The 144,179-nt window shown below is 42.5% G+C and overlaps 2 protein-coding genes across 12 annotated transcripts; one reads left to right on the top strand and one right to left on the bottom strand.

Moving 5' to 3' along the window:
- Positions 1-31,791: 31,791 nt before the first annotated feature.
- Positions 31,792-91,513, bottom strand: PCGF3 (polycomb group ring finger 3). 10 transcript variants are annotated; one of them, XM_082782551.1, is made up of 11 exons: positions 91,183-91,513; positions 66,292-66,334; positions 58,796-58,913; positions 55,707-55,803; positions 47,031-47,086; positions 45,922-46,032; positions 45,379-45,467; positions 43,983-44,120; positions 40,645-40,725; positions 38,833-38,876; positions 31,792-34,702 (listed from the first exon to the last, which is right to left on the bottom strand). In XM_082782551.1, exons 3-11 carry the CDS (start codon positions 58,902-58,904, stop codon positions 34,678-34,680), a joined length of 750 nt encoding a protein of 249 aa, XP_082638677.1. In that variant the 5' UTR covers positions 58,905-58,913; positions 66,292-66,334; positions 91,183-91,513; the 3' UTR covers positions 31,792-34,677. The 10 variants fall into 10 exon arrangements, 8 of the variants coding, with proteins under 8 accessions (XP_082638677.1, XP_082638679.1, XP_082638680.1 ...); XR_014319278.1 differs by lacking the exon at positions 31,792-34,702 and adding an exon at positions 41,180-42,690 and having other exon boundaries at positions 38,851-38,876; XR_014319279.1 differs by lacking the exon at positions 31,792-34,702 and adding an exon at positions 41,180-41,317 and having other exon boundaries at positions 38,851-38,876.
- Positions 91,514-126,200: 34,687 nt separating this feature from the next.
- SLC49A3 (solute carrier family 49 member 3) lies at positions 126,201-142,719 on the top strand. Of its 2 annotated transcripts, XM_082782631.1 has the most exons (11): positions 126,316-126,413; positions 126,727-126,852; positions 130,634-130,792; positions 131,632-131,851; positions 135,644-135,720; positions 135,838-135,975; positions 136,543-136,659; positions 137,547-137,699; positions 138,820-138,977; positions 139,100-139,212; positions 140,694-142,719. In XM_082782631.1, exons 3-11 carry the CDS (start codon positions 130,697-130,699, stop codon positions 140,843-140,845), a joined length of 1,224 nt encoding a protein of 407 aa, XP_082638757.1. In that variant the 5' UTR covers positions 126,316-126,413; positions 126,727-126,852; positions 130,634-130,696; the 3' UTR covers positions 140,846-142,719. The 2 variants fall into 2 exon arrangements, with proteins under 2 accessions (XP_082638756.1, XP_082638757.1); XM_082782630.1 differs by lacking the exon at positions 126,727-126,852 and having other exon boundaries at positions 126,201-126,413.
- Positions 142,720-144,179: the final 1,460 nt, after the last annotated feature.

The following is a 144,179-nucleotide window of genomic DNA, read 5'->3' as shown; positions in this document are numbered from 1 at the left end:
CTGTACCCATGGCAAGAAGCAAAATTCTGCCATTACCAGAGGTTGGCAGTTCACCTGAGGATAACAGATGCCATAGCTTGGCAACTGGCTTTTCCTTGTGAGCCTTTCTCCAGGATCACTGCTATGAAAACAGCCCAGACTGCCAGAAGGCTTCTGAAGACAAAGCTTGTTGCTAGAAACGGTTCTGTATTGATGCAGAGCCAGATTTTCTCTGCTTCTTTTCATCTTAATTCATAATTTCATTAAACAGATTTACAAAAAAAAACCTAAATACGTGCACTTAGAATTCTAATTTCAAAATGCACTGAGAAATAGGAAGGGGACAAGCCCACAATTATCTCAGTCTTTAATGCAGTTGCATAAAACCCATAGCAATTAAGTTGCAAAGTACCGTAATTTAGATAAACAAACAAAAAACAAGGGTGGGTGTAGAAATGTTTGCTTCAGAGACAAAATAGATGTCACAAACTGCTTCAAAACAAGACTGTAAAACAAGCTACAGCACACATAACACTTCTTGGTGATTCTGGCTGCTGCCTGTACATGGTTACCTTCCTCATAAAGAGGGTAGCATTTGGAAAAGAGGCTGGAAGGGAATGGATAGTTTCGATCAGAGGTGCCCACACCAGGTACCACAGATAAATTATGCCAAGAGCTACGAAGAATTGTCTCTTCCACATCAGTGGCCACAAAAAAGAGCACCAAAGAATGCAAAATGGGAATATCACTCTTGTATTTTAAACGACAGCCTATGGCTACACCCCTGAAACTTCAGCGGGAATGTTAGAAATCTCAAAGCCAGCCCTTCCCACCACCCCCACAGTAAGGGTTGTCTGGGCCCCATAAGAAGAAGGCAGCATAAATCACTGTCTGCAGATCTCTTTGAGAAATAACAGGCTTTAGCTTCACTGGCAAAAGCTACTGTGCCTCTTCATCCAATATTCCATCAGTTGCATGGTTGGTGTTGTAAGTGTTCAAGAAAATGACCACTTCATCCCAAAAAGTCCACGACATCCCTGAAAGTCCACGACAGGATGCTGAAGACTAAGAAATGCAGCTTAAAAGTATTTTCACAGACTGCAAGAGAAATGTATAATTTCCCTGTGAATAAGAGGTGTTTTGTTTTGTTTTGTTTTGTTTTTTTTAAATATCACAATATCCCCACAGGACAGAAATCCCAGTTTTAACTAGCTTGGTTCTGAAATTTGTCAGCATTCTGGCGCTTTAACTGCCACTCCAGAAAAATCAGGCACAGCTTATCTTTCCCATTTGTACATGCAAGCCTGAACAGCGAAGGTGGGAGAGGGAATTTAATAAGCGATTCCATCTCATATTTCTTCAGCTTCCTCTCATTAAATCTTTAGCAGACCACAAAGAGAATACAATATCATCAACCATAAAGAAGGCTTTTACTGTCAAAAAATGTAAATTATTGGCATTTAAAAATAGTAAATGGTCTTTAGAAAAATGAAATTCCCAAACAATTCCACAACCTGAAAACTGAAACAAATTTAGTTCTGGCTAAAATTCTGTAAATGTTACATCAGCAGTTTCAAAACATTTTCCATCTCTTTTCCTCATAGAACTGTGAATAGCTTACATTTTAAAGTAATACTACACAGGCAATGTCCTGAAACACTTGCAGCTTCCATGCCTCTCCAGAAGGGTCAAAATTTTCCAGGGGAAAATTTTAATGTTTAACTACTTCTCAGTCCTGTCTAAACTCTCAACAGTTTTCAAAAATACATATTTTGAATGGGGAATGACACAAGACATGCCTGACCAGCTTCCTGACTGTTGTCACTGCACGTTTCACACCAGAATCCTCTACACCACTGCAAAACAGCTCTTCTGAGCAAAGGACAAAACATAGTAGTACCAAGGAGCACTGTCGCTTTTCATCTCCAGAAAGAAGTCCTGCTTCTTCAGTCCAGGACAGAAAATCTAAATTGTCTCTAATTTAAATGAGTCTTTCAGGTAACATCAAGGAAACACCAAGCTATTTGGCCAAGATGTTTTCTCAATGCTAAACTCCTCTGCTCCACACTTCAGAGAGATTGGATGGGTGCATGCAGTGAGCCTGGTATTTCAGCTTGCATCCACAGCCAGAAATACCTATGAATCATTCATGCTAATACCCACCTCCTGTGATCATGAAATTCCACCAAAAACTTTTTTGTTGGGGAAAAGGTTCCTTACTAGCTTTCAATGACGCAAAGAAATGCAGGTGCCTTGTTCAGCCTTCCTAGGCTTGTAAGAGAGAACGGAAGACCTTCTCCGTGCCTTCATGGGTTGACTCCAAGACTTTAGGCCTCCCATAACTGCTGGACTTGTCTTACAGGGAGAGTCTGTCCAGCACTGAACACTGGGCCTACTGCATGTGTGGAGGTGACTGGACCATAGCAAATTCTTGTTGCAGCGTGGCTAAAGGTCCCTGACTGCACACATACATACTCATTCAGCCTCTCAGGAAGGAATGGTAGCAGTCACATCTGTGTGTCGCTTGCAGCTTCTGGAGGAAACCGTGACCTGCTTTTCTGAGCATGTATCTGTCAGGTCATTTGAACACTGCTGTATCTGTGTGGCAGGCACATCTGCTTATAGCACATTGCTCTAAATCGTAAAAGTCAGCAGCAGCCAAGCTCCTCCATCCCCGTCTTGCTGGTGTAGTTGCTAATCCACTCTGGACCGGGACAAACCTGCCTTTACACAGCCACCACTTCATCCTCACCCAAGCCAAAGACAAACATCCCTTGTCCCCACCTCAGACAACAGCTGGATGCTCTGTTCTGCTCCCATTACATTCCCGAGAACTGGCTAAGGAAACCCCAGCCAGGGAATCTCCACATGGTGGCTGTCAAGAAAAGACAGTGTGGGTGTTGTCTGTGTGACCTGAGTTGCCAGGCCAAGGGCACAGAGCGGTGCATGACCTCCTCCACCATATCCATCTGCCGCTGCCGTGGCTGCCTGTCTCCCACAGCACCCATCCCACCCATTCCCCAGGATGTGTCCACAACAACGTGCTCATAGACCACTCATCCTGAGTCCAAGGACCACAAACACCATGGGCTGAGCTGCCAGATCCTGGTGGGAGCAGCCAGGAGCAGGTCCCAAAGGAGAGCTTGGCTGGTATCTCACTTCTCAGGAAGGCTGCTGGCACTTGGAAAGTTGTAAACTATTTGGGATCTGGCCGCAGGTGGCTCCCGCACAGCTCTTCACACATCAACACCTGCCTAAATCCTCACGGAGAGGCACTGTTCCCTGACTGTTTCTGAGCTGACATTATCAGGCACAGATTCCCATCCTGTTCCTGGCTGTGCCACCTGCTGAGGAGACCTTGCCAGCACACACCGACCCACACCACCCTCTGCCAAAACCAGGGCGCCAGCACGGATCCTGTAAATCCTCTGAATTGTTTTCTTCTCTCCCCCCTGAGCACTGGATGGAAGTTATAGTAAAAAATTAATGCTCTGAAGTGCTGGGAAAGGTCAAAATCATTTAAAAGTAAATAACAGAGTCAGAACAGAGTACAAAGCCCGTCTGCTCTCAGCTGACATGTCTGGCAGGCAGCACCAACATGAAGCTCAGAATTTTACAGGCCGTGGTAGCAAGTGAAGACTAGAACAAATATTTAGGGCTTTCATCTTTTAGCACTTCACAAGCATTAAAAGCAGTCAGAAAAGCAAATCTCTTGCGCAGGTCTGTACCTCCTCGCTGCATAGTCAGTGCAAGGCCAGAGGCGAAAGAATTAGCCTCCTCCATATCAGCAGTTCTGCTGTGCATGGGAGGGAGGATTCCTGCCAGCTTCAGCAGTGGATGGACAGTCGTGTAGGATCTGCTGTGTCCCTGACATCAATCAAGCTAGTCGTCATGCTTACTGTGATGTTTAAACCATTCTGCTGAGGCAGTTGTGTTTGAGCCTGTGCCTCCCTGATGGAAGATATCGCCCATTTGGTGGACGTGGTTGCTCCAAAGGTGCTCCACACCACCACATTTGTACACAAATCAGAGGTATGATCAGCAGTAAGCATTCATACCTATGGACCTGCCTTCCTCACTGTGGAGCAGAAATTTTTCACTTTGCTTTCCTAGAATTGAGAAGATTCATAGCCCTCACATGCCTGGGTATCTACAACTTGAAATCTTACCTCCTTGACACTACACTACTTGCAGGCATTTGCCTACTTGCTAGCAAATTCCTATTTATGGAAACTTCTCTTGGACACAAATCATATAAAAGACTACTTAGCCTTTGATAATCTTTAAATGTCAGGTTACAGGTGAAGGTGAGAGTTCATACAGTTTCTCTCTCCTGTTCTACTAGTTAATTTGAGTAATTTGGCAATTTTCCTTTGCATTTAACTGAAAGACTTGGGATTGTGCAATGCTGTACTTCAAGCCATAGTACCACATGTCGGTTTGTTTGTTTGTTTGTTTTTGAACTTCTTAGATTTATCTATTTCATTTGGGGCTGAAATGTTCTTTGACTCATTCCCAAGGCAGATTAGGAAAAGGAATCCGACTGGGACGGTCTCCGTATTCTGCTTGTGTGGAAGATCACAGAATCACAGAATCACAGAATTTCTAGGTTGGAAGAGACCTCAAGATCATCGAGTCCAACCTCTGACCTAACACTAACAGTCCCCACTAAACCATATCGCTAAGCTCTACATCTAAACGTCTTTTGAAGACTTCCAGGGATGGTGACTCCACCACTTCCCTGGGCAGCCTGTTCCAATGCCTCACAACCCTTTCAGTGAAGAAGTTCTTCCTAACATCTAACCTAAAACTCCCCTGGCACAACTTAAGCCCATTCCCCCTCATCCTGTCACCAGGCACGTGGGAGAACAGACCAACCCCCACCTCGCTACAGCCTCCTTTAAGGTACCCATAGAGAGCGATAAGGTTGCCCCTGAGCCTCCTCTTCTCCAGGCTGAACAAGCCCAGCTCCCTCAGCCGCTCCTCGTAGGACTTGTTCTCCAGGCCCCTCACCAGCTTCAATGCCCTTCTCTGCACCCGCTCAAGCACCTCCATGTCCTTCTTGTAGCGAGGGGCCCAAAACTGAACACAGTACTCGAGGTGCGGCCTCACCAGAGCTGAGTACAGGGGGACGATCACCTCCCTAGCCCTGCTGGTCACACTGTTCCTGATACAAGCCAGGATGCCGTTGGCCTTCTTGGCCACCTGAGCACACTGCTGGCTCATATTCAGCTGACTATCCACCATCACTCCCAAAGATGTATCATTTCCTCACAGGTTTCAACTTCAAACTGGTAACCCAATAGCTGAAACATTAATTACTATTTACTTTTTGGCTCTCCTGTATGCAGTGGACCAAGCTAAGATCAGTGAACTAAAAGCTGAGGCTATATTAAGGGAATACACATAATAACCATGCTTTGCACTACTGGCAATTGATTGAACAGAAAATTCACTGAACTGCCCTGATGTCACCTGTCTGTGAACCGTCTGGCTCTAATAATGACATCTCCACATGAAAACATTTCGGCCTGTTTAACCTCCATCTCTCTCCAGCTCTGACTGAAGGCTGACTGATTCTGTCTTAGGATATGCTGGAAGGTCCATAATAGTTCGTGTGGGAATAGCTGAGGAGTTAGGGCTCCATGGGTTTGAGAGACCTTAGTTAAAAACACTTCAGCTTCATCACCTGAGGGAGGAGAGGCTTTACAGGCTTCTATTTCTATTCCTTTTCCATCCAAAGCTCTTCACTGAACTACTTCGTTAAATCCAAGGTTAAAAATCAGGAAATGCATCAGTAGATGAGAAAGAGTTGGATTAAATCCACACATCCACAGCTTGCTTTATTCACAGCCTCAGAATTTGACAAAAAGACTCCAGAAAAGAGAAGGTTTCACAGTCCTGAGGCTGCTGGGTTAAACAAAAATTCTCCTCTAATGTCTCTGAAACAGAAACTGTGCCTTCACGCATAATAAAAGAGCAATGAAGAACAAAGTCGCAAGCCAAAGCTTCTCTTTTCCACTCCAGTGTACTTTTGGATAAAAGGAAATCAATAGTAGCTGTGAGATTCACATCAGATAGATCAGCTCATGAGCACAGCTCCCTGATGCCCTGAGGATGTCTGTGCTGTCCCTGCGAGCAGGTCAGCCTAGCCCGAGGGCACGAAAAGCCCACTGCAGAGTGCACAGCACTGAGAGGAGTCTTTGATCTCTGATAAATTGAAGACTTGGTGGGAGCAGGGGAAAGGGATGCAGATAGTTTTGTTATTCGCTATAATTGAGGGAAGTATTTTTAAATTCCTTTCTCTGCAGCAAAACTCAGAGAAGATTTCCTTTCTTCCAGTTCTCTTTGTTCTGCAAAATTCATTTTTCGGCTTGAGAGGCTTTTCCTCCTCACAACAGAGAAGGGAGGTCTTTCTGAGGACCGACATTACAGTGTATTTGTCCTGCCGGATGGCACATATTTGGATTTCTGTCTCTCACAAAAGTCCCAAGGCAGAGGTCAAACTTTTGCAGCAAGCACTGGCAGTTTTGCCATCATTCTGCAAGGTGCCAGCTCTCAGGGGGATCTCACTGCTGACCTGCTACCACAGACAGGCCCACAAAGAAACTCACCAGCAGGCTGAGCCTGGGAACTAGGAGAGGACGTGAGCTTCCACAGGCTTTGAGAAGGTGCCCCTTCCTTCACAAGATCACACTAAACTGCAGAGGTAGGGAGCTGGAACATGCCCTTGCTCAGTGGTGTGTAAAAGTTCAGTGTACCAGTGAACGCAAGCTCTTGCGGAGCTGCATGGCAGGCTCTAAAATGCTGCTGGAGTCTGAACCCTCCGCACATGGGAAGGTATCTGTGAGGGAGTCAGGCTCTGGAAATCACACATTCACCTCCATTCCTTTGTCCTGTACAAGTGAGGCTGCAGCTGCAGCTTCTTCTGTGACCAGGCTGTTCACAGTCCCAGTAGAAGAGAGGCTGGAACTGTGGTCTGCTGTAGTGTAGGCACCCCCAAAAGCATCCTCTCCTTGGTGATCATGACACTCAGCTTACCCACCTATAAGCACTGAGCACCAGGCAAGAAACTATCAGCTTTCAGGTTCGTAGGAAAACACCTGTGGTCGATGCCATGAGGTACTCACATGAGAACTGCCTGGTTCACCCTCTGCTCCGGCTAAAACTACACACACAAACACCGCTCACATAGTGCAGACCTTCCTTAGCATAGCACCGTCCTTTTCTCAAAGATTTGGCTGCTTGGGAGAACATTTTCCATTACAAATCCAGACTCTTATCCTCACTCAATTTACTGCTGCAAGCATTGACAATTGCCAACAGCTCTTCCTCGACAAATTTTTGATTTGGAAAAAATGTCAACTCATTTCAATGCTCTATTTTCAGATCCAAACTTATTATGAATCCACCTCAACTCCATCTCTGATCCGCAGATACCAAATGCTGTCTCATCTACTTGGCACTCGATACTGGGAGACTGAGCTAGAGGAAGATCTTCCCATCTTCCAGATTGCCTGCATTTTCTTTCAGCAAAGGAAATAGTTCATTTTTTACAATGGAATCATTCATGAAAATGGCATTGAAACAAGCACCTGGGCAGGGCTTTGAAGAGAGTACGTGGAGCCATTAATAACTACTAGTTATTTCTCCCTTCGGTTTCCAGAGCTCTCTCCTTGGTGATGCACTAATGGTGCACATCCTGGAGATGCCTTCTTTGTGACCAGTTTAGATTCGACGACAGTGTTGATTCTGACATGCTTTGTTATGTTTTATTTGGAAATTTATAGGCTGAATCTCACAGACTGTAAAGTTATGAATGCAAGTGCTGACAAATTTTACTACAATATAAAACAGATTTTGCAAGAAGTGAAAGGAAGCTTAAATATCAGATAGCATGGAGAGACTCACATCAGCATTAAAGCACACTAGCTGCATTGGTAAACACTGTAATAAGCAATAGACAATAAAATTATGTTTACTAAGTCAGCCTAAATTGCTGAAATCTTCCCTGGCTGTCCATAAAATGATGCAGACTTTACTTTAGGTTATAGCAAATCTCATCTAGAAGGAGCCAGCTGAGAAAATGCAGTTTCAGAGACCACCTGTGGCAAAAGAAGCAAAACACTGTTCTTCCACTCCCTTATTTCTAGGAATCTATTTGGGGAAGTACAATGGTGGTTTTTGTTTTTGTTTTGTTTTTGTTTTTATTTGTTTGTTTGTTTTGTGGGTTTTGTTTGTTTTTATGTTTTGTTTTGTTTTGGTTTTGTTTTTGTTTTTTCAAATATTCTTTTACACAGAAATTGCAAGACAAAAGAAGCTCCCCTTACCAAGCAGATAACTGCGGATTGACAAAATCACATGGCATTTGCTCTGTTTCTGTATAAAATTGGACCTTCTGTGGTTCTGGAAAGGTCCTCAGACATGAGCATATGTCTGCATCTATTCCCTGCCAAATACCAAATTCCAGAACTTGAGATGAATGGGAATGGGACAACGCCACACATGCTCTAACCTCCATCTTGAGCCCTTAATATTCTGTAGGTTTTAAGGAAAACATTAGCAGAATAATATATAAATTCCCTATAGGAATCTCTGCACCATCCCTTACTGGCCTTCTACATCTTCTTTGTACGCAGTACATGATGAAAGACAGAACAGATGTTGTTCACAGGTGCTTCCTTCTCTCAACATACATGCAACATGCAAAACAAAATATGTTAAAAAAAGAAGGTGAGACAAGATTGTATAATTAGGGACTAGGAAAAAAGAAAAAAAAAATGCTAAAAGAGATTGTTGTCCTTTGTTAAATTGCAAGGGAGTTAAACCAGGAGGGACGCCACCTAGCTGGTAAAAGCAGGAATTGCTGCTTCACCAGTATAAACTGACTCAAAAATCTAGATGTAGAAACAAGAACTGCATAACTTCCCTAGGAATGCCAGTGGCAGATTAATGGACATTTGCATCATCCTTTGCCAGCTAAAGAGCTAGTCCCACGGCACCAGGACCCAAATAAAAGGGCTGGAATGAACAATGGACTCCCGAGCAATATAAAATACAGCAGGAAAAAAATTATCAGCCTGTAGGAAAAGCTTAATTTCTGCCCATGTTCCCCATAATGACATTTAAAAATAAAATAAAATAAAATAAATTGTAATCTTCTTTGTTTTATAAAGTGTGTAACTTCATTTTGGTACCAAGGTCACTTCTCTGTTTGAAATGTGTGTGTGCAGAAAGTGAGGGCTTCTTTTTTTCTTTTCTCTCATTTTTTTTTTTCCCTATTTTCAGTCCATAGTTTATTTTTAGACTTAACCTTTCATTCTGAGCTAGAAAGGGAAAAAAATAAAGCAGTGAGAATTCCCACAAGACAAGAGGAAAAAAAAAAAAAAGAAAAAAAAAAAAAAAAAGGTGTTGCAGAGCACTGCTTCTTGAGGAAGACCCGGAGCGACCTCAGCCCACCCCCAGGTCTGCAGGAGATGAACCCCTGTAACTTTGCCTGTGGCCACACTTTAACCCCCTCTCCCTCCCAACAGACCTCCGCAGCCCTGCCCATCAGAAGCCTTTCTGTGATCTCATCACACATTATTTCTGCCTGATTCCCAAGTCCACTGGAGGTTACTGAAATGTGTAAAAGCCCCGTGGTAGGCAGGCTAGCTCTCTGCACATCTGAAATCACCGTCACTGTATGGGCCAGTAGAGACTGGCACAGCACGTTCGGAAATTTGTTTAGAAAACAGTGTAATCTGGAAACACCTCTCAGTGGCAAACAGAAAGGGGAGAATATTGCACAGAAAGAACATCAAATGAAGAAATTTGCGCTACTCAAAGCCCACTCGAGCACTTCTGCATACAACTGATGTCACTGCTGACTTGTTAAGCTGTTTATGTTACAATGGGAAAAAAAGGGAGCATTTTTTCATCTCACAGCTCTAGTTCAGCTTGATTCCAGGGTAATGTAATGGATGTAAGAAATTTCTCATTTTTTATTCCTTAGCCTCTCGTTCAAAACAAAACAAAACAAAAATCAAAAAATCACAGGCTGAGAGGGATCACCCTCCTTAAGTGCACCTATACACAAAAATTCCACAGGACAACAGACACGGCCATTAGAAATCTATCAAACATTTTGATGTGCACAACTACTCTAAATGACAGCTTGCTCTTGCAGCCCAGGCTGTATTCAAACCCAGAAGCTGCATCGAGAGCCTCTGACTGGCACATGGCAAAATAACTCAGCTGGATGGGGAGTGCTTACCCAGCACGGTGTGAAGGGACAGGAGTGGCTGGGCATGGACAAAAGCACAGGGACAGTGATTACCCCAGTCCTCTCACCTGGCACAGCAGTGACTTTCACACTTTCAGCTCTTCCACAAAGGCACTGCCCAGATGATAAGGTCAGTCTACTCATTAGCTGCTCACACATTTTGCACAGGCTGAATTAAGGGTTTTTTCAACGCCGTGGTTTGGTCATGCAGCAAATGCCAGTCACTGTGCAGTAGGTGTTTCCTCTCACCCACTAACTGAGAGGCAGCGGCACTATCAGAGCAACCAGATCTCCAAAGGATCCCAAACTGTCCCCACAGGCAACCAGCATGGGAAGCCACTCTCAAAGGCAGCTCCCAGAGAACAGAGTATTGAAGGTAGTAATGCAATCCCAAAAGAGAAAAAGCCTGAAGAGAAGCAGCATCCATTTTTCTTGATAGATGTGGTTTCACACTGGTAGCTCCAACACAACACTCTCTCTCCCAGTTGCTGTAGCACAGCAGTATTTCCCCCCCTTCCTTAAATCTGCTCCCCAGAGGCCCACCCAGCGTCGCTCCCTGGCTCAGCTCTGGCCAGCAGCAGGTCCCTTTGGAGCCGTCTGGAGCTGGCTCTGCTCTGACATGGGGCAGCTGCTGGGCTCTGCTCACAGAGGCCACTCCTGCAGATCCCCTGCTACCAAACCCTTGCTGTGTAAACCCAGCACAACAGCAAGCACCCCAAGACGCCAACTTCCACTGCAATGCTAAAAGAAGAGACAACCTATCAACTAAGTCATCATCTAACTGATGAAAATCTTGCCAGTTTAGGCAGACTGCAGAAAAGCATTTGCAAACACTTTTTTTTTTTTTTTTCCTAGCAGTGGGACATCCAGCCCTATTTCCAACCACTTTCAGTGGCTTTTTGAGCTGAAAAAGTCCCATTGGGTACCCAGAAAAGTCTCTCTCTTTACCCCAGTCCTCTCGGAGATGTCCAGTCTCTCCACCAGATGCACACTGAAACTCCTGGCACTGGCAAATCAAGCCCTTACTGCTTATCTGCTGGCAGAGCACTGTTTCAAAGCAATAGCAACTTTGCTGAATTTCACAAATAATACTTTTTTTTCACATAATCAAGCAAGCTGATAATATGGACAAGACACTTTGACAGTATTGTGGTCAGGGCCAGAAGAGAGCATTTGTTTCTGTTCTGGGCAAAGCTTTGTCAACAGAGAGCCAGGAGATCTTGATACTAGAAAGCACTGTGCCCACGGGTTGCTTCTCCCATGGCACAGGCTCACAGTTCCTGGTTCACAGTTTTCGTACACATTAAGAGAGACTGCAGCTCCCGGCATCTAGATGTGATGAAGCTTCTGAAGGATTTCACAATGCTTTTCTGAAACTGGTTGCATATCAGCCATCAGTATGTGTGTTTTCGTCTATGACAGAACTAGGTTCAAAAACACATCTACTAGTTTTTTAAGACAGTTTATATGAATTTCAGAAAGCTTTGGGAAATATGTATGTTTTCCCCACTGATACATATAAGGATATATTTTTTTTTAATCTTGTTTATTTGTTTTTCGAAGAACTCTCCATCTGTTTTTTGTCCAAGTAAACTAAGATGTGGGGTGGCCCAAAGTAGCAGAAGACTTTCCCAGTGGTGATCTCTTGTTCTGTACCTAGTTCTGGAGCCCCCTTGAGTAGGCACAGGTTTCACACCTTTAAGTGTTGGTATTCCTCCTAAGGATGCAAAGGTTCCCAACTTCTCTTTGATTAAAGCACAGAAGATGCCTTAAACATTTTTTTCCCTGAGTATTACAAGATAGAATCATAGAATTATAGGATCACAGAAAGAAATGATGCACCTTTGAAAGAAATTTGAAGGACTTCATCGTCTCCTTCTCACCACTTACAGACTCCACCTGCTGATACATGTGCTGTGGCAATTTTTCTTTATAGTCTTTCACTTCTGCAGCGCCTGCCCTTTTCCCTGTGCCACAGCCAGGCGCGGTGGTTACTTGGTACTGCTCATGTGAGTGCTGCAGGAAGAGGAGCAGTAAGTCCATTCTGAGCAGCGTGCCTGTTAATTGAAACCAACTGGAGCACAGCACAATGCAGCTCTTAAAAACAAAGGAGATAAAGATGCGTGCCAAATCAAGTGCATTTCTACATCTGTTTCCAAGGTATCGTAGAACCTCATCAAGGGTGGTAATGGAAACTGTCGCCGTAGAGCTGCCTATAGAGAACCATGGCTCAGATTATTATTTTTTTTATTTATTTTTTTTTTCTCAAAGGCCTGGGAATTGCAAAAGAGCAGACGCTGTCACAAAATGGGCTGCGACTGTGAATTCATCATAGCTGCACCACTACACATCCAACATCTTTTCCCACTCTACTGGGAAAGAGCAATCTGGCGCTTATAAATTCATATGCTGAGCCCTGAGGATGGCTTCTGGGGAGGGGGGGAAATATGTCAGTACAGGTACACTGGTCATTTAATGAATATACAGAAGGGAGATTTGTGATGCTGTTAAAGCTCTTTTTCAGTCACCTAAAGGAAAATGCCTTTGTTACTATGAGACCAACACTGCTGAAAACTGAACAGAAAATTATGGAATCTGTGATAACAGCTTTGGAGAGGGGGGAATTCCAAACATTATATTTTAGAACTTAGGAAGCCTTTATGATCTGGAGACAAGGATAACATTTCTGTATAATATCAACAAAGAAAGGATCACAAGGTGTCGAACACTAAATGCATCTCTGGGCTGTAATCTTTTCAAGGTAACAATCATTTCTTTTTCCTGTCTGTAAAGCCACTAGTATAATGAAGCCTTCAGTCTATTAGTCACACCTAAAATGATAACTTTCTGCTATTACTACTGATGATTGCACTGGGCTTTTGGCTAAGGCTGAGTACTGTACTGAGAAACATTTAATGCCATATTCTCCGGGCACAGGGAAGATTTTGCACATGAAGTACTGTTTCCCAAACAGCAGCCCCTGGAAGCAGCTCAGGAGGGCAAGAGAAACTGAGGCAGTCTTACGGCAGGTGGGATAAGCAGTCATGATGGGCAAAGGTGAAAGCAAAAGCTGTTCTTGATGCAGCTCTGCAATTAACAGCCAGGACACATCTCTGAAGCACACATTTGCTCACGCAGAGCAAGAAGAATACACAAACACAACCTTCACTGCTGCGGATCATTTTTTGTTTCTGCTAGAGCAGTTCTGCACCTATCAAATGCCACCACAACTGGGGGAAAATATTCTTACTAGTATAAATCTATCATCAATTCGCCTCTGTCAAAGCAACTAACTTTGATTTGAGACTTAAATAATATAACCTGACTGCCTGCTTTGATGCTGCTGCTTCTCTTGTTTATAAGTCACACACACACACGCACACACACACAGAGAGAGAGAGAGAGAGGAAAATGTCTTAATTTCTCTGCTTTCTGTATTAATTTAGCCAAATGTTTGACTGTGGGCACCTAAGTCCTCTTCCCAAAGACAAGTATTCTGTTGCTAGTTCTCCCATTATCCCAAACATCTTTTGGTTCCTTACTGAAGCTGTTTCATGTAACCTTTGTCTTCTCTCTTCTGCCACCCAGTGCAGCCAGCAATGCTGAAAGGTCCTCTACTCCTTTTTGCCCAAAGCTCTAGAGGACAAAAGACATGGGAGGAGCCTATGTGGCTGCTTCTCCCTCCTTGCCCAGTTTCTTTCCTTGCAGCACATTCCCAGATAAATTTGTGCTGTTCACACAGACCCAGTTAGCGTTCCCAGACTCTGCTACTGACCAGGAACTACAGTAGGGACCACCAGGGACTGCAGCCATGAGATCTGGGGAGCCACAGACCTGCAACATGCTGTCTGCACCAGCACGTTAGCAGAAAGTCTTTGAGTGGACAGAGCTGGCAGGCACTTGAATAAATCAGACATAACAAGGAGGGGTCATGTTGGCATGTGTGAAGGAAAGCGCTGCCTCACAAACCTATTAGTGTTCATGGGACGACTAAGACGACGTGCCAGCTTGAAACAGTTCTGATGGACTTTATCACAGTCTTCAGGAGACATGGATCTCCCGTGGGATAACAGGTTAAAGTCCTCAGGCATGATTAAATGAATGGTTAAAAGAGAAGAGATAAAGAGTGGGAGGAAACAGGATTTTTTTCCAACAGAGAAAGATCTCCAGAGAGATGTGCATTAGTGACCTTTGCTGTTCAACACAGCCTCAAATAAGCTGTAAAAGGTCAGGAGAGAATAGGAAGGGCAGAGGCTTCACTAGTAACACGAACCTAATCAGAGCCATTCAGACAAGAGCCAGCTTTGCATATGTACCTGCTAATACCCAGTGACTAGGTAATAAAACAGCAGATGAAATTTCCTGTAGATAAGAACAAAGCAATGCACATTGGTGGAAAAAAAGGGAAAAAAGAAAAAAAAAAAAGAGACAAAAAAAAAAAAGACAAAAAAAAAAAAGCCATCAATATCACGTATAAAATGATGGTCTCCAAACTAATCATAACCACAGAGGGAATAAGTTCCTGGCTGGTGATACAGTAAAAACACCTTGCTCTGTACTAGACAAAGATGTCACACAGCCAGAATTACTACAAATGGGATAGAAGGCACCAGAGACAACATCACATTTACTTTCCTGTACAAGTGAATAAACCTCGGATGCTCTGTGCAATTTTTTTTTTCTCTCAAGAAAATATAATGGATTTACAAAACATGACAAGAAGGTAAGAGGGGTGGTCAGATATCTGATACAGCTTCTGCCCAGTGAACACCCCAAAAAATGCCTGGATCAGAGGGAGAGGATTATGATGTTTGATACATATTGTTATGATACAGTGTGTGGGGGGAGCGGTATCACATGAAATGACAAAAAGCTCAGAGAGGGTGACCAGGAAATAATTGTTCAGCTGACTCCTCCAGTAAAAAGGTGGGGACATCTAATCTATCAGACTGTCAGAAATTCAAAACAAATGAAAGGAGGTGACTTTTGAAACAATACGTAATTCATCTGCTTACTTCTCTACTACAGCATGTGAGAGGTTTACACAAGTCCAGAAAGGAACATGGAGAAATTCACAGGAAAAAGCCAGCTGGGGCAGTTAACTTAGATCTGCCACCTGCAAGATGTCCAAGAGAGTGCTGGTATGGAACCACAATGCGCCCGACCCATTGAGCACAACTCTTGGCACCAGCTGCTGACCAAGACACCGGGACAGGGCCTTTGGTCTAATTTAGGCCAGCTGAACTCACCTTTTAGGCCTGGACACAGACAAAACTGTCAAACTTCCATGAGGAGCAAACCTCTAACATCCTGAGCAACAAGAGGAGCATTTGGGGCCTGCTTGAGCCTGACAGCAAGTTCCAAGCAGTTCTCCCTGTTCGTATCTCCCATCTGAGGATGAAGTTGAACTTTTTTTAGCTGGTTAATGAGCTGATTAATGGTGCTGATGATAACTCCCAGTAACTACAGACCTGTAGTTAGGTAAGTATATAAATACACAATTATTGCCCAACTATAGACCATAACTTGGTTCCCTGAAGTAGGATGTCAGGAAGTAGGGGTTAGCTGGAGGAAGAAGTTTATGGGGTTAAACAACATCAGTAACACTGATGTCATTCTTTGCAGCATGTTTTCGAGGCCGTGTGCAAACTTATCTAATTATAGATTATAATTATAAAGACTAGCATGCTGGAATACTAGCACCTGCCAAAATCAATAATGTCAAAAGGTGGACATAATTAAAAACAATATCATTGTAATTCTGCCAAGAATCAGTTCTGGCACACTGTACTACTGAACTCAGACCAGAGCTGTTCCAGTGGGTTCATCAACAACCTAACTAAGCCACAGCCATTTTCTAAGGTTTGTAATTACTGCAATCAAGTAATGCTATTTGCCTCTTATTTTCTCTTTGCTCTAAAGAAAAAAAAAAAAAAAAAAAAAAAAAAAGTGTTCAATTCCATTTAACCTCAAAGTGCACAGGCTACAGTCTTATGGGTAACTTCTGTCTACACTATAGCCACAAATCAGAATGTCTTCCCCTTGCTCTACACCCCATTTCCACTACACGTTTCAAAATCCTCCACTTGGGTTGTTTCAGCTTGGGATTTTATTAAGGATATAACCTTAATGCAGAAGTGGATACTGAGAGCAGCTGAGGTCTTTTGTGGTCTTTCCATCTTTGTGTATTTACATTTTCAGGTGCACCTTATGCTGCCATATGTTGGTAGTGATGGACCAATCATAGCCATATCAGAGGAGGGAGGCTGAAATCTTTGCTTCCTCTATCTGATCTGGGAAACTGATCTTCTGTTGTTCCCTCTCTGAGCCTGACAGTGTTGGGAGGAAAATGCATTCAAGCAGAACTCATCAGGGTGGTGACAAATTAAATTCACCTACCAGAGATAAAAATCACAAGCCAGCACAAATCAAATGATGAGACATCTTCTCATGTAGGGCATCCTCTGAAGCCCTCCTGAAGTCATCAGTGACAGGTGTCATTATTTTCCACCACTGATAATGCTGCCCTACACATGCACATTTTGCACTGAAGCTGAGGGATTAGGCTGCTGCACAAGGTTTTGTATCAGGTCCTTGTCAGTGAGGGGAAAATGCTTGGTTTTGCCTATTAAAGGGAGGTTCTTTCCTGTGGATATGGCTGTTGTGATTTTCGAGCAGCCTTCTGTCCATCCCCATGGCCTGTTTCCAGCAGACCCACCCCAAGTTGCCTTCTCCAACTTCTTGGCCGTGGGAGCCTCACACGTGTAGAACAGAGTTGCTGGTGAAGGACTTCACTCTGTACCAGCCCAAAGGGACACACTTTGCTGACTGCATGGGGTAAAGCTTCTCTGTTTGCAGAGCAAAGAAACAAGTCATGCTTTAGCCACCAACCTTTATAGTGGATATTAATCAATTCAGCAGCCCTTATTGCCTCCAGCAGAGCTGGTTCTGAGGGATGATCTACAGCAGCTCTCCCCACATCTTTTTAGTCCCCACTGGGGTTGATTTTGCCAGCCAGAGGTTGTGACAGGATAATGTAATGTACCAATGTCTTGGACAATGCAAGGACAGCCCTGCAGTCTCTGTGGAGGTGGAAAATGGGTGCTGGCATGTCCCCCTGCAGCATGCCGTAAGTTTGGCCACGCCACACAGCCAAGGCTGGCATCACCGAAGTGCTCGCTTAGCCAAAAGCCATGCCAGGATTTCAGATGCTCCAAGCCAAGAGTCCACTTAGGAAAAGCCAAAGAGATGTGAAATGTAGCATTTCCCTGAGAGTCACCTTGAACAACTAGACCAATCTGTAAAATTCATGCTCTGTTCTTGAAAGAACATGAGCATGAAACTTGCATGTAGATACACAACAGAGATATCCCCAAAACTTTCAAATGCCATCTCTCATAATAAGACTCCATCTGCATGCTCCTCCTTTTTTTCCTTGGCAGAAAGCAGTCAACATCTCAATCACTAATCCTCAGTGGTACCACCCTTCCTTTAATCATTCCTTTGGTGAGGAAACAGGACTCTGAACAAAAGCACTCAAAGCTCTTCACCAGTACTTACTGAGTTTGGAAACTTAGTAAATAATGGTTATTTCAGCCCAGCTCTGACGGCCAAAGGCAGAAAAGTTGTGTCCTTCCCATCTCTGAGCTTCATTCCTCGTTTCTAACTTCACAAGGCTGAGGTGCAGATGCACTCCATAGAAAACGTAATGATACCGTTCACTTTTCTGCGAATTGTACAAAAGGAAATGGAACAGATGTTAAACACTGTTGCTAGCCAGAGAAAATTAATTTTAATTTTAAGATTATGAACCGTATGTTTCAGTTCAAAGTCCAGTGTAGCTTTTACAAAAAAAAGAATAAAAAAAAAAAAAAATAAATACCACAGGTATGTCCATTCATTTTCTAGAGCTTGGCAGTATGTTAAAAATTATGTCTGATACTCAATTTTTCCAAGGCATATAACAGTAATAAATAACAGAGAAGTAAGAAAAAAAGTAATTGTGAAATATGTAGTGGTACTTTTCCCAGTACAAAATCATCTACCTGACTTCCTTAGTCTCCATAGACTAAAAAGTTTAATTAAAAAAGAACATGGTTATCAGTCCACTTGCAGAAAACTCATTTTAGCATGAATTTCAAGGTAGAAGCTGGCTCTCCTGGGGCAACTGTGATTCACTGTTTTTGACCTGACTTCTGGAGGCAGACTAAGCTAAGCAGAAGGATAGAGGAATTATGCTAAAGAAGATAGCTGGGGTACGTGCAGTGACATTCTCTGCATGAATAAAGCAACAAGACAAAAAGGTGAATACTCAGCAACTTTGCAGGAAAATAAATTCAAACTCGATTCATACATTTTACTCTGCCGTGAATTAACAGATATTTTAGTGCATTCAGCTGCATTACACAGAATAAACATTTTCTGAATGTTTACAAGGTTTTTTTATTACCCACCCAAATCACATTACTGCAGTTTGACTTTAAGGCTGTGGTCTGCAGAATAAAGAAATTGAATTTAAGCGGGGAATAAAATCGTTGATCGATGCTGAACTAGTTTCGCTAATGTATTTTGGGTAATTTTTGCCAGCTGGAGGACCGGCCCTCAACATAAATCAAAGGGAACCGAGCACGGCTTAGTGCTCCGTCCCAGGAAAAAAAAAAAAAAAAAAAAAAAAAAAAAAAGGAAAAAATAAGAGGGTGAGGGGGGGAGTCATGCAAAAAGAGTCCTCGAAAAGCATCACGACGGAGTCTCGGCTGAAGAAGTCTGGCAGCCGGGGGCGGCGGGGTGGCCTTGCGGGGGTCGGGAGCGGCGACAGGCAGCGCGGCAGCGACACCGGGCGGCGACAGGGGCGGCCTCGGGGGAACATCGGGGACTGCTGAATTCCCCCGGCATCGCATAAGGTGACCCCCGTCTGATAGGACTGGCAGGATTTAAACACCCTCGATGCTGAAAATGCATCGTCCGAAAGCAGGTTGTGCCGGGAGTGACGTCTGAGCGTGAATCACTGCCCTGCCGTGCTGTACCTGTGCTTAATTAATTAACGACGCTGCTCTCCCGGGAGGAGGCACGGGAAGTCTCACGAGAACTGTAAGGGCTGGATATGTTGCCAAAATGATAGATTTTAGCATAACTAAAAGCCAGGCTTGTAAGTAAATGCCAAAAGATTAGCCTTCTCTTTTGGCTCACCCTTTTTGCTAAAAAAAAAAAAAAAAAAAAAAAAAAAGTGTTGCTTTTAACAAAAAGGTGATACAGAAGAGAAAGTTCCTCTGGTGAAGATGCAAGATATTACTCAGAAAGGCTAATTTCCGTGGTTTGGGCTTAATTAAAATCAAGGACAAAAACAGCCACAGGCTGCCAAAAGAAATACATGTTTACAACTTCGGCTAAGCCAGAAAATCTCAGTAGCAGTTAACACTGGCAGGTCAGGGAATGCAGAAGAAATAGTAAGGTGGATGCTGCCTGGGTGGTAGCTTCCCAGCAGTGAACGTGGGTTACTCCAAAAGAGCAAGTGGCCTCAGCGCCAACAAGAGGCACGGCAGCTGGTGCTCTCCACAAAGGTGGGAGATGTGCGGTGAGCATGCCCTGGGGCTGAAGCATCTCTTCTCTCCCTGAGGGGGAATCTAAGCCCGTTTCTGATGTTTGCAGATTTTGCAGTGCTGTGTTATGATTCGCATACAGTAGTACTGGGCAGTACCACCAGATCATCATGCAAAACGTGAGGCATCTTTAATTTTGCAGGTGTCAGTCCTTCACTAGCATGCCTCACAGCACTGATTTTTTTTTTTTCAAAGATGAAAAGACTTTCAAGAAGATCTGAGGCCTCAGGAAAAAAAAATGTGGACTGTTCCTATGTACATGTATGCCCTCTCTGCATTCTAAATTTTGGAACAGAAAAAGCCTCTCAAGGGCACTGCAGGAAGGAAACTTCTGAATTATCTATGCCCTGGGAGCACTGGGCACAGTGGAAGAAAACAGTGATTCCTCATTCCTGCCATGACACACCTTTCTCTAGAGCCTGAACAGAAATGACACCCTTAGAGCATCCAGTTCAGAGTTCATCTGGTGAGATACACAGGTACTTGGCAGCCTAGGCAATTCGGAGATGTGCTCCATCCCACTGTCCCACCAGACCGTCCATCTGTCTGTGAGCTTGCCTTTGCAGAGGCTGCACACCAGCCTTAAATAGTTGCTTTCAAACAGTGCCACTTCCTGGTTTCACCGAACCACTGCATGTTTGTGGCTGATTCATAAGAAAAGCAGAGCTGTGGACTGGACACGTTGCCCAAGGCAGCAGTCAGAGCAGGAGCCCAGCCTGCACTCCTCACAGGGATAAAGTCGCAGGGCTGAGGGAGAAAATCTGATATTCTCCTTGAACCAGGAGAAAATCTGATATTCTCCTTCCAGAGATTATTCATGTCCTGAGGAAAGTTTTATTACCTGTTTGGAGAGCACCACAGCCAGTTCCAGATCCCCCATTTACTCTTCCTGCCTAAATCTACTTAACAGCCTCCAAACTACAGCATGCTTCAAGCGTCTCCAACTAGCTCCCTGGTACAGACTGCACTCATTACCAAGCTAATGTATTGCTGGATAAGCCTCCATTATTTTACACCCTTCTGCTAGCTTCTCATCACTTTCAGCATTCCTCCCAGAGAGTTAAATAAAATTCAGAACCATGAAATAAACAGGAATCGCTGCTGCCTTCCCACAGCTGAGTACATTGCAGACATCTAAATTTAACTTCTCCTACGGCCAGCAGTTAATTTACTCCAGTTATTAGCAGTAAAATATCTCACACAATCTTGCAGCCCTCCAGCTTCTCTCTAAGGCAGGCAGTGGTCAGCTGCAGGCTTAAAAAAAAAAAAAAATAAAATAAAATAAAGAAATATTTGACCATGAAGGGATACTGTGATTGTTCAATCACTTGTGTGCATTGCTTCCTATGGTAAAACAAATATTTGGGGAACGTCATCTCTCTCTTTCTCTAACTGTAGGATAGATGTCGGTAATGAAGCTGCAGTGGGAGGGTATTACCAACACCTCCCTGCAGGGATTTTTGGAAGAGGTTTATGTGCCTTTCGCATGGTTTCCACCAGCATTGTTTATAACCAGCCCGACCATCTGACGTGCCCTTGAAATATTTCACTATGTTATCATGCAGCATTCTGCGTGCACTGCTGGTTCCCTTAGGCACAAAGCACTTAAAGGAAGTGCTCCTATAAGAGCGCATGATTTTCAGCTCTAGGTTGTGTTCCAGAAAGCCCACAAAGGCCTGGGAAGGGCTCCAAAGCCATCCAGAGCTCCAAGACCAACTTGACTGAGACCTATGGTCAGTTTTGTACAGAGGAGCTGGAAAAGCCCAGATTCACTTAACTACCCCCAATTTATTGCCATGAACTAGATCATGCGGGCTCTGCTGGCTCTGCCCTCTCAGCCCCTTTTGTTCTGTCCCACATGGAGCCCACTGGGGTACCTTCATGCCCACATCTGGATGAGGGAAGTTTTTCAAAATGCTGGGGATAGTGCAAGGGCTGAAGGGAAGACATCAGACGTCACGTCCAGCCAAACTCGGATTCCTCTGCCCTCTCTGAATCCGCAATTAGCTCAACGAAACTGGCTTTTGAGAATATCAACGCGGACAGCCCTTGAATGCAAACCCACGGGAGGTGCAGCATGAAAACAACCATTAGTTGCTTTTAGAGTGCTCTGTGGATGACAGCCTCCCCTCCTGCCACACAGCACAAACAGCCCACCCCTGGCTGCGATCCGGCTCCCGAGCTGCCTGCAGAGCCTGCCACTGGTCGCTGCCATCGCTGCTGCTGCATTCAGCACCCGCAGGCAGCACAGCACGCACTGGCTTTGCCAGCTGTACTCCATTATGCTTGCCCTAGAGAAGTCGCTTCCACTCCCGGCAAAGGCGAACACATGAGGAGAGGAATCTATGCAGAGCGTTTAAGAAACCTCACCCTCATCTGCAGAGGCTTTCCAGAAATTATTGCTCTTCCTGCAGGGGTGAGCACTGCCACCACGTTACAGAGAAAGAGCCCAGCGTGGTGTGTGATGCTGGTGCACCTGTATCACCTAATTCACAGCATATCGTCTTGGCAAGAGACATGTCACAGCCTCAGGAGCATTAATTTTTTTCTTTTTTTTCCCCTCCTCCAAATAAAGCACAATACTTTGCTTCTATTTTCAGGAACAATTCTCCTGCCAGAGGCCTGCAAGGTACAGAGCTGTGGAGAATCCCTGACCTTCCATGCTTAAAGGCATGGTGAAGGTCACAGAAAAGAAGACTCAGACAGCATCTTTGGGGTTCGGTGCTATCAGCAGATTTCCGAAGTGATTTGATAGAGAAGCCACATGGCACAGGCATGGAGTAAAGGCCAGTCAGCACACTCAAAATCTTGGTGCTGCCTGTCAGCACAGATTGTGCCAGTCACAGTACTGCTGTTGTGATTTGGGATCTCTCCACTGCAGTATATGGCTCAGTAGCCATGGGGAAGGCACCTCTGGGAAGCCAACAAGCTTCAGTCCATCTTGAATGACATGCGACTTTGATTTTTAGAATCTCAGAAATCTGTACATTTAATTTATTTCCATCTGTGTCAGATTCAGACTAGTCAGCGTTAAACACTCTTTGTCCTAACAACTGTTTGTTCTAGTTAAAAGTTTTCAAAATACTGCATAATGAGACAAACAATGTTAATTTGACAAATATATTGAAAAGCTATTTTATTTTATTTTATTTTATTTTATTTTATTTTATTTTATTTTATTTTATTTTATTTTATTTTATTTTATTTTATTTTATTTTATTTTATTTTATTTTATTTTATTTTATTTTATTTTAATAATTTATTTATTTTCCTGGAAGAAGAATTGTGTAATGAATCAGAAGAGTCTTTTAATGCATCTCCATTGATGTTTCCCTTGGTCACACTTACGGGACATCCTGTTGGAGCTGAGCTCAGCTAGGAAAATGAGCACATGCAGGAAACATCACTTTCACTGCCAGCACTGTGAACTCCTCCATCTGCATCCCTACAGGATCTTCGGGGATCAATCTCTACACGTGCAAAGATGAAATGCTGAAGGCCAGAGCTAAAATAATGTAGCTGACATTTTATTGGTGTGGGATGGGGCAGGGGACAGTGTTGGTAGTGAATATAAGGTGTTTTTTCATCTAAATGAAAATGCTATAAAATGCTCTTTCAGTCACCCTGGATGTCTGAGAAAGGTTTTGTGTTAATCATTATGATGATACCTCTTTAGCAGAGGAATAAGTGTACAGACAGCCAAGAGGAAAAATGTGCATGCTTTTATTCACGAGGGTTTAACACAGCTCCAGTGAATTGCGACAGAGTATAGCAGAACCAACACCGAAGCGTGTACAAAGCAGCACAAAGTCCACATATTTGTAATTCTAGATTAAATATTCTGCTAAAATACAGCTGGATCCAACAACCTAGAGCAAACCACTGCTGCCTTTTAACACAGTGCACCACAGTAGAAGGCTATTTTCTTCATTTCTCTCTGCTGAGGTGTCTTTCCTCTGTTAACATAATAGCATGTTGGAAATAGTTCAATAAAGTATTGCTCTGGAGAGAACTATGAACTCGACATCCAAGAATCGTAGTGTTAACCACCTGTATTCCCCTGCTCTCCTAGCACTGTTGTTCTGAGTCCTTTAAATCCTACTTCAGTAGCATTTAAAGCACCAGGTAGAGATTTCTTCACTGCAAGATCAAAAAAAAATTAAAGCAATAGCATTAAAAAATAAAAATAAAAATAAAAATAAAAATAAAAATAAAAATAAAAATAAAAATAAAAATAAAAATCTCCTGTGTTTTTTAACCTATAATTATGGAAAGACAAATGAAACACAAAGGAACCCCAAAAGCTGGAAAAGGCAAAGAATCTGAAATAGAGATTTAGAATACGAAGTCCAGAGCCATTTGGCCCTCAGACTTGAGCAGTGAACAGTGGTGATGCCCACTACCTGACAGGCAAGCTAAGCTCCTGTGTGACACCAATGCCTATGCTTGAAGGCACTGCCTGGGAGTCCTTCAGACAGAAACAAGACAGGCAGCACTTGGCACGTGTTCTAGAGGAACAGATCTGGTAGCCCTTACAAGACAATGTCTCACTCAGAAATAGAGCCCCTGTCCCCCTTACCCACCTGTACGTGTTCTGAGCTCTGCCCAAGTGGGCTACATCCACGTGTAAGAGCACAATGTGGCCTGTGTTCATGCCTCCAGTGTGTGCTTGGAAAAGGGAAAATGCCACTCCAAGTGGCAAGACAGTTTCTTTGCACCATGAAGTTAGACGTACGCTGAAAACTGCCCCAGCTGAGCAAAGGAAGAGTCAGAACTTGGCAGGGGGCAACTCACTCTGTGGCATACATTGCAGCGCTTTTAAACAATTTTTGAGAGGCTTTCATAGTCTGGTATATACAATGTCTGGTATTGTCTAAAAAAGTGAAGTGAAATGGAGCTCTGTAGTCTACCAGAACAGCCCTTTCCACATCAGCATTGCAGCACAGAGAGGTGGCCAAACACGGGAGAAAAGGCCCCAGGTAAGGGTGAGAACAGGAGAACCGTGACGTGAGCAGCTCCTGCAGAGGGTTATGGCCTCCAGGACTGTGCATACGGAGCCAGTAGCCCTTTAGCTCACAAATGGTTTGACTTTAGTTTATACAGGAACCAGAAAAGTTATTAAAACCCCAAACTTGAATACTAGAGAAGTACAGCACGGGGGGAAGTGCCAGGTAAACTGAGAAACAGCGGCCCCTCATCCCCAAAACAGACGGATTAAATCAGCGCTGAGTGGTTGCGTTCCAGCTCCCAAAGTCTCCTACACAGCCCTGTGATTATCAGGCATTACTCACAGCTTTCTCTCCAAGGCTCTTCTTGCACAAAGGATTGCATTTAGGTGACAGCACGTAGATTTCTGTAAAGTGCTTCAGGTCCTCAAAAGCAGGCGGGTGCACTGTGAAGGTATTTCAAACACAGGCATGCTCGGGAGAGTTTTAAAAGCAATTCACTTTTGCTGTGGTTTAACACAATGTAAATGGGGGATTTAAATAGTTTATTCTAAATACTCTGTTGACTACATTGTCTAGTTTAAAAAAATAAAAATAAAAATCTTTCTGAAGAAATATTATTGAGAAAAACAATACTAAACCTGAAGGAAGTTGGGAGCACTTGAGCCATGACACAAAACTCATCCTCATAACACTCATCCCACTCATCCACCAACAGCACGTTTCTGATACCTTACCTGTCTGTTCAGCCCTCACTTCCTTCCCTACTTTTGAGCTTTAGGGTCACAGGTTAAATAAAAAAACAAACAACAAAAACACACCTTATTCAAAATGGCATCAGTCAGCAAGAAGAACAGGTGGTGCTGTGATCCCAGAACCAGGAAGAATGGCCACAGTAGTGCAGTTGGGACAACTGATGGAGGAGATGGCCTCTGTCCCTGGGTCTGGCATTTCCTCTCCGTGGGCATCCAGCTGCTTCTTGCTGAGTACAAGCTGGGTGATGCTTTGCTCAGAAACAAAAGCTGTGTGACAGACTGTTTATCCCATATTGGCAGCTACCACCTGCAAAACAACCACAAAGACCAACAGCCACACATCCAGCTGAGCTGAGAAGCTGCTCCATTGTCACCCATGCACGGATGACTTGCAGCAGTCAGCATCTGACCAGCCTTCCCAACAAGAGAAGTGGGCAAGGCCTTCAGCCAGCTCTCCTCTGCCACCTCTCCTGCAATCCTGCACGTCTGCAGCTGCAATACCAAATTATTTCTGCTCCATGAAGAACATTTCTCCACCTCTATTTAATTCTGAAATTTTGGAATTTTGAATTTTGGAATTTTTGAAGTACTTTTGGAAGTACCTTTGGAAGATACTTATTTGCTCACCACTACCAGTCCTAGGGATGCTTGAATGTGGAGGAACTCAGCTAGCAACAAAATACATTGCATTACCGATCCTTAAAAACATATAGGCTGGAGGATGGCAGCAGGGGCTAAGCAGTAAGAATGACTAGTTTGTTTAGTGCTGTAATTAAATATTTTCCCTTGGCATTTGAAATCATCACTTGAGCATCTTGGATATATTACACCTATCCAAGGAAGCCCTGAACATGCAGGTAGGGTGCCATTCTCTGAGTTAGATTCAGCAGGACAAGCCACAGTCTGTGGTGCCAGGAGATTACAGGCAACTTTGCCATGATGGCACACCACCTCTCATTATTTCCTATCTCATTACACCACCAGCATCCTCCCTGTGAAAGACGCTTCTCATGCCAGATGCACATACCCCTTGATGGGCATGGCCACGACACTGCCACATAGGTTGGACCTCATGCCTCAGCAGGTGCCACATCACTTAATCTAGCACACAGTTGTCAGTTTATGATAAATCATCTGCACACCCACAAGGAGCACCATGGCAGGTCAGTGTTACCAAAATGCATCCCCAATGTGAGTATTGCCAGTGTTGAAACTTCTTTGCAAGAAAATTCTTCCTATAGATGACTGCATACATAGCTTAGAGGCTACAGCATACGTGCATACACGAGAAAGAGCATGTTTTGTTTCTGGTGACATTTAATGAGCTTGGGCTTCTAGATAGAAGACCAGTACCATCAACCTGTTCTTTGATTAAGAAAATAAATGAAAATCCGTGATTTCATCCGCTTTGTGCTTTGTCAAGCATGTACAACTCTCTTGGTAATTTCAGAGCACAACCTCTTTCACTCAGAAACCAGTTCTGGGAAATAAGCATAGCTCTGTGTGCTGGGCTGCACTAATCAGTTCTAGAAGCAGATTAGGAGGGATGAGGACAAACAGCGACTGACCCCCAAAGCAGGACTGCAGAGAGAATTTAAGCAGCACCCCAAGAAAGGCTTTGCTCTAGTATTGGCAGAGGGAGCTGATAGTATTCAACAGGCTTCATTCACTGAGCCCCAAATCTGGCTCTGCTACCTTGAAGCAACACTGAAAACAAGCACTTTTGTAAGTAGAGTGCTGCTCAGCATTTTATTTTATATTTTATTTTATTGCTACTTTGAATGGGTATCTCCCACCATTCTAAAACAAGCTGAAAGTGGATCACCAGCTGGCAAGGAACAGTTTTGGAATAGAAACCCTTTGCACAGCAAGACAAAAAATCAGAAGAAGGAGCTTCAAGAAAAGCCGAAAGCTCTTCTAGCTCAATAAGACAGAGGCTTATTTTCATGCCCACTAAGCAAGAGGATGGGCATCAGCATCACGGAGGACAAAAGCATTTGAATTACAATTTTTATGATGAAAAAGGATTATTAGCATCCAACCCAGCCCTGTTGTAGCACATTTCTTTTAGCCAGTCCAGGGATAGCACCCCAAATTCAGTGTTTGCTCACATGCTGTAGCTCTGGCATTTCCAGGGCTATTGCTGCCCACAATGAAGGAGGCTCTGCACTTGCAGATCAGTTTCCTCCACAGCTTGGAGTCCACCAGACAAGTCTGCAGCAGCTGAAGGCAGGCAGAGGGCTGTCCTCCAACACAAAGACCATCTCAGGCTGCTGCTTCTGTCTCAATGCTCCATGGCCTCAATGGGACCTGAGGAAACCCTGAGCAGCACACGAATAGCAGCATCCCTCCTTGGTTTTGGCTACAGGATTGTGTGCAAGGAGATGGAAGATGCCTATTGTAACACCTGTCTGGGCAAAAGCCACACACATCCTGAGAGAAGACCACGGGAGGGGAGCTACTCCAAGACACGCTGCTGACACACAGGCTCCACTCTTCTGATAACAGCTGGCAGAAGCAGCCCAAAGGCACCAGCAGGGCTGCCTCATCCTCTGCCTTCCTGGGAGGAAGGAGAACGTGGCAGCATGTTTCACTCTTTACTGTTACAGCCAGGGGAGATGGAAATCAGAAGAAGGGCCATTGTTGTAAGCAAAATTCTCCCCCAGCCGATGCCTTGCTGAAGTGGATTGATAATAATCTTACTTACAGAAAATAAACAAACAAAATCAAATCCGAAGACCAAACAGTACACAAATGTGTCACAACAAGAACTGTCATCAGAAAATCTGTAGCCAGTTTACCGTGTCTGCTGCTCTGCAGATGGCAGATAGCAGCTCGCTATCTCAATAGCATCTCGGCAGGTAGCAACTGTTTGTTTCCAGGGTTTTTTGTCTTTTTGGTTGGCTGAACAGTCCAACATTGCCTTGTTAGCACAAATAACCCCTACATGAGCCAGATAAAGGAAAACAAATCAAAACAAAAACAAACAAACAAGGAAAAAACAAGGAGTCACAATTTGCAGTCACATGTGCTAAGAACACAGCAACGTGCAAAGGAAACTGAAGAGGCGTTCAGCACAAAATCCAAAGCACTCAGCAAGCTCCTCATGTACTGCAGCATGTATTTCCCTGTTGATTTACTTTTTTTTTTTAATTTTTATTTTTCCCAACCATGCCATTTTCTATCCATTTAGCTGTTTAATTTACGCCCATACGATGCATAGACTTATCAGTCATCCCAAGCGCCCTCTGTGCTTTTGATGTTGCCCAGGCACAGCCTTTAATGTTTCCCAGACAATTCACCCCACCTGATGGCCTCCAGGATCTCCTGGAGACTTCTGATTTTTCTTTGGCAGGCAACAAACATCCTTCACATCAAGTCTATTACTTAGCCTTGGAACATTGTCAGTCCTTTCAGATCCAAAGCCACAGTAATTACGTTTTACATTTTCCAGGCACTTAGTGCATTAGTCCACATACCCTTCCTAATTCTCTCTGTGAATTGGGGATAATAATTGGCTGGCAATAAGAGCAGCCTCTGCTCCCAGTTTCAGTCACGAATGCAGGAACCTACAGGTCTTGCTCTTGCACAAGGATGGAGCTCTGCCTGATCTAGCCCTGCTCTGCTCCCACTTAATGCTCTAGTATGTGCTGAAGTTCAATGGGTGCATTCAACACTCAACCCAGGGACACACCGCAGTTTTGCTAGACAGTTACCACATCTTTTTCTGAATGCAGAGAGCCTCTGTAGGTGTTAACAGTTACGCCTGCCTCAGACCATGCCATCTCCAGGGCAAAGCACGGCTCTTCCTGCTCCAGAGATAGGACAGTCTCTGCAGAAATCACCAGCCAGAGATTTCTGGATTAAAAAGCCACCATCCAGAAAAACGTCAAGCACACGTGCAAATCATACTGCACGACCAATGTATCCCCAGCCTGTTGGCCTCATTAGTGATGCCAGTTTCGTTCATGCAGCCAGATTATTAGCCCCTCTTCCTCCTATCCTGCCTCCTCCCTTCACTCCTGTTTTTACTTCATGGCCATATCACCACGACAGGTTTCCAGCCAAGCCTACCCCGCAGGCACCTCTCACAGCATGCAGCCTGCTCTCTCCCAGCACCGTCCTGTGAATCATAACCACCGAGGGGATGAACCAGATCTATAAAATTATGCCACTATGTGACTTGTACAGGACCAGGAACTGGGGAGGCATCTGACCAGGGTCTACTGCCTTCCTGGCAGCAGCTTGGGTCTTGGGTTGCCTGTTCAGTATCAAATCATTCAGATGAAAACGAGCAAAGTTTCTGTAAGGTTTTGTGAACCACAGTAAAACCATGTAAACTTTGTCTGAGCATGAGGATACATGGAACCTGGAAGCTCTTGAAGAGACAAGTGGTGAAGAAGCCACTGTCCTATCAAAAGTTACGCAGAGCTGGGGCTGCTTGTTTTGTATGGAAAAGAAAAAAGATGCTGTTTCTCTAGAATGAGAAGCCAGTTATGCCTCTGGAGCCAGGATACACCAAATCAGCTGAGGTGCCAATGGTAAAGGGCCCAGAACCAACTTCTCAGTATTCTCACTTCAAACCAACATTATTGTCACCATTCAAACCAACGATTGCCATTTTCAAGCAATGCCACGCGAGATCCAGTGAGAGTCTGAAAGCTGAAGAAAGGGCTTAAGCACCAGACACTGCAGCTGTAAGGCTGAAACGAAGCAGAAGAATGCATCTTTCTCAGGTGATGTGAAAGCAGGATCAGCAGATACATTCTGCTTGCCACCCAGGTTCACCACGATACCATCAGTCTCTTTCCAGGCATTCTCAGAAACAACCAAACACATTTAAAACAAACCCAAGTAACGCTGTCACGATCCATTTCAGCTGCATACAAAGAAATTGCTCACGTGGGAAAACAAAAGCATCTGGAGAATACGCTGTATTATAAAACACATACTAAAGCAGAAGCTTTGTTCTGCAGCCTGCTGAGAACCAGCAGACCTACCCAGAAGCTGCGACGCTATTGCTGCACCAGCAGCCAGAATCTTTCATTACAGCAACTGAGGCCTTGGGCTTGTGCTCTCGTGAATGAAGCAGACCGAACTAAGGCAAGCAATGGTGGGTTTTGCATCAAAGGGGAAATTAAATAAATAAAAAACCTCAAAGACTTCCACAAAAATGAAACTTCCCTCAGGTGTGGGAAGGAAGAATTGTGTGTAATTGACAGAGGCAGAGAACAAGAGGCGAGGCTGTAAGGGCAGTATCACTTCGTGGAGATGACCCAGTCAACCTTCCCACCGAAGCCAGCTGCTCAGATTTCTGTTTTGTTCTCATTTGCACAGTTAGGTCATGCATTTAAATACATTAGCATGCAACCATCATACGCAGTGTATCAGGTACAGATCTGTCTAATCCAAACCCATCAATACAACATCTCTACACAATGACAGTGCAAGTCCAAGAATATTTTCAAGTGAAAGACTAGAGGTGTTTAAACAGATGTGGCCCACATTTTACCCTTGCTAGGAGACTCTTCTTGTAAACTTTTTTCTCTACCAGCTCCAGGCCACTGTTTGAATTCCTAATGGAAAAGCTAATCAAGATGAAGTTTGAAAAAATAAAATAAAATAGAGGAAAACAAAACAAAACAAAACGCAGAGAGATTCAAGTTAAAGATGTACAGGGACTTGCCACATAAAGGTGCAGAGCATTGCATTATACCCCTGTCCAGACACTTACATATTCAATTAATACATTTTTTTTTTTCCTGACTGCCCTAATCTCCAGAAAACTCAGATAAAGTCATTGCACAAAAGTAGATATTCCACTTGTAAATACTGACTTTTATAGCAGAGAATTCAGTCAGAGGAATAAAAAAGCACCAGTTAGAAATTCCTTGTGCTGGATTACCTTTGGGGAAAAATGTAGTTTGCTGCTTATTAGCTGCAGGGCAGGTTTCTGCTTTCAGGGTTAGCTACACAACTATTAGCACAGTTTCTTATTTTGAAGCTTGGGAATTTCACAGTCAGACAAGAATTGCTTCTGCTCTTGTTTAGTAGATCAGCACCATGGCCAGGTAACAACAAGGGTTTAGTCTTGCCCCATGATGTATTTCTGTTTTCCAAAATGTACAATGAATTATTTTTTTATTTTTTTTTGACACCTCATTTCAAACTAACATAAAGTAGTGGTAAGAGAGATAGAAAGTCAAATAATTTATTTTTTTTCTGTCCAAATCAAAGGCAGAGAACATTCTGAATTACTACAAGTATATTTTACATGGTACAATACGAAACATCGACTTCCAAAACAATTTTTGCAACAAGTATTTCAAAAGTCACATTCACAACAGATGCTGACAGCAGTGCTTTAACCATTCCTTAAGTGAGGTATACATATTAAATCAATCCCCCTGCATACCTGAGTAATTTCTCCATGACATATATGCCAATTAAAGACAGCACAACTTGCATGGTGTTATGTCACTATGAACTTCTGCTTGTGTAAGAGATGGCAGAGGTTTTCTTCTCCTAACTACTATAGCGTTTACACAAGTCAACAAATCTGCAATCACACTGGCATGAAGTAGAAGCCCTCTGTTCTAGCACATCAGCTCTGCACTCCTGGATTTTTTTGCTGAAAATACAAGAAGGGAAGAAGCAGTCTGAACCAGGACCATCATGGTTCAGTGGCAGATGAGAGCAACCGACAGTACAAAGTACAGGGAACTGTTAAAACTACCAATGATGAGAGCACAGATTTAAAAGAAATAGTGCTTGCTCAGGAAGAATTAGTGCTAGTATTTATTACTTTAATGTGACTACATATAGGCAAAGGGACCCTTCTACGGTAAGTGTCTCATGCTGATATTTAAATTAAGCTAATCAGTGGCAAATGCCTGATTTCCGCAGGACAATTATATATTGGTACTGTCAGTTCAAGTAAGAGCTGTGTGTAAGACCCTCTAACTTCAAACCAGCCCACAGCTGTTGGCAATTTGGCAATTCCTAAGAAGCCAGTAGCAGAAAAAGGAGGAGAAAAAAAAAAAAAAAAGAAAAAAAAAGTCCTTCCAGTTCTCTGAGTATGTAGAGAACACAAGCTATATACAAGCTATAAATTTATATTACTGCATATAAATAATGCAAGGAAATCAATTACTGTAGCATGTGTTTTTGAGTTTACTGTAGTATCTGTACTAGGTATTTCAATTAATTTCAGCTAAAAATCCCCTTACACCTCTGGTGTTCGGGATTTAAAACCGTTCTCAAGGATCTTGAAGAAAAAGACAAGTTCTCAATTTTAACAAGTGAGCAAGCACTAATGCTAGCCAAATACCAGAAGACACTAATTTTTGAAAGGCAAAACAAATTCATTAAATGTTCCAATAAGCAAGAGCCCTTTTTTCTTAGCAGTTCAGATAAAAATAAAATAAACAAAGGGGGGAAAAAAAGGTGTCTCAGTCCCCCAAATAAAATCAGAATATGCATGGTTATGCTCTGCAATTTGACGTGTTAAAGCACACATTTGTGGTCCAGAGTGGTGCAATCTACCCCTGTGCATCAGCATGACCAGGTAAAAGTGGGACTGAAAGCAACACATAGTTCCAGCAAGTACAATTCTACCCACAGACAAATTAATATAAAAGGGCAACTATGTTTTAATTCCATGCAGCTGAAGCCATTCCATTTCCTAGCCAGCAACTGCACGCCATTCACTTGTCACATGCATATCTCCACCTGGGCAGTGGGGCAATGCTTCAGGCATTGCTAGTGTTTTATTTGAGGAAGATGGGTTATAGACATATTGATGACAACCATGTAATGTTGTTTCAGTCACACTGGGTTTGTTCAGTGCTATTATGTTATGCTGACTAGGTCCTTATGTTCTTGAGAAAAAAAAAAATGGGACAAGAACTTCCAGCCTGACAGGATTTCAGTTAGTTTCTCTGCTTTTATTAACAAGCATATAATATTAATTGGCAAAACACTGGATACAAGCTTCACTATCATAAAATCAAAACATTAAGCAATAATCCAAAAAGGCTTATTCAGACAAAACTAGCCACCAATAGTACAAAAATACACAGCAACACAAAGCATAAAAAATTGTAAACTTTCAAATGAAGCTAAGCCAAAAATATGGTTTTACACTGTGACAGTTTCAATATCTTTATTATGCCATATATGAGGATAAAGGCTTAGTGGTTGCACTGGCTTATTGTCCCTTAACTGTGAAATAATCTTGTTGCAGAAGGAAAGAAACTCTCCTTTTGTTTGGATGACTGAACTTGAATTCATGATTCCAGTAAACCAATGCTTTGATTTTCAAATAAAAATTGGGGAAAAACAAACAAACAAAAAGTCAAACAAACATCAGCCCAGCCTTTAAAAATCAGGACTCCATCCTTCAGCTACACCTGACTTCGCATGAATGAGCCCGGGTGTTGCTGTGGAACCATCCAGGTTATTTGCAAAGTTACCAACGGCAGTGCTCACAGGACACTTAGTTCCTACCCTACCACTCTCATCTGGGTGCGTCGTTGTGACCTTGAAAGATATCCTAAATGAAAGATTTCCTAGAAGCCCTATGGATGGATCAAACACAGATCAAATAGCAAGACTGGAGCTTTAGTTTGTATATAAATAAATTGTAACTCAATGGTAAAACATCGTTAGCTTGCCGCAAAAAGCAAGTTAAAGCAAGTTCATAGAAAGAGTTTGTACTGATTGCAAGTTTAAATGAAAGCAGAGACTGAAGTATTGTTCCCATGTTCCTTAATGTTGTTCTCTCTACAGCTTTTAACTTCAGCAACAGATGTCAAAACCTCTCAGTTACAGTTAATTATATCTTATGCAGAGATTCTAGTGTATAGGACAATTTTTTGTCCTATTATCAATTTTACACAAAGGAACTGAATTGTAGGTTGTATTAGCATCTCCAGTGAAACATCCAAACCGAAGTGATTACCTGAGGAAAGAGAGAAACTAGATTCTTCTGTACAGCCCAGCCTTCTGTACAAAATGTATATTAAATGTTGTTGAGAATATAACTTACTAAGATTCATCTGCTGATGTACAGACTGGTTGGCTTTTTCCTATTACATTTATCTCAATGGTAAGATGCATAATGTTGTAAAATTGGCTCACTGTATGGTTACTTTTACCATCCTGTAGAAAAAAAATATAATTAAATGAATCCCCTAGGACTATTAATGCTGTTATGAAGACAATAGAGCCAGATAAGCTTTCAAAGGCTCATAGCCTATTGGAAAAAATAGCACCATCATAGTTGTAGTCTGATATTTTTTATGGTCCCATATCCCCAGAGGTGATAGTGTTGTAAACACTATTGCACAACCAATAAAAATAAATATTCCCAGGTTTGATGGTATACAAAGATACCAGACATAACAATGGCACCAAACATTTTCAGATAGGCTGCAAGTCTTGCCGATTGCTTCCACAATTCACATTAAGGTTTCTTGCAAGATCATTTATTTCAGAATATTGCTGACAGATAGTTCTTGTACTTACACAAATTTATATCCCACACTCCACTCTTAAAATAATAATCAAAACCAACATCCCCAAGTAACAGCCCCAAATAAAACCCCCTTTGAACAAATCAAAAATGCCATCTACAGTCCTTTTTAAGTTTAACGGTAAGTAGATGCTACATTTACAATTTAAACATATGCCTAATAAATGCATGTTTCAAACCTATTGCACAAAAACATAAGTAATGCTCTTTATCCATATAAAACAAAAACATACAAATAAAAGCTACTTAAACTCAATGTAAAAGGAAGAAGCTTGTAAAAACATCTTACAATTTCATCTTATATGCCCGTAAATAAAGTTGGACCATTGAAACCAAAAATACTTGGATGGTAAAATAAGACAGAAGGTTTAAAATAGAATAAATAATTTTATAAAGTTAATTTTTAAAACCCCAAATCTTATTTAAATTCAATATTATATATTCTATCTGAATTCTCTGTTTTTAATGAAACTATATTTAATGAGACTCTGACCCTGGGTGATTCATCAGTCTCATTGCTGCTGAGGATAATGTAACAAGGTACTTCTTTACTGTAATTATTTACCAGCATAAGCAATTGTGAAAACTACTTCACAGTAATGCCATCTTCAAAGAAATCCAAAATAAACTGAACAGGATCTCGCTAGGACAGAGATATCTATGCTGAGTCCAACTTTCAGTTCAACTTTGAACAGAATCAGGGTCATTTTACCCAATATAATCTTGATATAAATTAACTGTCTCCTAAGCTTCACAGAAGTGAAACAGAGCTCTGACCCAAAGGAGGCCTCCCTCTCAGTTCAATTCAATTGCATTGTAGTCTTTTAGTAAGGCTAGAGTAAATAAATATATGGTCCAGACACAATCACACCCCTCCTGAGGGAAAGAGTTACTATACCAAAGACACTATGACATATGATTTAGAAAAATAACAGGGGTTTCTTTCTTTTTCTTTTCTTTTCACTGATGAGGTTTTATCAGACTAAACACATTGCAAAAGCAGTTGCACACAATTCTGAGGAAAAAAACTCCCAAACATTTATAGATATTAATACTGTCTTGAATTTACCTGTCTATATAGGTATCAACAGAGTTTTCAACATATTGATAGCACCATAATAAATTCAAGTGATTCTAAAGAGGGCTAACAACTTCCAAATATATGTTCTGCACTACAGATTTATTTTTTTTGTTTTTTACAGAAAACGATAGATTGGAAAGGCTTATGAATTTGCTTGTTTGCTACTGAGTCCTCAGTTGTACAACTACACAGTGGAAAGTGCTAAAATCCTAACATACTTTTAATAGCACTGCATCAATGTCTGGATGTACAAAATATTTCTGCAGTACACTCATTCTGAGGTAGACAGATCTCATGCACGTGTGTGTGTGTGTGTGTGCACGTTTGTGCACACATATAAACACACAAAAACTATCTTAACCAGGATGCTGTCTAGGGGATTTAATTCTATGTCTACGTCAGGTACAGCCAGTATCTGTACATTCAGGGTGTACAGAAGGTGGCAGTTTATAGTCGTGTTAGTATTCTCAGTGCTTCACTGGCTAGAGCCAGTCCCTCATTTACACTAGGACAGTAACAACCACATGAACAGCTCCAGAAAGGCCCAGTATGCCAGTTTGCATATGCATTCACACCACCTGCATTCAGTGTTTTCATTAAAAGGTAGACTCAGGATCTCATTTGTTCTACCAATTCAATAAATGTTAAACACAGGTGAAAGCTGAAATACATATATGAGTATGGAAACAGTAAGACAAAACCAGAGCCACATTCCAATTCCATCGCTCTGTGTGCATGCACACACCCACACACAAGGCCTGGATGTGGACCAGACGTTCAGATCTAGCTACTTTGTGCCTCGTTTGCAGGGACAGCAGCTCTTTTTAGCCTTCATTTGGGTCCCATCTCCATCTTTCGGTAGGCTTCCTTTCTTTTTCTGCTTGCATAACTTTTGATTTCCTTTCCATTCACATCTGTGACTATACATAAAAATGAAAAATCCTGTTTTCAAAGATAAACAAAAAATGGAACATCCCTTCTGCAGCAGCAGATCTAAGAAAGGAGAGCTGAAGACTCCAAAGAATGAAAATGCAGAAGATATGCTGAGGAATGTGGTGCTTTGAAAACTCAAGAGGAAGATGACTGAAAATACTTAATAAAGCTCTTGTGATATCAGCTTCCTGTTATCGGTAAAAAGTAATACTTTGTTGCAGAAGAGGGGAAGGAGCACAGATAGAGAAAGCAGGGCAGCTACAAGCAGGCTTACTTTCTTATCCAAAGGCAGTTTATCAAAAAATAAAATAAAATAATAGGTATAGCAGCTAGCATTTTCAGCTGACTGGAAAATGCTTCTGAAAGTTAGAAGGTTAGCTATTTCCAGATGCAAACTGTATATTGGGAGTTCTAAGTAACTTACACCCTGGCACACAAATGCTCTCACATCTGTACTATACATGCTATACAGTACACATCTTGCAGAAATCAGTTTCAACTACTGTTTTTAAAAAGCTGACAATTACAAAAAGCCTTACAAACAGTGCAGTGAACTCTGCTAAGTGCTATTGAGGGTGCGTTCCATAACATACATGTAGGTTTATATGTGTATAGATATGTACACACACACACAGCATATATGTCACCTTGCATCCACTACGGCTGATGCAAGTAGAATTACGAGTTAAGGCCAGAAGGTGCAAAAATAATCTTGTCTGACCCCCATAACATCTAGTAATTGTCCTGAAGAAAAAGGTATGGTTTCATAAGAAAACAGGTGAAGGAAATATAAAGCTGTTCATAAAATATAAAGCTGCTCTTAATTACCTAAGTAACTTTTAATCACTAAAAATTGTGCAATATCACCCAATATTGTTCAAGAGCCAGGGTTTCAACAGTCAGTGACAACAAATTCTCTCTAAAGTAAAAACTGATTTCTGCAAGCCATAGCTAAATAAGAAATATGTATTTATATATATTTGTTAAAATTCACAAATCTAGCACTTCTGAGTACTTGTCATGATGTGATGCCATGGCAAAATATCAGGGCACATTAGAAATCAACTGCAGTGACTGTTATTAATCTTACCAAATCAACATGCAAAAGGGGCATCAAGACTTTACCAAAACAGAAAGTGGGGGAAAGCAACAATTGGGCAAAATTAACAAACTCATTGGTTTCCCAGATTTTCAGAAGTTTTCAATGCAGCATAATAAATATCACCAGTCACTATATCATTAGTTATTTTCAACGATCTACAGAACAACTTGATTAAAGCCAATGCAATCAGGCATACTATATAACACAAGAACACTTTGCAAAAATATAGTTTTTAAATATTCAGAATGTGAGAAGTAACTAAATGCAACTTGGTGTCAAAAGCAACATTTTAAAACCACCCCACAACATTCTAACTTATTTCTGTGTAACTGTAAGAGATGAATCAGGCTGAGCTACATGGAACTGTGAAGTGTTTTCAGTATCTGTAAACTTAGTGCTGGTAGTGTCTTGTTGAGTTGCAATTTCTTTCGTACAAAATAAGTATAAATATTTTCTGTCCAGAAATCTAGGTAACACATCCCTAGGAGAAATATTCAGAAGGACAGTCCGCTATGAAAGCACTACAGTCTTCCAAAATTATTCGGCTGGTTTGTGTCATGTGATTAGTGATGCACTAAGAAGGTGCCAGATGATAGTCTCTGCAAAAAACTCTGTCCAGAAGGACAATAAAGTTCTCTTACAGCAAGTCCATTTTGGGTCTGTAATGTAGCAGTAGAGGTGCTTTCTGCAAGACAGAAATATAAGCTAAGTTAAGAAACAAAACCAAAATTAAACTTTTCAGTACATAAAGTTGCAAAAGTAAATTTCAGTACACAAAAGTACAAAATTAAACTTTTCAGTAGGTGTTTTTATAAAACAAAGCTTAAACAAACTATCTTAATAGCTGTTCTGTGCAAAAGCACGCAGTACTTATTAACTGTAATAGTGTAAAAGCACATGGCACTTCATACTTAACAGGTCTTACTCAATTCTTCTTCTGTGAACGTATCCATTGCATTTTTAAGTATAGGTAAACTTACAACATTCATAACATCCTGCATCAAGGAGCTGTGTATCCTGTAAAGAATTGCTTCCATTTGTTTGTTCTGTAGCTCCCACCTGTGAGTTTTCATTTTATGCCCTCTGCCTCTTTCACTGGAGATGGCAATTTATGGTTGCCTTTTCCACGTGACTCAAAATTCCACAGATTTACATAATAAAGTTAAATACAAGACTTCTACAGATGCATATAAATTAGTGCTCTTTTTCAATTCTTCATTTTTCCATAAAATTCCTAGCATTTGCTTTTTTTCTTCTTTCATCTGGTTTCAAAGCCTTGAAAATTCAGCCAGCTTACAATCCATCATTTTATATATGAAGTTGAGCCCACTGTTATCCCCAACATGTATTCTTTTACATTTACTTACACTGAACTTAAGTTGCTTATTAATCTCCAGTCACTGAGAACTGTAAAGGTTTGCTTCAATCCTTTCTAACCAATCTGTCTTCACTATCTCAAATAACAACAGCATTGTAATTGAGCTGTTATTGCATTATCCAGACCCTTCCTGGTCATTCAGGAAGGGATTCTAGTAGGATTCTAATTGTGACCTCTCCATGTTTCAAAGACTGACCACTGACTTCTCTTCTGCATATGCAAGTCAATTGTTTTTCTGCACAAAGACAGAAAAACAATTCTATACTCTCACTTGCACCTCTTCCAGATATGCATCCAAAGTTCCTAAGACCTATCTCAGTGTACACTACAGGTTTATGTGTTGTTGTTTGTCTATTATGAATACCAACTCCTCATTCAAATAGCTTCAAATACACATACACTGATTCTGGAGGTGTACCTCGACTCCTAAGTGCTCACCCTTGCAATTCATTCTTATACTTGTTTCACTTGAGCTGCCATTATTGTGATAACTTACACTCATAATAAATGTTCCACTTTATTATTCAGCTGCGAGGGGGTTGTTAAGAGAAACCACAATCAGCAAGTCAAAGATGTACTCACTTAACAAGCCATGTTTATGCCTACTAAATACTGCTGGAATTCTCCTTAACTAATGCAGACAAGCACTGTAATTACTCCCTCTCCTTGAGAAGTACATCAGCCTTCTTGAGCTAGAGAAGAGAACTGTGTTGAAAATTTCTGCCTTGCCTGCATCACTATCTATTTTCCCACTTACACAGAGGAAAACCAGTTTTTACCTGATTTAGCTAAAAATAATACTTTCTTGTGGCTTCAACTTCCTCTCCCTAAGTTGATCACAATTTGACGGTTGACAGAATATACCCTTTCTCCTTGCAATGTACATTTAATTCCTTTTGGCTTCATTTTCTTTGAAACAAAATTAATAATTACTGTTTAAGAATGTTGTATTCTGTATCTATTGAAGGATCTTTTTATTGAATTTATAGTTACTGCAGTACAGTTCCAAATGACACATTTTATAACTTTTTTTATCTAGCCACTCCATGATTTACTTGGAACCACTGTGTCATACCTTAAATCTCCATCTAGTAACAACTACAAACTTGAGTGTGTGGTCCTTGCCAAGAATCTCTTCATTGCATAATATGTCCAGCTGGCAAAAGAAAGAAGACAGTTAATTTGTTAGGACACCGTACATGAAACAAAACATTTCTGGCAATACTACAAACATTAGACATTAATTTTTTCTCCAAAGACAGTGGAACCATTCATCTTGCAATTTTTCTGCAAACAAAAACTGTGTAAGGGAACTGTCTTTTCTCAATATAAAGAGAAGCAAGAATGTACCTATCTCAAATATCTTGCACGAGCTGGACTTAGTTATTTGATTTAGCTTCCCAAGCAGCACTAATGCCGTCTCCTAAAAGCTTTATATGCTTTTGAGAAAGGCTGATTAAATGATGAAGACAGAATCCACAAGTCCAAGGAGAGCTTTATTATTTACCACATTATGAAAAAAAATTACATGAACTCCAGACAGGTGACTTTCTGCAACAAGGTTGTATTTTTTAAAAACTGTCTGCCACTCCCTGATACACTATATTTACATTTTTTTGTTGGTAGTTTTTTTGTTTGTTTTGTCTTTTTTTTTTTTTTTTTACTTTTGCAGATCCTCAGTTGTTTATAATAAGTTGTTAAAATAAGTTGCTTTTACTTGTCCGCCTCAGCATTGAAAGGTCTTGACACTAGAAACAGTAAGGATATAAACATAAAAACATGAGATCATATTGTAGTCAGCCCAGCACAAAAAGTTACTTTGAAACAACGCAAGGACAAAGACTCATAACTGTATAATCATAAGTATGTACTAATGTAAGCACAAAAGAAGAGTCAGGAATGTTCTAGGTAACCTATGCTTCATTACCATAATAAAACGCACACCCCTGGGTGGCAATCTGACATGATAATGAGCAACCAGCCTTAGGTTAAAAAGCTGGCACAGAACTCAACCACACACATTACTGAGCAAGTTATGGAACCAAAAGCAACCAATGAGTGACTCTATCCATACCTTTTAAATTGTATAAAAGGCCTGGCACTCAACTCTGGGTGTGCTTGCTTTGTGAATTACTGCCTGGCCCACAACTCCGTCAGATTTGAAATAAAGGTTAATCAGCAGACCTTGACTCGGTGTGCTTATCAGCTCCAATTCACTGGGCACAGACACAGCCCTTTTTCAAAGGACAACAATATAACTAATAACCAACTCAACAGCAATAGCTGAACATGAAGTAAAGCATGAAATATGCATGAAAATTTTAAGTTCTACCTAGGTTGCATATATTAACTACACTCTACCACACAACCCAGAAAAATCTGAACATACTTTCCATCCATTGACATCACTTAGCTAACTAGCAATAACTCAAACCTTGAATAGTCTACTGCAAGCAGTCAAGTTCCCACAAGCTTAAAGCCTTCTACCATGAACCCATTACTTGACACTGGTAAAGTGATTGCACCACAATTTATGTACCCTTTAAGAAAGTGGGAGGGATAGCTAAAGAATAAAAAGGTACTCTTTGAAGTTGGTAGGAAGGATAGTAAGTTACTAAATTAGACTGGTGGAATGGAACAGAGGTTTTGAAAACAAAAACAAAGATGCACCTGCAAAAAAAAAGTCTCATTTAAAGAAAAAGAAAACACTTTTGATCAATGATGGTACATATGCTGCTGTTGGTCTACAGCCAGAAGTCAACAGAAGAGGTCGAGGCACCAGATGTTACAGTTTTGTTTCAAGAAGTTTAGCTGAGTTTGGGGATGTACTCCAACCAAAAGACAGAGTACTTTGAAGTACAGAGAAGCTAGGAAGGAAGAATGACAGAGATGAAAACCAGATCTTGAGGTTTGAGAACAAAGATGTTGACACTTTGGACTAGAAAGCAGATGCTTGAGATGCAAAGACACTGTGAACAATACTCAAAAAAGTAGTAAATAGAGACTGCTTTCCTATGTTTGCCTTAAGTGTAATTTAGAATATGAAATGGGAGAACTGTGAAAAGTTGTCTTTCTTTCTGTACCTTTCACCATAAGTTCTTCCCATGATTCCAAGTACTGTCTGCAAAGGAAAGGTAAAGTAGGTATATCATAACACTGCTTGTGATAGGCAGCAAGACTTCAGCATGAACTTCACTGACAGCATAGAGGAAAAAAAGTGTAGGAAGAATAGCCCTGCAAAACCCCGGGTGAGTTCAGGAAAAGGGCAAGAGGTACTGCAGGCAGGCAGCTGCAGTTCCCCTGCGGGCTGTGCAGGGAGAGGCCCCTGGTGGAGCAGGCTGTCCCCCTGCAGCCCATGGGTCCCACATGGAGCAGATCTCCACGCTGCAGCCCCCCCATGGGTGGAGGAGCCCCCGGTGGAGCAGGTGGATGTGGCCTGGAGGAGGCTGCGGCCCATGGAGAGCCCCCGCAGGAGCAGGCCCCGGGCCGGAGCTGCAGCCCGTGGAGAGGAGCCCACGTGGAGCAGGGGGTCTGGGGGGAGCTGCCCCCACCCGTGCTGGAGCAGTTTGCTCCTGGGGGATGGATGGATGGACCCTGTGGGATGGACCCATATCTGGAGCAGTTCTGGAAGAGCTGCCACCTGTGGGAAGCCCACACCGGATCAGTTCATCAAGGACTGCATCCTGTGGGTGGGACCCCACAGCACAGGGGACGAGAGTGACCGAGAAGGAGCGGCAGAGAAGAAGCGCTGTAGACTGACCATAACCCCCATTCCCTGTTCCTCTGTGCCCCTCAGAGAGAGAACGCAGAAGAGGGTGGATGGGGAGAAGGTGTTTCTAGTTTGCATTTAGTACTCATTGTCGTATTCTGTTAGTAATACGTAATGAATTATATTAGTCTCCCTATGTTGATTCTGTTTTGCCTGTGATGATAACCTGTTAAGTGATCTCCTCGTCCTTATCTCCACCCCTGAGCCTTTTCCATCATATTTTCTCCCCCTTTTCCTTTGAGGAGAGAGTGAGAGAGCGGTTGTGGTGGAGGTTAGCCATCCAGTAGGTTAAAAAAACAAAAACATACATGTGCTGTATAAGCCCAAGAAAAAATAATAGCTACATTCAATTGTAACATTACAAGCTGAAAGAGGAAGAAGAAAAACTTAAGGGAAAAAAGACTATAAATTGTAAATTGAAAGTGGAAAGAAAAAATTAATTTGAAGAAAAATAATGTAATTGTTTACATTAATTTCCTTAGCTTACAAAGGACAGGAAAATGGCTACATAACATATAATTTAAGAAATGGTGAATGTGTTTATTTTCTGAAAATAAAATCTGACATTGCTTTGCAAAAGAATGACCCCACACTTTCCATAGGACTTTTATCTGCAAAATCATTTTTAGAAATTAAAATATTACCTCATTAAAAGAAGAAAGATTAAGTTTTTTGGCAATGAACTTCTTTAGATGCAGGACTGTTGCTTGTGCTGAACAGCGAATCCATTTTCGTTTCAATCCACGCAATTTGCTGCTATTGCATTCCAAGCAGATGCTTACCTTCAGTAAAAAGGAAGCAGTCAGGGTCGATCAATTTTCTGCAGTTCTCATTATCTATTCCATATGCAGTTTATATTAATGCAACAAGGTGAAAAATTGGAGTACTAATATTCCTTAAACTGAAATGCATACAGTCCAATTGATGAACACATTTTCTAAAATTTCATCAGTTTAGTGATAAATACTGCTCCAACCAAAAAGGGATCTCAAAGAAAAAAGTTCTAGGAAGAACTTTTATGTTGAAAAAAGGATGCTACAGTTCAAACTCCCAAACCACCTCTAGTTGGCAAGGACTGTACATCACAATACAGTATGAAATAAGAGAACTATTGCCAATTATTAATAATGTCTTCTACTGTAACGCCTTGCTTTTAATGCGACTGCTAAACCCAGTTAAAAAAAAAAAAAAAAAAAAAAAAAAAGGAATGCATGTTGAAAAGTGATTATAATGTTTAAAAAAAGAATACGTATAATGGATGTAACAGACTTAAAGTTCTAAAGATTAGCTGCAAAAAAAAAAAAGTCTCTTCAGTTTCTATGTTTCAATTTCACCTCTTTTCTCATCCAGCTATATGTTACTTTGTCTAAACTCTTTGTGATGATTCCCTTTATGCAATAAGAGGGTCTAGAACTAGGAACAATCCCTTTGAAAGTACTCATGCTTTATAATTCAAAACAAAATTAATCCAGGTTAAATTTAATCTAGACATACATAATAGAAGAACATAAAAGGAAAGGAGTGTTTATCCCAGCAGGACATTTCACTTTCAAACATGTGTTGTATTTAAAAATTAATGGTGGATATTCTGGCTTTCATACTATTTTTATGATATAGTGCTAACACTGTCTAAAATATGGGAGATTTAAAAAGAAATAAGTATTAAGTGAAAGTGCATGAGCTTTTATTTGTAACTATTGATATACATTCAGTTCAATGTCCCAGAATAACCTTTGGATACATCCATTCAGAACAGGACCCAAATAACCTAAATCTATGTTAAGCCAAAAGCCAATAAATAGTTTGAAACTCAAAAAAGACAGGAATAACACATTTTATGAAACCATCTTTAAAATATTCTCCATTCCTGCCAAAACCCAAGGATTAACTTAGGGTTACACAAAAGCATCTTGCAACAATGCATTTTTTTAAAGCAGATAACAGAAAAAATAGCTTAAAAGTCAGGGCTTTTTTTGATAACTCGAAGCAGTAAAGCAGTAAAATACCAGATAAAAATAAAAACATGCCCTGTGATCCCACCTGTTCATCACTTCGGTGGTAGTCATTATCCTCTTCCTGTTTTTCCTCAGAAGTTTCTTTGTTTGAATTTTCATCTGTTTTAGTTTCACCTTAGATAAAAAAGCAGATATGTAGGATATCACTCAACAGAAGCACCTTTCAATGACAATATGATTCAAAGAGCAGGGTTCAGGACTTCTATACAGAATAAACTTCGCAGTAGTGCTAACTTGCTTTGGCACTGGCTGCTGGCAACCCCACACATGAAAGATAGGAAATAGCATACAGCACAGCTTCAGCTGAACTCCTAGCAGTGCAGAAGCTGAGTGGTTTCACAGAGTCCCCTTGTGGGCACTACTACCGAGATTTCCTTCACCAAGAGTGTTTATGCTAAAAAGAAAGATTATGTGAACAAATAAGGGACAAAAAAATCCTGCATGCCTATTGTACACCACTATGAAACAATTCTGATTGTTATAAACTGAGACACACACTTCTGACCTATCTGCTTGACAATTATGAGCAGTCCCCCACCTAAGATGTAATAAATAAAAGACTGTTTACCATTCCGATGGGAATCTAGATGCTGTTTTGCAGAACATGTCTCCCCTTTGATATCCCCTGGAACTTCCATGCCAAGTTTGTGATAAAACTCCCTTTGTTTCTTCATTTCCGCTGTTAAAAATTGAAACATTAAATCCTGTAATAAAGTTCTAATGCAACATTTATGAAATTATTTCAAATCCCTTCTTTTGTAAGTTGAACAGGCTTGCCATCAAGGAGTGGTATTGTCACCACTTAATTCCACATCTTTGTTAATGCATCAAGTCGTGCCCAATCTTATCTTTCAGAGTTAGAATACTACAAAGTCATCCACACGGCTACGATTATAACATTTCTATTGAAATGAGATGATTTTAAATACTATGCCTTATTCTGAATCCCTCCCACAGTATTTCAGCCAAACCACTGTTTTTGAATTTTTGTTTATAGTTCTGATTTCACTATGATAGAATTGATTTTATAAAATCTATTTAAGCTTGCTTATCGACATCTAAGAAATTCATTCTTTTCAGCTTACATAGATTAAGATATTCTATTTAAATGAAAATCACATGCAACATCAACAACAACAACAAAATACAGAACAGTTACTAGAAAGTACTTGTTTAGTTGTACAGATCCAGTCTCAAAGAGGACTATGAAAGTGCAAATTGAAAGTTACCAGCTAAGAAAGGACTTTCACAGTAGAGGAAAACTTCCATGAATCTAAAAGCTCTTCTGCATTACATGCTACCTCTAAATATTCTGGAAAGCTGGCACAACAGATCTAAGCACACAATTTAAAAAGAACAAATGAAAGCTGCAGCATACAAACATGTAAAAGCTGAACTACTATTCTGTTAATACTACTTTTTGGTGAAATATCCCATCTTGCCTTTTTTCCCCCCTCAAAAAAATTACTGCTTGTAAAGATATGAACCTAAGTCTATCACTAGAGATAGAACAAATGAAATAATACAGTTCTTTGCTGTATTTTTCCTCAAATTCTCTCTCACCCCCCTTCTGTATTTTCATCACTTGAAAATGTGTGTGCTGTTTTTTTAAACTGTTAAAGGAGTAAAGAATTATGTGCAAGACTACATGTAAGAAAAGATCATACCACAACTTACCTTCTTGGAGGCCTGGCACAAGTTTGTAAACAATATCTTGCATTGTTCTGTCATGACTATCAAGGAAAAAAAGGAAAAAAAAAGAATCAAAACATTCAAAGCATTGATTCAAAAGATACCTGTTACACAAGTTCCAGTACTAAATTGATCTAAAAGCTCTAAATTTGTTTAATTTCTAAAGCTGATATTTATATCAAAATAGAGAGGACAGCACCTAGAGAGGAATTAGGATAAAATATAGACTAAGAAAAAAAGAAAAAGGAAATTAGGGGAAGAAGTGGGTTCTTCCCCTCCTGCAACAAGGCTCATGTTGTCACTAATAATCTCAAAATTCCTTGACAACTCTGAGGTAAAAACCTTGTTACTGCGAAAGAACAGAAGCTAGTGTGTTTATCATCTCTACAAATTAATCTCTCACATTCCTTAGTTATTTAGTTATCTGTACAGGACTTTTCCCTGTTACAGCAAATATATATATATATATTAAAAAAAAAAAAGCAGCAAACACACACAAAAAAACAACACCCAAGAACATAAAGAAATTTGAGTTTGCTCTTAAGCCAACATTTTATTTATGAGCAACATTATGTAGCTCAGAAGCCCATATAAGGTGATGTGCCCCAAACGAAAGAAGCATAATGAACCCACACGTGGCAGAACTGGAAGGGCAGCAGGACTATTTAAGTTTCTAAACTGTAATTCCCAGATCACAAAAACAAAGCTCTGTTTTAAACCAAACTTTATCTACAGTTTGCCTGCAATTTCTAGATTATTCTACAGTAAGTTACTGTCTAAAAGAAATATAATATTATCCTAAATTCCAATTGCTGTGGTTTAACCCAACCGGCAGCTAAACACCACACAGCAATTTGCTCACGCTCCCCCACTCCCTCTCTTGGGATGGGGGAGAGAAACAGGAAAGTGAAGCCTGTGAGTTGAGATTAAGACAGTTTATTAAGACAGGAAAATAATAATAATAATAACAATAATAATAATAACAACAATAATGATGATAATAGTACTAATAATAATGTGTACAAACAAGTGATGCACAATGCAATTGCTCACCACCCGCTGACCGATGCCCAGCCTATCCCCACCCCGGCTAGCCACCCCTATATATTGCTCAGCATGACCCCATACGGTACGGAATACCCCTTTGGCCAGTTTGGGTCATCTGTCCTGGGTCTGTCCCCTCCCAGCTCCTGCTGCACCCCCAGCCTGCCCGCTGGCAGGACAGAGTGAGAAGCTGAAATGTCCTTGGCTTGGTGTAAGCACTGCTCTGCAACAATTAAAACATCGGCATGTTATCAGCACTCTCCTCATCCTAAGCCAAAACATAGCACCCTACCAGCTACTAGGGGGAAAACTAACTCTGTCCTAACTGAAACCAGGACATTTATTGGCGCCCAACATGGGGCATGAAGGTTTGAGGGAACGACAGATCTGACCAGAGCTTGTTAAACTAAAATTAGTATTAGACCTGCTTAATAGTTGCTAGTCACAATGTTTATTCCTTTAATCTCAAATCTGCTGTGCCTGTTTTCTAAATTGAGTTTTATAACACGTTACCTTCTGTATGTGCTCCCAGTCATGCTGTTTATCCTCTCTGGGCCCTGGTTTAAGATCATTATGGTACTGTGCGGTGTAACGGTGGCTTATGATACGATGACATTTCCAGTCATGACTCTAAGCTGGTATTTGTACTCAGCACTGTCATCGACTCTATACTTTGGAAACCAGATCTCAGAAATTATTAACAATTACACCTATTGCCTTTTTTTTGTCAGGGACCCAATCTTTAGAGGGGAAAGGGGAAGATATTTTTTCCTACTTGTTCACTCTCCCCTTCTCCTTCACCACCCTCTTATCCTCCAAGCTTGTTATGATAGTTCTCCATGATTTCGAATATCCTTGGGATACTCAGACCAGCATGTTCTTGTTGTTATGTCTCCTGAATGTGCTTCAGGTTTTGTTTAAGATTAAACAACTACTTAGGAATCTCATCCAGAGATCTGTGCTGAGGCAGGATAGTTGTGAGTGGCAGGGAGTGTGGGAGGATATGGGCTGGTTTCTCGAGCAGTGGGCACCTCCAGTGTTTTGGAAATTCACCCCTGAACAACTGCAAAATCCTAAAAAAATGGTAGAACGCTTGAAAAAAGGGTGTCATGACTCTGGCAGTTCCAAAGTGACACAGATCACTGTAGCATGCTGGGGTCCGGACCACGCCTATCAAGCTGCAATTGATACTGCTATCAACTTAGTGACACACCCTGCGGCCACTCCAAGTCCTGTGACAGGCCCAATGGCCACTCCGACCCCTACGGTGGACCCTGCAGCTGCTCCAGCTCCTGTGGCTGGGTCAGAGAAACAAGCTGTAGCAGTGCAAGCTGCCCCTCTACAAGACAACGTGAAAAAATTCAGGTCATTTAGAACCCAGAGAGTCTTCTGCTAGGTCTGCTAGGTATAGAGACTACGATGCTGGGCCATCAGGGATTCAGGAGGAGGAAGATGAGGATGCCGAAAAATCAACAGTAACTACCTGAAACCTAAATGAGCGTGAGCTATGAGATGTGCGAACAGATTTTGGTCGCTGTATAGGTGAGCAGCTTGTCACCTGGCTGCTCCAGCGCTGGGACACTGGAGCCAATTGTGTGGAATTAGATGGCAGGGAAGCCAGGCGGCTGGGATCCCTTGCTAGAGACACAGGCATTGACAAAGCAATTGCAGATGGAGCACAATCTCACAGCCTCTGGAGGCGTCTCCTCTCAGCTGTGAGGGAAAGGTATCCCTTCAAGGAAGAACTTGTATGTCTACCAGGCAAGTGGACCACTATGGAGAAGGGAATCCAGTACCTGAGGGAATTAGCTGTATGGGAAGTGATTTATGAGGATCCAGACCTCAGACAAACATCCAAAGATCCAGATGAAGTCAGGTGTACACAATCCATGTGGTGGAAGTTTGTACGGAGTGCACCATCATCATATGCCAGCTCATTGGCAACAATGGCCTGCAAAGAGGATGAGGAACCCACAGTGGATGAAGTGGCTAAACAACTCCGGCAGTACGAAGAAAGTCTCTCCTCTTCCTTACAGGCCTGCGTCTCAGCTGTGGAGAAACTTTCTGAAGTGTTCCACCAACAAAAAGAGAATCTATTTTCCTCCCCACCTGAACAAACCAGTGTCCACCAACCAAAAGAGAACACTTGGGAGAAACTTTCTGAAAAGTTTCACCAACTTGAAGAGAGATTATTCTCCTCCGCACCTGTACAAAGCAGTGTCTCAGCTGTCAGGGTAGGCATTCATCCACACAAGGAAGACGATATGGTGGGTACTCACCCCGTGCCACCCTGTGGTTTTACCTATGAGACCATGGAGAGGACATGAGAAAATGGGATGGAAAATCTACCACGACCCTAGAGGCACGGGTACGCGAGTTGCAAAAGAAAACAATCGTGAAAAAGGGATTCTCTGAAAAGTTTGCTGCTCCAACTTCCAGCAGACAGTCCTTCAAACACAGAAATGAAGAAGATTCTGACCAGGATTAGGGGGGCCCTGCCTCCAGCCAGTGGGAGGAAAGGGACAATCGAGTTTATTGGACTGTGTGGATTCGATGGCCTGGCACATCAGACGCACAGAAGTATAAGGCTTTAGTAGACACTGGTGCACAATGTACTGTAATGCCATCAAGCTATAAAGGGCCAGAGCCCATCTGTATTTGTGGAGTGACAGGGGGATCTCAGCAGTTGACTGTATTGGAGGCTGAAGTGAGTCTGACTGGGAATGAGTGGGAAAAGCACCGCACTGTGACTGGCCCGGATGCTCCATGTATCCTTGGCATAGACTATCTTAGAAGACGATATTGCAAGGACCCAAAAGGGTTCCGGTGGGCTTTTGGTATAGCTGCCTTAGAGACAGAGGGCATTAAACAATTATCTACCTTGCCTGGTCTCTCAGAGGACCCCTCTGTTGTGGGGTTGCTGAGGGTCAAAGAACAGCAAGTGCCAATCGCTACCACAACTGTGCACCGGCGGCAATATTGCACTAGATTCCCGAGACTCCCTGACTAGAAACTAGAAACCGAGACTCCCTGACTCCCATCCATAAGCTAATTCGTCACCTGGAGAGCCAAGGAGTGATCAGCAAGACTCATTCACCTTTCAGTAGTCCCATATGGCCAGTGCGAAAGTCTAATGGCGAGTGGAGACTAACAGTGGACTATCGTGGCCTGAACGAAGTGACGCCACCACTGAGTGCTGCAGTGCCGGACATGCTGGAACTTCAGTACGAACTTGAATCGAAGGCAGCCAAGTGGTACGCCACAATTGATATCGCTAATGCATTTTTCTCCATCCCTCTAGCAGCAGAGTGCAGGCCACAATTTGCCTTCACTTGGAGGGGAGTCCAATATACTTGGAATCGGCTGCCCCAGGGGTGGAAACACAGCCCTACCATTTGCCATGGGCTGATCCAGTCTGCACTAGAGCAGGGGGAAGCTCCTGAACACCTGCAGTACATCGATGACATTATTGTGTGGGGTGACACAGCAGAGGAAGTTTTTGAGAAAGGGAAGAAAATAGTCCAAATCCTTCTGAAAGCTGGTTTTGCCATAAAACAAAATAAAGTCAAAGGACCTGCACGAGAGATCCAGTTTTTAGGAATAAAATGGCAAGATGGACGTCGTCAAATCCCAATGGATGTGATCAGCAAAATAAAAGCTATGTCTCCACCAACTAGCAAAAAAGAAACACAAATCTTCCTAGGGGTCGTGGGGTTTTGGAGAATGCACATTCCTAATTACAGTCTGATTGTACACCCGCTCTACCAAGTAACCCGTAAGAAGAATGAGTTTGAATGGGGCCCTGAGCAACGACAAGCCTTTGAACAAATCAAGCAGGAAATAGTCCATGCAGTAGCCCTTGGGCCAGTTCGAACAGGACCAGATGTAAAGAATGTGCTCTACACTGCAGCCGGGGAGAACGGCCCCACCTGGAGCCTCTGGCAGAAAGAACCTGGGGAAACTCGAGGTCGGCCCCTGGGGTTTTGGAGTCAGGGATACAGAGCATCTGAGGCCCGCTATACTCCAACTGAAAAGGAGATACTGGCAGCATATGAAGGAGTTCGATCTGCTTCAGAAATGGTCGGTACTGAAGCGCAGCTCCTCCTAGAACCCCGATTGCTGGTACTAGGCTGGATGTTCAAAGGAAGGGTCCCCTCTACACATCATGCAACTGATGCTACATGGAGCAAGTGGGTTGCACTAATTACTCAGCGGGCTCGAATAGGAAACCCCAGTCGCCCAGGAATATTGGAAGTGATTATGGACTGGCCAGAAGGTAAATACTTTGGGATATCATCAGAGGAGGAGGTGGTCCGTGCTGAAGAAGCCCCACTGTACAAGTTACCAGAAAATGAGAACATGCCCTGTTTACTCATGGGTCCTATCGTAATGTGGGGAAGCATCGGAGACGGAAGGCTGCTGTATGGAGTCCTACACGACGAGTTGCAGACGCTGCTGAGGGAGAAGGTGAATCGAGTCAGTTTGCAGAAGTGAAGGCCATTCAGCTGGCTTTAGACATTGCTGAACGAGAAAAATGGCCAGTTCTCTATCTCTACACCGATTCATGGATGGTAGCAAATGCCCTGTGGGGATGGTTACAGCAATGGAAGCAAAACAACTGGCAGCGTAGGGGCAAACCCATCTGGGCTGCTGCATTGTGGCAAGATATTGCTGCTCGGGTAGAGAACCTGGCTGTGAAAGTACGCCACGTAGATGCTCATGTGCCCAAGAATCGGGCTACTGAAGAACATCAAAACAACCAGCAGGTGGATCAGGCTGCTAAGATTGAAGTAGCTCAGGTGAACCTGGATTGGCAGCATAAAGGTGAATTATTTATAGCCCGATGGGCCCATGACACCTCAGGCCATCAAGGTAGAGATGCAACATACAGATGGGCTCGTGATCGAGGGGTGGACCTGACCATGGACGCTATAGCACAGGTTATTCATGATTGTGAAACATGTGCTGCAATCAAGCAAGCCAAACGGTCAAAGCCTCTTTGGTATGGAGGATGATGGCTGAAATATAAATATGGAGAGGCCTGGCAGATTGATTACATCACACTCCCTCAAACTCGCAATGGCAAGCGCCACGTACTTACAATGGTGGAGGCAACCACCGGATGGCTGGAAACATATCCTGTGCCTCATGCCACCACCCGGAACACTATCCTGGGCCTTGAAAAGCAAGTCCTATGGCGACATGGTACCCCAGAAAGAATAGAGTCAGACAATGGAACTCATTTCCGAAACAACCTTATAGACACTTGGGCCAAAGAACATGGTATTGAGTGGGTGTATCACATCCCCTATCATGCACCAGCCTCTGGGAAAGTTGAACGATACAATGGACTGTTAAAGACTACATTGAAAGCAATGGGCACTGGGACATTCAAAAATTGGGATATGCATTTGGCAAAGGCCACCTGGTTAGTCAATACTAGGGGATCTGCCAACCGAGCTGGACCTGCCCAATCAAACCTGTTACGTACTGTAGATGGGGATAAAGTTCCTGTAGTGCATGTAAGAAACAAGTTGGGTGAAACAGTCTGGGCTACTCCTGCCTCAGGAAAAGGCAAACCCATTCATGGGATTGCTTTTGCTCAGGGACCTGGATATACTTGGTGGGTAATGCAAAAGAATGGGGAGGCCCGGTGTGTACCTCAAAGGGATTTAATACTGGGTGAGAATAGCCCATGAGTTGAATTCTATCACATTAATTATTCTACAATACTGTATGTCATCACTACCATGATTGCTATATACCATAGATGAGAATGGTGATTAATTAGAATGTATTGGAAAGAGTGTAACCTGAGCATGACATAAATGGTATGGAGTAAGGGGTGGATAGATGTCCTGGTGTCAATTAGGACAGAGTTGATTTTCTTCCTAGTAGCTGGTAGGGTGCTGTGTTTTGGCTTAGGATGAGAAGAGTGCTGATAACACGCTGATGTTTTAATTGTTGCAGAGCAGTGCTTACACCAAGCCAAGGACATTTCAGCTTCTCACTCTGTCCTGCCAGCGGGCAGGCTGGGGGTGCAGCAAGAGCTGGGAGGGGACAGACCCAGGACAGCTGACTCAAACTGGCCAAAGGGGTATTCTGTACCGTATGGGGTCATGCTGAGCAATATATAGGGGTGGCTAGCCGGGGTGGGAGGGCCGGACTGCTCAGGGTTAGGCTGGGCATCGGTCAGCAGGTGGTGATCAGTTGCATTGTGCATCACTTGTTTCATACACATTATTAATAGCAGTACTATTATCATCATTGTTATCGTCATTATTGTTATTATTATTTTCCTGTCTTAATAAACTGTCTTAATCTCAACTCACAGGCTTCACTTTCCTGTTTCTCTCCCCCATCCCAAGAGAGGGACTGGGGGAGGGTGAGCAAATTGCTGTGTGGTGTTTAGCTGCTGGCCAGGTTAAACCACAACACCAATCCATAGATAAAGTCAGAAACAGAAACTAAATATGTCTCAGCTGCTGCAAGGTCATTCCTTCAGTAGAGCCTGGAGTACAAAATCCTGGATCTGACTTAAATAACATGTTTGCAGGTTAAATAACAGGTATTCTCAGGTTTCTCATCACCTGACTTGTGCACTTCACACCAGTGGAGACCAGAGAATAATTACAGAAATGGCAACAATTCAAAGACTATTATGTATGATTAGAAACCTCTTGAAATAGCACTACATGAAGAACCAAAATATCATTAATTCTAAAATTCATGTCAAGCAATAGCAACCCAATTTTCAACTGTCACATATAGATTTACAGGAATATCTCCAAAAATATTTCAATGTAAATGAGTAAATCTGCCATTACTATGTGATCAAAGGTGAGAATTTAACATCATTCAGATTTGTTAAATAGATGATGTTTGGTTTATGTGTTCCCCAGACCGGGGGATGAACAGGCATTCAAGTCTATATTCTAACATGTATTGTGAAACTCTTGACTACCATAAATAAACTAGTAAACCAAAATTAGGCAAAGCAAAGACTGCTTTAATCTTGAAGGGGCAGTATTTTATAATTATTGCAGGGAAGATACTTCCTTTGAAGTGCATTCAATGACTAAAAGCCAACTGCTGAATTCCTTCCTAGCTGTTCTCAATTTGATGCTCTGCTTCCTGTCTCTTTTTGACATGGAAAACAATCTTCTGAATCAAGGCACTGGTATATTCCTGTAGCTTTACAGTAGACAAAACTGCTGTCTTGAGTGTTACTTGTTCCTTCCTGCCTATCGGTACTCACTTCATCCTTCAAAGCACGATTCGACAGGGACTTACAGTTTTGATGATTTAGTAAAAGAATAATTTCTACAAATGTTTCATTTATGTAACTTTAATGAGTCATTAGAACTTCTCAAAATTTAAACAGTAAAGTGCATACTTTGCATATTAAGATTTAAAAATACTAACAGATGTTAAGAAATTGCAAATTCATAGCAAAGTTTGATCCTGTTATCTCCTCACATAATCATGTTCAACCTTCCTTTTAAATGCGTAGCATTCTGATCAGCAATTAAGAAAATTTAGGAAAAAGCTGTGCTGTATTAAAGAGGTTAAAACAGTTTAGAGTGCAATTAGTTGCATTTTTGCTTTCATACCTACCCAATATACTGCAATGGGTGGCTCTGATGTATAACAATTCTACAAGTCGGACAGGTGTTGTTTTCTTCCAAATATTTCACTAGGCAGCTTCTACAGACTGGTAACAAGGACATCCATAATTAAAAAGAAATAAAATAATAATAATAATAACAATAATAAAAGCTTCTTTTCATATGTTTACAGAAATGCTTGTTACTGAAATATACACAAGAGTAATTTTTTACATTGTGCAAGCATATCTAACCACACGGAACAGAGTTTCCAACATTTTTCACAAGTGCTCCTGATACAGAAAAGCGATGCACTAGAATTAAGGCACCTGTACATAGCCAGAGTCTGCCTAACATAGCATACAACACACTATCCCATTTTGGAATTTACTAGAACTACAGTTTCGAGCACACCAGTTTCCAGCATCCAGCTTGCACGGATGATACTACATGCATTATATACCATACTAAGGTACTAAGCCAAGCTGCTTTAACCATGGCCACACAGAGAAGTGTACCGTGGAAGTGAACCTAGGACAAAGACATCATTCGTATATCTATTATTTTTTAAAACAACAGAAAATGTTCCAAAACTGGATATCCAGGCAATATTTCACCTCTAATTTTCACAGGGTACTTGGCAGTTAAACTTCCATCAGAAAAAATAATTCCATAGGGACAGATCTTCAGTATTTGTAAGAAGTGCTAGCAAAACCTGCTAAAGCAGTCATACGTTATAGAGCTGTACACTTTTTGGAACATTTTCCAGCTCCATATACACACTTATTCACATCTGATTCAAAATCAACTATTTATTTATTTCTTAAGAAACAGTACAGATAATACACATCACTACATCATTTCATCTGAAGTTCTAAATAATCTCAAATTAAAAACTGTAGAGGAAAAAAAGTGGTATTTTTCTTCCTCAAACAGCAGCAGTTCATTTTGGTATTAATGCGTTCATTCTTATCACACAAAATGAAAGAATTCCTTTAACTACAGTGCCATCTACCTCTCAGACAGGATGATGGTACATTTGGAAAAAAAAAAAAAACATCTGTTAATATCAGGGAAATTATTCAGCAGCAAAGCAAGCATCCTGACTGTACTCCACATTGTACTTCCATGGTATCAGCAATAGTACTGTTGTTGGTAGAGGTTATGGTTGGGACAAGTCCTGTAGCTTTGTGCACAAAGCAGAGATCTTGCATGCATGGCCGTCTGTTGCAGTGGAATGCCACAACAGTAGCTCCATTCACAAGAGTGAAGCTATACCCTGATCTTACCAAGCCAGTGATAGCAGAACCAGGGACAAGCCACAAATGGGGGGAAAAAAAAAAAGAAAAAAAAAAACAACAACAACAAAAAAAAACAGTAGGAACAAGCAACAGGCATTCCCTGGCCTTTGAAGAAAACACTGTGTATTAATAAAAACTTACTTCATAAGTGAATGTAAGAAATGGTAAGGCTGATGTGAACAGATTGGAGAGCTTGTTTTTTGTACTATTAGAAGAACGACGAAATATTACCCTCTAGCTCTAAGTTAGACAAATGACTTGTCAAAATGTTGTTTTTATATGTAATGTCTTGTTGATGTGAAGTGAAGACTTCGGGACAAAAACTACAGAAAAGTCTGGCTTAAGGATCCAGTTGTCTCCCCTACTCTCCAGAATGCGCACTATAGAAATTAAGATGTGAAACACGAACTGAAGGGACAGAAGAATAACCAAAATGGCATGGAAGCATGACAAGAATAGCAGACTCATTAAAACTGATGAGCAGAACTTAGAAAAGAAGTACAATGGAAAATATAATATTAGACAAGTCATGAGTATCTTATTTCCCCTTTGTATGAAATTTTAAGTGGCATATAAGTCAACCGAAATAAAAATTTTCATTTTGTGGAGACAAAGCCACTGCCATCAAGTAATTCCCTTCTGAGAAAGCAATGAGGCCATGGGTGATGAAGCTATTTGAACAACATACTAGTTTTATCAGAATAAAATATGGTGACAGAAGCATTGTAAAATGCACTGGATGTAAGGAGTTGCATAGCAAGTACTCTTTAATAGATTAATGCAGGTAAACAAAAACAAAACAAATGATGTTCTCAGCTCCCAGCAAATAAAACCGGACAAACAGAAGGGCCCAACTTACAATAACATGTTGGTAACCTGCAGGAATTCTGAAGACACAGCTAGAAAAAATACTTTTGGTAAAACCCTGTCATGTAAAGTAAAGCCATGATTGTAGCTACTACAGAAGATACTGAATGCCACTAGCACGGGTCTTCTGGATTGAAGATTAATTCCTCAGCTGACGCGTACTTTGGCAAAGGAAGCTAAGAATCAGAACTGATTTAAGACAGAACAATTCTTGAATTGGCACTTTGGACTAAGTGAGTTCTATGGCTCTTCCTCAGGAGGACTGATTTTTATTGATTCTTTTCAGACCTTTAGTTGGAACTCTGCTCATATGCCAGTCTCCATCACGGTATTTCAAACCCTATCATCCTTACATACTGTGATATTAGCAACAAAGGTACTGAGAAGAATTTATAACTTCAAGTGAAGGTGGTTTTGTAGTTATTGTTTTATTGAAGTCTAAGGCTTTGTGAGGTTCAAGGGCATAATTCCTTGATCTGAAACTGGAAATTCACAGAGCAACATAACAAATACCTCAAAATATTCTGGAACAAATGCTTACTGTTAGGGTACAATAAAATATACTTATTCTTCATCAAATATGGTTGCTTTCTGCATAAAGACAGGAGAGCAAGAGACATCTGGCAGGCTCCAGGTGGAGCACATATGCTGGGTCAACTGTCACAGAAGAAATAACTAGGCATACCACATTCCTTTAGCAGGAAAATTAACTGCATTTCTGAATATATATGTTACCACTTATCTATGGCTTCAAGTTTGGGCAGTAAAGCTTTAGTGTTCTCTTCACTTGTTTTGTTAAAAACATCATTTTGTTAAAAGACAGTGTCTAGCAAATCATGCATTATAGATGCATAATAGATGTTTGAATTTCAACTAGAAATTGTTGCATCACATTGCACATCAAATAAAAAAAATATTTAATTATACTCACATGTATGTAAGCATTCTGTAACAGTGGTAGCATCAATCAGGTATCCATTGCACAGGCGACAGGTTATGTGGGCATTAATGTCCCAAAGCTTAATCTTTCTTGTTAGCATCTTTGGTGTCTGCAGAAAAGAGATATTATACAGTAACATAGCTGTAATGATGAGGTAAAAGTTGTTTGGGCATAAATGATTAACTAGAATTCACCTAAAAGATATGTTTACACAGCTAAAGGCTCTCATACACCGTATATATACACACATGTGCATGTACACACAATGATAGCACTGACTTTGAAAGAACTTCTCAGAAATGAAAGGTGAAAACAAGAAGTTTTTACAAGTTAAGGTTTCACTGTATTACAAGTTAAAGATTCACCAGCATTGAAAACAGTCTAATTATCTATTGATAAGCCCCTTGCTGCCCATGGGACTTGGATATGAGATCAAATCCTACCATTCTGTTGATCTAAGTAATCGCATTTGGTTTAGTCATAGGAAAAAAATCATGGGGGGGAGAAAAAAAAAAAAAAAAAAAAAAAAAAGAGGAGTAAAAGTTCTCAGAACAATTTGAAAGCATTTTTGCATTTTTAAAATTCAGAAGTCAAAAGAACTGGGGCTGGCTTGACATAGTATGCTTAACCACACTTACGCATCTGCCTTGTGCCACTATGGTTAAAGCACAATTTTGAAGCCATCTCAATTAACAGAGCTGAAAAGTAAACCTTATGAAATCTCATTTTATTTATACTCAAGTTAATAGAAGAGCAAGTTACAAACCAAAATTGTCTCACCGGCAGAACTGCAGTTTGCCATACTAAGAAATGTGAACTAGGAAGTTTACCATTCTTCAGAGCAAAGGATGGCATAACCATCATTAGATGGAAAAATAAAATAAATAAATACTCAAAAGTTAGAAGTGAAACCACTCATTTAACTTCTTTGGCAGCAACTTCGAGAAGTTGCTTTTCTCCAGTTACTTCGAGAAAACAGAAAACAAAACTTGTGCCTCAAGAAGCACATTGATATTTTTTAAATGTATCTGCATTTTCTTTTTCAAAATGTATTGACAAGAAAATTGTACTGTTACCACAAGTTGACAGCATTAATTACATGAGCCATTTTAGGCTGCTCATAACTTATCACATCGGGCTCCTGCAGTGCAGATGTCACCTGATTACACTGTTCTCTACTAAAATGACTTGACTGTCCCTGGCTCACAAATACTAGTTCTCATCTAGTTTACTTTGGGATAAATTTCAGAGTTTGTTTGGCAACACATTTTCCCCAAATTTCACAAAAATGTCGTAACAAGGTCATACCACCTTAACTTAAACAAAGGAACAGAACACGACAAATTAATTAAGCAAAAAGAACTATCACAAGGCAAACTTTCATAAGAATCAGAAGTATACCAGTGATAAATTAGTACTTTATATTTCAATATAAGTTATGGAAAAGCACATCCACCACAAGCGCACGCAGGATTGCATTGTCCTATACAAAAAAGGACTAGGAAGACTTCTACTTCTCACGCCTAAGACAACGCAGACATCGAACTTGTTTTATAGCATCCAGATTTCTTATTTAAGCCAGTGACTAGCTGTTACAGAATAATGGAAGTGCAAACCCTAGTGCCCAGTTGCAAAGATAGGTCAAAATCAGTGCTAGGAAACTGAATTACTTTTCTAAACCTAATTTTACAAGTTTGCTTCTAACCATCTGAAAAACACACACACATTAAACATTTTCAAGTTAGCGCATAAGATATCCAGTTAAAGAATCTACTGCATGAATTACTTAAATTTAAGGAAAAAGATATGTATAACCACTCATAAGAAGTGTTCAGGAAACAGCTTGGAACTTCTATTAATGTAGGCAGCACCTTGGAAAACAAAATTCATGAAAGACAGAAGAGAAACCAAGCTACAGGAATACTTAGAAGAGGCCATATTAGTACAATGCTAGTTACTTGACCAGTCAGGAATTCAGAAACAGGTGTTCAGGACTGAAAGATTAAATCTAACCTTTAATGAAGCATACGAGCCAAAGATACTATAGCTAAAACTGAAGCAAAGAAGTTATTACTTTTCTTGAAAGACCTTGACAATTTTTCCCCACTGCATTGCCATTACAGGCATCACAGGATATAGCACTAGGAAAAAAAAAAAAAAGCGCAGCTGTCCTGGTTTCAGTTAGAACAGAATTAATTTTCTTCCTAGTAGCTGGTGGAATGCTGTGTTTTGGCTTAGGATGAGAAGAGTGCTGATAACACCCCGATGTTTTCATTGTTGCAGAGCAGTGCTCATACGAAGCCAAGGACATCTCAGCTTCTTGCTCTGTCCTGCCAACAGGCAGGCTGGGGGTGCAGTAAGAGCTGGGAGGGGACAGACCCAGGACAGGTGACCCAAACTAGCCAAAGGGGTATTCCGTACCGTATGGGGTCATGCTGAACAATATATAGGGGTGGCTAGCCAGGGGAGGGGGCCGGACTGCTCGGGGTTAGGCTGGGCATCGGTCAGCGGGTGGTGAGCAATTGCATTGTGCATCACTTGTTTGTACATATTATTGGTAGTAGTACTATTATCATCATTGTATTATTATTATTATTGTTATTGTTATTTTCCTGTCTTATTAAACTGTATTTATCTCAACTCACGGGCTTCACTTTCCATTTCTCTCCCCCGTCCCAGAGAGGGAGGGGGAGGGTGAGCGAACGGCTGCGTGGCGTTTAGCTGCCGGCCGGGTTAAACCACGACAGCAGCAAATGAAAACAAATTTAGATGTGACATAATATTATGAGAATGATGAACAAAGAACACAGAAAAGAAGGTAAATATACTACAAAGAAGTAGTAAAGCCATGTTTAGCAGAAGAAGGAAAAAAAACACACTCCACTGACCGAATGAGAAATAAAATCATGCACTTCCTAGCAACTGAGAAAATACATGTCCAACAGAATATCCTGAGAAGGCCTAACTGGCAAACCAAACCTGTGAAAGTTTCATATACCTTTCTAGAATGGCTCATAGAAACTCAACAGATGATTAAGAACAGAAACAGGAAACTATTGACAGAAGTGACAGAATGGTAGCAAGTTTTTTCCAGTGCATTAGCTACCTTAGTTTCAAAGCAAGATTAAAAACTGCAGTAGGAGATTTCTCCAGAAGGCCTGGCCCACACTGCTACCATACAGCAACTACAACAAGAGAAGGAAGCATTCACTGCATAGACAGCCACAGAATCTTCAATGCAGCTGATAAGCAATGCAACTTTTTTTAATATCTTTAAGCAAGCTGTTAGGATCAGACTTCACCTTAACCAGTATCTCGTGCCCTCTAGTGTCAGGAAAAAAAATGCTTATTTATTTTTCAAAACAGTTTGTTTTTCAAATCTGTAACAGCAGGAGGACTTACACAGTGTTAAAAGGAGGAACTAGCAGCAAAATGGTGCATCACAAAAATGTCAGTTTAGTTAGACTACATTTCTAGAGACTCAGACTTTGAAGACAACTCAGATTCCTTCCCTGAGGGAAAGAAAAAAAAAAATAATTAAGCCAAACTAATGACATAGATTAGAAGAAATGATAGAAGGTCTAAAGCTACAGCCTCATGTAAGAAATTAAACTCATTAATAACAGCAAAAATTAAAAACTCAGAGTGATTCCAGATTCATCACGTATCTGTTCTGTATTGCTTCAAAGGAAAGTAAATAGCGTAACTTCAAATTACACCATCAACTTTTTTTTTTTTTTTTTTAATCATCATCATTTGTGCAGGATAAACAGGATAAATTTTGTACTTCGAAATACAAACCTAAACTACTATTCACAACATTTTGGAAGAAACTCTCCATGTTTCTTCCAAATCACCAGGGGAGGTGATTGTACCCCTCTGCTCTGCCCTTGTGAGGGCATATAATAACAGGACAAGGTGGAATGGTTTTAAACTAAAAGAGGGGAAATTTACATTAGATGTTAGGAAGAAATTCTTCACTCAGAGGGTGGTGAGGCACTGAACAGGTTTCCCAGAGAGGTTGTGGATGTTGCATCCCTGAAGGTGCTCAAGACCAGGCTGGATGGGGCTTTGGGCAGCCTGATCCAGTGGGTGACAAGCCTGTCCTGGGCAGGGCAGGTGGAACTAGATGATTTTTAAGGTCCCTTCCAACTCAAGCCATTCTATGATTCTACGACTGTGTGAATAGAGGTAGAGCATAGGATGACATGACATATGTTAACAGCTATCAATTTACAGGGGGTACTAGTCTATTTTAAGTACATATCTGCCCTTGAGGAACTCCAATATTCCCATGTCCCTGCTGAAAAAAACTTAGTCACTTAGTCACTTTCATCATGTAAGATCACAAGTTCTCACCAAATACATATACAGACACACACACTCTCTTTGAGTAACCATATAGACATGGAATAACCATATATACATGGAAGTTCACTTCTGTAGAGGAAAAAAAAAAAAAAAAAAAAGGATCATGTTCAAGGATTAGGAGCAAACAGAAAAGATAACAACTGCAGGAATTGAAAAGAATACCATAAATAAAAACCCAAATCTTATTTCTAAGTCATCTTAACTCCACCTTAATTATTACAGAATCTCCCAGTCATTTCAATGTGACAAGCACAGTAATGAGCTACAATCTATTTGTTAAAAGTGTATGGGCTTACAATACATCATTACAGCTAGCAAATCTCAGCTCATTTACTGAGTTTACCAAACCAAGCTACTGAAAAAAAACAGTTAGGCTTTTTTTTTTTTTTTTAAATAGTGGGCTCCCATGAAAGCAACATAATATGTACATTGAGAATCTCAGTATTCTTCAGAAGTCTCAGCATTTGCCTTGACTATTTATACAGTAATCTCAAAGAGTTTCTTCTACCATAATAACATGTAGTAATATAAAGGAAAGCGAGAAAAGCACATTTACCAGCTGCTGGATTTCTGAGCTATTCCAACAGAAGTAACATCCTTCTACACAGACTTCTTACACTTTCTGCACAGACAGCTAATCCATATTAGTCATATCATACATTGCAAGTAAAAACTGTCTCTAAGCAGCATGCAATGTCCAAAACACAAAGTTAGACTAAGAACCACCAAGATTAGCCAGTAGCAAGCCTATTTTCTGGAGAGAACCAAGCTTTCCCTTTAACACCTTCCCTTTGAAAAACGGAATGAATTTCTCCAGATCTGAATTTCATTCAAGTAGTATCTTGCACAAATCTCATCTTCTCATCCCTCAACCAGAAAGCACTATTTTTTAAAAAGAGAGATAAATGTGAATTCAGGAAATTCCAAAACAAGTAATCTAAAAATAATAATAATAAAAAAGTATCTCTGAATACATGCTCCCAAGCAAGCCTGTAACTTCAGAACATAATAGTGTTCAGACAAGTGGATAAAGCCCCAAGCAACCTGATATGACCTCATAGTTTACCCTGCCTTGAGCATTTGGATTAGATGATCTGGTATCTCTTCCAACCTGAGCTACCCTATGATCCCATGAATTTACTACCCTATTACACTACCTTAGTCTACCCATGTGATAGGTATACTTAATTTCTTGCTATTTCGGCTATACTCAAGATGTTCATTTAGGTACATCAAGGAACTGGTGTCTGGTTATAATCACACAGATTTAAACTCAATGAAGTTAGCACAATCCCATTTAAAACTTCTGCTTTTAAAAGAAAAGTGGAAGAATTAGGTTGATGTTTAGTCACAAGCGCTATCCTGAAGTAATGATAGGAGAAGATAAGTCTACTTTTCCAAAGCACCACCTAGTCTGGTGTCTTGTATTAAAAAAACAAACAAAAAGCGTAATACACAAAACAACCCACACAGCAAACATGCAACTTCAGAGGACAGACCAGGATCTGAAAATTTGTAACAACATTTTTCAGAACCAAACAGAATCTTTTTCACAGTTGAACACTGCAAACCTTAGTCCCCATAGCAGTTAGAAGACCACAAATATCTTTCTTAAATGTATGTTTAAGAAAGTCAGTCAAAGTCAACCAAAGAAAATCTGTAAGACATAGGCCTTCGTTTTTTCTCCTACACAGTTACCTGCTTAAATTATAGTCTATTTCAGTAAGTAGTCTCGAATAAACTGAAGGAAGTGTAGATAACTTTATGAGACTCTCAATCTGCTGACTGAACGGTAAATATTTTAAAGCTTCTCTCTCCTCATCTAGCAAACAAGTGAATGTTAAGAGTCAAAACATGATTTTCTTTCACTCAAGACCTTGTTGTTGGAATGAGAAAGTTTCATTTATCAGTTCTAGAATCACAAAAGATTTCTCAGCAACAGATGCTTCTCAATAATCAACCTGAATCTCACCTGCTTTTACAGGAACTGTAAAATGCAAAGAAGTTAACACTCAGCAGGTTACAAAGATTCACAGGTTCGTGTAGTTTGGAAGTAACTTCCAAAAGGTTCTAATCCCACTTTGCACTCAGTGGCCTTACCAACTCAACTTCCTGAGAATACGAGTATCTCAGACAATAGCTGAACAGCCACTTTTTACGCATGCCATCAGTACTTTCCACTGGGAATTATTTTAGAGTCATACCAAAACAAATCAACAGTGTACTTACTGCTTTAAAGAAATAGGAAACCACCTAGAGTTTCAGAGACCTGAATCAACCCTTGAAAGCACGAAGAAGTCCTGTTTGAGAAATTTTAAAAAGAAAGCCCTGAAAAAACTGGGCTAGATCAATCTTTGTCATTGAGGATAACTAACAAAGCCTCCTTTCCTGAACTCTGCTAGTAAAGAATTCTGAAATGGATGAGAAAGATAATGGAAGAGCTATCCAATTCAATCTTGAAGAGACTGCTTTCAGCTGTAAAACAATTAATTATTCAGAAACAGCCTATCTACAATGGAAAGAGAAGAGGCAATATTTAAGTGACAGAATATGGACAGCACACAAGCAGAAAGTTCCAAACATCCTAGTAATATGCCAAAATGATCACTTGGACAAAGATTTATGTTTCTTCATCTCAGTTCCAGTTGATATTGGTTTATAACCACGCTGCTGGAAGGGAACGCCATCAGCCTCTGACTGTCTGGTATTACATCATACATGAGGCAATGCGCGAAGACGATTATAAAGGCATCTGGACTACATTCCTAATTCGAATAAATAAATAAACGCACACACCCAGAGTCAGGAGATGCAGACGTGCATGTCAGTCAACTGGTGTTGGTGTTGTCCATCCCATTATTTCATCTACTAAGGCAGCTTTCCACTATCAAGCAAAAACGTGGCAGTTTATTACAGATCTCTGCAGTAAAGCCGTACCACCAACAAGACAAGGCTGAATGCTCATGTACAAAGTTTTAGTTTTCAGGACTGAAATCTCTCTGAAAGATATGATTAATGTAAGCTCACAGAGAGGATAAGCAGAGTCTCCTTCAAAGTATGGCCTTATCATTAATATATAAATGAGTCAGGAATATTTTGGCCTACTTGAGGCATACCTCTTAAAACAGCATTTCTTTTCAGAGTCTGCCATCCAGAGACCTGAAAAGACAGAAAAATAGTCTGAAAGTTAACATCCAAAATTCCTCAAATTCCTGCTGCCACTTAGAAATACTTAGCTCACCAAATTCACCTAGAAGTTTCTACATTAATTTAAGATAACAGCAGGGTGGAGGCATACACTTTGTATCTGATTATGTAAAAGAAAGACTGTCTGAACTAGAAAGACTGAAAAGGAAATTCAAAAGAAAAAGATGCAATATAGTCTCCTATGGAAGGATAGAGTTACCACAGAAAACTCAAAAATCCAGCCAGATCTGCCACTATATGATGGAAAAATTAAGAAAACTAGATTATGTCCAGAAATGACAGAAACGAGATAACCACAATTTATGGATTATTTAGATAGTGGTCAGTCAATACTTTGTTGTTGTTAAAAAAAAATGAATTGGAGATCCACAGACAGATGATTATTATTCTCAGTTGTGAAGCTGTATTTACAAGTAATCTGTAAAATCCAAAAATACTGTCAAGGAAACAATTTTTATTTCCAGAATCTCTAGATATTTTCCAAAATAAAGTTGTTTTATATATATCTATATACACATAAAACCTTTGCATCACTTTCTAGATAAGAGGATAACCTCATACAAATATCTGACAAAAGAAGGCAATTTTTCCTGTTAAATTTATTCATATGTGGAATACTCAGATGTTACAGAGACAGTTAATCAGTACTACTGCTCCCATCTTCCTGCTCCAAAAATCAAAGCATGGCCTGTAGTTACTGATTTTACTGTTATTTCGCTAAGGGAATTACAAATACCATGACACAAAATATTTATGGTAGTACTAGGCAAGAACGTCAATACACAAAAAATAAAAAATATCTTTGCAATTCTACTGTCAAATACTTTTACTGCATTCAGAGAGAATTCCACTGTTAGCTCTAAGCGATGCAAAGTTGCATCAGATGCTCTTTGACTGGAACCCACAAAAAAATCTTCACAGGATGTAAAACCACTCATAAGAATGGGAGAAGAGACAAAGTGGCACCTGCCACAAGATGTACTTCTGCAGCACAATAGGGAGAACAGAACAGCCAATTTGAAGACAGAGTCAGAGGTTTATCACCAGCCTGAGAACATATCACAATATAAACCTGTGAGTAACAAAGTCTTCCAAAATGGATGGTTATGCATATTCCTCACTGCTGCTGGGAGAGGACATGGTCACACTTCACTTGAGCTGGAAGGAGAAAGTAGTGCTTAAGTTGCGAGAGATATGCCAACAGCCAAGCTGGTCCTAAATCACCACCATATGCTTCACGTTCTGGCTGCAGGAAGACCACGATGCACTATAAAAGCTTAACATGGGGAAATTCAGTTCACTTAGATAGTTCTTGAGAACTGGGCAAGAGGATTGATCTACTGATCCTGCACACTGACATGATAGAAGACAGTACTCCTATTCCAAAGTGATTTTATTTAAAGGACTGTTCAAACTGCTCTTGATAACATGGCATGTTATCAAACTGTAATTCTTGTCTGTTCCACTCAGCTCGGTAAGGCAAAATGGGAAGTTGCTCTGAACAGGTACAAATCCAGAAGTGAAGCAGACACCTGAAGGGTTTACAAAACAATTTCAACCTCATTCTGTTCTAAAAGGATAAGTACACTTTTTTTTTTTTCCTTCTGCTGAAATATAATGTTGCTTCATTAAAAAGCATTAAAAATAGTGCTCACAGTGCAGACCCTAAGAAAAAGCAGCTATGTGTGGGAGATGCTAGTAATTTTGCTGCATAATTACTGAGAGATACTGAAGTTATAGAGCACTGGAAGCAGAATGAAAACAACAGCAGGTATACCTCAATTCACAAGCGTAGCGGTATTGAAGTGAAAGTCACAGCCCTAAGAGCAAAACATTACAATGAAGGAATTTTGCACAGACCCAAAACTTACTACTGGAAAGAAAATTTTCAAATTAAGATATCAGCCTGCAATACATTTGTTAGTATCTAAATATAGATGGTACCCAGTAAACAAACAACAAGTTGAATTAAACTGCAGAAAAAAAAAATACACAAATTCACACTCTAAGCATGATACAACTCAAGCAGTGTTGCACACTCATGAGGTCAAATATATGGAGAAATACAAGCAGAAAATTTGCACCTCTTCAGCTATCTGGATTAAGTCACAAAAACAGCCTGACACTGTAATCAATTGCATTAGAAATATGGAAGTTATTAATACCCGAACAAAGAAGCCTCTGTTTCACAAGGTAAGTTACTTAAAAGTAGCTTACTAGAATAAAGTCATGCAGCAAATGGAAAAAAGAAATATGGCTAAGTGTTTCATTTAAAAAAAAAAAAAAAAAAAAAAACCAGCAACAAAACCCACCAGTTCAATATAAAGTACCTTATACTTCTGCAAATCTTTCCATCACAGGACAAGATCTCTTACAAGTCAGATATTTATTTCAGGACAACAAGAGTAGTCCTAGCCCTACTTTCCTTGTATCGGCTCATACAGCTTATTCAGTCCTCTGGAAAATGGTAGGAATATCTCCTCAGGTACGCAACTTCAGATGTGGGATACTTTTTTTTTTTTTTTTTTTTTTTTGAGGGATGAAAGGACAACATAAAGAGAATATTCGCAGATCCTCTGACTCCAGATAGAAAAGTCATTTGTTTCAACTGTTGCCAAGTTTACTACTGTTAAATACTCAAACATCAAACAGTGCCTCAGCCACTTAGAACAGTCATTTCAAATAAACTGGAATGAGAACATCGTGCTGGATTTATCGAGATGGGAGAATATTTTCTTCTGTTTCTCCAAATTGAGTTTTAAAACAGTGTAAACTTCAGCAGAAGTCTGTGTGTTTTGTTTGTAAAGCCCTATTTAAAGAACCAATTAGAAACAAATCTTTGTTGAGCAGGATGGAATAAGGCTCAAGACTTGCATTTGCTTTAGCAAGTCAGGTTAAGATAAACAGCTGATATGTCGCCTTTGTATGTCTTACTTCATCCACTTAATTATGTTAAGGCACCAAATGTATACATGTACTCTTTTCAGTATCACGCCAGCAATTCCTCATGTCTCAGTATCATGCCTGGCAAGCAATTTTACCCATTTTTAGGACTGGATTAGTACCAGCAGATGGCACTAGTGCCCTAACCACATGGAACAGGTCTGCACATTGCTATCTTCAACGCAGAAAGAGTGAATAAACAAAGCATGCAAACAAAACCCACCAAACCTTACACATCTGTTGTTTCCACCTTCCTAAAACAAAAATCCACTAAGCATATAGTTTATTTCAATAATTTCCTAGTACTTTGACATTACTGAGAAACCTGTGTGACCACCTTAACACTGTGGGCGGCGTGCTTTCTGATGTTTCTCGGTCAGGGCTTTTTGTTGTTTTAAGTTTACCTTCTGTCCAGTGGAACACAGCAACTTCAGTTCTGTGCCCACTTCATAAGCATGCTGAGCAACCTGCTGAGAGCACTTACGAAGCAGCTGACAAGTCAGGTTCCTCCAGTTCCAGTGGAAGTTTAAGAATTCATTTTTCAGCATCTTGAAGACAGAGGCAGCCTCCAAGAATAGTACGCTATGTTTCACTTACCTGTGTATTTGCCTCACTGCTGCACTGCTAAATGCTACTAAAAACTGGTATGGAATTGAGCCCCGAGGATGCAGCCTGCCACTGCTGGCACAGACCCTCTCACTTGTGTGCACACCCCAACGCACAGCTCCCCAGCACTCCTCTGCTCCCCCAGAGGCCACCCTTCACCATGGGCTCGCAGCCTTAGAGGCACACCATGGATGCAAGGGCCCCTGTGACCCAGGGAGCCCCCACACCTCACTTACGGCAACTCCCCGGTTGTAGGCACCTCAAAAGCCTTCTGAACAGAGGTTTGACTGCAGTTCACGGCTGTCAGATCATCCCTGCATGCAGAATTGGGAACCTTCTACCCAGAGAAAAATGAAAGACAGGCTTGCTGATCAGGCACAGGGTACTGCCTGGCAGACATACTGACCAGCCAGCTACATGGGACCATTAATCCCCTTTTGCCTCTGTTTTTCCACATTTGTTCCTCCCTAAATCACCCAAATGCCTCCCTTCCCCTGCCTTTGGCTCATCCCCAAAGCGTCCTGTAAATCTCATGCCATCCCCAAATGCTGTTTCCCCACATCCCTGTGCAGCAGTCTTGCAGGCCCCTCAGACCAAAAGGTGCTCCAGCATCCACTCAGGCTGGTAAAGTGTCCATCTGATGTGGCTGATGGCTTTCCAGGGACAGCCCTGGTTAGGTGACATCCCTGATAGCGTGTGCCCTACACTGAGTCCTTATTTTGTGTTCCTCACCTGTCACTGAGTCCCTGTGATCCTCTGGGTTTGTGGAGATGGGCTGTTGACAGGCTGACGGCTCCTATGATGGGCCTGGCAGTAGTAACACCATGTACAGTTTCCCCATCTTCCCCCTCCAAGTCTTGCAGGTGTGCAGATGAGCTTTATCATGGAACTTATTAGGCCTCTCTACATGTCTGTATAGAAGCAAAGTAATGCAAGCTGTTCTTCAGCCCTGCTAAAGGGTAATACTGAAGCTGAGGGCGCAGAACACAGGATGGATCCTCACCAAGGAAAGGTCTTCTTCCAAGAGGTTATTTCTCAGGTGGCCGAGGGTTCTTGTGAGCAAGAAGCATTTTCTTTGTACAAAATCGTTACAGTACATTCCACTGAGCACTTAAAAATACTTATCCCTCCTCAGTCTCTCACAGCTAGGTTTATGAAGCATATGAATGCTAAAACAGAGTAAAGTGCTGGCAATTAGATAAATACTTCAGCTGTGGTTCAGAAAAGAGAAGAAAAATGAGGTTAAATCAGCTAACTATTCCAATTATACAGCACAGAGTGCACATAATTATCAGATAGGCCACTGCCTCCATGTTTCTTACAGGGACTTGCCAGCCCACCATAACTAAAGTGTAGGATGACAGCTTGACTCCTACAATCAGCATAACATTCTCCACTATTTCAGTTTGCAGCCATTTACAACCGAATCTCATTCCTTCATAATGACCATTCCAAAACAGAGGCTTATGTTAATTTCACTACAGATAAAAAGTGACATATTACAAGCTCTGTAAAAATGTTCAGAGAATGTACTTACTTTTCATGAAGGGACTGAAAAGCCATTGAGCTACCTTTCTTACCACAAGCAAATGTCAATACGTACTTTTGGTTTTACACATTTCAATACTTTGGTTTTCAGGTTTTTTTGGTGGTTGGTGTTTTTTTCTGAGACATTTCATTGCTCCCTAATGAATGGGATGCCTCCCTAGAAGGTGTAACTTTAGAAACTGCAAGTTCCTGATTTCTTCCCAGTATCTAGAATTATCAGACTTTTGTGTCGGAGATGCAGTTTCATAACATGTTGTGTAAGAAGGTCATATAACTAAGTAGAAAAGAAAATGTAAAGAGGATGACTGAAATGGTGCAAGTCTCTAGCCCACTAATTTTTTTTCATTCTGTAATAATCCCCAAGCAGAGGACTGCTTTCAGCACTGTTATGAAGAACTAGGAAAAAAAAGAACAACAGAAACAAAGAAAACTTATTTCGTGGACAGCAAGTAAAAGCTCTTTCAAGACAGATAGCTAGAAAATTTCAATTAATATATCATCAATAGCTTTACAAAAATACTGAAGAAAATTTAAAAAACAAGCCCAGCTTTAAACTGGCTGTTTGAGTTGGTCATTTAAAAGGTTTTTATTTTGTTTTGTTTAAATCCGTAGTCTTGGTTCCGTAATTGACAAGCTAGTGCAATGTTTTTTCTCTCCCTCCCTGCAACCACCTGGCAACAAAAACAAGCTGTGCCGGAATATTTCTGTGGTAAAATTGCCTGTGCCTAATAAGCATAACTTGTTCTTCAATATTCCTCCCAATATTTTAGTGCTAGGTTTTAAGTTGTCACATTTTAAAGTCAGAAATTCTCACTATTCATTAGTCGTTCCACATTACTCTTACATTTTTAGTGATTAAGACATAGTCAAGTATCAAAGAGTAGAAGGTGACAAGACAAGACAAAGGATGAATAATGTGATCTTTAGCCAACTTACCTGAAATAATCACGATTAAAATTTTCTAAAATAACATGACAGACTATAATGGTAATGTCAGCCATCAGGTAATTAAAAGGGAGACAGAGAGACTAGTATCACATCACTTTCAGGAAAGCATCCTTTAAAATGACCATGTTCTATTTGTTACTTTGATCTACTGTGCTCGAGAACAGACTGCACTTTGGTCTTCTTTTGAGGATACTTGACTAACAGGTTAAAGGGAAACCACTTGGGGTGTAGTCACGCCATTACTAATACTGGCAGTAAGGTGTCTAAAGAACTGTACAGCCCTAAGTGAAACATGTTTGCTTTTTACATGTTTGTTTCATTCATTTCAATGCAAGATAATGCAATGCAAAAGCAAGACACCACTCTTCGTAAATTACACATAGAAAACGAATAAACTGAATAAAAATTGAATAATTTAATTGAAAAAATGAATAAATTACATGTAGAAAAATGTTTAAGATGAAGTAAAATAATAATCAGGACATAGTAGGATTAAATTTATCTTAAATCTATCTAAATATAGAATCATTTGATCTTTACTCATGCCTCATACTTACCTTTTATGGTACAATGAAAGCAATTTTTTTTTTTTATAGAACACCTGTGTCTGACTGTACAAAACGAATTATGCCATGAAGTGAGTTGTCAACACAGCAAAGATGACTGTTCAGTTTTCTGCCTTCCACACTACTAGTATAACATATAATGAGGGAAAATAGGAACTTCAGCAAGGCAAAAGAAATAGCAACTCATCTGAGGACAAGTGACTCCAAATGCATCCTATGCCCTTTCGCACAAGCTTTAACAATTCATTTCATTTATATGTTCCTTATTCCTCTCTACAAACACTATCCTATCCCAACTTCTGCAGTCATTAGCATTTTTAGAAAATTTACAAAATAGTAACTACCATAAAAATATTGAATATTACAGAAAAACAGAGCCATTCAATCTCAGTTTGGCATCTGATCATAAAAAAAATAATAAAAAAAAAAATCAAAATTACTGGACACATGTTTAATACCAGTGCTGAATACAAAGAGATTTTAATATAATTCTGTTTAAATATTCTCCTTTAAACTTTGCTTAGATTTGGAATTTTGGCATTAAAATTGACTGTACTGGAATCCTGAAGAGTTAAACAATTACTACCTACTGGATAAATTTTTACCAAAGAAAAATCAGATAGCACATTTCTAAAAGTGTCCACAGCCAGAAATATGCAAATAGCTGAATTGTAGTGATATAGGAAGTTAGTTTTTTTGTTTAACATATCAGTTGACAACACATGCTTATAAAACCCTTCTAAGTCTAAATTAAAGATGGCACTCTGAAAAAATCAAGAAAAATCACTAACAATTCTACCCTTAATAAAATACTGACAAAAGATTAGACAGTTGTAATATGTGATATTATACTGTACATTATAAACTCATCTACACCTTTTCCTACCTGTTAGAGTGACAGAACACCATGGAGAATATAGGCATCATCCCTGCACTTGCATTTCATTTTCTGTAAATGTTGAATTTTACTATTTGTATAATACATATGAAGCAACAGTCACCACAAATTAGAAATACAAACCCCCCATATACAGTGTCTTCCATCCAAACACATGAAAGCATGGGACAGTGGCAAATAGCAGATACATTAGTAAGGGATTAACTAAATGATCCAAATAATACTTCATGCACTACTGTTTCTTCAAGACTCAGCCTGCTGATAGAGCACGGTCACAGCAAGCTCAAGATGATGGTGATAAATTTGTGGTTTTCCTCCGTAGTTTGTGCTTGCTGATTTACAGCTGGCATATTTCATACCTTCAACACTTTCATATACACTTCATCCATTATTAATCCACTCCTATAAAGAGTGCCTGTGACCTCTTTAAATCTTTATTTTAGAAGCCCACTACATAATGTTCTTGCAGGTAATACGTACCTTTCCATATAAATATATGGAAAGAAAATGAAAGCACAGTTAAATTGTACTAACAGGAATTCAAAATAGCAGACATTAAGCTCCCTACTCCTGTAAAACTGGAAAAAGATTTTGGCTTGAAATCTCTTCAGCTCTGACAGTGAAAGCAAACATATGCGATGAAATGCAAGACTGAAGTTTTCCTGACTGCAATTGGTAATGATTGAAAATTGCCTCATACAAATATGCATAAAGCATCAATATTAAATCAGTGCTGGCATTTAAAAAAAAAAAAAAAAAAAAAAAAAAAAAAGGTTCTCTTGGTTCTCTTTAGGAAGAGAAGCAATAAGAGCACGAAGTAAGAGAATGGCAGATTTTTGAAGTAAGGAAAAACGTATATACACACTAAATGCAACCTGGCCTACTTTGCTGCTTCCCACCTACCATCAAAACTTCCAGCCCTAGTGTGTTATTCCCCTTATCTTTCCTTCTCTACCCTTTCCACTGCCTTAACACTTTTTTACAGAGTCAGGCAACAGATAAATATGTATCATATCCACCCAAGACACACATGCAAGTGTAATTATGGAAGAGGCTTTTCAACTGGCAACAGATGGCAGGCATCTCCTATCAGAAATAAAACATGATCATGAAAGGAAAAGTATACATAAGAATTTTTAATAGATGATTTCAGTTTTCTTTCAATCAGAGTACTAACTTAAAGCTACCTTAAGTATAGTTACAGTAATCCACCTTGAGCTTACAGATTTCAATACAAATTTCATTGTGTAAAGATGTAGCATCTTAAAATCTCTGGAACTAGTCCTAAGAACTGATACTAAGTTAAAAAACAAAAAAAAAAAAGAAAAATGTAATATAAAAACCATGAAAATGAGCTGACTGTGGTAAAAGCACTCATCCTAGAGAAAGAAATGACTATTAAAAAAAAATCATGCATTCATGTAACTATGAAATCATATTTAAATTGATTTCAATCAAATTTAATATGGGCAATCAAATTTCAGAGGCAAGATATTAAATAGCCACTAGATAGCACCAGACTCCAACCACCAAACTCCCGAGCCAGCACTGAAGTTCTTCATGTACTGAGGGCAAAGGTGGCTTTGCAAAAATCATAGAACAGCTCAGTTTGGAAGGGACATTAAAGATCCCACAGCTCCAACCCCCTGCCATAGGTGGGATGCCACCCAGTAGATGAGGTTGCTCAGGGCCTCATCCAACCTGGCCTTGGACACCTCCAGGGATGGGACATCCACAGCTTCTCTGGGCAGCCTGTGCCAGGGCCTCACCACCCTGAGTGAAGAAAAAATGTCTGCAATGAGCAGCCATGCCTCTGGAAACTTGCAAACTGAAAGCAAATTAAGTGGCCATAACGCAACACCATTAAAACTGTGGGTTTCTTTCTGCCTACAGCAACCTCAGCCTTCCCAACCACTTTTGACCCCTGAAACAAGTAATGTAATGGGCAGAGAAAAAGTCAGCAGCAGAAGGGCAGTGGAAAGGGAAAAAGCAAGACAAAAAGACCCTGAAAATGTCAAAACTCTTTCAAAGCTTGGTGCTTTAAACCCATTTAGAGAAAGTTAGGATGAAATTTTCTGAAATTTTAATATATCCCAATAGAGTCAGTGATATTTCAGGGGGGCAGTGGGGTAAGTATTAGAAACATCTTCCATAAACATCTTTCATAACTTCTGTTCTCATCTGTTAACAGTGACTGCAGAGTATATAAACAGTCACTTGGCTGTCATGTGAGCTTCAGGTTTGTATTTCATCTCAGCCAGTACCTTACCCTCCACAGAAACCATTTCCACAACGCCACTTTCATTGCTTTTGAGAGTTGCAAAAGTATGCAAATAGTGAGTAACAGTAAGCATCTACCGATACTCTGAACTCGTGTTTCACTAATGCAAGCCATTTCCATTTCATTCCGGTAAAGCTCTGGCAGCTGCAGCATAGGCAGACACAAGCTGAGATGAGAAAATGAGGAAAGATGATGTATCAGAACAGATGTTTCATTTAATACTAGATAATCTAAATAATTCGTCACATTTGTGATATAATCCCATTAGAAGAGGTGATTTAGTGGTCTCAAAAGCTCTGCAACAGCAACACAATTATTTTTTACTTGTATTTTGAGGAATCTTTATTTAATCAAATGGACTTACTACTCTAAGTATGTGGCTTATTGTACAAGCACGTGGTCCAGTCTTTCACTCAGTCTAGTAAAGCATGCTATTACAATGAATTTTAGTTAATGAAATTTCTCTTTAGAAGAGCTTTTACAGATTACAACCTCACAAATCCTATCTTCAGCAAATTTTCTTGCAAGAACCATAAACTCTGAAAGAAGTTGTTATTCTGAAGTAGTAAACATTTAGCCTTATCTGCCACCTAGCTGTCTTGGTTAGCACAACTACAGAATTTCATCACTGCTGCATCAAAGCAGGTCTTAATGGAGTCTTATTAAAACAGCACCTTCCATATAGGTAGCGTTGTTTCAAGGCTTAGGAACACTCTGGGCATGACTCATCACACTGTAGATAGTCTTCTGCTGGCCTGATAAATTCATTTATTCACACGAAGGTTAAAAAAGAACTGGAGAATACTCAAGGGAAGAGGCTGCATGCACTGCACAGTGATAACTGTGAGCTTCCTTTGGCAGCAGCAAGCCATTAGCTTGGCTCCACTGCATGTGAAACCACAGCCTTCAGAACTCATAAGCAAGCTGCTTTCAAGCAGCCTCTCGCCATTAAAACACACTTAGCCATTCAGACCATGTTTGTGGGGGAGCAGACAGGCTAACAAACTGTGGGGTGCAGAATAGGACCTATGCGACAAGAGAAGGGCTACTTTTCTGCAAGACAGCCTGGAGAAGAGCACCCTCTGACCAATCTGATTTCTGGGAAACCAGTTTTCCATTTCTGACAAAGAATCACTACCTTAATTACATATAAATTACTCTTTACATTCTATTTCCTTTGTTTAGTGCTGAGAGTACAAGGTCATTTCTGATGAACATCTATTGCAACCACTGATAAAACTGGGAAGAACCTTAGAGTGTCAAAAACTTTAAAAAAAAAAAAAAAAAAAAAAAAAGCCCACACTATAAAACCCACAACATTATCTCAGGAGCTAGCTTCCTTCTTTCATTAGTGACTATCACTACAACCTCGTCGAGAATTTAGAGCCAGAAACTACAAACCATTAAAAAGGCAATTTGTTTCAATTCAGAAACCTAGGGACCCAAACCCAGAGCTTTAGGGAGGCTGTAGTAGAAGGGACCTGAACCCACACCACTTCTTTGAACATTTAATGTCCACGCACTTTAGAGAAGGTAATTTATGACTGAACCACAGCTGAAACAGATCTTAATCTTCATTACTATGCCCTCTGTAGAACAGATGAGCAACTCACAATACCAAATTAACCTTAAGCTATCATTTGAATGGATATGCGTGCATTTGCACTGATTGCCCTGGAACTCCATACATGATAGTAAGAGCTTGCCAAGTCCACCATGGTGAAGACAGAAGTTTAAAGGACCCTGTTAACAACTCCTTAACCAACCAACCAAACAAAAAACATTTAAGTTTTGGTAACTATTTTAAAAGATCTTTTCCTTCCTCATTTGCCATATATACATACATTTTAACTTCCTTTGTTGAAAGAAATCTTAATCCTAGGTACCATGAAAACATCTATCTATGTATGATGCCATACGTGTTTCTACAGTATCCTAAACCAACCACTTATTAACAAAGATGAGGAAAAGGTGTATCTGTAGAGAGTAATTGTAGAATCATACAATCATTCAGGTTGGAAGAGACCCGATCACCAAGATCACCTGGTCCAACCATCCCCCTTCCACCACTGTCATCCACTAAACCATGTCCCTAAGCACCATGTCCAACCTTTCCTTAAGCACCCCCAGGGACGGTGACTCCACCACCTCCCTGGGCAACCCATCCCAGTGGCTGACTGCTCTTTCTGAGCAGAAATGTCCCCTAATTTCTAAACTGTAAAACGAAAAAGTTAGAAACCCTCTTCAGGGTAACCTGAGAAGAGGGGATTTTACACCTCTTATGTGACGCAGTCACAGATCTTTATCAGAAAGAAGCTTCCCATTCTCACACAAATATTGCCAGCTTTTAAGAAAGAGAGGATAAGTTATCTTCATATAGGAACTGAAAACAATTCCTCTTGGTATATAACAAAAGGCTTTTAGGAATTCAGGTTTTCAGTCCCCTGCTTCCACGTGTTAGTCTAGACACAGCAACAGCCCACTAGTACAGTAACTTTCAAGATGGAAATCTGTGGTGAGAAGGCAGAAGTTACCATCAGGTAAGTAGGAAGGTGCTGCAATGTAATCCTGTGAACACTACCAGCAACACTTGTCTTTTTAACATCTTCATGTAGTTTAACAGAACGCAGACTACAGCACATGACAGTTAATCAATTCAATCCATCAAAACAAAGATTTGAAAGAATCTTTAAAAAAAAAATCATGCCTTTGCTTAAGAAAAAAAAATAAAAATCTGTAAGCAAAGCTTTCAACTTCACTGAGCTGTCCAACAACCCTCTCCAAGCAGCTATGAAAGAAGATGAGCAAGTGTTACTGGAACTGCCCTGTACTTTGCAAATGGTAATTGGCATTCTCTGTTCTTTCTGGATTCAAATGTGCACACAGTAAATGAAGTTAGCTACCCAATGAACTGCACCACTCAAATGAAAGAGAGCCTCGCAGAATCTTCTTTCTGCTTTTGTTCTTGAAACCACAGGATGACTTTAAGATGTAGTCTGCTCTCACTTCTCCTATTGTTCTAGCAGTTGCTTCGACTTATTTCTGACAGAGCTGAATATTTAACGGTTTACTGCTCTCCTTTGAACTCCTGCTGCTGCAGCTCACTTAACCCAGACATGGTCATTCCCTTTCAAGTGACAGCAAATGTTAAAGTGAACCTGGTGGTTAGCTTCCTTCACAGAAAATGCATTGTTTGTTTAGTAGTAAGTTACACAGAAAAAAATTAATCAACAGAGCAGAAAAGCTTTTTTTTTTTTTTTTTCTGTTCACAAAAACTGGATGTTCCTTTTTATTTCCCAGTATTTGATTACCTCAATTCTTACCTTGAGGTCTTGAAACCTCACTTTTGAAAAGATTTTCCCTCATTAAAAAAAAAAAAAAAAAGAATTGAAATATCTAAAGGTAATTACCTGAAGATCCAAAAGAAGTACATCTGTTAAAGTGAGAACACTGAGGCAGTAACTTCAGAAAATCAGGACCATCCGAGATGGGACTTGCAGGTGTTGCAATAGACCAAAAGCAACAGAGGCTTGCAGATGCTACTTTCAAAGATGCCTCCTTCTTAAAAATGCAGGAGAATGTGCTAATAAGACCTTTCTTTTCCTTAATAAGGAGACATATAAATATATCAATAATGCCATTAACAGTTGAAGTACAGTCATCATCCACTGCGAGCATGAAAAATACTCGTGGCCTCTGAAATTCACTGCAATAGCTTGTGTTTTGTTGTCAACATGTACTGCACAGGACCGGATTCATCATCTAAAATTTACTACTTGACTTCACTATTGTGGAATATTTTTCAAGTATCTAAGCAATCCCCACTCATTAACTTTTAGAACATTTCACTTTGTTCAGTATAAAGGAGTTGCTAGACATAAAGAAGAGTGACAATCAGCTTTCTATAGTTTCGCTAGCATAAATCCAACTGACTTTCAAAATGAAAATCTTATGGGTTTTAGGCATTTTATCAAATTCAGACGCTGCTGTTAATTTCACAGCAGTCACTATTCTGCAAGTACTTCAGAGAATACAAAGTACAGCACGTGTAAATAGCAGAGAGCTCAGGCTTTATTATGCAAGGCATACAACAAACTATTTCTAATAGACTTTAAGGGAAACAGAGGACCTGTTATCACAGTGACCACTTACAAAGTTTCACAGGAAACATCTGTTCCAACTGCTTCTGAACACTTTAAAACCTCAAGTAGGATAGGGGAAGAAAAGAGGAAAGACACTCAGACCATCTGCATTGATACCACCACCTATGACAACCTCCTCACCTCAAACCACACCACAGGGAGAAGCCAGTTTTCTTGACCTGTGTTCATTAGTTTATGGATTTCCAATGCTCTCTGCTGTGCACACCCGCCTCTTTACATGAACAAACACACGGGCCTGCGCACACACTCAGCCAATTTGTCAAGCTGACTCCATCCAAAACTAAGCAAAGATACAATCGTATGATTGCCCCAAAACTCCAAAGTACAGAAAACTTCATCGAGTGATAAAGAGCCACATCACCATGCTTTTACTTCTCATTGGTAACACTGGCAGTACAAGCCAAATGAGACAGCAAGGACAGCTGACCCAGCCTGACCAGAGGGCATCCCAAACCCTCTCAGGCTGGGAAGGGGAAGAAGGAGCAGGGGGACTCTCGTTATGAAGCCGTTTGCTTCCTGAGCACTGCTGTGCTGGGCACTGCTTGCTGATGGGAAGCAGAGAATAATTATTTCCTCCATGGTCTCTCCTTTCCTTCCATCCAACTCCTCCTATCTCAAACCCACTCACTTCTTTCCCCTGTCTCATTTTTTCCTCCTTATCCTGCTGAGGAGGGAGGGTGAAAGAGAGAGAGGAGCTGGGTGGCAACATAGCTGCCTACCAGTGTTAAACCACATTGCCTTCATATAGTCAAATTCAACAGCATTTTACCTGCAAACAGCTTGATTATTTCTAATGAGCAGGAATACGGCAGTCCTACTATTTGGGGAAGACGCTAACATCTGTCTTTTCTTTTCTGAGGACTGTGAAACAACATTTGCTATTTTCTTCAATAAGTACTCTAGACTGCTTTTAGTGAACGACCAATTCATATTGGTCCCAGTCTGCATGGACTAAAGCCAAATGTTTCGAGTATTAAGTGAAACAGGTAGTCTCATTTTCACTTGTTTGCTGAGCAGAATCACTGGCCTAAATGAAGTTTTAGAAACTTAAACAAAACAACAACAAAAAAACACTTTTGTTTTTTTAAAGAAAATTGATCCTTAGCCCCATACAGTTATGGCAGTAGGTAGCAGCATCTAAAGCACAAGAATGCCCCATCACACAGCAGGGCAAAAAGCTGTCGGTGCCACCTGCCCTCTGCAGAGCAAAGGCAACGAGCCAGCGCCTGCCAACCCAACAGGGGAGGGCAGGGATGGGCAGCAAGGGCACAGCAATGCGTGCTCAGCACAGTGGACCGGGCTGGGCCCGTGTGAGCCTCCAGCAGAGCTGTGGGATACAGCACCTCGAGGGAAAAGGCTGGCATCGGGACACAACAGCGAGTATACTCCTAGCGGGAGAGGAAAGGGCTGGGAGGAACTGGGAGAGAAACAGCACGGAAATTGAAAGAAAAAGTGGAAGAGGGTAGCATTGGGAAAAAAAAATAGAGAAGGAGGAAGGAAAATAAAAGTTTGTCTTCAGGAGGAAAGAGGATGTTAAACACTGAAATCCCCTCTGGGTTGCTGTGTTTTTAAAAAGCTTTTCCACCTAAAATGAAATAAACTATAAGAACAAGAAGAAAAACTGTATTCATGCAAAAGGCACAAGAAGCATTCATTCCTCCAGTGCTACTCCACTCAACACAGTAGCTTGAGCTTTTTCAACTCTCGTCTTACTTTGACATGCTGACCATTCTGGCTTAACCGCATTAAAATAAAACAAGAACAGAAAAAGCAGCACTGAGATACTGATACTCTGACCCCGGCACCTTAACACATTTCCATACACACAGCTTTTCTGCAATTAAGTCCAATAACTGTATCAACTAGACCTAGCAAGCAGCACAGAGGTTTGAAAGCATCCTTTACCAATGCACACAAGATATTTAAAATTACATTTCATCAGTCATGCTTCTCATAGGCCACACACTCTGGACCCATCAAGTTGCTTGTGTTTGGGATCAGCCACATTGCTCCAAGTAAAGATTCCACTACAAGCTTTTGGCAGCATTCATGCAATCATTACAGTAACTTCACCTTGGTATTTTTTTTTGAGATTTCCTTAAATTGCTATGCATGCTTATGTAAAACGAGCACCACATTTTCGTGCAAAAGCCAACACATTTGCAAGTACCCATCTAACTGACCATGCATTTTTTTAAACTACTTTGCTTTTTTATTTTCTTGTAAGAAAACAATCGTCGTTTTCCAACTTGCTACGTAGAATAACCATGAAGAATTCTTCAGCCTTCCAGTTCAGAAACATTCATTACATCATCTACAGGATAGCAATGTTTGAAAACTTACATTTGTAGTTAGAATTCTACCTTCAAGGCCATCACACACTGCGTTTATTTTCATTTCCACATCACCATTAGGTCAGTGTTTTGCATGTGTGTGGGAATACAGAGAAAAGGTCAATGTCCCGCGATATGAAACAAGCATTATGTTCCACAGACAAGCGGCACTTCATAGAAAATATTTACTATTATCAAATTGTTTTGGTTTTGTGTTTCACTGGCTATCTTGCAGGAAGCAACGATTTCCGAAACTTAACTCTTAAGGCATTTTTTCACTGCATAATCTAAAAATGTGTTACACTACAAGAAAATCTAGTGTACCATACAGATTACCATTCAATCACTACAAACTCTACATCCAAGTGATTATTAAAAGGTAGTTTCACAAACCCTAACACACACACACACACACAACACACACACACACACACACACAAAAGGGTACGAAATGAGGCTGAAACCCCAAAAAAGAGGGCAACACCATTACAAATCACCATCTTGTCCATCAGTTCTAACACTACAACATGACAGTGGTTTAAGTGACTTGGACTCTGACAGAAAAACCCAGTGCTAACAAGTGGCGTGAGGGCGGATTCAGCACTTAAAAAAATGAATTCTTTGCTGTGGCCATCTGATCACTGGCTTTTGTTGTTGTTATTCAAAACAGAAAACTTCCACTTTGCAGCGAGTTGATCTTTAAGAGAATCTGAAAGGTCCAAATTGTTACGGCAACAAAATAGACTGTCTCACCAGAAGACTAGTTTCATCTGCATGGGCTTTGACAGCTGTCCACCCCTTGCTGGAGAAAGCCACCTTGAGGCAAAACATCCTTACACATCAGGTGCTTATTTTAACAGTACAGAGCACTGGCACAAGGCAATGATGAAGGCAGCTTTGTGCCTGACAATATGGGCTGAAGGTAGCAGAAGAGCAAAGGGAAGCTCTTCAGGAAAAAGACAAGTGGAAAGAGCTCTAGACCCACCACTTGCCCATCAGCTGTAATTCCCAGGTGCTGTTCTTACCCTCCAGATGCTCCACTGGCATATGTATTGTATCTCCAAAGACAACAGTCTGTATTTCCCTTCCTGATTTATGTTCAGAGAGATTTACACTTCAATAGAGTAGTCATGGAAATGTTCTCTGAATTGCCCAATGCAGCTTAACCCGATCGCACAGAAAGAAAACAAATACCAGTTTCCTTTACCACAACCAACTCAGCACCAGCTGTGGAACTCCCATCAGCTTCACGTGCTCCACACAGCAGGAGAATTAACTGCCTCCTGAAGTCTCCCTTCCCAGCTCTGCATACAGTCATTTCATCACAAACTCAGACCTGATTCGTTTAGAGTCAGAAGTACAGAAAACAAACCACTGAACAGAATTTGTTCTTCCTTACCCAGCCATGGTAATGGCACTCTGTATGTAGCTCATGGGACAGCTTAGTTCTGTTTCATAAATGAGTTGAAGATATGCTCTACATTTAGATCATTGCACAAAATTCGTCAGAATCCCTTAGAAGAAGGCACAGATCACTTTATACATAAGTAATGAATGTTGTTGAAAGTGAAAAAGTTGACATAGATAACCAATAGCTAGGCAGATAGCTCTCTCATTACAACTTCCAGTAAATAAGACAGCATTAAGAACAAAGATAGCATTAATAGCCAGCTGGAATAAGATAGACTAAATTTAAAAAAAAAAAAAAAAAAACGTAATCAGTAGAAGAATGGAACAGCAGACCAACTTAAATGTTTTACAAAAAAAAAAAAAAAAAAAAAGGAAAGAGACAGCAATGTGAAAAACTACTACGAAAGCAGACAAATAACCACTAAACGGCTGTTATGCTGTCAGGAGCCAGGCGTGCACAACAGCATTTCACACGGACATGAACAAACCGTGCATATACTGCAGAAACTTTCTAGTTCACAGTAGCACATCAGACAGCACCAAGTTATGAAAAAAGCAATGGCAAGTCATCAGCTAAAGCTTTTTACACTTTTTACATCAGTCTTTTTGTTTATTCTATATGAAAAGGTATCCATCATTAAAAACATTGCTGAACTTAAAGAATTACAATAGAATTGGTATTTAATTAGCATCCAAAGAGATGGCTGATAGCAACTGAAGTCTGCAGCCACACAATGAGACACAAACTATTCAAAAACTGCAGGAAGAAGATATCCTCTCAAAAGGTTCAGTCTAACCAGGATCTGACATTCCACGCAAGGAATAATCAAGCAAATAAGCAAACACTATCATTCCTATGTATCATCATAATTACATTCCAGGTATACCTTAAGTCTCCTCCAAGAGCTTGTAAAGGCAAAACCACTTTCATAACCTCTTATTGCTTCCTACCATGCGTTTCAAACCCTAGATTGGTATGTGACCTGCACAGTAAAAATGGAAGTGGTATTTCAGTGCAAGATTGTAACTACTGCAGCCTCCTAGCAGTATCTGTAGGCTTGAATTTGGCTCCTCTCTGCAATTCACCAAGAGTTACTTCTGGAGATTGAACTATGCCGTAAGAGACAATCAAAATAACTTACTGAAGCTAATAAAAATGCCATGGTTGTTTGAATAGATGACACCTTCACTCTCTCCCTCCATTCTTTACAACACAGATTAATAAAATACCTCACAAGAAAGACACAATATTAAAAGTTGGGCTGACAAGGACAGGAAGGAGAGTGCTTCCCAGCATACTCAGGACAGATCTCCACACAGCAAATCCTGAGCATTTTTAGTCTCAGGAATATAGCACATGTGGATCCCTTTGTACATTATGAATGTTTGCAAAAATCATTCCCCTGAAAAGTGCATTCCCCTGACTTTACATTAAGGGCGGGAGAAGAGTGAGCTGACTGCCCCCACCACGTTTGCATGTGAAAATTGTCAATGTCTGCAGATGGTGATAATGGATGACTAACTTGAAAAAAAGGTTACTTATTATGGGAAGCAGTAAGTGGCTAGGGAATCTGGGGGAGAAATAAAAGCAGCTCATTTTTCCCCTTGTATATGCCCCTCCACTACATGTATTTTACAACAACAGGAGGCCTAATGATGGTGGCTACAGAAGAGGAATCTGTAATCTTTTCTTTTCTCTCATAGAAGCTATCACCTGGCCACAATAACCTTACAGAATTTGAATAACTGTTACAGGTTAGAGGAAACATGTTCCTGATAAACAATTTCTGGTAGTAGCATCTAATTTTGTGCCTAAAAAGTCACATGAAAAATGACTGCAACCAATACAGAACTCTTCACACCCACATATTCAACATATTCACCAAATGAGATCTCCAGGTGCTAATAACCACTTAATACCATGAGAATCACTAGGCACAGACGGCTTCTGGTGACTTCTGTCCAATAACTGAGAGAACTTTACATGCTGGAAAGTAAACTGAAGAAAATTAGCTTTGTCAGCAGGCCAGAAGCTTTTTTATCTGGTCAGGCACCATTTATGCTACCTCAGAAATAAGGGATCTACGCTCATTTCCTCGTAGACAATGGCCAAGATAAGAAGCTTGACTGAAGCATTTTCTGAATATAAACATAAGTCTTCTGTGAAATGATTATGGAATAACCTGATCTTGGGAGTGATATCTACCTCAATCTAGCCAGTCAAGAAATAAAAGAAGATTAGAAAGTGCATGATTAATAAAATGGTATGCATATGAAATACTTGATTTGGTGCCACAAAGCACAATGGTGCTATTAACAAAGATAAATGTTATTAAAAAGCACCTTTCAATTAAACTGCTCCAGCTCAATGGTAGTTTGATCCAAACTTTTGGTAAAATAAGCTATTACAACAGTATTGCAAATAGGCTAGATTTTGTACTCCCTCATAGGGATACGGATTTTAGCAATAAACATCATAACTTAAAAGTGCAGATTCCAGATAAAGTAATATTAATTTATCAAACCCAGACACATTGGAAAAAGAGAGCTGGGAAGGAAAATGTATGTATCAGTTTTCCAAGGGAAAAAATTGGGCATCTCTTCACAAGTTGTCTGAAGAGTGAGTACGACATCCCAACAGTACAAGCGTAACACCAAGACCTTTCTTTCATTAAGATTTTAACTAAATACCTGTAAGTTAATCATCATCTAGTGGCAACCCAATACAAAAAGCATGAACCTAGAGCATAAACTGGTTTATGATACAGGACCATTTTGCAATCAGTCTTAGGAAACTGTTACAGGAAAAGGTGGTTTCATCATGTAATCCATTCAACAAACAACACACATCCATGCAACTGTTCCTAAAAAGGGTAAATGCTTATCTCTAAACCTGGTGGATTTCATTCATAGAGCACAGTTTTTGGCTACGCTGCTCCCACACCAACACGAACGAACTCTTCCTCGAGTACAGACTTTTGCACGAGGCCAGAACAACGTGCACTTGTGGGTACAAAATTCTAAGTGAGCACTTCACCAACTGGTAGCATTATGCTTGAGCTTCCCTGAAATAAAGAGTCAGTTAATCGCAAAAAACTGTATGCGGGAATGGGCGTGCAAGTCGGTAAAAGATTGACCAGCATAATGAGAAACAGACTACTGGAATCACTGGCTGTGAGACTGGGGAGCTTCTCCAAGAGCTGGCAGAACCGACCAGGCAAACACTGCTTGATGGCTTGGGGTCCACACCTCTGGTGAAAGGAATAACTCCGAGATGCAAAGAAAAGCTTTTCAAGGATTAAGGCGGCTGGTTTGAGTGCAGCGTGTTTGCGTTCTGCTGAGGTGAGGAGGTGGCATTAGAAATATCTTTAACAGAAACACATTTAACAGAAGTGAGAGTCTGGAATATAGACAGCTAGTTTTAAAAATGGGTGTGTGCATTTTCGGTGGTTTGCAGGATTAGCTATTTGAACGAATGCATACAGAACCACAGAATCAGCTAGGATGGAAGAGACCTCCGAGATCAGCTAGTTCAACCTCTGTCCTAACACCAACAAGTCCTCCACTATTCCCTCGCTTCTTGCCTTTAGTGACTCCTCAAATCAAGACCACAGTCCTTGTGTCTAGAACATATTCCATGTTTTAGACAAAAACTGTAAGCAAACCCAAACCCAATTATTAAGATAGGGGGGAAACACATGAACACGACTTGGACTTCCAAATGTCTCTGTGTCCAAAGGTAGCTTCTGCCACTAAAATGCAAGTCCTTTTAACATGTACAAAGTTCTAAGCCACTGTCACATACAAGAGCAGAATAAAAAAGTAGGTATCTGTTAATGACAGCCTCAATACATGCTATAGGGATAATGATAAATCTGCTTCTTGTCACCTTGCGGAGATATAAAAAGTAATAGTTCGATAAGTTCCTCCACTAGGAGCAGAACAAAACAGGATGGTTTTCTTTGCACTTACCTATTTCTTCCTTACAGTCTTACCTCGCATTGTACTGATGCCAGCAGACATACCTGAAGTAACTCCAGTCCTCACTCCATGCACCCTTACCACTTTCCCCAGCAAGTCCCTCAACTTTTAACTGAGATTTGAACAAGAGGCAGTCATTAATGTGCAGGTAGTCACCTTTTCGACAGCAAGAACACGAAACTCACCACATTTTGTCTTTCCTTCTACTTCTGAGCAGCCTGTGCTACCCTCTTAATTTTGAATAATTTGTCCTACGTTTGGCAAAGGAATAAATGACCCCTCAGTTGGGTTTAGCATGAAGTATTTGTTCTGATTTAAGAAAAAAAAGTGTGGGGGGAACAGTGCCACCAATCAAGTCACTGCTGTTTCCTTCCTTCCTATGTTGGAAGGACATGACTGCAAGACTTCCAGATCGGTGCAGTAACGAGCTTCGATCAAACTTTCAATAGCAAAGAGAATTCCATTCTCACAAGTCCTCATCGCACTATTTAATTTTCATGGTCTGTTGATTTAAATATAGAGCCTCCTATTCAGTAAAAATAACCTGAGAAAATCTAACTTGGAGAACAGTAGCAAGTTGTTTATTTTTGTCTATTTAAAGTAGATTATAAAACAAAACAATGTTTACAGTATGTCTTCAGTCAGACATGAAGCATATTGTTACTTATCACAATAGCAAGGATTGCCTTTCATGCGGAATAACCTTTTTGTCTCCTCCCTTTTATTACACCTATGACTTCCACATATCATACTTACTGTTTAATACCAAAAGCCTGCATTTCAAAGAGGCACGTGTGAGGAATATGAAACTATAAACTTCCTTTAAGACAGGACTTCAAAAGAAGTCTAGTATAAGCTGAGACATAGTATAAGGTGTGGACAGCTTCTTCCTGGCTTTTAAACTTACTCCAGTAAAACCAGGCAGGTTTTTTCTAGGTTTCCTTTAAACCCAACAGCACACCTAACCTAGCAAATTGGAGTAAAAACCATCATTGAACAAAGAAACTGAGTTTAGACCACTAAACAGTCAGGAACCCTGACAGTCTTACTGCATGTCTGAACACCACTATCAGCTTGATTTTCCGCTTAGTATCTCTTATTTCCAGTTGTGTGCCAACTGGATAACAGTTACAAAAGAAAAAACAGAAAATGTCTAACACACAGGACAATACCGTAAGACCTTGTGCATGTGTATAAACCAATACAGTCCATTAAGGGAGTAGCTAAAAAGCAAAACGCTATCATCGTGCGTACTTTTCAAAACATTATGTCCACCTCCACTTCATGGGTCATATCTGGCTTAGAGCTGCAATGGAAACACTTCTACTTCTTACAGAATTTCGCAGAGAATTCAGTGTTTTACTCTGGAATTATTTCAGACCTCAGAGATCATTACCTGCCCTTTTAAGATAAAAAAAAAAAAAAAAAAAAGGAAAAAAAAAAAGAAAAGCTAAAAAGGCCACCTAGATTACAGTCATTTGGGAAAAAGGAAATGGAAGCTATTAAAGCAAATATAGAACTCCTCTCGAAAGAAAGTTTACATAGATCCCAGACATAGAGTTGAAAGGTGACCTCCTCCAATGCTTGTACATAGTCCCTAAGAGCAGGTTGGGCAACTGGAGGAGCTAGAAGCTGTACTTTACAGTCTTCTAGTAGCAGAGGTCTTTCATGGCACGGTAGTTAATTTCTGCCATTCCAGGCATTAGTATTATGCTAGCACTGTTATAAACTAGGTCAACTTTAGCACAACATTTTCAAAATGTTCTGTCTTGATTTTCTATGCTGACAGCAGAGCCACCAGATCAGGTTGGCTAGATCAACCCACGTAGAGAAACGAAACAGATTTCCATCAAGCAGAAGTTTACGAAATGCTTTGAAAGCTGAATCTCTACACGCTTTCAGCTGCAGTACCCCTACGCATCTTGTTAGAAAAAAAACGCCTGGCCCTTTTCTAACTAATTGTGCCTGATCTCAACAAACACCTTCAGTTCTGCACAGGTTCTGCATTCTCTTAAACACACAGTCAAATGCCTAGGAGTGCAATTTAAATGGAAATAGTAAAGCCAGTGGAAGGGTACAGAGTTTCTATTTCTGTTCACCCCGTCGCCAACCAGAGAAATTTAGGAATTGCAAAGCAGCCTGTAAGAAAGGCACAGTATGCATCACGGTATGGACTCCTACCTGACCTGCTGCTAAAGGAAGAACCTAAAGTTCACGAGTATCCTACCAAACAACAACCAACAACCACAAATAAATAAAAACAAAAACAAAACGCAGCACACAGCAGCAAGAAGACCTGTAGCAACACATGGAGCCTGTGTCTAACTGTTCGGGCTCCATCCCGGAGACCAGCTCACGCTGGAAGATCCACACACGGGACGGAGAAGTTCGCAGGAGCCTACCCGAAGGCGCTGCCCAACTTTTCTCCCCTCGAACCCTTTGTGTTTCTGGATTCCCACCTCCTCACCCCCAAGCTGAGCTCCTCGGTGCCACGCTGGAGGACAGCCACGGAGGGCTGCCTGCAAAGACACCCAGCCGAAACGCGCCCAGAGGAACCTTCCAGACCCGCGGGGCCAACGAAGCGGGGCTTTTGGGGGGCTGGCTCCTCGGGCACACGGATTTTCCTGCAGGAGGAAGGAAACTGGCCAGCACACATTTTTTTTGACACCTCCAAAAAGCGCCCCAGGTGGGGCAGCAGCCGGGCACCCACCGACCACACAGGACACCCCGCACCCCTCGCTTTTTATTATTATTTTATATATTTTTTTATTTTTTGGGGGGGGGAATTTTTTTCCTTTTAGGGACCCCCAGGGAGCGGGTGGGGGCCAAAATCAACCCTAAAAAAAACATGGGGGGGGGTTCAAGGTGCAGCCCCCCAAAACCCCCCCCCACACACACACAGACAGGAGGGGGGGGGGGGGGAGGGACACGGGCGCCCCCTCCCCACCCCGCAGCGGTGCTGGGAGGCCGCAGGCCGCCCCCAACCCCTCGGGCGAAGGGGCCCGAGGGTGTTTTTGGTGTGTTTTGGGTATGTTTCGGGTATTTTTGGTGTGTTTTGGGGGTGCCACCGCCCCCCTCCAGCCTCCCCCCCCCCCCTCCCCCCTCCCCTCCGTCCCCACTGACCTGCCGGTGTCCGATCCCGGGTGGTGGGCGCGGGGGTGCTCAGGGGGTGGAGGGGAGGGGGTGCTGAGGGCTGTCTGTCTGTCTGTCCGGCTGTCTGTCCGGCTGTCCCCCTGCCCCACCGACCTTCCCCGGGCGCTGCAGCGAGCGAGGAGGAGGAGGAGGAGGAGGAGGAGGAAGATGGGGAAGGGGGAGGGAAACCGGCCCCTCGTCCCCTCCCCCCTCAAACGGGAAAGGGAGAAAAAAAAAAAAAAAAGAAAAAAGAAAAAAAAAATAAGGTTAAAAATAAAAAAAAATAGCGGCCGGGGGAGGGGTGTTGCGGGCAGTGAATTAAAAGGCTGGGCCCGGAGTTTAAAACAAAGAGGCGGAAATCGCCGAGCGCGGCCCGAGCCCAGCCGAGCCCAGCGGGGGCGCCGCGATCAGCGCGCATGCGCGCGGGGCGCTCGGCAGGGCCCGGCGCTCGGGGCCTCCCCCCCCCCCCCTCCATCCCCTCCCCTCCCCTCAGCCGGGCCGCCCCGCGCCTGCGTGCGTGGCGGGGGGGGGGAGGATGGAGGGGGGGTGGTTTGTGGTGGGGTTGGGAAGGGGGTTGAGGAGTGTGGTGGGCTGCGTGGGGCAGGGCTGCTTGCACAAGGATGTGAAGGGGGAGAATGTGTCCTGCCCGAAGTAATGGGGGTGTGCGCAGGTAGCTCTGCCTCAAGAGGAGGGGCGTGAATAGAAGCAGGGCACCATGAGGGTTGGAGAAGCCCTCCAGGATCACCTGGCACAGCCATCCCCTACCACCACTGTCACCACTGAACCCTGTCCCCAAGCACCACGTCCAGCCTGTCCTTGCACACCCCCAGGGACGGTGACTCCGCCACCTCCCTGGGCAACCCGTCCCAACGCCTGACTGCTCTTTCTGAGCAGAAATGGCTCCTCATTGCCAACCTGAACCTCCCCTGGCACAACTTGGGGCCATTCCCTCTGGTCCTATCACCATTTACCTGTGACAAGACACCAACCCCCAGCTCCCCACAGCTTCCTTTCAGGCAGCTGCAGAGAGCAATGAGGCCTCCCCTGAGCCTCCTCCAGCCCAAACACCCCCAGCTCCCTCAGCCACTCCTCACAGGACTTGTGCTCCAGGCCCCTCACCAGCTCCATGGCCCTTCTGACTGACTGACTGGAAAGCAAACCTGTTGGAAGCACTGTGTGGGTTCTGGCGGACAACATGGGCCACCAGTGTGCCCTGGCAGTAATGAAAAATACCCGAATCTTGTGATCCTACCAGACCAGTGCACTGGGGGAACATCATTGTTCCTTTAAATTGGCACTTGTTAGAACAAGCCTGGCATGCAGCCTTCAGTTTTGGGTGCATCAGTATGAGAAAGTTATTGATAAACTTGAGTAAGTCCAGCAAAAAGACCTCCAGCATAGCAGGGGGACATTGTGATGGGACAGAAAGGAAAAAAAAAATAAAAATAAAGAGATCTCTGAGAATAATTAAACTTTGGAAGAGGTTTCCCAGACAGGCTGTGCACTATGCATTTTAGGAGATGTTGAAGATCAGCCTAGACAAAGCCCTGCTTTAAGGTAGAGGTTGTACCTCCGGGTGTCCCTTTCTACTTGAATGTTTCTGTAATCCAGGGATTAATTGTCAAGCAGAGAAATCAAAAAAGGCCAGGCAAATTCAGATTAACAGTATCTCAGTTGGCTAAATCACCCTGGGAAGACAGCAACTTCCTCGATCTGCTGAAAAGCAACATTGCCTTTTAGACCATGTGTGAATACGTTGGTCTAGGTGACTAATTTTGCAACGAGCTGTTGGCTGCTTTTTCCATGCTTCGCCTTTCACCTTGGCTGACATATATATATATTTATATCACATATATATGGGACTTTACATATAGTATGTATATATGTAAAATGTATTTTGACATCTCTTTTACACTTTTTCCACTTATATTATCATGTTTCTTCTTCACAGCCTTCTCTGAAGATGCATATCAAGAGTATAAAAAAATTCCTTATACTGACTTTTGCAAAGCTGACACGCATTTCATCTCAAGTTTTGTTCCCGGAGATGCAAGATGCAAGTTCTTGTACATGCAAGAAAATCTAGTTATTTTACAAACTTAGTTTAGAGAAATGCTTAGGAAATCTGAGTGTACTTCAAGTGTTTTAACAACACCAGAATTGTACAAGTGCTGTTCTAGCACTAAGTCAGTCATGATATTTTGGAAATAGAATCATGATTTTTAAAAAACTTGGGAAGACACCACTGGCATTTCTCACTGAGTTTGTGGTGAATTTGGGGGTGCTTTCAGCCCCAAAGCCTCCATTTTTCTGCTGATGACTGGAGAAATCTCTTAACAATAAAGGAAAGGTGATGAGCATTTATTGATATTCACAGACTGGTTGAGGATAGAAGAGACCTCTGGACATCACGCAGGCCAGCCTCCCTGCTATGTCTAGCTACCTACATAAACATAGCGCAGTTCCCTTCAGGGGATTGTTCTTTAAATACAAAAAGACCTAGCCATATCCCTACTGTTAAATGATGAACTTTACAATGAAAAACAAACAAGCAAGCAAACAGCAATGACAACAAGTCATGCACAGTTCCTGGGAGTTCGGCATCTGGGTTGTTCCCCTCTTAGCACTGGTAGCTGCTCCAGCAAGAGGAAGGCTTTCTGCAACAATCTGCATTGTGCAGGGCAGTGTGCTGACCTTCAACAATCACCTTAGTTAAGTTACCTCCCTGGCTGGTGCAATTCAGCAGAGGGGTTGCATTTTTTATGACCATCAATTATCATTTGGCTGCTAACATACCAGACTACACATATACAGAACACTGGTAAGATTCCTGATTACTTACACATGTGGAAACCACTAATATAACAACTTTAATTTCAGCAATTCAGTTTCAGGTACATTCCCAGACAACCTGTGTGAAATCAAAAGCAGAGATGGAAAGATCAGAGGTAAATACCAGAGAGAGAAGCAGGCTACAGGGGAACATGGATGTTTGGAAAAAACTTCTTCTATTATGAGCTTAACTATTGCTGCTGTTAATTGCAGGGGTAAGGGTTTCTTAAGCATATAGGCTCCAGGCTGTTAGAATGCAGTACCACGATGTCCTTTCCCTTGGGGACTTATTTCTTTTAATCTAAGTTACAGCCTTGATAGGAAGCTGAGATGCAAAGTGTGACGATATGACAATGAAACTTTGCAGAATGCCATCTATTCCCTTTGATTAGCCAAGGAACCCTCTGCACAAGGCATGATTGGCTCTGTGCTGGGCCTGGCTGGGATGGAGTTGACTTACCTTGCAGCAGCCCATACAGTGCTGCGCTCTGCACCTGTAGCTAGAGCAGCAGTGGTATCACACCAGTGTGCTGTCTATCACTGAGCAGTGCTGGTGCAGCACCAGGGCAGCTGACCTAAACAAACCAAGGGAATATTCCATACAGTGTGGTGTCACGCTCAGCAATAAATGTGGGGAAGGGGAAGAAGAAGGGAGGGCTCTCCTCATCAAGACATCTGCCCTCCCAGATAACCACTACATGTATTGAAGCTCTGCTTCTCAGGATGTGGCCAAACATCACTTGCTGATGGCAAGTAGAGAATATTTTTTTTTCTCACTCTCTGTGTTTCCACATAGCCTTTGCTTATTTTTTCCCTCTTCCTTCTCCCTCTATTTAAATTATCTTTATCGCAACATGAGTGTTTTGTTTGTTTGTTTTCTCTTTCCAGTATACTTTCTTCTCCCCCTCTTTTCCTGAGGAGGGGGAGTGACAGAGCAGTTGCGGTGGAGTTCAGCTGCCCAGCCTAGTAAAACCTCCACAGGCTCCCATCTCTTCAGGTAACCACAAGAGCTCCTCACTTCTTTTTCCAACCTGTTGCTGTGAGACCAGCGTATAAACCTGCACGGGGATGCAGCTCTGCCTCAGCTGTGTTTCCACCCTGCTGAAATTGACCTGTTGTATTGTCCCATACATAGCTTGAACCATCCACACGTGTTGCCAGTCACAGTACTGAATTTAGGCCAGTGTGCAATTCATGGTCCACCTGCTACCCCAAGTCGTTTTCTGAATATGATCAGTTCTCACCCTAGTTCTGCCAAACAGGGAGAAAGCAGGAATCTATCTCGTATATTGGCTGTCCACTGCTGAGCAAAACCAACCTAGCATAGGGCTTCACCTACTTCCAATATTTGCATTTTTTTTCCTAAGACTATCCAAGGAAAGAAGGAGGTTCATTTATCTTCCAACTCAGGTATACAGCCTCCATATATTTTCAAGATTTTTTTTTTTCCTGCTGTATGCATGTTGTAATAGACAAAATGTTCCTTTACACAAAGTGCTCCATGTAAGCTGTATGTTTATACTAAAAGTACTTACACTTAGGGTTTTATAGTAAACTACTGATTTAAGTCAGGCATTCTCACCAGTCACTTCTTGTTCACTCATCTTTAACACCTCTATGTTTCCTGACTGAAATTTCAGGCATCAGTTCCTAAAGGAGTTGCATTGTCTAAGAAGGGTAGGAGAGACAAGAGACACACTCAGATACCTGGTTCTCCCCTGTAGCACACTTGTTTCCCAGGATGGTGTATCGGGGATCCTGTTCATATTTCCCTTTGGAGATCAGGCATAGTGCAGGCAGGCACGCAGTGCATGGTGTGTGTGTTTCAGTAGGGTCATGTACAGGAGAGAACAGTTCAGACAGCACTCTTCAGCTGCAACACACCACCCTAAGTGCAGGAGAAGGCAGTACATCAGTCTGAATGTCATATGGGAATTTCCCAAGTGATTGAATACCTACCATCATTGGCCAACAAAGATCAGACAGGAAGAGAGGGAGGGAGGGAGGAAGGGAGAACAAGTGTACGCACAGGTGACTCACCTGGGAGTGTTGATCCTGCCCGTTTGCATTTCAGGCTGAGCCTCTCTTCAGGAGCCTTGATGAGCTCCGGGAGCTGTCTGTAGGGCAAATGAGTGTCTGGGCTGTCTGAGGTCTGTATGAAATGTCTCAGTGCTGATGCAGGTAGCATGGGGAATAAACAAGAGGCGTTAGAGAAGTACGCACACCTTCAGGGCTATGACCTCGTTGGCATTGCAGAGGTGTGGTGGGATGGCTCCCGTGACTGGAGCGTTGGAATGGAAAGGTACAGGCTCTTTAGGAAGGACAGGCAGGGGAGATGATGGGGAGGCATCACCCTCTATGCCAGTGAGCAGCTGGAGTGCATGGAGCTCTGCCTGAGGATGGGTGAGGAGCTTATGGGTCCCTTTTATTAAAAAAAAAATATATATATATATATTTTATTATATTTTATTAAAGGCAGGGGCAGGTGAGGTTACAGTGTGGGGCTGCTGCAGGCCACCCAACCAAGAAGACCGAGTGGATGAGGCCCTCTATAGACAGACAGAAGCAGACTCATGTTCACAAGCCCTGGTCTTCACGAGGGATTTCAACCACCCTGATATCTGTAGGAGGGACAGCACAGCAGGGCATAGGCTGGTTCCTGGAACAAAGGAGGTTCCTGGAGTGCGCTGATGACAGCTTCCTTCTCCAAGTGACAGAGAAGCCAACGAGAAGAGATGCTGTGCTGGAACTCATTTTCACTGACAAGGAGGGAGGGAGCACGGCAGACTAGCTACCCCGGGCTTTGGGAGAGCAGGCTTTGCCCTCTTCAGGGATCTGCTTTGTCTTCTTCAGGGGTCGAGTACCACGTGTCAGCGCTCCGGTGGGAAGAAGGGCCCAGGAAAGCTGGTTAATATTCAAGGATCACATCCTTCAAACTCAGGAGCAATGCGTCCCAGCAAAGAGGAATTCAGGCAAAAACACCAGGAGGCCTGCATGGAGCTCCTGCCAAACTCAAACAGAAACAGGAGGCCTAAGAGGGTGGAAACAAGTAATAACGCTAAAGCTTTATTAGAATTACATTTGGCCACGGACATCAAGGGCAACAAGAAAGGGTTCTATAGGTACATTGGTGATGAAAGGAAGATAAGGGAAACTGTGGGCCCTCTCCAGAAGGAAATGGGAGACATGGTCACCTGGGATATGGAGAAGGCTGAGGTACTCAGTGACTTTTTTTGCCTCAATCTCCACTGACAAGAGCTCTAACCCTACAGCCCAGGCCCCAGAAGGCAAAGGCAAGGACTGGGAGAATGACGAACTGGCCAGTGTAGGAGAAGATCAGGTGTGAGACCACCTATGGAACCTGAAGGTGCACAAGTCCCTGGGACCTGACAAAAAGTATAAAACTCATTTCACAGTGTATAAAAAGGGTATCACATGTGAGTCGGTGTTACAGGTTTTCCACATTGTTAAGACTATTGATCAAGTGTCATACTAGAAAAAATAAACAAGAGGAAGTGCAGGAGAATAAACAGGTCTAGAAAATAGGACCTCAGGTGACACGGGGAGCTTGGGTTTAGTCTAAATGAGGGAGAAACATCAGAAATAGATTCAAGTTTTGAGGTATTTGGGTGGATATTTTTCCAGTGTCCAATGTGGATATATATCTATGGGATATAATCGCCACAGATTCTCTATCGTGGAAGACTAAGAAGAGGCTAAGCAAGCATCTACCAGGGACTGAAGGCTCACAACAAACACATCCGTAAATCCAGCTGAATCTGCCTTGGATAGGTGCACGGAGTGAGGGAAGGAACAAACAAACAAGCAAGCAAGCAAACCGGCCAAGCAAGAAGACAAACAAATAAACAGCAGCAGCAACACCAACAACAAAAACAACTAGAAGGCCTCCTTGCAATTTCTCTGACTCTCTTTTTTAATTATTATTATTTTATTATTTTTATTTATTTTTCTTTTTTTTTTTTTACTTTTATTTCTGAGAAACTACCTTCCAGCACATCCTCTAAGAAACTGTCCTGATTCAAATGGGCCTTCAACAAGACTTCATCTTAAGTGAACTTCATGTACCCACCAGTTGCTTCTGTATAGATTTCCAATACAGGAACTGTTTACCAAACATATGGAGCTATATTTTTACAGTAACCATAGCCTTCACTCCTGGAATTAAAATAATTTCAGTGAACCATTCAAACCAGTTAGCCTGCAGATACTTCTTAGTAAACCACAGACATAATCTCTAGAAGCTCCCAATCAAGTCCATTTCTTCCTGAAAACGCGGCAGCTATGTTTGATTTTTGCATCCTGATTTACTTTTGCGAGTGTCTAATTTTAGCTTCATATTTAGTGTGATCAGGTCCCACTGGAATTTTCCTTGCTCTGGGGTGAATCACTGCACTGTAGAGGGATTAGCATGTATAGTGCTCCTCTGCTTTTCTTCCACAGTTTTTCTTTCTCTCATTCTGTATTCATCTGATTATCTAATTCCAGTTGTATCTTCTTACTGTATTCTTTATCTTCTGGATGGTACTCCATTTATAAAGACAAACTTGTTTCAGTTTCTTAATATGTCTTTTAATGCACAGTTTTCACATCAGAATGGCTTTTCTCTTATTACATTGGCTCAGTCAGCCCAAAACATTTTTGCTGCTTGCTATAATAGTCCCACTAACACAGGGTCTGTATCCCCAAGTTTCAATCAATTTTCTCCACATTAACTAGAGAATACTTGCTTTATATCATCTATTGTCTTGTGGGCACATGCTGCCTTCCATGGAAAGATGCCTATAGCTCATGCAGTGATCTCCAGCATGGCTGGGGGCTTCCAATGGCCCCTTGGAAGGCTTCTTTTTAGGCTTTTGCAGAGCGTCCTTACACTTTGACTGAGCTTTCCGTTTCTCTGCAAGGTTTCCCTGCAGTATTTTTCACGATGATATTACAAGAGATTTATCTATTGTCTTGCCAGTATCCAGCCAATGCCATGCCCTGTATGCTATCTCAAAGCATGCTCCCTAGTAAGTAAACTGTCCCGATAACTCACCCAGGCTGAGCTGGCCATGCAGTCAGGATTTGTAAACAAGTGTTTTAGGACCGGCTTTGTTGTGGCAGAAGGAACGTGGGGACATGCTGATGACATCCTAAAGCTTGTCAGAATTAATGTCAATAGCAGAAAAGTTTCTGCTGAGGTACCAGAAGGGAAGTGTTTCAAGTGCTGCTGCAGTCTTTGAGGTGAAGCATGGTGTTCTAGGAATCAGCAGAGACGCAGAGGGAGAAAAGGAAGCTCAAGAAGAGACAGTTGCCACCACCAATGGACCGCAAGAATTCATCATATTCAGGTGGCAATCATGCTTATTTCTCAGCCTGTTACAGCACCAGGCTCTATTTGGAGGAGAAACAGGATGTCTAAAACCAGTTTGTTAGTTACCTGGACTTATCAAGACCCGTACCCACTTCTAGCAAGCACCTTTTAACCTTTTTTATGTTTTATGTTTTACCTCAGGTTAACTAATGTACCTCAGTGAAAAAGAGCTCTGCCTTCCCCCAGTGAAGACAAAGCACTACAGCTTGTTGCAAGGCAATTTCTTTCTGTTTTATCTTGGTGGTCCCATATCACAGGGAAACTGAAGTGCACTCCCTGCCTCTGGAGTGTTTAGGTTGGAATAGTTTGTGCTTACTGTTTTACCTGAGAAAGAGAGAGAGATGGAGACCAGATGAAAGCAGGTATCACAGAATCACAGAATCACAGAATTTTCTAGGTTGGAAGAGACCTCAAGGTCATTGAGTCCAACCTCCAACCTAACGCTAACAGCCCTCCACTAAACCATATCCCTAAGCTCTACATCTAAGCGTCTTTTGAAGACTTCCAGGGATGGTGACTCCACCACTTCCCTGGGCAGCCTGTTCCAGTGCCTCACAACCCTTTCAGTGAAGAAGTTCTTCCTAACATCTAACCTAAAACTCCCCTGGCTCAACTTAAGCCCATTCCCCCTCGTCCTGTCACCAGGCACGTGGGAGAACAGGCCAACCCCCACCTCGCTACAGCCTCCCTTGAGGTACCTAAAAAGAGCGATAAGGTCGCCCCTGAGCCTCCTCTTCTCCAGGCTGAACAAGCCCAGCTCCCTCAGCCGCTCCTCGTAGGACTTGTTCTCCAGGCCCCTCACCAGCTTCGTCGCCCTTCTCTGCACCCGCTCAAGCACCTCCATGTCCTTCTTGTAGCGAGGGGCCCAAAACTGAACACAGTACTCGAGGTGCGGCCTCACCAGAGCTGAGTACAGGGGGACGATCACCTCCCTAGCCCTGCTGGTCACGCTGTTCCTGATACAAGCCATGAATAAAGGTGAATATAAGCCCTCAAAGAGGCTATTTCTTCGTTGACGGATGTTGATGTTTTGAAGCCAGTATGTCTGCAGGAGAACTGTCAAAGGCAATTTTAGACATCTCAGTGCAAGGAAGATCTCTTGTAGATATTCACACTGCGGGTGTCTGGATCGTACTACTCTTTGTTACCACAGAACCTAGTCACAAGTCTTCACCTGGTTCCCCCACCTCCCCATCATCTGCTACTGTGTGGCAGATGGAAACGGCATTTTTCACTTTTTCTTTAAGAAAAATATTAACTGAAAACACAGGGACAAGTGGGAGGTAATTAAGGACAGGATCCAGTCATCCCATGATCATATTTGCAACATATGGTCTTGCAGAGTTTGAGCCTTCCCCAATCATTTATGGGCTTCGGGGACTTGGCAAGGAAGGCAGGGAGAAAGAGGAAACCGTCACCCCCAGCACAAGCAGGGAGAAGTCGGCACTGTTTTGTTGTTTTGTCTTCAGAGATGAGACAGCTCGTATGTTTGGGAGCCTGCGGTTGCTGAGTCAAGTAGAGTCCAGCTGCCATGTACCCAGCAGGAAGAGGACAATTTCTGGCAGCGAAAGAAACAATAGATCAGCAATTAAGGCACACCCAAACTGAGATCTCAATGTTTCCACAGATCTCCTGTGTCATTCTGGCTATACTGCTTCTTCGGTGCCTCTGCCTCCCAGCCAGATCATGGGAAGGAAGAATGACTGATCCTTCATTCAGCCTGCCTGAGGGGTCCACGTTGATCTGATTGATGAGTTTTCCAAGCTTTCCTGAGGTATGAGTGAAACAGCACGAGGGAGAAGGCTGCAGACTGTTGGGGCAGAGTACTGCACTGAAATGGTTTGCCATTAAATAGAATATCCCACCTCCAGAATGAGCTCTGCCAGTCAAATCAGCATCACTCTCTAGCACGCCATTTTTTGTCCTAGGAAATATTTTGAAGGTGCTTCAACTTTTATGACTCAGCGAAGTTTAGAAAAATAAGGGCCATGGTGTCTGACCATCCTTCAGATTTTGCAAGGTTGTTGGGCAGATAAGTGGGAGCCAGGATTCCAGCTATGCCTTCAAAACATTGCCATGAATAATTGCCCCTCTAAGACGAAGAATGGTTGGCAGGAGCATCAAAAATTATTTATTTCTGAGCTCAGACAAGAGGTAGAAATTACACCAACTTAATATTTGACAGACCAGGAAGTGACTTCCAATTTTCTCATAAGTCAGAAAATGCTTCTCCCTGTGAAAAACATGGAAAAGCAGAAAACAGCTGACTGCCACAAGGAATACCACGTATTGACAATCCCATCTACCACCTAATCTACCAAAAAAAATAAACAGAAGCGAAGAATAAAAAGAGAATAAAAGTTAGTTGTTTTTAAGAATTGTTTTTAAAATATATTTTAGATACAGTAGTCTGATTTTCAAGATGGTACCATTTTAGCTCCTTTTTATACCCACTGAACTCTTTACTTAACAGTATTACTTCAAACATTTAAGTACATAACGAAAAATAACATTTCTGTCTGTATCTAGGAAACAAGAATGGCTCAAGGTTATGCATAACCACACAAAAGTTTTTAAAAAAATTGTTGTTCTCCCAACAAAGGGCTCCAACTGTACTACGCGTAGGTATCTACTCACAACTTGTGGGAGCAGTGCACATGGCCCACCTACTGAACAGCTTTCTACTTGAGGTTAGTACAGTCAGAAACTGCGGGCTTCTCGCTCGGCCACCCTAGCTGAGGAGGAAATCACCTCTGCTAGAGCAGCGCAGCAGTCACTTGGAAGGCGGGGGTGGCCACCATTTCCTCCGCATACACCCATGGCCGGACACCCACACGTTTGCCACCGCTTGCAGAATCTTGCCCTAGGCAGAGCCATCTGTGCTGTTTGCTTGTTCATGTCAGCCCTGCAGAGATACCACTCAAGGCAACGAAAATCATTGCAGGTTTTGCGTTTAAATTATTGAGCACATTTAAATGAATTATTGAGTACATTTTCTGTCTGCACTGCTGGAAGTAGAGGTTCCCACACTGAAGTCGTGGACAGGTGGCCTGCACTTGCTGAACACAAAAAGGCAATGTTATAAGCCAGGCCAAGCACCCTGTTAGGTAATACACACCTTGAAAAAAACACCACACTTAGCTTCTTCAAACTCATATCAAACATTTCTCTTCTCATCAGAACAATGAGCAGATAGATCAGGATGCAAAACTTGAAATGGCTCGGGTGGGCCTCTCCTGGGAAGGTCAGGGTGAGGTGTTTGTTGCTTGATAGGCCCACAGAACATCAGGACATCCAGGGAGAGATGCAATATAGGGGTGAACTCATGATCAAGTGGTGGACCTGACAGTTCAGACCATGACACAGGTCATCCATGAACATAAAACATGCTGCAGTCAAAAAAGCTGTGTGAGTACAATCTCCACCAGGTGGCTGGAAACATACCTGGTAGACGATGCAACTGCCTGAAATGCCATCTTGGGCCTTGAAAAGTGAGTTCTGTGGTGTCATGGTACCCAAAGGAGAATTCAGAGAACTCAGATATTTTATTTTCTTTCTTTCTTTCTTTCTTTCTTTCTTTCTTTCTTTCTTTCTTTCTTTCCTTCTTTCTTTCTTTCTTTCTTTCTTTCTTTCTTTCTTTCTTTCTTTCTTTCTTTCTTTCTTTCTTTCTTTCTTTCTTTCTTTCTTTCTTTTTTATCTATCTATCTATCTATTTGATGTGTAAGTGTGTTTGTGCATGTGTTTTTGTGGTTGGTTGGTTGATTTTATTTTACTCGTTTTTTTCCCTTTCATGAAACTGCCACTATTCTCAGCCTTGCAAGATTTTTTTTTTCCTGCCTCCCAGACCACTGCACCTACATGTACTCTATCTGACATATATGCTCCTCAAGCGTGCTTCAACTTCAGGCTTAAAAGCAGTAGTTCAGAGCCAGCACTTGCTGCTCTTGAATGTGAGCATAATAGTCTGCAGACATGTTAGGTCACCAGTCAGATGCTATATGTTATTGGCATCTTTCATGAAATCTTTCTGAAATATTCCTGACCAGATCATAAGTTGAAGTTTTCCTTCTTCATTGTCTTTGAGGGACAGATCTCTTTCAATTAATACATTTCAGGTTGAACAAGCAGGTCTATTTTTGTGAGGTTTTGTGCTTCAAGACCTCAGACCAGGCTTTGCAGTACTGCAAATGGAATTGCTGTTCTGGCTGAACAGAAAAGGACTGTCTTGGAGACTGTAGGTGGGCTTCCCTTAGAACCGGATGGGTTATCGTCCTTAGGACAAAGAGACAAATCTAAATAATTTGTAATGCCTCAACTGTGAGATATTACGTAGAACGCTAAACATTTCCCCAGATGAGAGGGGAGAGACCCAAGGCTGATCAGCAAGAGCTGTACCTGTTAATATATGTATCTCCAAACCTTCAAGTTGCTGAAGAAATTTATCCAGACCCATCCGCTGCATACCCTAGGCAACCTGGACAAGCTGGCACAACCATAAGACTTGTGCTTCAGTGACAGTTTATTTATTAATGACTATGCAGACAAGCATCGGTTTCCAGTGACACCTGCGAGAAGCTTTTCTGGGTGGTTGAAGTCCACAAAACCCGCTGCCAAACCAGGCAGAGGGTTGAGAGGGAAGAAAAACTGTCTGAAAATGGATTCTGAGCCACTAACAGCCTCAGCTGACAACCCCCTGTCTCAAAAAACAGATCTGGAAACTGGAGTTCTGGAAGCTAGCATATAAACTACAGCCTAAGAACAGACATTCAATCTGCTTAACAAGGTGGAAGATAGGCTGTGGAAAAGACTCACAGATCATTATGTTCAAGGGTTTGGCAACCACTGAACAGAATACATAGCAAGAACTTTTCATCACCTGGGGCCAAGTGAGCTCTCAGAATCAGGTCTGCACCAAACAAGACACAATTCCAAAATTCTCATTTACTGCATCAAACTTCCCTTGCTCCTCCAAAACAGAATCTCAGTGTCTTTTTGCCACTTTTCTTGGCACCAACATCATTTTGGCTAGAAAGATGCTGTAAGGAGTCTTGCCTCTCCCCAGCAGGGCAAGCTAATTGGTGCAATGTTTCATTTCAGCATAGACCTTGATGCATTGCCTTGTGTTCTGTAACGGCACCAAGGGACTAACCAAGCAAACGCGTGCAGAACTCACAAGACAGGAGTTCAAAGCAACGAGCTTGTTTTCAGGGATGAGCAAACCAAGTTTCTTTTGCCTAGAATATTTTTTTTTCCTTGTTTGTAGTGTGGATGTGCTGTGATAACTCTTTGCCCTAGAGGCTGGCGTAGAGCTAGGTCACCTCACTGATGCTAAAGAACCATTCAATATATCTGTGGTATAGACAAGGCAGAAGATTGACAGTTTCACCCCTTTCCCTAAGGTAATCCGGCCTAGTCATGACCAGAATGAGACTATCATCACAGGGTGCTGTCAGCTTGCCCATAATTACTTTCTCTAGACATAGCAGTCAGTATCAACCAGGGTTTTCCATACATGCCACCTCCTCTAGTGGCCAGGGAAAAGGCTGTGATGCCTTTTCCTTTGTGCTCATTTGTTAGTGTCCCTGGGCACGGTAAGGTGTCCAGGGGAGCAGGAGCAAGTTAAGCAAGAGTTGTGAACATGGGATTGCAAGGAGTAGACGGTAAGCAGAGAGGGGAAGTGTAGGGGGAGTTTGTTGTGTCAAAGGAACAGAGGAGGCAAAGGTGAAGTTCAAAACATTTTGTAAAGCAGCTGTTTCCTGGATGTGCTAGGGCAGAGAACTAACAGGGGGAGAGAGTCCACATACAGAAGTACCCAGGTGGTTAGAATGGCACTGTGGTGAGGTGCCACAGCCCAAACAGAAAGTCAGCCATCAGGCAGTACAGTGGCAGAAATTACAGGGGTCACGGGAAGGAATAGTGCTGAGGAAAGTGGGGAGGACAGCTACGGTGAAGGAAAAAAACAGGACTGGGGAGAGCTGACAGTGGAGCTGGAGAAGGTGAAATGCCAGTGATGAGCTCCCTCCTCCTCACAGTTTTCTCTGCTCCTGTGTGGGCTCCTCTCCACGGGCTGCAGCTCCGGCCCGGGGCCTGCTCCTGCGGGGGCTCTCCATGGGCCGCAGCCTCCTCCAGGCCACATCCACCTGCTCCACCGGGGGCTCCTCCACCCATGGGGGGGCTGCAGCGTGGAGATCTGCTCCATGTGGGACCCATGGGCTGCAGGGGGACAGCCTGCTCCACCAGGGGCCTCTCCCTGCACAGCCCGCAGGGGAACTGCTGCTGCCCTGTGCCTGCAGCACCTCCTGCCCTCCCGCAGCACTCACCTGGGAGCTGCAGGGCTGTTATCTCACATTTCTCACTTCTCTATCTCCCAGCAGTCCCATGGCATTTTTCACTCATTCTTAAATATTACCACAGAGGTGCCTATGAGCACCACTGATGAGCCCAGCTATACATCTGAGATGGGGATGGCCCCATGTCTCTTCTCACCCTGGCAGCCCCAAGCTAGCAAAACCTTGCTACACACACCCAAGTGAAGAACTCTGTAGGTTGAATCCGGGATTCTCTTTGGGGAAGTAAGTACATTTGTGAACTGGAAAGAGGTGAAGAGGAGTGGTCATGCACAAAGGAATGGGCCTTGCAGAAAGAGTGAAGGGAGATGCACACACTGGAATCCGTGAGACGAAGTAGAAAAATGAAAAGATAGACACTGGTTTAAAAAGAACAAACACAAATTAATACTAAGGGAGGGAATATTGCAGAAAAGAGGGGAAAGAGTTAATATAGTCTGTTTTGTAAGTCTGTGGGAGGGGAAAAAAGGAAGGAACAGAGAAGATGGAGGAGACAGTGTATGAGGTTTGAATTTGATTTTAAAGTTTTACAGAAAATGTAATACCTATACATAAAAGTTTGTTCCCCATGTATCACCTTCAGGCATTGGTACAACAAACACACCCCTTTCTTGCACTCAGCTTGAAACAATTAGTAAGCAAAATGAGGTGACTGCTCCTGCTTCCGCTTGGCTAGGTCCCAGAAGGTTATGTGGCAAAGGCGCGAGGTTACGTTCCCTGACCTAAAACTACCTGGCCTGTGGGATTTGGATTGTATTTCCAGGCTGACCCTAGCTCATTGCTTTCTCTTCTGCTTTCAAAGCAGGAAATGCACTAAGGGACAGCTGGACTTTCTTCTAAAAGACATCCACTATAAAGCCTGGGGATTTCTGTGTTGCATCTCTTTCCAGATTTCCTTTAAACAGCTTCAGTTAAGAAATCTGCAGGTTAGGACACACAGCTAGTCTTTGCCCAACTCTGTGTGCAAAGCCCTGCAGTACTTTCAGGTTTATGACTAAGATAACTTTTCAACAGTAGTTTGTATTGGAGAATCGTCAGGCTTGTATAAGGTTTGTTACCTGCCTCTTCTTAGTCCCCCTTACCCCTGCAATACCTGTCCTGCTCTGCAACAGCACCCGGGGATGGAGAACTATTTACAGCAAAGCTATAAAAAAAAGAAATAAATCTTAGTGGAAAAAAATCTTAGTGGAAAAAAAAATGCAACGTATTTCCCTGGAGGTCTCTAACTGTGTGTTATAAATGGCTCAGGATTCAAATTAGGATTAAATAAAAAAATAGGATTTATTAAAAGAATATAAAGCAATAGAGGTAAGCAAACAGCGCTGGGTGCACCGGGAGTCTCTGCTCCACCAGGACGCACACCAGTTACATCAAGCAGCTGATTTTTATGCTCCTAGACTAATACATATTCATTACTACTTCTAAAAAAAAATAGATTATTAAAATTAGCTTCCGGGGTCCAGTCCCTCCTACTGGAGCATGCACAGTCTCCTCTGGGGGTCTCTTCTGGGGGTCTCTAGGGGTCTTTAATGCTGAAGGCTCGTAGTCTTCCTCTCCCCTTTGTACTCACTTGGCACCATACCAAGTTTATAGAACATTTTCTGCGGGTCTTGTCTCCCAGCCATCCTTCAGCTTCTTTTTTCTTCTTCTTAATCTCTTGGCCCCCTGGCCAGATACCAAAGGTCTGCATAGTATCCCATAACAGTCACTAGTTGTTATCAGTTGTTCTGAAACTCCCAGACATCAAACACAAACAGCTTTCTTATTGGCACTTCACGAGTAATTAAAACATTCTTCCCCAGCCATTCACAGGGACAGTCACATCTATAGCAGTGTTAAATTAATCTCGAAGAAGACAGGAAAAAAAAAGCTGTAACTGTTAGAAATAGAAGTCCGGAATAACAAAAGCAAACAGGTTCATAAATTTAAGGAGTATTCTCTGAAGACTTGATAAATTGACTAGAATGAGGGGGAGACTGGGACACACTGCATCTGTGGTTCAAGAATTAAATTGCCAGTGCAGGGCCCAGAGGCAGACAGGATTCAAACAGAATTGTTCTTCATGGACACGAATTGTTAAAACATTCCTCACACGTGTCTCTGAAAACTCTCTTGTAGAGCCCACATGCAGGAGGAGAACTCTCCTCCCACCAACTCCTTCTCAAGAGGTCTGCAGTAATGCGGTATCCCCCTGGCGCAGCCACAAGCTGCCACAGGCCACAGCTTTATTGATGAATTTTATGGAGGTTGGGCAAATATTGCGAAGATTTTGGGAAGGGAAAGAGAGGACAAGGACTGTTTGCATAAGCTGTGTTTCTTAGGAAACAAGGATCAAAACGAGAGGACTATGGCTTAATGTGAACCATACAATTTATTTCAATCAGGCATTCCCATAAAGGAGCAAATCTGAATCATGGCTTTGTGGCACACAGAGCAGTCATCTGCTGATTAACAACCCCCTCCCCCTCTCTTCTCCCCCCCAGGTTAATGAGTCAGCCAAATCACCCACGTTATGAAAGCCACGGATAAAATTTAGAAGTGTTGTCATTTTCCTTGAGGAAAAGGCAGTGCTGATGAGTGAATCTTAGTCTGCTGAGGTCTCCAGTCATGGGCAGGAACATATTTATCTCTTCTGTGAACTCTGGAGAAGATGTTATTCACCGCTGACTAATGATTTGGGGTGTTTCGAAGAGGTGTAGTAGGGGAAGTATTGCATGCGCACTCCGAAAGTCAAGCATCTGGTTTTGGTTTCTTAAATCAATACCTTTAGTCCGAAGAAAAATTAAGTTAGCAATTTCCAGCCTTAAACCCCATTTTACTTTCCCTAAAGATTTTTGGCCTGAAAGAAGCGATGTTTCCTGAGAATGTAGAATGCTTTGGCTACATGAATAAGACCATTCTATAGTTACTCTATTGCACCAATCATTATATTCACCTGCTTTGAAAGTTTGGATTTCTGCTGAACATTTTTCTGCCTTCTTCAAACCTTATAAGCTGGCTTATTAACACTGTTTTAATCTTTTTGGAGAGCTAGTCCTTACTGTTAACATGGGGAAAAATAAAAATAAAAATAAAAAATAAAAAAAAAACAGGCTCCTTGTAAAGGACTTATGAGAAGGTAAGAACTGCGTAGGGTTAACACCAATTATATGGTTCCTGTAGCCAGCACTCTGTGAAATCAGGTTTAGCCACCACTGTCAGCCTAAACAGGCTTGTGACTCCAAAGTTTTGTATTCAAATCTACGCTAAATATATTTGCATGACATTTCCATTATTTGTAGAGTCAAACCTTTACTTTTACCTCCTTCTACCCAAGTGGGCAGCCTGCTCTGGAGGCTGTTGCATGCCCTGAGGATGGTGCTAGGACCATCCAAGCACAGGACTACAGCTGCTCTGGCCTCTTACTTAGAAGCAGACTCCTGCAGGAGGACTGTTCCCTTTGGCAGCGTGTGGGAGAGGGCAGGAACAGGGTCCGCTGGGGGCCCCAGGTCTCTGGAAAGGATAATTCTGCTGAGTACTGCAGGTTAGAACTGAAACGAGCACCGAAGGTAAGTCCCTAATGGTTAATCTGTGCCTGTTTATTTAAAGGTTCAGCTTGGCTGATATGATGCTGGGTAATTCAAAGATTTGCTGCCTGCTATGATATACAGTTCCCATCTGGGTGCTTTTGACTTTTCAGAGTTTAGTGCCACTGCAGCATTTGCAGAATAAGCAGCCATCCAGGACTTCATTAAAATAGCCTGCTTGGCCAATACCAGTTCCAGTACCACAGTATCTCAAATACATGCAGCATTCAAAAATAGTTTAAAAAAACATACCAGTTAAAAAATAAATTAATTAATAAAAAAAAAAATCTGCAAGAACTAAGAGACCTACAGTTCAGTAAGTAGCCTCAGAAGTAATTCCTCCTCATCAGCCCTGTATCTAAAACCAGACGGACACTGAAAATTCAGCTCTCCTAAACACAAAACAGTGCATGTTTCTGCTTTTAGAGGAGACAAGTTCTGCTGCCAAGATCTGAGGCACATCCTGATTTGGAAACGTGTAGCTTCAAAGTGATGCAGCGCGCGGGAGTCACCGTGCACTGAAGAGGAGCTCTGAAGGAACAGCTCTGCAGGGAACAGTAGGGAAAGACAGAATTTACTTCCATTTGACCTGTTCTGATCGTTTTTAGGTCCCTGGGCTGTCACTGGCACCTGTGCAAGCAGAAAACATGCATTTTGACTTCTTCTCCCAACTGTCCTTCCCTCATTAAAATTCTTCCTTTCCAGCCTCCCCAGAGGTTCAAAGAAATCCACTGACTCTGTGTGTTTCCCAAGGCGCTCATCTGTCCATGGTCAGAAGACACCAGCCTGGGACCTGACCCAGCCCAGATCTGGCAAGTCGCAGCTCTTCCCCTTGTTCTCTTCCTCCCACACACCCCATGCACGAGTCTCCAGAGAGTGGGTTTAAACACTGACAGGGCTCTTGTACATAGCCACTCCTCTGGTATGTAATCCCCCCTGACAGCACAGCTCCATCTGTGCCACATTTCAGAGTGCATGGGGGAGGATCTGCAGCCTGCAGAGTTATTTTGTAAGACTTCCATAGGCTTTTGCAGCCCTGAGTGGGCAAGAGTCTGAGGGCAGGGAAAGTACTGTCCCACCTTTCTCTCTGCTCTCCCCCCAAGTTAGCCTCAGTACCAGGGAAGAAGCTGCAAACACAGGATGAATCAGGAGGCTCCTACAAAGCAGTGACTGTGATTAATACACTGTGATCATGCCAAGACATGTGTGTGTTAGCTTGCTGCAGTTGGGATTTAAAGAAAACTGAGAAATGCTTTCTTTTGATGAGAAATGCAAGGAAGACTCACAGTGACAGGGTATTTCTATGGTGACCAGTGCAGCATCGTATTCCGACTACAGGGATAAGAGATGTTAATAGTGGAGCCCTGGCTCCTGAAGCAACCAGGTCTTGTGGATGCTGAGTGTGTTCTAAAAGGAACAAGAAAATAGTTTCACACAGATTTCAAATAAAATAAAATAAAATAAAATAAAATAAAATAAAATAAAATAAAATAAAATCAGAAAAACTCTTCCAGATGTAGAAATTCAGAAGTGAGGTACGAGAGCTCTTGGATTCCCAAGTACAGTTCTGCAACTACGACACTGGTTTTTCAGTATTTCTAGTGTTACAGGCAGAAAACAAGCAGAAACAATAGGGGCGCTTGTGGAGCTGGATACCACAGGAATACAAAGGCTGTATTTTCAGCTTCTCACTAGGAAAACATCACAGCTTTTTTTTTTTTTCCCTTTTTTTTCCTTTTTTTTTTTTTTTTTTTTTCAGCATGCACATTGGGGTTTTGTTAATAAGGGAGGCAAGGCAAAGCATGGGACACAAGGCATAGACCCAGAAAATAAAAAAATAACACCCAAGCCCCATATCTAGATATAAACCACACTTTATTTCCTAGAAAAGCTGTCTTTAAAGGGAAACACATTTCCTCTGGAGAACCTTCATGTTCTCAGCAATCTAAGCTGATAGTGGTCTTGTTTTGGACAAACTCTAAACACACACACAGTAAAAGATTTCAGCTCTGTCTTTCTCTGCTAAGCTGTTTTTTCACTTATAACACTTTCATAAATGTCTCCTTGAGATACTTTTCTCCCTGGTGTAAACCACTAGCACTTTCCACTGCTTGTACCTATTGTTGCTCTGAAGTTTCTGCCATCAGCATTTCTTACCCCTTTCCATTAGCGAAGGCATGATCTTAGCTTACAGAAGCCTGAAACTCACATAAGGCTTTCTTAAATCTTCATACCTGGATGAGTCCCACCTTACTTGCTGGTCTGTAACACAGAATCATGGAATCATCTAGGTTGGAAAAGACCTTCAAGAACACCAAATCCAACCATCAACCTGACCTATGGAGTTCCATCACTGAACTACACCCCTTAGTGCTTCATCCACATATCTGTTAAGTGGAGATGGGGACCTTCAGGGATGGGGACTCCACCACTTCCCAAGGCAGCCTGTTCCAATGCTTAACCACCCTCTCCATAAAGAAATTCTTCCTAATATCTAATCTATGTCACCCCAGCACAACTTGAGGCCATTTTCTCGTTTTATCACTTGTCACCTCACAAGAGACCAACACCGTCCCCCTTGCAACCTCTCTTCAGGTGGTTGAAGAGAGAGCAATGATATCTCCCCTCAGCCTCCTCTCAGATGAAACAATGCCAGTTCTTGCAGTCGCTCCTCATATGTCTTTCTTACGAGTCCTTTCACCAGCTTTGTTGTCCAGACCTCTCTGTAAAACCTCCCTACCCTTCAGATCAACATTCCTGCCCAACTTTGTATTGCCTGCAAACTTACTGAGGGTGCACTTCATGCCCTCCTCCAAATCATTGATAAAAATGTTAAACAAAACTGGCCCCAAAACGGAGCTCTGGAGAACACCACTGGTAACTGGACTAAATATAACACATTAAGAATCTCTTCCTAACTTCTGGAATCAGATTAAATCTGGCAAGCCAGAATGACCAATAGGCATATAGTTGGTAGTCCTGAAGCCAGGATGATTGTCATCAATGCTACAGCTTCATGGAGAAGAAGACGTACAACAAATAATCTTCTCTTGGCCATATTTCTCTTCCAATGTAAGGACCCTCAAGGGGTCTCTCTTCATAGGTCAAGTATCCTTCTAGAAAAGAAGGGGCTCCTTCGGTCCTGCCCCTGTGCAGCTCTGAACCAGTCTGGATCCATCCTTTCTGTCCCTCCATCCCAAGGGAACTGGAGACATCCAAAAGAACTCTTCTTTCCCTTCTTGTCTCCAGGCTGAACAAAAGCCTTTTCTCTCCACATCTTTCAGATGTGCTGTGTTACAGCACGCTATTCATCTCTATCACAGCTGTTGACCTCATTCCATGGAGCTGTCCTGCTCTGGGGAGCCCAAACTGGACACAGAACACCACATGTGGTCGGGCTCAGTGGTGCTAATATGAGGGGAATGATCCCTAGCATATGGAAGAGGTGGCATAAAAGCAAGTTTAGGCAACTGAGGCAATTAGGTTATTAAACAGATGCCTTGGTTCTTCTCTAGATTTAGCAGAGGAATTCTTGGATCAGAAGCTGGGGTGCACATGATATGAATTTTGCCATAAGGAGACATCAAAGTCTGAATTACACAGAATAAAGTCTGTAGATTAGTTCCTCAACACTGCACCAGCCCTGCAGGGGAAGGCAGTTGATAATCATCTTCAAGGGGTGCTGGAGTAAGGTATCTCTTACCTAAAGTTCAGTTTGATTTTCCTTGTCCCTGAAAGAGGCAAAAAAGTGACCACTGAGAATATGAATAATGCAATTCTGTTGTCAGTGTTTCTGCAGGTTTCAGCTTGTGTCATCTTTTTTTTTTTTTTTTTTTTTTTTTTTTTTTTTGTGTGTGTGTGTGTGTGTGTGTGTGCCACGAGACCCCTGAAATAATTGCACTAACTCATTTTGTTTTTCATTACTGGCAGATACTGCTGAGTGAAACAAGGATCCAGAGTCTTGCATAATAAAATGAAAGCTGTTCCACTGCCTCTCTGCCCAGGACAGAAGGCTTCGCTGTCTAACAGAAAACAACTGAAAGGTTGCCTAACACTGCCACCTTGGGATGCTTATAAACACAACAGTAATTCTTAAACTTTGCTAAAACAGTCTTTAAGTACAATTCTTAAAAGTACATTTTAGAAAGTACAGTCAAACTTGTCTCTGTAGAATGATCTAAAAGCTATCAATTTCCATTCAAACGAATTATTTTAAGAACTCAAGAGATTATTTAAAAACTGTCTAAAAAAAGCTCTTCTCTCAAAAACAGATTCAATTTTGGACATTAAAATACCTAAAAATTATTTTAGGCTCTCCAAATAAGCTCTTGGATTTGGAGGTTGACTTCAAAGTTGATCAGTTCCACCTGCATTTTAATAGTTCAAGTAAGATTTAAATTCGAAAAACTAAAATCTACCATTTTAAACGAATAAATCCCATGAGTCAAACTCAGCCCTACCATAATAATTTTAGACAGGAGGTGCTTGCAGCAAGCTCTGGAGGAGGAAGCCAGACCTCTCCTTCAGGTGACAAGAGCTTATTGTCTGCAAACCTAGCCGGTTCCCTTACGAGGAAGAGTTAAGAAACCACTCGGAGTTGCTGTCTGCAGATGTTTAACGCTGGCCTGGGAGCCACTAATGGCCTCTAATTGCAGACAATTTGCAGCCCCCGGCTGGTATTAATGCCAGCGCTGGCAGCAGCTAGCTCCAGCCCCATCATGGTGGCCTGGAGCTGCTGACAGGGCAGGCCCATGGCGGTAGGCCTCTCTGCCACCCCTGCGCCACACCGGCCCCACACCAGCTGCAGCTGCATCCTGAGGGGAGGAAGACACGGTTTCTCCCACCAGTCTGAAGCCACCTGCTAAGGGAAAGCTGAAAATAAAAGAAAGCTGGCAATACAATGAAGGCGGTGTGGTATTGCACGCAGCACCAGGTGCACAGAGCTGCTCTCTTCAAGTGAAAGTGCCATGTTTTTCCCAGCCTTACCTTGGGGGATCAAGGAGACACGAAAGCTTAGCAGCCAAGAAAACACAAATTCCCACGTGAAATGGGGTAGAAGTGCCTTTCAGGTGACACTGGCTGCTTCTTGGAGGCTCGTGCTAGAGATGAGAATAGTTTTACACTGTAATGAAGGAAGACAAAGTATATTTGGTGCTGAGGAAGCTGTTGGTGAGGAACTTGTTTCCTACATTCACTGCACATGCAAGGAAGCCCTTTATAGGGATGAAGCCTTCATTTGGCCTCGGTAAAACAGCTATAGTTAGTAAATAAGATGTGTTGGCCACGCAGGGCAAACAAAATCCCCCGGGCTCACAGGTAACGTGATGCCCGGCGTGGAGCTGAGCTGTCTGGGCAGGACCCTGTCAAACTGCTGGCAGGAGGCACCAGTGCAGCCAGTGTGATCAACATAAAAAACCCTCCAAAACACCACAGGCTCCAGGGGCCCTGACTTGCCCTTTGTATTAACATTTCCTCACTCCAAATATCCTCATACACACCCACAGCAAACCACCATCAGAACCACTGGCAGGAAAAACAAGCTGCCTATCAGAGCATTCAGCGTGGCTTAGAAGAAGCTGAAGTGAGTCTCAATTCTATTTCTGTACCATTTAGGATATTGTTATTATGAAAAATATGCATTCCTGCTCTTAAGATGTTTCACAGAGCAATTTTACAGATCATACAGAAATGACCTGAACATGGCTGATGTAATTTATTATAGTCTTTAATGTTCTTGCAACAGAGACAGCTTGTTGTCATTCTGTCCTCTATGCAAACCCTGTTCAAATGGACACTTAAAAAAATATTGGCCTAACAAGTCATTCTTGCTGCACAGAAATTGAACAAACATAATTCAGCTGCTGAATCAGATTAAATAGACGGAAGAGCTGAAATTCCTGAACACAGTGTGATTTAGAGATGTGGGTAGGGCAACAATACTTTTTCAAGTTTTATACTAAGCACGAGTCTGGTTACAAAGACCCACAAGGGAAAACGTTCTGGACAATGCAGAGACTGTGTCACGAATGGAGCCTGGGGTTTCTATACCCCTTTGCAGACCAGGTCTCTCTACAATGAGATCTACTTCTCATGGCAATGAATGACCGTATGTGAATGTCAGTTTTTCACTGTAAAAACTCAAAAAATGCAGCAGTAAATTTAGAGTCTTCTGGAAAGAACTTGGAAATTAAATGAGGGAATCCTAAAAGCTTGGAGGTCAGTAAATAATAATAAAGTTCCCATTTAATCTCTGTTAAACAAGTGACTTAGTGGGCAACATTGGAGAAAATGGGGCAGAGCAGGGATTAGCTTAATCAGTGAATGTTTAAGTCAGGCAAATGTGGCGACCACTGGACCAAAAGCTGACTCCTGTTTTGCTATTTTTGCATTGCCTGAAAAAGTATTTTATGAACCATGTTTTCATACCAGATGTGCTATTGTCTGAAAGTTGCTCTTTCCCCAGTTTGCCCAGGACAGAGCAGTTTCATAACAGCCATTTTCCCACTTACGCTTCCTGCTCCCTCGTCTGCCAGACCCATAAATTACTTTGCTAGAAGCCCTTTTTAAAAGGATTGGTGGAGATAGGTACTTTCTTGTACAAAAGGAATTCACTATTTTGAAGTGTGCCTTTGCCCAGGTTTCAAATACGAGCCAAACCTCTCAGCAAACCCTACAGAGGGGACAGACAAGCAGGCTTGGGAAGCTCTTCTCGCCTCTTCTGAAGCAGTAACCCTGCGGCAGGCTGCTCTTAGAGACCTTAGCTCCCAGTGTCCATATGGATAGGTAGAAAATGCTCCATCCATGAGAGATGTAGCTTCCCATCAGTGCCTCTATGGCATAGTCAAAACCAACACACCTGTATCAGTTTTTTTCATCCAGGGGGTTGGGCAGATTCGACCAAATATTTATTTCCAGGCATTTTAAGGTGTGGAACACATTAGCAACTTATGATAAACCTGCTAAAATAGTGTATCTTTTCACACTGGCACTATGAAAAAAGTCCTATATTTTCATGCAAACGCACTGTAGTGCACTGTTTCACCTCCGGTGTGTATTGTATATATTTCCCCGTGTTAATAGTAAGATTACTTAAATTGTGGTATTTTTGATGTACTTTAAAGCTACGTGTTATCAAAATTGGCATCGCCATCAGCTTTTTTACTATTAATTAAAATAGTTGCTCTAGACTTGTAGACAGTCTAGACATCTAAACTTCTAACTGAAGGTTATCAAGCACACTTGCTCTTGTGATATTATTCTACCTAGTTTTGTGTTTCCCTAACTAGTTAGTATTGCTGTCATTTGAAATGGTGCTCGTCTGCCAAATTAGACCCAGATTAAAGAAAAGAACATGAATAGCAATATAGAACATGAATATGTCCTTGGAAAGCTCCCTGAGATCTTCAGTGATTGTTTTCCTATGAAGTCTTTTATCTGCATGAACCTAGATGTTAAACTTAAATAAAGGTAGGAAAGTAATTTGGATGTTGTGCTATAAAATTAGCAAAATAGGACAGCTTTCAAGATGCCAACCTTGCTGTAAAATAGGCAGAGGTCTAAAAAGAAAATTTACTAAGTCTGAACATAAGAATATTTTTGATTTTAAAAATGATATAACCAAATGACACCTCCCCTTAGGAAACTGAAAATATGGGAGAAAGATTGTATAACTAAGTTGTGGAGAGAAAGAGCTTTTTGCCTTTTTGAATGTATTTGAAATATGGAGGGGAGTCTCTGCTTTCATACTAGCATATACAAAATACTGCAGATATAGCAGGGTTCAAGGCAGAGGACCTTGCCTATATGTGTTAGAAAACAGGCTTCAGTAGCTCAGGGTTAAAGGCCAGCTCCAGGACCTAAATAAACTTCTCTGGTGTCAGAAGTCATGATCCTACAGCAGTGAACTGTAGGAAAAGTTCATGAGCACACCATGGTGATGCACGGGGTCTAGGGAAACCCTGGGCCTTTGGTATAAACCAGTATTTGAACATCACTGCAGACATCGTATCTGCCCTGGCTGGTGGAAAGCAAAAAAGGAGGTAGTTGGAGGGAAAATTAATTGTTAGTTGCAGCTTTCTCTCACTTTTGTTGTTGTTGTTGTTGTTGTTGTTGTTGTTGTTGTTGTTGTTGAGTCTCTTTCTAGATTTCAGTGCCAAACTGAAAGCTGACCACGATGAACTAAAGTCCTTGTGTTCTGTCAATTGTTCAGCCATTCATCTTACCAAACAGTTTTACTCTGGAGTTGATACTGGTGGCACCTGGAGAGAAAACCAAGGAAAGCAACTGTCAGCATGCAGCCATCTCTTCTGCAGTGGCTTTGGGAGTAACAGGAGCTTCTACTGTGATTGATGGGACTTCAGATGTGAGAAAGATAAGGGCATGCTCTTTGCCACAGTAGTGTTACTCATTCCTGAGTATGTAGGTGAAAAATAAGCAACCTCACCCTTAAGAAATGAGTGTGTGTATTTCCTCATTTACATTAAAAAGATGCGTTCTTACTGGCTCTCTTCTTGGGGAGTCTACCTGGAAATGCAATTGATGGCCTGCTCCATGTGGAAACCTACAGCTGGATTTTAGAGTATTTGTGTAATACAACTTTAGTAAATGAACTTTGTGTAGTTATTTCTTTGCATTACTAACGAGGCAGCATCATATATTGCAACATCAGCCTGGATGGGTGGCTGCATTGGCTTTGCTATCGCAGTTTATGTTTGTTTTGCAAACAATCAGTTCTGTGCAGATCATCTTTACCAGCCTGCGTGCTATGAAGTTTATCCCATGCTCATTTCATGAACGATTCCTTATACTGTTCTTACACAACACTGTAATATCTCTTCTCAGCAAGAGTAAAGGCCAGAATAACAGTTAAATCTGAATGAGTTAGATTTCTGCTGGAATAAAAAATGTCTTCAGGTCAAACACTTAAAAGTTTCACAGTCTGTGCCATCTATCAGGCTTTCTAAATCAAATGTTTATTCTCACTTCCTATTCTGAAGCCACAGGATGTAAAATAAGTCACAATTTATACAGATGCTAATTACTGCCTAAGAATATTCAAAATTATCTGTAACCACTGATTTTAAAATCTCGTACAATTAAGAATATTTAAATTGTGTAATTGGATTTTTAGCTGTGCTAGCATCTGTGACAGCACAGAAGAGAAAACAAATCAACCTCTGCGTGGTTAATTTCTGATGTGAGTTTAGCTCTACAGGATCAAGAGAAACCTGTGACTCGGCAGGGCAGTAAAAGGAATTTCAAATGATAACAATTGAGTATATCTGTACAAGAATTCTGCCTCCAGATCTGTTAATTATGCATTAAACTGAGGATTAGGTATTTGCCCAGGGTGAGAAGCAAATGTAAAGTTCAGCATGAGAATAAAAAAAAGGTACTTTGTAAAATACAATAGTCATTAACAGATTTAAAGTAAGACCTAGACTATATCCTGTACATCTTTAGCAACTTTGTGATAGACGACTGGAGCCAGGAAATATTAAAATTGAGAAAAGCACACTGAAAATAGGCATTAAGTAGCTGGATTTTACATTCTGGTCTGATGTCATAAGAGTCCTGAGAATAGTTCATAGAATCATAGAATATCCCGAGTTGGAAGGGTCCCATAAGGATCGTCAAATCCAGCTCCTGTTCTTTCTACAGAAGCTGTATTCTCCATGGGTTTCTATCCAATATCCAGTCTGCCACATTATTTTCTCCTCTTGGTCTCATGCCAGCAACCAGAGGGCCTCCCGTGACCCCACCTCTTTTTGTTGGGTGGATGGGGGTCACAAGGCAGTGTGATCTGTGGTGAGCTTGGAAAAGAGAGAGGGGTGTTGGAAGGGAACAACAGCGATCATCGAGACCAGCAGCCTGACCACTTCAAGGCTAAACAAAAGTTAGTGCTTATCATTAAGGGCATTACCCAAATTCCTCTTGAACACCAGCAGGCATGGGGCACAAACCTCCTCACTAGGAAGCCTGGTTGGTTCCTCTTCTGTTTAACCATAATTTCTTGTCAACAGCTATTTCAGAAACAGAAGAATTGAAACTGCTCTTAAACAGGACGATTTTTCTGGACTTCTCTGAAGTTTTCAGATGCCGCTTCCTGCAGGCAGAAAATACTAAAAGTCTCTAATTACACAAAGTAACAGAACAAGCCCGCAGTAACATAACTGTGCCTGCCTGCGTGCCCTGCTGGGTGTTGCATGTGAAGGTGCGGTGTGTCCTGTCCTCCTGCGCAGGGATCAAGTGCCATGCTGGAGATGTCAGGTGTGCAGAGGTAGAGGCAAACCAGAGGAGAGGGAGATGTCCTTTGCAGTAACTGCTCCAGGATCCTCTATCAGCAGCCTCAGCTGACCTGTATACAGTAGCTGCTCTCTACATCTCTAAAGTGGTATAAAGCAGAGAGGATGCATCTGCGAAACGGAGTATAGAAAGGCAAGAAAAGGGTTTTGAGAACTCATCTGCAGACATTAACAATCACACATGATTACATCATTTTTTGGTGTTTTAGGTAATGTTTGGGTAGGGAATTCCAATCATCAGGGAAAACATGCAGCTGAAAGGGAGTATGCGTCCAGTTGTATAGCAAAGTGCACAAAAGAGAAATCGTAATTAACACAAAACAAACCTTCCAAACACAGGAAACTTCACTAAAACAACTGAACACGTGCAAGAGAGGCGCAAATAAATCATCTAACCACTCTTGGTTTTCTCTTGTGGAAACAAGGGGATGGGAAGAGGAAGTGGGGAGGGAGAAATAACGGCAGAAGTATGAGCAGCTGTCCACAGAAAACACGGCGGTCTGAGACTGTGAACAACTGAATGCTGTGATAAGTGCTGATTTATAACCATATCTCCTTTGCACAGCATCCCTGAAAAGTGGATTTAACAACATCCTTTCTGTGTTCTACCTGGACGGCTCGCTTCCAGCGTTGAGCGTCTCTTTGCAGCTTCATCTTAGGTGTACTGTACCTGGACTTAAAGCAGTTGACTTCTGGGACCTTCAGGCATCCCATCTTGCATAAGATATGTGCCTCCTTACTCCATCCTTTAGCTCTCATTCCTTTGTGCAGAGGACAAGGGACAAATCTGGGAATGCATATAGAAAAGGCTGTCTTTTCTCGTCTCATTCTCACTGTGCCTGTGCAGCAGCAGCAGCTGCTTGTGTGGCGAGGACATCTAGCAGCCTTGGAATGGGACACCACCACTGGCTGTACTGGTGGCAGGCTCAGGGAAGGATGCAGGGCTGGGCAGAGCTGGGGGGGCTCCTGGGGAAGCCGAGAAAGACTTCGAATGGCCTTGGTAGGCAGCACTAAATTCCATCTGCAAACTCATTACTCGGAAAGGTAATAAGTGAAACACTTAAAGAAATAAGAACAAAGACAAGGCTGTGCCTCTAAGGCTAATTGCTAAAATTGTCTTTTGCTTCAAAATGTAAATTTAACACCTACTTTGTTGGATTTTGCACTGATTTATTTTAAATGGAACATGAAATATCATTAGATCTAATGATTCTAAAATAGGTTCAGCTACTGGTGTTTGCAGAGCCATGAAATTGTGTTTTCCACAGGAAAAATAAAAATAAAATAAAATAAAATAAAATAAAATAAAATAAAATAAAATAAAATAAAATAAAATAAAATAAAATAAAATAAAATAAAATAAAATAAAATAAAATAAAATAAAATAAAATAAATAAAATCTTTCTCCTTGAAGGATTCATCTTACAAAGCACCGATGGAGCTGACAGTGCACAGCCAACATTTATGTGGCCATAACAATAATTTCAGTAACTTGTCTTGTCTGAGTTTGGTACAGATGTAGATGGAGAAAACCTGGATGATTAAATACCAAAATAAGAAAACAGTTGAAAATGTCAAGTAGTGTTTCAAGTCTTTCATGGAGCTACCCTGGGCTTCAGAAAGGATTGTCAGCACAGACACAGCAAGCAGGAGCATATTTTTCTTCCCATTCTCAGAGCCCACAAGCAGAAGTGTCTAAGGCAAGCACCATTTGTTTTGGCCAGAAAAGCCCTTTTGTTGGTCTGGAATTCTGTGGGAATTTGGGTTCACAGGCTCATATCTGATGAAAAGGGGAATAGGAGGAGCCCTTTCCAGGACTGGCTTAACTGTAAAGAGATTCAGCCCCAGGTCAACGGGCTCTCTACCCAATGGGCTGGATTTGCATTTTGCTGTTTCCTAAGGTGTTTTTCTGATTTGACTGGCATGTTTTGCTCTGTTTGGCCCTTGTGAGCAACTATGTTCTGCGTCTGGAAGAAAGCGTCTGGTTCAGCAGTTTGCAAACATACCAGTGTGGTGACTCCTGCATTCCAGCTTCCTCTCCATACCTGTCAGTAACATGGAACTTGCATATGCAACAGTCTCTTGCAATCTGGGAAATCCTCTTCTCTGTTTTGCTATACATGCTTAACAAATGACCTCTTTTTTTTTCTTTCTTTTCTTTTTTTCTTTCTTTTTTTCTTTTTTTTTCCCTTTTTTTTTTTTTTTTTTTGAGATATATTTACATATATAACCTGTTCCCATAAAGGGACCTGTTCCCATAAAGGGACTTAGACTTGCACTGTGATGGTCTCAAAGACGGAGATTTTACTGTTTTCTTCCTATGCACCTTCCAGTGTGCACTGTGGAAACAAGCAGGATGCTGGCTTCCACACATGCAGAATGAGTCTTTGGTGCCCTCTCTGTCACAAGCTGTACATGGACTGAGGACAGGAGGATTAACGTTAAAAAGTCTAGATTAGCCAAAATCCAAGGTTCCTTGGGGAATTCTCCTCATGCTGCTAATATCAGGCCAAGGGAAAGAACAGGAGCAGATGTAGGATCCATTTATGTTACAAAAGCATTAGTCACTATGTTGTTTGTGGAATTAAAAAAAAAAAAAAAAAAAAAAAAAAAAAAAAAGGAAAGGAAAGGAAAGGAAAGGAAAGGAAAGGAAAGGAAAGGAAAGGAAAGGAAAGGAAAGGAAAGGAAAGGAAAGGAAAGAAAAGAAAAGAAAAGAAAAGAAAAGAAAAGAAAAGAAAAGAAAAGAAAAGAAAAGAAAAGAAAAGAAAAGAAAAGAAAAGAAAAGAAAAGAAAAGAAAAGAAAAGAAAAGAAAAGAAAAGAAAAGAAAAGAAAAATATTGCTACTTTAAACACTAACCATTAGGAAATGCCAGAATAAAAACTGTTTGAGCAATCCTAATCCCACTCCCCCGCTCTTAATGAGTCTGTATTGTCTTTAATTATACCTTCAAGTACCATTTTCAACTCCTCAGAGAGTAAGTAATGAACAAAGCCAGTAAATCTGTCTGTTTCCTCAACCCTCACCCCTTTTTTATCTGTTAGTGAGTTTTAATGAAACTCAGCAGAGGGACAGCCTTCTCAAAACCAGCACAATTCCCATAGTTTTCTTGAAAACCCATGGTTGAAGAGAGAGAACCTGTTAGCACTCCAGCACGGAAAAACTAGAGTCAGCAGGAAAGAGGTGATCCAAGCAACAGGGGGATATTGCAAATACCCCAACCGTGATGAAAGGTTACAACTTACTCAATGCTAGTCAACCCAAAGGTGCACCCGTAAGATATCTGGCTGCTTCATTCTACAGCTCAGGACATCTTGTTCCCTGCCTCTTCCAGTGCACAGCATGGGAAGAAGCAGCCTTTCACTCTGTGACTGTCCCCAGCAGTGAAGAGGTCTCGGAAGCCTCAACCAAGTGGAAAGAACAGGTCATTTCAGTACTCAGGAAAAAAGAAGACCAGCTTGGCTAAGAAGGGAATCATGGCAGAACTCCAGTGCAAAAAAAAAAAAAATAAAATACAGGAGGTGGAAGCAGGGATGGGCTACAAAGAAGGAATTTAGGAACATTGCCCGGGCATGTAGGGATGGTGTCAGGAAAACCAAAGCTTAGCTGGAGTATAAACTTGCATGTCAAGGGTAATGAGAAGAGCTTCTATTGCTAAGCTAGTGGTAAAGGGCTGATCAAGGAAAATGATGGACTGTTACTGAACAGGCTGGGTTGTTTAGTGAAAGTTGGCACTGGCAAACCTGAGAAACTCAGTGCCTTCTTTATCTTAATATTCACGAGCAAGCTCTCCATGCCTCAAGAACTGGGATTCAAGGAAGTGAAGGATGAGCATTAGTGGGTAAACTGGGGTTTGCTAGAGAAAACTTGACTCATACAAGCCCATGGGACCAAAAGGACAACGTTCAAGGATGCTGAGAGATCTGGCTGATGCCATAGCAGGGCTGCTTTAGGTCATCTTTGAGAGGCCATGAATATTCCTGACAATTGGTAAGGTGCAAATGTTGTGCCTATGTCCAAAAAGCACCAAAAGGACAGGCCAGATAACTGAAGGTTGTTCAGTCTTGCTTTGTTCCTTAGAAAAAAACACGAACTCTTGGTTCATGTTTCCGGATACATAAAGAGGAAGACAATTGGGAATATCAGCATGAATTCACCACAGATAAATAATACTTTGCAGACCTGCCTGATTGTCTTTTTTTTTTTTTTTTTTTTTTTTTTTTTTTTTAAAAAAAAAGGAATTGGATTTTTGGACAGGGAAGAGGAGTGGATGTCATTTACCACGAGTTTAGCAACACTTCCAACACTGTCTCCCACAGTATTCGTGTATCTGGGTTAGGACAGTATGTTCTGAATGAGTCAAAAAATTGATGGGTTAAATACTGGATGGATTGGGTCAGAGGGTCATGCTTAGTGGGTAGTCCTGTATCTGAAGGCTGTACCATGGTATCTGTTCCAGGACCCATCCTGTTTAGCTCATTTATAACTGACCTGAAGGATGTGAGGGAGTACTGCTTGTCAAGCTGGCTGGTGACACCAAAGTAGGGAGAACTTTCAACACACATGAGGACAGGACTACTACTCAGAGGGACCTCAACCAGCCAAAGAAAGTAGCCAATGAAATTTCACAAGGACAAATGCAAAGCCCCACACCAGGGCAGGAAGAACCTGTTGCAGTTTTACAGGCTTTAGACTGGTTGGCTGAGGAGCACTTCTGCTGTAAATGTACCAAAGGGCCTTGGTAAGAGCCCCCAGGACATGCCCAGTAGACAGGAGGCTGCAGGGTGCCCTGGCATCAGAGAAGGATGACAGCAACCTGGGCTGTGTGAAGAGTATCACAGCTGGTAGGTTGAGGGAAGGGATTATTTTCTTCTAGTCGGTACTTACTAGGTTGTGTACTGTGCTCAGTTCTGGATCCCCCAACAGAAGAAAGACATTGATAAACTGAAGTGAGTCCCACAGAGGGCCATGAGGATGGCAAGAGACTGGTGCAGTTGCCTGAAGAGGAGGGGCTGAAGGAATGTGGTTTATTCAACCTGGGATAAAAGGATTTAGAGGATATAATCAGCCTTCCCAAACCTACAGGGAGGATCATCATGATGGGGTTGGGCTCCCTGCAGTGTTACGTGGTAGGAGACAAGGCAAACAAGTTGAAACAAGAGTGGTTCAGGCTGCATATGAAGAGAAACTTCTTCCTCATGAGGACAGTCCAGCAGTAGAATGGGGTTGCCCAGAGAGGTTGTGTAGTGCCTGTCCTTGGGGGCTTCCAGGACCAGACTGAGCCCTGAGCAACCTGTTCTGACCTCATTGCTGTCTCCGCTTTGAACAGCAGGTCAGACTAGAGTCCTCCTGAGCTCTCTTCAAAGCTGAATTACCCTGTAATTCCCATCCTGAGTGATCAGTACTGGAAAACTGCTTTGGATGCACAAACCTCTCCCAGTCCTCTCCCAGATCTTTCCACGCCCATTTCACAACCAAGGTTCAGAGACTTTAACTACCCCGTTGTTGAAAACCTTCTTTCACATACCAACTGCCTCAGTGTCTCTCCCCTGACAGAAAACGAGAGTTTTTTTTTTTCTATCACAGGCTGTTCTGTGCACAAATTATGTAGCTGGGTCTGTTCAGCAGGTGTCAGATGTGCTTACAGATCAGAGATCAAAGGTGCCTCAAGTACCTACAAAACCAAAAACCACCAAACTAGGAAGGACCTGAGACATATGGTCAAGCTGCCTGTTCCTGAAAACAAAAGCCAGGATGGTGAGGGGGTACCTGTAGGGTGCACGGGGGTGTGGGGAGGAGAGGGTGGCACTGGGCACACTGATGGAGACGGGCAGGCAGAAGCAGAGCACCAAGAAAGAAAGAAAGAAAGACAGAAAGACAGAAAAAAAAGAAGGAAGAAAGGAAGGAAGAAAGACAGAAAGACAGAAAGACAGAAAGCAAGTTGCCTACCAGCTTCTCACATTGAGCTTAGAAGAAAGAACAGGTGTGATACATCTAGGAGATGGTGAGGGGAAAAAATACTGAGTTTTGCCCCAGATATAAGTGATATTTAGTAAGATATTTACACAGATCCATCTGATTATTCTGGCCCAAACAGCAAAGCAGCTCTCCTGCTGCAGTTGTATTTTCCCTTTTTGTGGCCTTGTTTGACGCATACTTTCTGGTGGCTGAACCAGAAGAGCCCTCCAAGATCACCTGGCACAACCATCCCCCTACCACCAATGTCACCCACTGAACCCTGTCCCCAAGCACCACGTCCAACCTCTCCTTGCACACCCCCAGGGACGGTGACTCCACCACCTCCCTGGGCAACCCGTCCCAGTGCCTGACTGCTCTTTCTGAGCAGAAATGGCTCCTCACTGCCAACCTGAACCTCCCCTGGCACAACTTTGGGCCATTCCCTCTGGTCCTATCACTGGTTATGTGTGAGGAGAGGATAACCCTAAGGCAGAAAAGGGACGAACATGTCTCTTTATTTATCCCCCACGAGCAGAGGAGGAGCGCCTCACACAGGACCGAGGGCGGCTTCCCGCCCCATGCCCGCCCCGGGGCGGGCTCACAGCGAGGCGGCGCCGTGCCGGGCCGTGCCGGGCCGTGCTGAGGCGATCCCACCCGATCGGTCCCGATCCCCTCGGCCCCGATCCGATCCGATCCGATCCGATCCCAGCCGCGATGGAGCAGGACGAGGCGTCCGTCCTGCTGCCCGAGCGCGGCCTGTCGCGGCTGCCCCGCTTCAAGGCGTACAGGCGGCGGTGGTTCCTGCTGGGGGTGGTGTGCCTGCTCAACTGCTCCAACGCCATGGTGAGCCCCGCGGCTGCTGCCGGGGGGAAAAAGGGGGGAAAAGGAGCAGGCTGAGGGGCTCGGGCAGGGTTTGTGTGGCCCTGCCCGAGGTTTGGGGCCGTAGTGGGGCTGGGAGGACGGAGATCAGCGGGAGGACAGGGGGGCTGCTGTGGTTGTGGCCCCCGGGTGGGCACGGGGTGAGGGCAGGGAGCACAGCCTTTAACAAACTGGAAGCCCAAATCGCTGCTTGGCATGCTGTGGGTGGTTATCAGGTAATACGCTGAGGATCAGGGAATATACTGAATCACCGAAAAGCTGAGGTGCCCTCTCATAGGGAAGTATCCATGTCCTTTGGGAGTGCGTGAAGGTGTCCTGCAGGGAAGAAGTGAGAAGCGCTGCTGCTTGCAGCTCCGTCGGCACAGCACGAGAACACGAAATAATAGGAAGGCACCGCTGTTAGGTGAGGTGTCCGTCCCTGTCCGTGTGGATAGTGGCTGCACACAGCTTTCCAGGCCGCCTTGGCACACGTACGCTTTGCTAAACACTCGGGGTGAAGTTGGAGAGGTCCCTGAAGTGGCCCTTCTGCTGTCTGCAGCCCTGACACGGGTCACGCCGCTGAAAACCTCCCAGCCCTGGATGATCAGAGCACTTGTCTGCCTGCTTGGTCTCCTGCCAACTTCCCAGCTCTCCACAACATTGCTTTGCCACTGTAGCAACTCGATCCAGAACTTGAGGACTTCGAAAGCCTGTGCTCAGTAAATACCCTAGGGTAGCAATACTGTTTCTAAGCTGCTGCAGATGTCTGGAATTGCAAGTATGCTGACACACACACAAGCTGTGACCGAACATTTCCTGATGCTGATGTTTCTCCTACACATTCCAGACGAAAATCACGTGAAAATGGAGGGAGTGGTTGAAAGAACATGAGATCAACGTGGTTGGTTTCTGTTTAAGAGTTCCAGATGGAAAGATTAATTTACCAGTTCTGCGGGGTGAAAATTGCCATGGAAGTTCAGATGAGTCCTTAATTCCTCTCCAGATGTTGCATGCAGTACTTTGTCCTGTGTGTACCTGTGTCGGTCTGTCTGCAAAATGCCTCTGGTGAGGATGCATGGCTTAGGAGCTGTCTGACTTGGAGAGAACAGGTCACCTCATGGGGTGTCTCACTGAAAGTGACAGCAGACAATCCTGAGAGAGGGAGGCTGTCATCAGTGCCGTGAACGCAATGTAGGAGCAAACTTGTCAGCAGGAAAGCACGCTCAGTCACACAGCAAGGGCAGGATGAGAAAGAAGTGATTCTTTGTTCCTTCTGTGCTAGGATCGTGGCTGGGCAAAGCCAGGCCAGATCATGTGGTGCTGAGAGAGGAACTGCTTCCTCCTGCTCTGCATCATCACGTGAAGTCCTGTCTTTAAGCAGGGAGCATAGCAGGGTAGATAAGGCATAAGGAGGGCTTTTACACCAAAGGTAAATGGTCTCTTTCTTCAATCTCTGTTACTGACCTGGGTTTCAAAGCCTCTGTCTCTGATTTTTACAAAGCGGGTACTATCTTGCTGAGGTTTGGTTCTCATTTCCCAAATACTGCTATTCTGGAAATTGCTAGCTGAAAATATCTTAAAAACTCCATAAGTAGGCACCGTCTACCAGGTTCACTACCTGCCTGAAGTCCTGGGCCAGGAGGCTCTTCTGACCACCACTAAGCCAAACTTAGATGATTGATCCCCAGATTATTTTTTGCCACCATTTCAGGTGGGGGGTGACCTTACTGTGCCTGTGGTTGCTCTCCAGATTTGTGAAGCTGATGCTGTGGTTTTGAGTGTGTGTGTGTTTTTTTTTAACTTTAAGCCTTAACGTGTCATAGTAGTCAGGGAGTGCTGACAGCTGCTCTAGCAGTGGCATGCTTTGGCAACACCTCCTTCCTCTTTGCCTCCTTGCTGCTGAGCTCAAAGGGTGGAAACTCTGCGCTTCGCAGGGGGAACTGCTTCTTGCCTTAATGCTGGGGACAGAGAAAAGCACGGAGAAATGCAAGCGAGACTGTTTCCTGCCTTGTTCTCTGCCTGTCAGCATGAGCAGGCGGGAGAGGAGGAGCGGGGCCAGGGGCTGGAGCTGGCTCACACGTGGCTGGACAGTTCCTGACTCACCGTCCTGGAGGACTTACACCAGCACTTGAAGTACTCAGGAGAGAAAGGAGAGCCCCACGAGTGGGGACGGCGTGCTCCAGGGCAGGGTGTGCACTCTCCTCACCCGCACCTGTCCGGTCCTGCAGTGCCCTTGTAGATACGCATGCACACGCGGCTGCCACCGCCTGGCCCTTGTGTCCTGCCAGCCTTCCCAAGAGCTGCAAGAGGCTAAAACGGAGATCCACGCAGCGAGCTGACCCAGCTGGAGGTCTCACCTCCATCCGTCCTTCCTAGGCTGCTGTGTCAGCATGGGTGTCTGCCTTTGGTGAGGCTGGGGGCTCTTTGCTCCCAGTCTTTGTGTCCATTTTGGTGATCAATGAGCTTGAAGGTGAGGAATCTGGTGGAGGAGCTTCGTGGCTTGGTCTCAGGAGAGGAGGAGCCCTGCGTGCCTCAGAGGGACATGCAGCATCAGCTTCAGAGCAGCCATGGAGCTGTGAGCCGGTGTGTGGGGGAGAGCACGCCGAGGCTGGGATAGCGCCAGGCTGAGGGCTGCTGAGCTGTGCCTGTCATAAAGCAGAAGGTCCCGTTTCATCAGGGTGGAGGGAAGCTGTGTCCTGCACGTGAAATGGACCCTGGGGAGTTTGTGTGGGAGTGAGAAAGTAAAGGCAGTGGGACAGAGGGAGAGACCCTGGGGAAGATGGAGGTGGAAAGGGCATGATACCAGGAGAAAACTTAGAGGGTTTGGGTGAGGAAGAGGGCTGGATCCATTTTTTAGCATCAGTTGAGAGTTTACAAGGAAGAGAGAGCAGCAAAGAAGCTTAGATAGAATGAGAGCAGCTGTAAACTAAAAGCACAGGAGGGCCCAAGCAGACCTGCAGTTAATGGGGAAATGAGCAGGCAGTCCTGCAGCAGGAGAGGCGGGAGAAGAAAAACCAAAATGCCGGCTAAAAGAAAGTCAAAACAAAGGGAGGGAGAGCTGAAAGTGGAGCCATGCCCCTCCAACTTCAGTATCGGTCAGATGGTTTGAGTTTCGGTGCACTTGCTTTCCGCGGTGATCCCACATTGCCAGAGGAGGTGTGAAGGGGGCTCTCCTGTAATAGTGAGTACAAATATACCATGGGCGGACAATATTTCCGTCCTTTTCTTCTTCTGATGGGGCATAGATATACCTGGCTGCGTGCTGAAAGCATTGGGTACAGTTTCTTTCCTCACCCGTGATCTTCATCTACCTAGTTGTGGAAGGTGAGTGAACACCTTGTGTTGGAAGCACACGGATGCATCCTTAGCAAAGGATGCGCAGAAGTATCTTTACATCTGGGATGGCACTCTTGTTTCTTTGTTGTGGGCATGGCCTCAGGGCTGATTTCAGGATCAAAGCAGGCCTCATCACTCCCAGAAGAAACCAGGAGCAGACAGTGATGTTGTGAAACCAGTGCAACTAAAACGGGGTGTAGGGGGATATTTTCAGATAAGGCACTGGAAGGATCAGTCGCATCGTTATTAACACACCTCTTGTGCTTCCCTCTCACACGTTCTGATATGGATGCAAATTTCTAGGTCCTCTCCCAGCCCCTGAGTGTGTGCAGGACAGCATGAAATAAATATTCCGTGGGGCAAGTGTGAGCCTCTTGGCTGACAAATTGCAAAGATGTTCTTACAAGGACACATCCAGGGCTGGTAATGCCAGGCTGAGTTGAAGAGGCTGCTAGTTGCAGGGAGGAGAAGGTAGCCTCTGTTTGGTTTATGCTAATGCAGGAGGATGTGTTGTGGTTTGAATCAGGTAAGTATGTGTGTTGGGGGCCAATGTGTTCAGCCTGAGGACAGAAAACCTCCTCACTGACCTCCACTTCAGCCAGCTTCCAGCAGCAAGGCAGGAAGACTGGGGATGAGAAAGGGAAATGGATGAGGAGCTCAGGGTCAAGATAATGATGGTGTCAGTGCCAAAATACTACCAGCATGCAAACACTGAAGGTCTGAGTTTTAACTACAAGCCTTAACACCCGAATTTCAAGGAGAGACTAAGGCAGCCAGCCTCTTCATGATGTGATTATTTTGAGGGGATGCTGAAAATCTGTTCTGGTAAAGGTGTTCATGTGCACCTACCTTTGTTCTCTCCTCTGCAGCTGTGGCTGACCTTCGCTCCTGTGGCTGACAAGATAGCTGCCTACTTCCACATTTCCCTGGAGATGGTCAACTGGCTCTCAATAGTGTACCTGCTCATCTCGATCCCGTTTGGTCTGGTGGCAACTTGGGTTCTCGACAGCGTGGGGCTCCGATGCGCCGTGAGTTGAACTGTTCTGTCACCCTGCGGGCTTTTCACCCGGAGACAGCAGAGGTGACATCTCCGTGGGCTTAGTTGCACAAAGCCCTAGCATGTGTACTGCGCATGGGAATCTTGCCAAGTGCAGCAGAGGATGGGTGTGTTGAAAGCTCGGTTCTATTTCAGTAGTAGCTGTCACCACCTCTGAAGGGGGGAGCTGCAGGGAAAGTCAGAATAATGTTGCGTCCCTACGTGCCTTTTTCTGCTTTGTTTTTTTTTTGTTGTCTTGGCCAACTGACAGGGACAGACGGCGTGAGCTGACTGTGAGGAGCTTGTTGGAGTCAGGCAAGATTTGCTAGTGAAGACTCTTAACACAACTATTTTGCTTGGGAGGCCAGTGTAAGGAGTAGCAGGGCAGGGTGCAAGCAAGAGAGAGACCCTTGTCATCTTACAGCTTGCTCAGTGCAAAGCCAACCTGGGATCTCAGCAGAGACTTCCCAAAAAGCAGAAGTGCTGAGGTGGTGGCACTGAGACACTAGCCCTCTAGCAGGACCTGTAAACTGCCTGACTTATTTCCACGGTCTTTGAGTTGTCACAAGTTATATGGGTGATGGTGCAAACTTGAAAATGGAGTGAAAGTAGTGAACTTTGGATTTTTCCTCAATTCCACGATGGTACCTGCTGTCTTGCATATGCTACATGATGGTGTAGAGCAGGAGAGCCTTCTTGCTCTTTAAGGGCACTGGTAAAGAGCTTACTGTTGGATCAGGAGCATCCTGCAGCAGCCAGAGGGACGGGGACAGTCTGCAGGCAACTTTCCGTGCAGCAGCTGTTAACAACCCCGTGTCTTGCTTGCTGCAGGTGATCCTGAGTGCGGGGCTGAACATGACGGGTAGCATCATCCGGACGTTCAGCGTCATGAAGTTCATGAGCTTGGGCTCCCAGAATTACTGGTACCTGTTTGCTGGTCAGTGCCTCTGCGCGCTGGCTCAGCCCCTTGTCATCTTTTCACCGACCAAGCTGGCAGCGCTGTGGTTCCCGGACCACCAGAGAGCAACAGCAAACATGATCTCATCAATGTGTAAGTGACAGCTGCAGAGTAATATTGCTGCCTTGCAGAACTTGATAGCATTTGTTTGCCTTTCAGAAACAGAAGGCAGAGGAAACACTGCCTTCTGTTCATATATCATGGTGGTTGAGGACAGCCCTCAGTGTTATTAAATATAATGTCTTTGTAGTGGTCTCATCTCTGCAACTTGCTGAGCAAGTCTCCAATTTGCAAATGGTGCTTGTGATCACAGTTCCCAAATTCTGTAACCAGGCAGAGGTGAGGCTGCAGCATCCACTTTACCCACCAGTTCTTCCAGTAGCGAGGCTGAGCTTGTATTCCAAATTGGTATACATGCATACCTGCATAAAACATACTCAGCAGGCAATGCAAGCACATTGAGCGTTCTAAGTGCAGGAGGACTACTCACACAGAAACCAATTCTTGCTTGTGAAGTCCCTGAGGTAGAGTGCCTGGAAGCTGGGAAACTGGAGGAGAGGCACCAGGTATGCTTGCTCTGATCTCAGCCCTCTCTTGGTTCCTTTGTTTCCTGCTAGATAGAAACTACTGCATTTGATAGACCTCTTTCCCACCTATGCATGACATTGTCCCCAGCTTCTCCCTCTAAGGACTTGAGAAGAGCATCAGAAACTAGGCTGGCCCGCTGACTCCAGATGGCAAATCTTGCATTACCTGCACGTACGGGAGAGCTCCACCTGCTCTTGCCTCCACACTGCCTTGGAGTTGTGTGGGAAGGGATAAGTCAGAGGAAAAGGCTAGTGTAGGAGGACACCTACACGGCTTTCCAATGTTGGTGTGCTGGTGCAAACCCAGAGCATGGGTGCTGTTATTTAGCAAGAATGGATTTGTGATGTCAGGACAAAGCAATTCTTTTTGCACTGCCTTCCCTAGAGCTGGGTGCACCTGATTGCTCACCTGCTTTCCTAGGGCTGAATTAGATCTTCACCTTCCCTGCTGGAGAAGGATCTCTGTTGTCAGTGGGGTGTGATACAGGTACTACAGAAGTACAGGAGTACAGAAGTCGCTGCTGGGGACCACTGGGTACTGCTATCCTTCTCCTCAGTGTGAAGTATCAGCCTCCAGAAAACTTGCTTTTTTTCTTTTTTTTTTCTTTCTTTTCTTTCTTTTTCTTTTTTTTTTAGTAAGTGAGAGAACAGCCAGAGCAGCCAAATAGTATTTCACTGACACAGTGACCTCAACCCCTACAAGAATAAATGGATTTAACTATGAGAACAAATACAACTGAAGAGCAAGGAACAGCAGATACCCAAGCTCTGAAGGTGTTCAGTCTGTGGCATGTTGAGATATCAGCGTGAGGACTGAAAGGGCTGTTATTATTATCTGCTGCAATGCTTGCATATTATTGTTTAGCAAACGTCCATTAATGGTTTCTGGTTACACCCATTACTGTACAAAATCAGGATTTCATTTTAAAAAAGTTTGAATATTGCCTAGAAGGAGCACCAGCCACAGCCCAGTCGTTTGCTTCAGTGGTTAATTACCTCACTGGCAAATGCCTACATGCTACTTCTCATCTTGATGCTCCTTATCCCCCAGCCACTGAGTCTCGTTGCACCTGTTTGGCAGGTAGTTATGGACAGTCGCCTCATCTCTCCTTTGTCTAGGAAGTCTGAACTGCTCCACTGCAATCACTTCACAGGCACGTTTCCCTCTTCCTCTTCCCACGTATCTGCCTGTTGCTCACATCAGCTTTTTCTCTCGGCTCTCTCCAGTTTATCACCCTCTGTTTCCTGTGTTAATGCCAAAGCAGCACTCAGCGTCGCACACAGAAACTGGCCCTGCTGGTATCCCCACAGCTTCTGTTAGTACCTCCGAGTAGGATTCGCTGTGTTTGCATGCAGATGAAAACAGACCCTGCAGACAGGATCCAGCTGAGCAGCTGAGATCACTGTGACTCATCGGTGCTCTTTAGTTTTTACCACAGTCAGTCCTCCTATCACTTGTAGAGTTACTCACACAGAAGCAGAACTGGGCCAAGCATGGATCCCTGTGAAGATGGTGGGAAATTCTCCCATGCCAGAAGAAAGAGTTAGAGTCCACTGAAGTGCTCTCTGCTTCATCCGCTGGATTCTTCGCTTCCTGTGGTCTGTCAGCATCTCATTTTCTGCCCCTTGTGCAGTTTTATTGCACCAGCATCACAGCCCACAAAACACACAGTCCCGCAGTGGGGTAGCGCGTACTAATCCAGGCAAAACTCCTGCTGATTAGCTCCAGCAATCTCCTTTCCATTCTTTCTCAGTCTAGGCCTGTATTGTTTCCCTTCCCAGGAGGAGAAGGCCGAAACCCTGTAATGACTTGGGTAGGCTCTCTTAGTTTTGTCAAATTGAGCTCAATGCTCACATTTCCATCTCCGCTCCTCCCCCTTCATATCTGCTGCTTCACTGTGCAGATAGCTCATGGTCATAAACATGAATATACTTTTTTTTTAGCCTGTCTCCTACAGTGCCCAAACGCAGAAGTTTAAATCCCTCTCCTTGGAAACTGTAGTTTAACCGTGTCCACTTAATGTTAGTTTGGAGCAGATAACATTTCACCCAGGTCACGTTACATGAACTAGGACTTTCCCAAACACAGAGTAGAAGTTCTGTGACTGTTGTGTGCTATGGCAGTGTTACTGATGCCTCAGCAGAACCACAGAACAGAGAAGGCTCTAAGGCACGTCTTGGGATACTCTGCACAGGCACAGGTTGCCCAGAGAGGTTGCAGAGTCTCTCTCTTGTGGATATTCAGAAGCTATCTGGGTATGGTCCAGGACAACTGGCTGCAGCTGACCCTGGTATGAGCAGGAGGGCTTGGACAAGAAGATCTCAAGAGGCACCTGCCAACCTCACTGATTGTTTTGCTGATTCTGTGTGCACTTTTGCCTTTGGAAGAACTACTTTAGTTCCACATAAAACATTGCTGTAATTCAGCAGAGTCCTTCATTTACAGTGGTTGAGCTCTGGGCTGTCCTGCACATCATCAATAGCCTCCTGCTGAGGACTGGAGGAGGTGTATGCAGGACACACGCTGTGCCCTGGATGGACAGTCTTCTCAAAACGCAATGCACAACCCAGCAGTAGCAAAGGTTCTCATGTTTTGAAAGGGTTGTTTTGCTGATTTTTTTTTTTTTTCTGGACTAAATGTCCATATGTTCTCAGAGCTACCAGATCATGGCATGTTTGTTACTTTTGAGAATGAAATGGACAAACATATCAAGCACAGAAGGGTGGCCAGGCAATTCTCCTTGCTGCCTACCACCTTATTGGTGTACTCAGTCTGCTTGTGGGGGAAAGTTGAGATGGACCAACTGTGACTTGGCTCCTTCTCCTGAACTGCAAGTGCTTATAGGATGCTGTTTTTCTGCTTACTGTGAAAGATTAATCTTTCTGTTTTAAGGCTGGATAGCAGTGACAATGGCTAATCATATTGCAGCAATGTGTGAGGAGAGTGAGGAAATCATGGTGGCAGTGGAGTAGGCAGGAGACATTAAACTTGGAGGAAGGCTGAGGAGGTGACACGTGAGGGCATCACACTGCTTTCAGAAATTTCCCAGCTAGGGCTAGCATGCATACTCTTCTAGCTCCAGATTCAGGTAGGAATCTAAGATGTGGCAACAGTGACACCACACTGTTAACTTCTCACAGGTGTTCTCCTCCTGGTTTCTCCATATATATGCTTTGGTCTGTCCATGCTTGTTGCTCTGTTACATACTGCAACTCTGATGCTGACTTGGTAGTGGGGATTGACAGGTGATTATGACTGCTTGCATGAATAACGTATTTTTCTCTGATTTTCTTTCAGCCAATCCCTTGGGAATTCTCATAGCAAACGTGCTGTCACCTATACTAGTTCCTGAAGGAAAGCACATCCCACTGATGGTAAATGAAAACTGGCTTAATCAGCCAGCTGGGCTGATTGGGGTCCAGCTTCTTTATATATTTGGAAGTAGTGGGGCTGGAAAGACTGGTAACGTGTCTTTGCTTTGTGTTGTGTAGCTGGGTGTTTATGCCATCCCAGCGGTAACAGCCTGTGCTCTAGCAGCTGTGGGGATTCACGAGAAAGTTCCTCCAACACCTCCTTCAGCCAGTGCCACCAACTCCACCTCTCAGCCATTCCTCACAGGGCTCAAAATGGTAAGTGCTGCAGCACGGAGAGAAAACAGTGCTGAGGTGAGGGATGCAGCCCTGTCAGACAGGGATGTGCTGTGGTATCTGCTGACAAAGCAGACTGAATTGCTCTCCACCAAACCTGGCACAGACAACCTCCTGAAGGAGACCAGGTTCTCTTCCTTCCTCAGGGAGCAGAAGCTGCTCACAGCAAAGCCGTGAGAGACATTACCTGACTGTTCAGCCTCTGGCTGGCTGCTGTTCAGCTGGCTAACAGGCACATCTGAACTCATCCAAGAGGACCACACAATCTGAGCCTTCTGAGGTGGTAACAGATGTGGTAATGGGTAGGACAGCATGTGACAAAGCAAAGAAAGAATTTGGGGCACTGAAGAGATCCCTACTTCCTATATGGTCTCAGCTTTTACTTGTCTGCTGACTGAACTGATGGGAGAGAGGCAAACTCCCTTAGTGCTCACAGGGTTGCCCTTAATGTTTTTGAAGAGTCAAAGCCTCAGATCCTCAAATCTATTAGTCACAGCCTGGCCTTTCTTCCCCCTTTGCTTGTTTAAATATGTTAACTTTTTTCTCTAGCTCCTGAGGAACAAGCCCTACATCATCCTGGCGGTGTGCTTTGGAGGAGGAATTGGGATGTTTACCTGCTTTTCAGCTCTACTAGAACAAATCCTTTGTGAAAAGGGTTATTCAAATGTGAGTCTTCCTCCTTTCATCCCCACTATCCACAGCATCTATGATAGGTTCAAATGAATATGATGCAGTGTCTCACATCTCGTTTGCTTGTATTATTTAACGTAGGTTAAGCAGTACATTAATGCACAGGCAATCTTTCAGTGTAATGGATGATTTGTGTTTTTGTTACTGCCTCTGGCCAGGCTCCCATTTGCAAATGAAAAGCTTTTTCTCCCTAAACACTATTTAGGAAAAAAAGTGTTCCATTTTTACTTAAGCACTCCAGAGCACTGGTGTCTAAGCAGCCTTCTGACATCTTTCCCAAAGGGGGATGGAGGCTCCGATGGGCCCTGGAATGAGCAGGACATGGAAGGCAGGCTGGTGCAATTTCCTTTTTTCTTTGGACAGTCTTGCACGAAGCCAAGGCAGTAGGAAGTCACAGGTACTGCAACAGCTCTGTTTCCCCATCCCTTCCTGGACTCTGGCCAGGTGCAGCTTTTACAGCTGAGCACAGGGCGTGCACAGGTGAGATTCTTCCTGTTGTCTCCGTGCAGTAGCAAGGGGCTGTTCCAGTTCCTGCATTTCCCCTTCAGTCCTGCTGCTTGTACCCCTCTGGAGGTCCTCGTAACTTTCCAGCTGATAGGTCTGCACGTCTATATGCCTGCCCTGCACCCAGCCTTCCTTCTCAGGCTCACCAAGATTTGTTGTCCATTGAGACCGTGGTGCTGTGACCCACCTGCCCACAAGCATGTGATTCTGGGCCCAGTTATTTGCTACTCACAGTCCTTTGGGGGAAACTTGCTCTACCTCAGGAAATGATCCACTGGCAGCAGGCGGATGGGTCAGTGACATTAAAACCTCTTCCTAACCACTCTGTTTTCTTGGCCACTTGTTTTTCTGCCCTCCAGGTGTTTGCCGGCCTGAATGGTGCACTGTTCACAGTCTTTGGTTTGCTGGGAGCCTTCCTGCTAGGACTGTATGTCGACCGGACAAGGAATTTTATAGAGTCCACCAAGATCTGTTTCTGTCTGAGCGCACTTGCCAGCATCGTGTTTGCAGTGGTGAGTTTGCACTTGCATTGCACCATACGTGTGGGCTTACTTTTGTTGCCATCTAATAAACCATCAACTCAGAACAGGGTTATTTGACTCCATAGCATTTACTAAATTACATGTTCTACTTTGGGATTATCTACAAGGGCTAGGATTTTTTAGATAAATCCTAGAAGAAATCACAGAGAAAACATTTCCTGTGGATTTCACAGAGGAACAGTGGAGCCTCAATCAGACTGCTGCAGGATATAAATAAATTGGTGCCATTTACTCCTTTACATTGGATCCCCTCTTCCTTACTTCTCCTCCACTTCCCTGCCTAGTAAAATGAAAACCACCCATCCAAATCTGCTTGATGCCCTGATGCTGTGAACTTGGATTCCAGACACACAGTTTCCCTTGACTTTACCAGCTCCATCTAGGCCTCTGGAGCTGTGCCAGGAGAGACACCTGGTGTTCCTCTGTGGTAATTCAAAACATAGTTACAGAAGGAGGTACCCGCACAGGGGCTTCAGGAGTTACACCCTTCACTTCACTAGCACTGGGACAAGGCCATGCTTTTTCCACAAAAGCTAGGAATGAGACTGTTTTGGGCACTAAACGGATCACCAGGTTTTGTAGATGTTTCAGGTGGTTTTGTATGTTGGTTTGGGGTTTTTGTTGGAAGTACTCCAATATTGCAAACATGAGTCTCACATGGTAAGGAGTAGTTTTCAGTGTGTACTGAGCTGTAGTAACCCAGTGAATTCTTATGTAACCCACTCCAAATGCCACTTCTGAAATGTTAGCTTTTGTCAGGACAGAAGTGTCTGTTTCATGTATTTCTGGAGATACACTCTTGGTAATTGAGTGCACTCCTGGAGAGTTACTGTCCAGGAAATCAAGTCACAGTATTATAATTACATGCACATTTTTCAGATAATTGTGCTGATCCTGTCTCTCTCCGTGGTTAAGTTTGACAGCCAAATCTCCACTGTGTAGCTATTTGTTGACTAGGGCGTTGGAGGAAGAAGAGATGTGTTACTAGTGGACAGTGAGCACTTGGGACTTCCTGCAGGTGATGGGTTCAGAGGCACTCTGTGCAGCAGTGCCTGAGACTGAGACTTTGGTGCTGTTATTCTGCCTGCAGGCATCCCGGTTCAGAGGTCAGGCCATCGCTTTGGCCATCGCCAGCTCAGTCTTTGGTTTCTTTGGTTTTGCCATGTACCCCATTGCCATGGAGCTGGCTGTGGAGTGCTCCTACCCTGTGGGAGAAGGCACCTCGACAGGACTGATTTTCGTTGCAAGGTAAGCACACAAGTTTAACCCAGCCAGCCGTTGAGCTTAGGCCCTAAGCAATGATAGAGGTGGCCCAGTTCCACTTGTGTGTGGGTCAGGGGCAGTCACTGCATGCTGGCTTCTCCCCACAGCCAGATTGAAGGTGTGATTTTAATGATTCTGCTACAAGCCCTCACCGTGCGTGTTTCTGAGGACCCATCCTCCACCTGCGCCCTTGACCAGGATGGAGCCCTGGACTGGACAAGTAAGCACATCCCTGGGAAACAATGCTGGGCAATTGCTTGCACCCTACCTGTCCCCTGCTCCTGCCCATATCTCACTGTGAGGGAGCCTGCAAGACTTATTCCTGCTGCAGCCTACCTTTTGGCCACCTTTTCCAACCTGCCTCTGCACCCTTGCTGCTCCTGCTAAAACAGTCCTGAACGGCTGACATGGGGAAGACTTCTAAGATGCCAAAAAAGCTGCTGATGGCTGTGAGTTACAGTTCCTTCCCCTACAGCTGCTGTGCAGAGACCTGAGCTTCACCAAGCTCGCAAGCAGCTGCTCCTGGGGGAGGAACAGCTTGGGGTCACGGGATACACAACCCTGTCTGTGCAGCACAGCCCGTGCTGCTGGGCAGTGTGGCAGGTCAAGACCACAGACACTGACTGAAAGTCAATTCCCTTGCATCTGCACACGCGGCTGCCCGGGTCAGTAACATGCCTGTACAGCTCTGTTCTGACTTACATGTACTCCATATTCACCTTCCTTTCCAAGCTGGTCAGGAGGAGAGGCAGCAATTGATAGAAACTGGAACACAACAAATTTTTTTTTTTTGCATTGTAAGCTAAACTCTGGTCTTGATCTCTCAGCTGGTTCATATTTACATGACAGCAAGTCCTAGGGACATGCCATAACAGCGGCTGCCAAACACCTTTGTATAAAATCCTCAGCTGAGCAGAAATCCCCAGAAGCCAGTCCGCTTGCAGGTAGGGAACAAGTCATCACAGTAACTGCTCCCAAAAAGCAATTTGGCTGCTTCATGTCTGAAAGTCTGCAACATTCCTCTTCATCAGATCAGAGTTTATGATTAGATACCCATCCCTACTACCCAGCCTACTCATTTTGTGGTTTGATACACGCAGGGACATATATGTGGAGAAACGTGTGGAGGTGTTTATTTGAGATACTGTTTAACTAAGAACATAACTACTTCCAGGCATTGTATAAATTTTTTTTTTCATCAGAAAAGCTGCAAGACACAAGTTTTAAGACACAAGTTTTTTACTCAGTTAAAGTTTATCCTTAGTGATCCTTTGATACACCTTGCTTTTAGATAACAAAACAAAGCTACCTGTGAGGTCTTATGAAGCCCAGGTGTTTTAAGTCTTTCTTGTAACATCCTTCACCTGCCCCCACCACACAAATGTCCACACACATATGCACACAGGTACATGCAAATGCACTCCCACAAACACACTGTGTGCACTGGTGTAAGACCTCCAGCCTGTGAGCCATGCAGGACACGAGTCCTGTAAGCCTTCCACTTTTCACTCAAATCCTCTTCCAAAGCCCTTGTTGTGGGACATGAGGTTTGGCCTCACTGGGAGCTGCACGCTGTCCTCAGGGTAGCCTCTGGGAGGGGATCACCCAGGCTGTGCAGTTGTAAGGGAGCTGACCTCTAGCCTTCTGCACCATTTGGGATGTGTGGATTGACCTGCTAAAAGTCTATCATCTTATTTGCAGCTCCAGTGCTGGTGCTGGCTGGCCTCTGCAGTGCCATGGCTTGTTTCTACGTCATCTTCTTCCACACAGACTACAAGCGGCTCAATGCGGAGACAAACAGCGATTTGGTCAGGACAGAAGATACAGAATCAGCAGATGTCCCTGAAGCCTAACAAGGCTGAAAGGGGCATGCCAAGGGCCCAGTTAGTTAGGGAAGGACTCAGGCCTATGGGCAGGGACCAAGACTGCAAGTGCTCTGCTGTCAGACTGGGGTGCGTGGGTCCTGCTGCACAAGAAGCAGCCTGGATTTCAGAGGAGAATGGCTGCAGCAGTCACTGGGGCACCTTCGCTGATCTTCTCCCTATCTTGTATTTATTTGTGTGTCTGGGCTGTAACACAGGCTGTGCTGCCAGAGGTCAAAGGGGAACTGGATAACTACACAGGGTTTTTTAGCTGACATGATTCAAGCTGAAGAAATGTTGCAGAAGAGTGAAGCATCATATTTCAGCCTTTTTTTTTCATTTTCACATACATGGATCAGGAGTGAAGCTTTTGGACAGGTGAAGGTTGCTATCACAAACCTGCCAGAGAACTTGCCTTTCAGGACTACGGTTCCCATATTGTATAGCAACTTTTCCACTCTAAGTGTGGAAATAATTATTCGGTAGGAGCTAGAGCATTTTTCTGTTGCAGCAGGGAGGTGTAGGTATATGGTCTGTAACACAAATCTGTTGCAATATCCACTTTGTCCTCTCACAGAAACAGGAAAAAGAAAGTGCTGCCTGCCATGCTGACTGTAAAAGAAAAAAATCAGTGAGCAGCAGAAGTTAAGCATAACAGCCTTCCTTGCCCTTTCTTGTCCCCTGGCATATGCCAAGACATTCAGGAAAAGTTTGTTTTGGGCTCTGGGTGTTTCCCCATCTGCCCAGCAATTCCAATGGCTCAAGCTTTTCACAAGAAGATGAACCTTATGGTTAGAGTTGTGCACTGCACCAAGCGAAGACATGCTCTCTTACAGAAAAACATTGAGAAAGCAGCTCACTTTGGGGGGAATGGTGTGGCAGCAGCTGGAAAAAGACCTGGCAAAGGTGACCACACAGAATGCAGGGCACCTTCACGAGTTTCTGCAGCTAATAGGGGATTCTGGTAGAAGACCAAGTAAGAAACAACATCAACAAGAACCTTGGAGTTCTCTCTACAAGCAACAGCTGCTCGGTGTTTGAAGAGATGGTTGGTAGCACAAAAGATCCTGTTTGGAGTTCAGTTCCACTACGAATTGCAACGGGTAGAGGTTGGACTCGATGATCTTGAGGTCTCTTCCAACCTAGAAATTCTGTGATTCTGTGATTCTGTGGGTACAATTGGTTTTCATTCTACAACAATGCTTGCACAGGAGCCCAATGTCCTGCTCTGGTGTTGAGGTCTAAACCTACAGCCTGAGGACTTTTAACCCTATGACATTTTGGTGCTAAAAAATAAGATGGGTGGGACTTGGCGATGCTTCATATCATGCAGCTTGCAGAGGGGATCTCAGTATTTGTTGATTAAGGGAACTTGATGCAAATTGGACCTCTGAAAATACAGTGGCTCTTTTTCTCCAGTCCAGTTAGGGGATAATCACATAGCAAAGAATGCACTTTACCTGATAAACACTAAAGAATAGCTCTCTCAATGCCTGAATTCTCCTTCCCATTAGCAACTGGTTATCTTTCCATTTATAAAACAACTTCCTGCATCCTTCCATGGAGTCTCCTAGTTCCTACAGGTACAGCCTTGCTGTCCCTGATAAGCACTGATGTCTTATCATGAAGAGGAGCAGGAAGGAAGTCTTAAACTGAGGTAAAACAAGGTAACTTTGGACCTGTCAGAGGAATGAAATTAACCATTTCTGTAGCACTGGACCTAATACACTGAACAGATTAACACCAGATTTACCCATCTCTCCTGAGTCCTACTGTACTGGGAAGCAAAAAGCACTTGGTACTTTATAATTTTATATATTTACAAATGCTTATGTTTTTTAATAAAGGGTGGATTAAGAAAACATTACAAAAAGAGTCATCTTTTTTTTTCGCTATATTAATCAAGTATTTTGTAGGTCCAAGAGTGCATCACATCTGCTACACAGCACAAGCCAAAGGTCACTGATCTGGCATATGTGCAGTTAAACTGTGATTGAAATGTTGATAAATGCTACCCCAGATCTCTAAAAAGGCAGTGTGAAATTAGCTGCAGGTTAAACTGCAGTTAGCTCTATGCTGAAGGACAGTTTAAGGGAGACAGGAGACTAAAGCATCTCCAAAACCTGTCGTCCTGGTCAGAGTCGGAGTCGCACTAGCTAAGGCACTCTTCATCCTATCATATAAAAGAGATTTGAAAGGGGAGTTTTTTTCTCCACCAGCAGAGGCATACAGTTGTGTGAGGCTAGTTCTGAACTGCTGATGTGAAGAGGAGCAGGCTGCTCCTCCACCTCAGGGTTTGTCATACCCTCGCAGCGTGCTGTAGAGGCGCTGTAGTACTGCTAACAGCAGAGACAGGTAGTTCACACAAATACTTAGCTTGCACCATCAGCTGTTTGTACTGCTTCTGCTAATATCACAGTTTGTCTTTAGAAAAAAAAAAAAAATTCTGGGCATGGGTGTATGCTGACCTAATTACCACCATAGCCGAAGTTATACTGTGATACACCTTTATTAAGGGTGCATAACTGAGCTATTGTTCACATTCAGTGCCTAGAAGAAAACTAGATTACTTGAGAGGTTTAGTGGGAATGGCACCCCAAAAGATGCTAGGCAAAACATTAACAAGCCGAAAGATCTCTTATAGTACTTTCTGCCTGGGTAAGTTTCCCTCATGTACACACTCTGAGATCCTATTTCAGGAGCTCTCAGATTTATTAACATGTGATGGACAGTACTGATATGATTTAGTTTGCTATAACATGTTCCTTTAATAAAAGAGATGATTTAATTGAGAGCATCCCCCCTGGAGAAAGGGCATAACACAGCACACCTGCAGGGAGAAATGATGGAAACTTCACTCTGCCTCACCCGGTCCATTCTGCCTTATCTCTGTTTTAAAGAGTGACCTGCTCTCATTTCTGTTCAGAAATAAAAATAAAATAAAATAAAATAAAATAAAATAAAATAAAATAAAATAAAATAAAATAAAATAAAATAAAATAAAAAAATAAAATAAAATAAAATAAAATAAAATAAAATAAAATAAAATAAAATAAAATAAAATAAAATAAAATAAAATATACAACCTCTCCCTGTTCCCTTCCCTAGCTCTTCTTCTGAGCTAAAACCCTCCTTGGTCCCTTTGGCATCGCTTCCTTCTAAGAAGAAGTCTGGGCAGATGCACTTCAAATCACCAAGCTCTATTTCAGCCTTCCTCTTGCCACTACCACCACTACTGTGTGACCCAAACTTTTAGGGTGCCTGTTGTTTGCAGATTGCAGATGGTGCCAAATGGATCTAACAGCTGACACACTACACGTCCTAC

This window comes from Aythya marila, assembly GCF_965140915.1.
Source record: "Aythya marila genome assembly, chromosome: Z".
Classification (NCBI taxonomy): Eukaryota; Metazoa; Chordata; class Aves; order Anseriformes; family Anatidae; genus Aythya; species Aythya marila.
Note: the sequence above shows the minus strand (reverse complement) of the source record. Positions and strands in the feature narration are given on the sequence as shown.

Excerpts from the sequence above, each read along its gene's own strand:
- PCGF3 (XM_082782551.1), bottom strand. The coding sequence starts at position 58,904 with ATGCTAACAAGAAAGATTAAGCTTTGGGACATTAATGCCCACATAACC. Across the intron at positions 55,804-58,795 it reads TACAGAATGCTTACATACAT|TCTGTAGAAGCTGCCTAGTG; the intron begins GTGAGTATAATT and ends CCTTGTTACCAG. Across the intron at positions 46,033-47,030 it reads TGTGCCAGGCCTCCAAGAAG|CGGAAATGAAGAAACAAAGG; the intron begins GTAAGTTGTGGT and ends AATTTTTAACAG.
- SLC49A3 (XM_082782630.1), top strand. The coding sequence starts at position 126,285 with ATGGAGCAGGACGAGGCGTCCGTCCTGCTGCCCGAGCGCGGCCTGTCG. Across the intron at positions 135,721-135,837 it reads GAAAGCACATCCCACTGATG|CTGGGTGTTTATGCCATCCC; the intron begins GTAAATGAAAAC and ends TGTGTTGTGTAG. Across the intron at positions 136,660-137,546 it reads GTGAAAAGGGTTATTCAAAT|GTGTTTGCCGGCCTGAATGG; the intron begins GTGAGTCTTCCT and ends TCTGCCCTCCAG.